General features: G+C 39.2%; 3 protein-coding genes and 1 long non-coding RNA gene across 5 annotated transcripts; 3 read left to right on the top strand and 1 right to left on the bottom strand.

The window, feature by feature from the left end:
* Positions 1 to 437: 437 nt before the first annotated feature.
* Positions 438 to 1,921, top strand: LOC135256014 (insulin-like growth factor-binding protein complex acid labile subunit). Its single transcript, XM_064337888.1, has 2 exons — positions 438 to 1,415; positions 1,829 to 1,921. Exons 1-2 carry the CDS (start codon positions 438 to 440, stop codon positions 1,919 to 1,921), a joined length of 1,071 nt encoding a protein of 356 aa, XP_064193958.1.
* A 2,320-nt stretch (positions 1,922 to 4,241) lies between these two features.
* Positions 4,242 to 38,943, top strand: LOC135255039 (transmembrane protein 178B-like). Its single transcript, XM_064335729.1, has 4 exons — positions 4,242 to 4,898; positions 20,742 to 20,855; positions 34,190 to 34,327; positions 37,367 to 38,943. The coding sequence occupies exons 1-4, from the start codon at positions 4,508 to 4,510 to the stop codon at positions 37,609 to 37,611; spliced, it is 888 nt and encodes a 295-aa protein (XP_064191799.1). The 5' UTR covers positions 4,242 to 4,507; the 3' UTR covers positions 37,612 to 38,943.
* Positions 38,944 to 52,556: 13,613 nt separating this feature from the next.
* On the bottom strand, positions 52,557 to 116,814 carry bbox1 (butyrobetaine (gamma), 2-oxoglutarate dioxygenase (gamma-butyrobetaine hydroxylase) 1). Of its 2 annotated transcripts, none has more exons than XM_064335727.1 (8): positions 116,534 to 116,814; positions 105,276 to 105,703; positions 104,697 to 104,811; positions 73,541 to 73,739; positions 65,138 to 65,243; positions 63,485 to 63,681; positions 57,480 to 57,646; positions 52,557 to 57,095 (listed from the first exon to the last, which is right to left on the bottom strand). In XM_064335727.1, exons 2-8 carry the CDS (start codon positions 105,696 to 105,698, stop codon positions 57,004 to 57,006), a joined length of 1,299 nt encoding a protein of 432 aa, XP_064191797.1. In that variant the 5' UTR covers positions 105,699 to 105,703; positions 116,534 to 116,814; the 3' UTR covers positions 52,557 to 57,003. The 2 variants fall into 2 exon arrangements, with proteins under 2 accessions (XP_064191797.1, XP_064191796.1); XM_064335726.1 differs by having other exon boundaries at positions 52,557 to 57,142; positions 116,534 to 116,810.
* LOC135255035 (uncharacterized) lies at positions 90,052 to 100,876 on the top strand. The gene is made up of 3 exons (XR_010330051.1): positions 90,052 to 90,868; positions 96,344 to 96,432; positions 100,591 to 100,876. It is a non-coding gene; the product is annotated as an uncharacterized LOC135255035 (long non-coding RNA).
* Positions 116,815 to 117,245: the final 431 nt, after the last annotated feature.

Here is a 117,245-nt window from a genome sequence, read left to right as displayed (position 1 = left end):
ACTGCAACTACTCTGGTCTTCGAGATATCCCTCCCTCATCCTCCATACCAGACCAGACTCAAAGATTTAGGCTGAAGAGCAACTTCATTTGGCGGATCCCTACAAGAGCATTTGAATCACTGACTGAGCTACGGCATTTAGACTTGAGCATAAATGCCATTACAGTTTTTGACAACCAAACATTTTTGGGACTGGATAAACTGGAGCTACTGTCCCTAAGCAGGAATAACATTGAACGTATAGAGGGAAATCCATTTTTGGTACTTTCCAGTTTAAAGACTCTTCTCCTGAATGAAAACCGGATTAAGGTAATCAGTGCTCAAGGCTTTTTGGGTCTGTTAAATCTTCTGGTTCTGGATTTGTCTAACAATTCAATCCAGGAGTTAGCAAAAGGGGTGTTTTCACATGTTCAAGCACTGTCAGAAATTCGGTTGACAATGAACAAGATCATTCACATTGCATCGGATGTATTTCAGGGTCTGTCACAGCTGCCAACATTTAACTTAAGCTTTAATCAGATAAGTGATCTGGATAAGGATGCTTTTATAGGGGTGAAGTGGTCAATGCTGAGGTTGTTTCTGGATTACAATAACCTGATCACAATCCCTCCAGGGGTTTTCCATGGTCTACTTGCTCTGGAAGAGATCAGTTTTTTCGCGAACACTATACAGCTGATTTCTACAGATGCATTTTTGGATCTTCCCTCTCTCAGGTTGTTGAATCTTAGTAGGAATCAGATTTCCATCCTGGAACCCAAGATTTTTCACAGTCTTTCACAGCTGGAGTTATTGGACATTTCCAACAACAGCTTGAAAACTATAAAAGGTTTCACATTTATGGGCTTGCGGGAAATGGTGGAACTGAACCTACAGTTTAATCTAATTCAGGCTTTAGAACCTTTCTCTTTATTTGGCTGCTCATCACTTTTAGTTCTTCATTTGGGGAATAATCAGATTCACACAATTCACCCAGGGACATTTGAAGGTGCCTACATCCTCACAGCTTTAAAGCTGGAAAACAACAATTTGACGTTTTGGCCTTCAGAAGTCACAAAGCCTTTCAGGGTTCTTCAAACAATAACACTGTTCAACAATCTCATCAGTGAGCTCCAAGATGGAGCTTTTGTTGGAATGGTCCATCTGCATACCTGCAATCTGAGCCAGAACAGGATCACAAAGATCCAAGAGGGAGTTTTCATTGATCTAGTTAATTTGAGGGTTCTTGACCTGTCAAGGAATTATCTGTCCAGACTGAGTTCCAACATACTCCAGCTGCCAAAATTAAAAACATTAAACATCTCTACAAATATTATATATGATATTCACTGTGATATGTTTAATGGGATTGCTGCTCTTGAGATGTTGGATTTAAGTGACAATCAGCTCAGATTAGTGCCCAGCTGCACTCTGGAAAATGTACCTTTTCTAATAATTTTGGATCTGAGTAGCAATGCAATCCAGTACATAGGAAAGGGTGCTTTTGCTAAACTACATGTCTTACAGGAGCTTTACATCCAAGCAAATGGCATCACATCAGTCCACCCTTTAGCGTTTCTGAAATTAAGAAACCTGCGGCTTGTAAATCTACAGAATAATTCCCTCACTTCATTCAACACACAATGGTTCTCAGATTGTCCCACACTGGGGTATTTGTCCTTGTCAAACAATAAAATACAGGCCATAAACCATAGATTCTTTTCTGAAGCCAGACCATTCAAGGCATTTTCTGCCCAGGGAAACCCATGGTGTTGCAATTGCTCTAATTTCTGGTTGACTGAGATAAAATCAATAGTGGACAGCAGCCTCCATCGTCTCTACATCTGTCACAGCCCAGCAGAGCAGAGGGGACTGAACGCATTCGAGGCGGTTGGCAGTTTGCCGTGCAGGGCTCCGAAGATCAGCCAGATCCAGGAAGCGAGTAAATGTGAGGCAGGGGAAGAAGGGGGCAGGGGGGGAGAGGCCCTGTGCTTAAAATGCAAAGCAACCGGATCTCCAGATCCAGAGGTGCACTGGATCCTTCCTAATCACACAACAGGCAAGTCTGTGTTTGATCCATCGCAACTGAGTCACACTTTGATGCTACCAACGGTGGAAGCCATTCCTGGAAACTACACCTGTAGAGCTGTGAACGAGATTGGCGTGCATGAGCTGCAGGTGTCTGTGAACATTTTTATATCCCTTTCAGTGACCATACCCCACAGGAATGTTGCCGTGGAAATGAATAGTACTTTCAATTTGACTTGTTTAGTGACAGGTTTTCCAGAACCCTCTGTGAAATGGGTCACTCCTTTAGGCTCCCAGCATCCAGGCCATCAGCTTTCTCTGGAGTTAGTCAGCCATAACGACTTAGGTACTTACTATTGCGTGGCCAGTAATTCACAAATGTCCATCAATGGTACAGCTCAAGTGGATTTTGCAAAGCCGCCAGAAATTCAAGACAGGGAAACAAATTTCAGTGTAATTGCTGGCCTCAGTGTTGTCCTGCCCTGTTTTGCCTCAGGGTTCCCCCCTCCTCACGTGATCTGGAACATGCCAAACCTTCAACGCACAGATTCTACAGTAAGACCAGGAAGGCTGAAAGTGTTGGGAAGGGGGGAGCTGCTGATAGATAATCTGGTCTGGAGTGACAGCGGTGTGTATGTGTGTGAGGCTGTAAATGTTGCTGGTACTGATTCAGTTCTTCACACTCTCTCAGTCCTGGATCGTGCTCTTTTCACTCTATCTCCTAAGTCAAGAAAACATTTAATGCTCTTGGTGGTGGCATTTATTTTGTCCCCTGTGTTCATTGGCATAGGCAGCTTTTGCAGTGTAAGAGCATGCAAAAAGAACAGAGTGAAAATCATTCAGGTGCAGCCACACCCGGAGAAGGATTGTAAAGCTGAAGCAAATGATTCAGAGATGGCACTGTGAAGAGATTCACATCAGAAGTTTTTGAAATGGAGTGATAAAGCCCAACCATCTTGTTCAAAGACATACCTTGTTTTCGCATTGCTCTTGAACTTTTATTTCCTTTCAATCAGTAATGCAGGGTTCAGAATCACAGCTGGAAATTTCCATCCTGTGAGAGCCCCTTTCATTTTTGTTGGTTTTAATTGTACAGTATTTCGATTAAATGACTATTTGCAGGGGCTCTGACATCTTACCTTCAACCATGCAAGAGGCAACTGCACTGGAAAATATTGATGTCAATATTTTAAAGTGGTTTTGAGACTAAATGACTTTTTATCACTGTGTAATAATACTGTCACGTTCCATCATGAAGGCAGATACAGTATGTGTTGTTATATGCACACAAGGCCACACTCTGGGTTGCTGTGTGAGAATTTTTCATATCCTGACATAAGCATTATTGTCATCTCTTCTGATACAGTATAAGCCTGATTGAGTAAACACAGCCATATTGGCACATAAGATATCAAGGTATGAGCAGGGTAGCTGGAAACCCAATGGTAATCCAATAATCATTTAAACACACTGAGCACTCATTCAGAGCTTCAGTACAAATGACTGAATGCTCATATTAATGTGTGCAACGCACATTGAGCACTGTCTCATTTCACTGAAATCCCAGGTAGCTGCTGTAGTGTTTATTGCAATTATTAAAATTCATCCAAGTGCTTCAGATGTGCATGCTCAATTTCACTGTCTAGAATGTAATGTGCAGTGACAGGCAACTTATACTGGTCCAGTCTATGTCAGCCACCAAGGTATATCAAACTGTGCTTTGCCTATGCCCCAGAGTATTTATTCTCACAAATTGAAATTGGTAATTAAAATAGTTAAAGCAGACAATGTTATTTAATCTGATTATATAAAAGTATCCAATGATTCAATGGGATATCTTTGGCTAAATACGTTCACTGAACATATCTGGACAATACAATACTAATTATGACACATTTGTATAAGCCACATTGAACTACAATTACAAAAACGTATCAAACACAGATCTTATTGTTTCTCATTTAAATAAAATGCTTTTAAATAAAAATGTAAACTGCATTGTGGAATGTACATGACACAAACATATTTATTCCAGATTTTTTCATTTTCATGTTACATTGAAACCAAATAACTGTACTATCTTACAGTAAAATCCTTTATTAAAAACCGCACATAATAGTAATAATAATAATAATAATAATAATAATAATAATAATAATAATAATAATAATAATGTGCTTTTGGTTTTCTCAGCGCTTTGTTCTTTCCTTGCCACGCTAAATCCCAAGCGGAGAGAGAAAGTATTGCATCACCGACCTCTCTTCACAGCATTGGTCGCCATCCATCCTGGATCAGCACAGATACCCACACAGATGGTGTAAAATATCACATCTGTCTGGAAGCAACACAACAAAAGAAAGCATTAAGCCCGAGTGGGGCTCCTCGGACCGCGACCAACATGTCCGGTGAGCACTGAGCGCTGTTGTGATTTCTGATTTGATATTTCATCGCGGCCGTTGATTAAGGGTCTTGCGTCTATCTGAAGTCTCCAGCGAGGGAGGAAGATGGCTGCCATGAAGATTTTAACCAGTACTGGACTGTTTTTGGCGTTTTGTGCATTAGGATTGTTAGCAATGGCCATCTGTACTGACTACTGGTACGAGACGGATGCGAGGAGGCACCGGGAACGGTGTAAGAATTATGCCAACAAGAGAAATGATCCTGGATACATTTACATTTCCAACCTTCCCCTCCGAATGCCTCCAAACGACAGCAATAGAAAAGGAAAAGGGGTAAGTGTTGAAGCCCTACCCCGGGCTAAGCGGCACTTCTTGGCCTCTGCCTCAGCAATGGAGTCTCACTGCAGTCGACAGTTCAACTCCACCATCTCCGGATTGTGGAGAAAGTGTCATCGCGAAGGGTTTGACCTGGAGACTGAAGACCTCATCTATAAAGGTTAGGATTTCTACATTAATATAAATATTACGTCGATATTAATGCCCATCAACGCATCAGCTAAAGAATTATATGTTAAAGTTGACGAGGAATGACTGGACCGCAATTCACACACATTAATTTCGTTTTTATACCTGTTTGGATTCCTGCAAATTATTGGCATAGCGCCTAGCACAGCACCGTTCACACACTACAATCGTGCTTGTACAGCCTAGATATATTTTATGTGTGAAAAAGTAAACGTCTGTTCCTATAAATATATCCCGTATCTGAACGATGTGTGTTTAGAATGTGGCTTAAGTCATTGAGCATAATATTTCAGGACAAAGACCATTTTGAATGCTTTTTCACCTTTGCTTTAGTGGTAGGGACGGATTGTTTATTTCGTGGTGAGGTGCTCATTGCGTGGTGCTGACGACGAGACGTAGCTTTATGATAGTGGTAAGAAAATCCTTGGCTATCCGTGGTGCTGAATTTTACCGCCCATCCCCGCTGTCATTACGTGTTGGCGCACAGAATGTACCAGGGACTGAGAGGTTGGACTGTCGCGTTAAGAGGAGCTGTCTCATTTAGTCCGATCGATTTTTTCCGTGTGCGTGTGACATATGTTACATCCAAACAAACTATGGGTATTATAATTGACTTGATATCTTCACTGCTTCAAAAGAAAGAAAAAAATAAAAAATAAATAAAAACTGAATAATTTATAAACATCCGGGTACGTAGAGATTTCAGCGCATAGTGTATGGACTGCAAATGGCACTCCGTTAAACCTAATTCAACCACATAGCATATTTCACATAGGGTCTACACACGGGTTATGTTTCCTGATTTAAATTCTGCAAGTCGGATGCGAGCGTAAAATATTTCAAAGTAAATGTTCGTTAAAAAATTGCAACACAATCCAATCGAAATATTTCAATTGCTTGTCTTGTCGTATGGTTAAAAACATTTTTTTTTTGTTTTTTTTTTTTTGTTTTCCACAAGCCTAGCACTATAAAATTACGTGTATAGGTGAACAGGTCTAGTGAGTCTGTCGAACGTTTTCTAAGCGCAAACAAACAAGTGTACATGGGTTCAACGCATCTCTTCCTAATTATCTAAGAAGAAAGAGGAAGGTCCCTCAATGTTGATGAAAATGATTGGGGTAGCAGGTTTGCCATCACGCCAAGATACAGCTTGGTGGGGCGGCAGGCCCCATACCTATACAGCACCAAGAATTTGGCACTATTCAAGTTTTCCTACAGAAATAGCCACAATGACCAGACTCTTTACCCTTAAGAACATTAACTTCTGTATATTCTGACCTCATGTAAATGACAAAATACAAAAACAACTCCACATGTCCACACAGTAAAACCCCAAACTGGTTATTTTTCATTTTTCCTTCTTTTTTTCAGCCGATTACATCATCATAAATGCTCCAGTCCCATTCTCCCCATTGGACATTTAGTTGCATCTGTCAATAACAACATCTCGCAAAAATAGTAAGATCAAAGTAGTCAGTTGCATCATTTTCATCATTTTCTTTGTCATCATAGATCATGAAATTCACCCACCGAAGCTATTGTTGTAAGTTAAACCAAACCCCAACCAAGAGTTATAGTCTACAGTTTTAGTCTACTATAATAGTCTACTATTTTAACGTGGCTACTGTAGCTACCTTGCATAAAGCACATTTTTAAATTCATGATAGCTAAGCCTATAAATGATCAACTAACTTACAGACATAGGTCTACCATGTATGCAATACAAATATAAATGAACGGTTGTCATCTCAATTTCACAGATGAAATTCACCACAAAATCTGTGTTGTCTCAGTTGTGTTAGGTGCCTTCAGTGTGCATTTTAGACAGTTCCTACAACCCAACATTAATTTACCAAATGTAAACAATAACCAAGTGATCTAACTATAATTAGTAGCCTAATGATGGTTGACTAGTTTGTGTGAAAAAACAAATCTTGCAGTAGGCATTCCAGTTCATCCCAAAGGTGTTTGATGGAGAATAGGTCAGGACTCTGTGTAGGCCAGTCAACTCAGAAAACCATTTCTTTATGGACCTTGCTTTATGCACAAGGGCATTGTCATGCTGAGACAGGACAGGGCCTTCCCCAAACTGTAGCCACAAAGTTGGAACTGCACAATTTTCTAGAGTGTCATTATATGTTGTAGCATAAAGATTTCCCTTCACTAGAACTAAGGGGCTTAGCCCAAACCTTGAAAAGCAGCCCCAGACCATTCATTATTCCTCTTCCATGGAACTTTACAGTTGGCACAATTCATTCTGCCAAACCCAGATTCGTCCATCTGACTGCCAAATAGTGAAGCGTGATTCATCACTCTAGAGAACGCATTTCCACTGCTCCAGAGTCCAATGGCGGTATGCTTTACGCCACTCCAGCTGACATTTGGCATTGTGCATGGTAATCTTAGGCTTGTGTGTGGCTGCTTGGCCATGGAAACTTATTTCAGGAAGCTCTTGATGAACAGTTAATGTGCTGACGTTATTTCCAGAGGTAGTTTGGAACTCTGTAGTGAGTGTTGCAACCAAGGACAGATTATTTTTACGCATAATATCCTTCAGCACTTGCTGGTCGTGTTCTGTGAGCTTGTGTAGGCTATCGTTTGCGGCTGAGCTGTTGTTGCTCCTATATGTTGCCACTTCACAAGTACAGCATTACAGTTAACTGGGGCTGCTCTAGCTGGGCAGAAATTTACAAACTTCTTGGAAAATGTGGTCAATAGAGATTGCATGACTGTATGCTTTATTTTATATACCTGTTAGCAATGGGAGTGGCTGAAATAATAAAAACCACTAATATAGAAGGGGTGTCCACATACTTTTGGAAATGTAGTGTTTTATATGACTACGCATGTCTCTCTCTAATTTGAGTTATCTTGTGGTTCATACATTTATGTGTAGTAGAATTATCAGTTACACATAAACACAAATACAAAAAAGTGAAATGATTTCTGATCATTTTCATCATACAAAAATGGTAAGTTATTTGCACATACAAATCACTGTCTATAAGTCATTAATTAATCAAGATCTATGCCTGCCGTTAAAAGTATTGATATTAAAATGAGGCCAAGTTACAACAAACAATATTGGATATTTTAGGTCACAGAAATTAAACAAGCTCTAGTTGGTTGTCAAGTTAATTTTACAAAATGTGAAAGTTCTTGTATATTTGCAACTTAAAATAAATACTGATTGTAAAATAGATACTGTAGATAGATATGTAAAGAGATAGATAGAACATTTCATTATCCTCCCATTATAGGGAATTTGTTTCTAGCAGCATATAACAATCACATTTATACACAGAAACATTCAATAAATACATAAATACAGACAAAAAAATACATATTTAGGCCTATTAAAAAAATGTTGAGAATAAAAGTTTAGAAAATATGTACAATAGTATTATTTATTCTACAATGTAAAATAATAACTAAATCTAATTTGTGAACTACATCTATACATACAATAATAATATTAATAATAATAATATTAATAATAATAATAATAATAATAATAATAATAATATTGGCCTAGATTTGAAGCCTAGATTTTTTTTTTTTATTAATGACTAATAGACAGTTCTTTGTGCGCATGAGTAACTTGCCATTTTTGTACGTCAAAAAATGTGTTTTTGTTCAGGAATGGATGGCTTTAAATACCCTTTTTCAGACATTGTTTTCTGAGGTGGGAAACAAATTTATATTCAAAATAGCGTGGTTTGGTGTTGTCCCTAAATCAACCAGTCTGCCCATCAATACGGGGTCTGATGTTCCAGTTCCCTAGCCAGGAAACAGTTGTATTGTTAATCAAGTCTCCTTGTTTGAAATAGTTCTTGATCGCCCACTCCCAGCCTCTATTCAATAATTGATTAGCCAAATATGCCAATCAGTGGTGACGAGTTGTTGCTTATGCTTATAACCTACATTGTCCTTATGATAAGTTCACCAAAACTGTCTGGGCACCAGGCATGGTTGATGTGCTGCTGCTTGAGACTTCAGTGGATTATCTTACACAAGTTAAAGGTTACTTTGAAACAACCTTCTCAGTATTGAAATATGTTATTGGGATTGTAATACCAATTAAATCTTTCTTTTTCAAAACAGGATATATGTTAAGCATATATGGATTATGAATTCATTAGTATATAATGTATGTATATTCACAATTTATGCCCAGGATCAGGTGCCGACTGTCCTTGGGCTATAACCTATTAGAATTGTATATGTAATCGTACAATATCTTCACAACTTGCTGCCATGTATCCTTTCTTCCTGGCATATGACACCAAACATTTGGGGCAAAAGTTTATACTGTTAACACTTTGCCAGAGACAGTGCATGTCGTGTTGGAGCTGTCCTCACAGTATGTGAATGTGTGTGGGCAAGTTGTTTTTCTCAGCACAGCTAATTTCCTTACGAGGTGGAAAGTTGGCAGTTACACATCCAGTGCCAGATGTTGTTGTGTCAAATGATGTTTAAAAGCATTTTTAAAAGGCATTATTAGTGCACCCTTGATATGCTGCTGAGCATTGTGTGTCCTTTGGAATAACGAGAGAGCTGTAAGTTTGCTCACTGCCAGTCATAGTGCAAAGTACCAAATATGTCCGCTGTGTTTGAAAATGAGCATTAGTCAGATTGACTAGAGTAATGATCTAGTGATAGGCCTTCTGTACAGCTACAGGGTGTGCTTATATATTGGGCAGTGTCATGCAATCATGATTTCATCTGAGCTTACACAGTAAAATATGAAGTATGACCAACAGTCCAATAGGGATCATACTCTATCAGAGTAAAATGCATTCTGCTAACAGTCGGTTTAAGCTTAATTTCTTTTTTACTGTGTAAGAGCAGATGTATGATTCATCTAATGGACAGTGGTATTTGAGTCTTATGACAGGAGTTTTTTTATATTTTTGCATGGTTTGCTTCTACATTTGATTTTATGAATACCCTTCAGTTCTGTGCTGGCCCAGATGACTACACTGAAATTTAAATACCTGTAATGTGGGCCCAGTAGATGTGTACATTTTGTTATCTTTGTAAGAAACAAGTGGGCAGTAACCAGCTTTGATGAACAAATACCCTACAAGTGAAATACATTGATAAAATGGTGTCTTTAATCGCTTAATTTGGGTCATCACGGAAGGAAAGAGTATGCTGTTTGGCCTTTAATTTAACAGAACTTTGTTTGAAATAGAGCATGCTCACATTGCATTACTGAAATAAAACGGTTGCCGTGTTTGTGTTTTCATCTCTTTGATGTTTGTTTTGGTACACCATGTTGTACATTGCTAGGTTTGGTCTTTGATGGAACACCTCTTGTCACTGAATGTTACCATAATGGCTGAAGGAGCGCTGAGCATCAACATTGTTGACAAGGGCCGTCAAACATCTGATTCCAGCAACTGACAAGGACGACAATCTTGATTCCAGTGAATTCCAGAATCTGTATACATTGTTTACACTTTGTTTCTCCCAGCATTTAGCAATATTTTAAAAATGTCTAGGCTCATACACTGGTCTACTTTAAGGTTGACAGTTACCATTCAAACTGCCGAAAAATCACGGAAAGCACAGAAAAGGAGGAAATCATGGAAATGGAAAAAAAAATGTTCAAAGTCACAGAACTGTCATAAAATGATAAAATCACAGAATGTGTGACACCTGTGACAAACATCCAGGCTTACATGTGATATATGTCATGGTGCTCTGTTGGTGGGGCACAATTTGCAAAATCCACCAAAACAGCTTCTATAGCTGGGGCTTACCATTGACGAGGTGCGTAAAAAAAAACTATTTTTATTTAGCCTTTCTAATCTTCTAAAAATTTCAATTTTTTTATTTTAAAAAATCTAAATTGGATTTTGATTGGCCTGAATTTTGTTCTGGGAAGATTACTCAGAACAGACTGTTATTGGTATATGCCAGAACTCCAGTCATGGTGCTGAAGATGCAAAAGCCCCAAAGGATTCAATGTAAGCTTGTCAGAATAACTTTTGTCATCTCTTCCATATGAGATAATAACTTCGTTTTTGGCCAACTTTTACTGCAAAAAAAAAAAAAAAAAATCACTTTGCCTTTCAGGGCTTACATAAGATGTAGTGCAGAGCCTTAAACCTTATCTCCCACTGGGGCCACTGCAAAACCTTACTTAAAATATGCCCAGTGAAATCATTCCCTGGCCCACATTCAAGACAGTAAACAATTATAAACTGGTGACTATAAACTGGAGTGCTGAGCTGAATGTTTGTTTAAGAATGCTTGCTGCAGAAGTTGAATATTCCAGCATCTGCTTCAGTGGATGAGCCATGAGGTTAAAGTGCAGACTGTCAGCTTTAATTTGAAGGTATTATCCATATCAGATGACTGGATGCCAACCACTTTGTAAGACTCAAGAACAGCACAGCCAGGTTAGGGTTTGCTGTTGAAACAGGTATTAACCTGTAGTAAAGGGATGCAAAGAGAGAAGTGTGGAGAAAGGAAGGAACTCATGATCAAAGCATCCCCCTCATCTGTTAAACACGGTGGAGGTAGTGTTATGGCTTGTGCATATATGGCTACCACTGGAACTGTTTCACTCACCTTCATTGAAGATGTGACTGCTGACGGCAGCAGCTGGATGAATTCTGAAGTATACTGGAACACCATATCAGCTCAGATGCAACCAAATACTTCAGAATGCATTGAATAGAACTTCACCTCGCAGCAGTACAATGACCCCAGGCATGCTACTAAAGCAGTCAAGGCCAGGGGATTTTTCAGGGCCAAAAATGTATGTCCATTCTGAATTCACACTGCACATGCATTTCACTTGCTGAAGACAAGACTGAAACAAACAAACAGGAACTGAAGATGACTGCAGTACAGAGCATCACCAGGGAAGATACCCAGTGCCTAGTAGTGCCTATGGGTGGCAGGCGTCGAATGCAAAGGATTTGGGACATGTCCTAAATATGATAACTTCATTTCAGGTTGTGTTCATTTATCCAGTTACTTTTGCTCCAATATGGATGTGTATACCCTCAAAGTAAAGCTAACAGTCTGCACTTTAACCTCATATTCATTGTTTCATTTCAAATCCCAGTGTGCTGGATTACAGACCCAAAACACACTGTATCATATATATATATTTGAACTAAGAAAATTAGTTTTAAAACAAGTTTTGACGAGTATATATAAATAGCGAGTGTCCTCACAACCCAAAATTTGACTCTTTTGTTGATATACATCGCAGTGGCTGCAAATCTAAAGTGCTGCCATTGCAATCCAACATTTCATTTGGAGTATTTATTGTACTAGAAGCCATAATCAAGATGACGGGATCCCAGGGCTAAGCACCTGCCATTTTGACACAAGGTGTAAGAGAGAACTAGACCATCAAACATCTTTAGGAGCATGATGAGAGTAGCAATACAGTTTGAGTGAACCAGAACATACATTAAAAAATAAAAACTTGATTTGAACATTGATGACATTGATAATAACAGCTAGTGCAAATTGCTGTTAAGTTTCAGATTTAGATGCTTAGATTATCTCTTGTCATTTTGATAAATTATTTTATGGATATTATGAGAACCTTCTCCAAATGCCATGTCACGTACAAAACAGTTTCATGCATCAAACTAAATGCCACTTAAATTCTACTGAAAAGCTTAGAAGACTTTGTGATCGTGCATATATCATTCCAAGGTGCTCTGTAGGGTAGGCCTGTGTTTCCTCATTGGTCAACTACCCTTTGATAAATACAAATCTGTTTGGACAAAGCAATGGTTCCATAACTAAGAACTAGCAAGTCATTTTAATGAACCAATATATTATAACATACATTTGTAGGTATTTCAGGTTTTGAATGGTAAATTAAGAATTTCCTCATTGCTTCACATATCTGGCTCAATCAACCGTTTTTTTAAATATTTTGTTTTGTTGATATTAAAGAACAAAGATAAATAAAAAGAATGCCAGAAAAAAATGATGTTACAAAATATAACAACTGCAAACCACAAAGAAATATAGTAGAGAAATATGGGGTATCTGACTTTGAGATAAAAAATGCACTTTTTACTACTGATACTGTATTACATTTTATAACATTTTGTTAAAATATATGTTAAATGTCACATTTTTAAATTGGACTTTGATATTGATGTGTAAGAAATGAGTTCTGGAAGGGGTATGTTGCATCCAATAATGGAAATAGTTCTAAACATGTTTTAATTCACTGTTAATTCTATACTTCTTGTCTCATTAAATCCTTAAAGCTGGTGTTTTGGTGAAATCACCTAATGACCATATTATCATATTGTTGGATGAACACAGGCATAGTGATATCCTGGAGCCAGGATGACATGATAATATCCTGTAAGCAGAGTTTATTGTAGTTTGTAGTTCTTAGTACATACACCATATTGTAAATATCTTATTTAATATTCACGCATAATGTGGACTGTCCATTGTTACCAGCTCTATATTGCCTTCATATGCCTGAGGACTCAGGCAACAGGCATACTGCGGTCTTATTACTATCAAATTATATTATATACGGTAACACCTATGTCCTACAGCCTGGTTAGTGTCAGCTTCTGGACTGTGCCAAGACTGTTCCACAGCGGACTGTGGCCTAGTAGTCCCACAGAGGTGATGCACTGGAAATGACTATACCAAAAATAAATATCAATAAAATGTATAATGCTATATATTATACATTTTATTTATACAGTATTAGCCATAGAATGTACAAGCTAAAATGCATAACCCTGCTGAGTGTTTTTTTGCTTCTTCTTTGTAATAAACCAATTTTTCATTTAATGTTCTTGGTATTCTTCAAATAACTTGCTTTTAGTGTTTATAAATCACATTTTTATTTATAATTTTTTAGTTACTACACTTTTCTAATACTACTCCCAAGTTTATGAGTGGGGTCAGAAATGACCCAAATACAGATTGTTTTCCTAGTCAAAGTGACATGAGTTTGTGTTTCTCCTATTTCTTTAAAGAAATTATTGTATTGAACTACTTGATAGTCAAAATATTAAACAAATATGTGGTGTCTGATGCTAACATATCATTGATTTAATTTCTGCTTTCTTACTTTTTCATAATTGGAGGTTTTGTATTGCTACTCCAATATAACATAACACGGGTCATAGGAATTTTGATTCTCGTAAATTTTTGATATTACCCGGAATATATTTACTATGGGAAGCACCATACATTTCAAGTGACGGCCTGACACACCTGACATATTTTATGTTAATTAGGGGTGTAACGATTCTCTTAATTCATGATACAATTTGATTTACAAATGGAGAGTGGCCCATGGCACTGTGGCACAATCTCGTGTGATTCTGAATGTCTACACAATCTTCAAATGAATTGGCATAAGGAAAGCTGCCTCAATGAGCATTGCAACATTGTAGAGGCAATGGGAAGATGTGGGGTGACAAAAGAAAACCAAGCCACCACTCAGCCACAGGGCCAACCCAGGCAGAGTCAGGTCAAGAGGAACAGGTGCCACATCTGCTCCAGGTGTGAAGGCTCGAAAGGTCAGCAGCTGCTGCCCACAGTCCAAAGCACCAGTGTGTAAAGATCACAGCTACAAAATTGCCATTGTTTTTTTTTTTTTTTAACATGAGCTGAGAAAAGAGAGTGAAACATGGATTAAATAAGCACATGTGTAGTTTCATGCACACTAGGGGTGTGCAGAGGCGTCATTATCTGTATCTGTATCTGTTCAACCAACAAAATTATCTGTATCTGTATCTGTCTCTGTATTCGGATAAAACACCGGAAGTGGGCGTGTTTATACCGGAAGTCACATTAAATCGGGCAAATGTATTTTCTAACCTAATATTTATTGGCAATGCAATTGTTGTGCCTTCAAAGCATCAAATTGATTTAATATTGGCATATAATCAATTATGAAATATATTTCCACATCCTCATATTGTACTTTTCATCTCTCTCTTTTTTTAAATTAATTAATTTTTTAACTAAAGTTTTATGAACTGTCTGAACCCCACCACCACCTACCCCCTTTAACTGGGGGACATTGAACAATCAGAAACTGAAAAAAATATTTATATATATATAAGTCGAAAGATTCTGTTTTGCATTGGAAATAGAAACAATTTACAGTAAATATGTATAGAAAAATATCCTTCAGTTGAAGGGAATAATGTTAAATTCCAATGATGCTGAGTTCGCGTTTCTTAACGTTACTGCAGTTCGCTAGGGAAACGTGACTTTACAACAATAATTACATAACAGTAATACATTAACTTTTTTTGCCTGTTTTATTTTTTTTCCCCTACTGAACTAAGTTTGGATAGACTGCAAACCATCTTAACCCCCCCCCCCCCCCCCCCCACCCCCTTCAGGGTAAAATGAAGCTTTATAAATCAGAACAGTCTTTTAAACATTTTCTCACTAAGCTTTTTTTGTAAGGCTATGCCTCCCTAACATGGATCAATGAATAATTAGTTAGCCAAGACCTATGGCTGATACATACAGCATACATCTTAAACGGATGAATATTGACTGAAATACAAGGTAAAATGTCGGTTTTTTCAATATTTTTATTTTTAAATGGAGGAAATTAACACATACAGCTAAAACTACAGGGTCTAAGCTTCATTTTGATATATAGGTTGTGGGGGTTTGAAAGAAATCCAGCTGCCACACCAGGCTTTTGTCTCACTAGCTCCCGCACCTGACGCCTCCTCCTCCTCGATGCGAGAGTTTCCCTGATTGATAGCCGGGAACGGTCAGCTCTCAGCCTGCTGCCTGCTGTGTGTGCTGACTCGGTGGGGGCAACTACAGAATATAGCGATCACTTTTCAATAATGTGTAGTGAATGAAGTGACTAGTTAGTGAGATCAAAGTCCTATTTTGCAAACAGAATGGGCATTATCTTTTAATTAGCGGTTATCTAAATGAATACGATCTCTTTAGCTAGCTGAATTTGTGCACATAGCAGCTGCAGTAGGCTAATAATGGTAAGCCTATAATATAGCCTACTGCAACTGCTGTGTGCCGGAGTTACAGATACAGCTAGCAGCCGTGCGTAACTGGTGCCGCCAGTAAGATAGAGGCTATGAGAACTCGACATGGAGCTGACTTTTCTTTTTCTTTTTCCGAATCCAAATAATAACGAGCAACTTCGGGTAGAAGAAATATCTGTTTCCATCGCATTATTTGTGCTTTCCCGAATACCGTATTCGGATACACCCCTAATGCACACACACACACACACACACACACACACACACACACTTTGTCACATAAATGTGCGTCTTACACATACACACACACACACACACTTTGTGTATTAAGTTTATGGTAATAAAGATTTGCTATTAAAATGGACTATTCTTTCCAATTGATATGTTTTTGCTTTGTGAATATACTACTGCTATTGAAAATGGGTTCTTTTATCATATTTGTATATAAATGTTTCGAAGCACACACATACATGTTTTGAAGCTCACTCATGCATGCACACACTTACATGTGTATATGTGAACAGATACACACACCATTGTAACACAAACACAGACACACAAACACACCAGACATGGGTCAAATACAGATACTAATCAATATTTTTTCATTTAAAACATTTATTTCGGGGAGACGTTTTCTTTGAGGTATTTGTAAATAATTGGTAAATAGAATACTTGTTGATGCAAAGTACTGTGTGCCCACTGGAATTTAAAAGAATGATGTGGACAGAATGACAAAGAGAGTTAGTTTTTGGAAATATATCTTCTTTTTTAGTTCATTTAGAATTGCAGGAGCCAAAGTACATACATAAATAAATAAATAAATAAATAAATAAATAAATAAATAAATAAATAAATAAAGTGCAAAGTGGAAGTTGCAAAAAGCAAATGTTTTAGTCCATGGGACTTCCCTCAGTGCAAAGGAACAATATTACAGGCAACACAATATTGATGTGTACCTTAACAGAATTATTTAACAAATAACAAGAACACAATGTAGATTCTTAGCCCCAGAAGCTCTACTTCTAGAGCAGCAATCTCAATCTCCATATCTGACTACATCTACAGTGACAGAACACAATGGGCTTTTCATTCTGTTATGGTGGGATTAAGATAAGTTACTTTGGTTGATATACTGCATTATATTTTCCATAATAGGAATCCGTTTGTGATCAATGAGACAAATGGAATCCTCACAGACCATGGAACAGTATTCCAATCATTTATTTTTTTACCCCCTTGCTTCCTCTCCTTGCATCCTTTCCTAGCTCTTAGCTCCATCCATCAGAGGACGCAAGGAAAGGAACCAAGGAAAGGACGCAAAGATGGAGGAATCAAAAAATGGAATGTCCTTGTTCTTTCAAGCGTCAATTAGAAGCCATGTCATTTACAGATGTAGCAGATGGGGAGAGGTCGATCCACTGGTTGATCATTGATGGTCCCGAAAAAAAAATACTTCTGCAAACAATGCACTTATGTTTCCTTGCTCAAGCATCCGTCTGAAGCCTCCTAGCTCCTTCAAGGAGCATTTAACAGGTTGGAATGTCCTTGAACATGGTGTACCTCAATCGATTTTCAGGTTAGGCAAGGAACGAGGAGACAACAACGTATAAAATAAGCCATTGGAATGAGCCCCAGGACTTGAAATCGTAGGGCTATAGCAGGACCTGGATAGCATTGTTCATAGCATCTGAGGCTGTCACATATACTGTCTACTGTCTGTATTTCCTTCTGCTTCTCTGAACTGTGTTATTGACATCTGAACTGTGCTAGCATCTGCACTACAATCACTACAAACACTACTGAGGCTGTGCGATCTGTGGAAACAAAAGTGACAGGTTCTTTTATGTTCTTAGTTTGCAACTACTTTTCTCATCATGTTCTTGTATATAACTTCTTTTTAGTCTTTGTTTTTGGGGAAATTATTTTTTTATTGATAAAATATGTTTAACCCCTTCTGTAACACAAGCCTGAGAATGACATACCCAAAATAAAATGGTTACTATTCTTGAACCCTTTTGACTGCATGTATAATCCTGGTCTCTTGTGAAAGTTGACCCTTGAGGGTTTGTTTTCCATGAGTCAGAATTGCCCTAAATATTACAAGTTATATCTAGGCTGGTGGATCTAACAATTACTGTGGATTTTGTTCGCTAAATCCTTACCGTGATAAGGATACCAACTTTAGATTTGTGTAGGCTGTGAATGTCCAAAATGCATAGAAGGTGAGGACCCCCCAAGCTTGTTCTGCCCCCCTACATGTCACAAAAGAAGGAAACATTATCACTAAAACATTGACATTATAAAATTGTTAATAGAAATAGAACAGTGAGTAAACACTTTCAAATAGTACATTGTGTGACCAGATTGATTTAAAATTTCACCGTAAAAAAAAAAACAAAAAAAACAAACTGAATGCAAATAAGCCCACTAGATCACAGGGTCAAATGTGGACACTAATGCAAATGCAACTAATATAGCCTAATGAAAGATTTTATGTAAACATGAAACACTTTAAATACAAATTCACAGCACTGAGAAATAACTACCTATATTGTTGATTGGATGTTTACCTTGCTCTCGCAGTTCTTTCAAAAAGTACAGCGTAACTAAAGCCCAGAACAAAGGAGAACAATGAATGGTTTGACTCCCCCAGACTCTTGTTTTCTGTCTCTGTTTCCTTAACCTATTTTCCTCCACACAACCTCTTCCCAGTCAACAACCATTCAATAGGCCTTGACCTAAATTATCCAAATGAGATAGGAAAGAAAGAAGATAAGTGGGCCTTTTTGTGTAAGCATATGAAATAAAACACCAATAGGCTCCCTCTCTCACATCCTGTGAAATTGCCTCTTCTAGCCAATTCAGTATTTCTGAGTAAACAAAACAAATTCCCCATTATAGATATGCCCATTATCTTTCGGTGCAGGCAGCTGTTGTTTCCAGTATTTTTGGAAATATGGTTGTTTAAGAAATGAATATAGTGGGAAGACAAGATAGATATAAAGCAATACTGCCCTTTACTCTACTTGCCTGAAAAGACAGAGAAATGCTGAACAGGCCGCTTTTGCTTTGGCTCTGTTTTGGAACATTTGCTGATATATATATATATATATATTAAATAACAGCCATGGGAGAGAGAAACATATTTTAATATATAAATACTGGCAAGGGACTTTTTGCCTTCTCAAAGAGGTTTAATGAAGAATGCAAAGAAAAGTTTGTTTCACTAATGTGTCACCTGATTATGTCAAAGGGCTAATCAAGATCTATGATGGAGTTACTGACACAGACACATTGGAAGTTTGGACTATTGGTTTATTCTTGTGTGCTCTAAGGATTGTCATCTGACACAATCTGTTACATAAAGAAAAAGGGAAGAAGTGATATATGGCCTATTGTTGGTTGTGTTAACACTGTTCAGCTTTTACAGTGGTTCTGTACATGCAATACAGTCTTTGATCATCCCATCTTTCAAAATGATATGTGTGGCCATTATGCACATTCACTTGTCTCATCTCTGATTCTACCTGGTTCTGCTGACCATGTAATGTATCCACAGAGAGTAATGTTGAATTTAATTAATAATGATAAAATATATGTGATGATGTAGATGAAAATGGTAATGATGATGACCATTTTGATCCCAATTCAAACAAGGGAGGGTGAGAGTTTTACACGTACACTGACATTTCTAATGACAGAAATGACTTTGTCATAGTAATAAGACTGGTGTACCTAAAATCCCTCAGTAGCAGAAACAGGAATCAAACTTTTGTTTGGTTCCTACCAGAACGCTATTTAATTGTCCAGGCTCTAAACTTTCCAGCTCATTGTGCATGCCTCTGTGCTGTTACTGCTGCACTACTGCAGCTCTCCCCTTGTGGGTCTCTCTGCATGCACCATCAGGCGCCTCCAGCTTATAGAGAACACTACTGCTCTTCTTACCCATAATCAGCTAAAATAAGGGCTTGCCACACCTCACATTGTCTCCTTCCACTGGTTACCAGTTGTGACCTGAATTTAATACAAATATCTAGTCCTAGCCAGTGGTACAGCAGCAGAGACTGCACTTCCATTACCAAACCTTGCACTCCTGCCAGACACCGCTCCACATCCTCTGGACCCCTTGCCTTCTCTTCCCTAAAGGGGCCCCCTTTCAGTCATGGCTCCTCTCCATTCTGGCCCTCCAATGGAATGAGCTCCACATTATGGTCAGGACAGTAGAGTCTCTGAAAACACACCTGCATCTGATGCTGACTGCTGAAGCATTTATGATAAGTTACTAGCCCTACCTATGCTATATCTAATGCTATGTTCTCAAGCCCATTTGCTACTTAAAGCACTACATCATAAACCTCCTTCTGGCATCTACTATAGTACTTAGAATTATGTTGTAGGTTTACTGTCAGTTGTGACTCTGATGACTTGGCATCATCTCGACTCATTGCCTAAACCTTGATGTACAAACACTGAAAAAATGAATGCCTGAATATAACTGCAATTCGAACACTTATTATCAATTCAATAATTTCTTGGTGATGTATGTTGATATGGTGAGTAGTTTCTTGAATTTTATTCATTATTTTGCTTAGCACATACTAAAACATAACGTGTGGAAAAGGATAACCTCCATCAGTGAAGTGTATTTCATGTTTGATTTACAAAACTAACATGCATGTATTTCTTTCAGAACTTAAAGGACAGCAGGTCAAAATCATCTGTAAAGTGAAATATATAATTTAAAAATGCATTTAACGGTTTATGTTTTCATTTTCCTTTGTCTGAGCGATCTTTGCTCTTTGTGTTTGTAGGGTTGATTCAGCGCTGCACTCCAGTGAAGTACCACTACTCCTCGTCCACCCTCCCCCGAAACCTGCCTGTCAACATAACAAAGACCATCCGTCAGGACGAGTGGCACGCGCTCCGTAAGTAATCATCTCTGTGACATTCTGGTGTGTGTTGGGGAATTGTCATCTCCATAATATCTGACTCTGTGAACATTACATTACATTACAGGCATTTGGCAGACGCTCTTATCCAGAGTAACATACAAGAAAGTGTATAACCATAACCAGGAACGAGTGTGTTGAAAACCCTAGAGGGAAGTATAGTTCCAAGTGCAGGGAGTGACCGCATAGTTTAACTTGGACCCTGTAGGTTAATCTGATCAACACAAACAAAAGCACCAACAAAGCACTCTATGCAAATAATAAAAGCAATAATTAAGTAGGCACGAGTGCAATAACTAAAATAAACTAAGATTAACAGCTTACCTAGCTACAAACCTAAACATTCCAATATTTGGCTTGGGAACATTCTACACCTATCTGCCGAGGAGTTGACTGGGATAAAATCATATTCAAACTGCCAATGTGACACAAAGAACAGCGATGCAAAGTCATAACTAAAATGTAACAATTTATTCAAGTTGACTATTGGAATAATACAGTAATGAATGTATTTAATTATGTATCGCCTAACTTTCAGAGCGGGGCCTGGATAAGTTTTAAACTAAGCTATAAAAAACTAAAATTATTTTATGAATTCAATGTACAGAATGGTAGTTGCCAAGTTGTTAATCAAGTTTGCACTTCATGCACTTACTGTTCCTCTTTGAGACCATACCTTTCTGCTCAAGGGAATTACTGCACTTGTGAAATCCTGTTCTTGCGCTTGTGTTTCCATAGCCAGTTAAATGCAACCTTTGCAAGCAAAATAATTAATGGAAGTGATGACGTGGGTGCATAACATTCATGATGTTTTATCTCCTTCAGTTTATAGTTGCCTGGCAGACTTTGAAAAGCTTTAGATTTGTCATGAGGTGATTTAGAAAAAAAATGTGCAAACTGGTTCTGAAAAGTTGCTATATTTAGTCACAACTGCAAATGTTACAATTTTTGGTTAGAACACAGGCATTTGAATTCTCACCAGCAAATCACTGAATACTACAGAGCAAAGAAAATGGGTCATCTTTGATTTATGCTGCTACATTTGTTCTGTACAGGGGGCTGGGGCCTTACAGAAACAGTGTCACAGAAGTGAAAATATCTGTGTGAAACTGAAATTTAATTTCAGCGCATTGAACAGATTTGGTGACTTCTTATGTACATATACTTTTTAATTTCATTTATAGAAAAGTTTACATACACCTAGGCTAAAGACATTCAAACTCAATTTTTCACACCTCCACAAGTTTCCATACATTTCAGGTGTTCAGTCAATTTAGTTGAATTAACACTGGAAATTTTACTCTGTACATCTGTATTGAATGTTGTATTGACAATTAAGTTGAGCAAATAATAATTTTTCAGTTTTAATGGAGTACCTTGTTGGAGTAGTTTCTTGGCATCATTAGTATTAAGGTTATTATAGATAGGTGGGGGTTGGGGGAAAGAGAGAATAACATATCATTACAAATAACTGGAGCTTTTCTGTATTTTCTGTAATTCTTACATTTAAATTCTTTAGTTTTCATGTAGTAATAATTATTTACAATTACATTGTTATCGAGCCTGTATTTATTTCTCACAACAAATATTGCACAACAGAAAATGTAAGGCGCTTTTTGACACACCTGATTGTGAGTCTGTTTGCCAGTCATGGCAATCATCTGTATGTCCCCATCATGGCCTTTATCATAGGAACTGTATCAGCCAATTATAACTTCGTTACAGCACTCTTACAATAATATAACAATGCAATAATGCAGTTTACATACACAGTTTCATTGGTTGTTGTTACCTGAATGTTCATTAAAGTGGCCTTATGTTGTTGGAAGCAGGGCTAAGCACAATGATATTATTATAAAAATATTAATCATCTTACTGTCTTTATAATGAGACCAAACATGAAATTCTTAGAAAGTAATCCAGCTCAGCTATGGAATTTATCTTTAAAAGAATGGAATTGTACTTTTTCTTCTTACAAGCGTGGTGATATTTTATAGACAAATAATTATCAATCTGGCCAGCTGTAATCTCCACCTTCAGGCAAAATTATTTTCATGTAATAAAACCAAATTGCACCACATTGGTGTCCTCCTGAAATTGGACCTTCTTTGGCCTCAACAACCATTAGCTATATACGTAGACATTAATATTTTCACTCAGTGATTTCTATTTAATGTCACAGATTGCATTCTTAAAATCAAAGGAATGTTCGCTAGTCATTGTGCGACATTCTCTTAGCCACGGTGAACTCTGGGTGTCCTGTATGTCTTCTGGTAGGTAATTAAGCCATAGGACTTTCAAAGGAGAGAAGACTCTCCAGGACACCCCAGGTTTGTATAGAGATGAGACCCGCAACATGGCTTAATTGCCCCAAGGATGTTTTCCTTGCTGTTTGCTGAAGGGGGAGAACAGACAAATAGAAGGAAAGCATGTTTGGCCAAACAGTCACAGATGACACTATGTGTACTATGAGTAGGTTTGTCAATGAAATTATATTGCCTGACTCTCAAAGAGGACAACCTAAAGCTTTGATATCTGACAAATGTATGCATGTAACACAAATAAACTGTTTCCCTTTGGTTCTCAAAAACGGAAACATTATGCAACAAGTTTCTTTATCTAAGTTAAAGAAAAATACATACATGTCAAATACAGAGACACAGTAAGCTGTTCAATAACTTTGTGAGTTAAAAGGTTGGGGCAATTCTTGCTGTGTGATGAAAAACTTAGTTTTATACACTATTTTTAAAATATTTTTATATATTTATAACCTGTAATTATGGTCAATGTTCATCATCAACTGCAATATAGCCTGCACACTAAATAAGTTGTGTGTTATTAATTAGTACTATTAAACATACATTTAGCATAACCAATATTTATTATTATTTTTGTTCTTTGATACACCCTGTACTGAATCACCCAACCCCTGTTGATGCAAACACAGATATTATAGGCCCACAAAAGTGCCAGAAATATTTGAAATGAGCAATTCCGCTAGTGCCCAGGCAAGTTTGCGCTCCCATTGTCACCAAAGCAGGGCCATTGTTCTTCAAAACCTGTACATTTTCTGCGCTTTTACAAACAAAACATGACCCATATTACTCACTTTACTCTCATGATAGTGCTTGCCATCTTCAGTTGGAAAGGCTCCAGGCCAGATTTACTAAAGGATTACATCTACTTTTTGAACACATACGTAGCTGCTACAAGGTTGCAATATCTATGTTAGGTTTACTAAGTGGTTCCAGTGGGTCAAAATCACTGTTAGAACATGATTTGTAGAGATTATGTCGCTCTGCAACTTCTATTTGGATACATGGTTAAATCTGTTCGCGCTTATGCATTCCTGGGGTAATTGTGATAAAACCAGGTGGAAATATTGTAAATTGGGTCAATTAAGCATTCCATCTAATTTATTAAGTATGCTTTAATTGCAGCTCTCCTCCTTGCGTGTAGATTTAAAGAACTCCTGAAAGCAGGTAGTAATTTGCTGAACACTGATATAGCTAAGGTCATGTTCTATAAATAGTATAGTAAATAAGGCGTTCTTTCTCCCAAACGTGGCAGCATTCATCAAAGCCAAAAGAAGAAACTGTGGACAAAGGTAAAACTAACACAGGTAAACAGAATAAGACAGGAGAGGGTCTTTCATCCAAGACTGGCCCTCTTTCAGTTAACTGGACAGCAAACAGTGAAAGGATACCGGCAGGCTGTACAGCCACACAATAATCATACTACTGGAGGTTATAAAGGAGGAACCTGAGCTACACACCCAAAGATAAAATTACCTGCCGGCTATGGGTAATTTTCTCTTTGCTTTCTTTGTACTATGCTGCCTGAGGTGCAGAACACTTTGTCCCAGTGATTTACATATATTATTCAACTAATCACTTCTCAATTATTTTCATATGCAGTATAATATGAACAAGATTTGTTTTACTGAAAGAGCACAGCTAGTATAAGAACCCAGTTCTGAATTAAACCAGTTGTCTTATTCAGTTGTGCCTATAGTTTCAGACAATCTTTCCCATCACGATTTCAGCCATGTCAATTCCTTCCTGTGCACTTAATTTTAGAGCCATTGTTACACCTCTTGCTCTCTCAATGTCTAAGTTGGAAGCGCCAAGTTCTCCAGAATGTCATTGTATACTTTAGCATTAAGATTTTCCTTCACTGGAACTGAAGGGCTTAGTCCAAACAATGAATGCTGCCCCAGACCATTATTCCTCCTCCACCAAACTTTACAGTTGGCACTATTCAGGACAGTACAGTTGGCACTATGTATTGTGCCAAAGCAAGATTTGTCCTTCAGACTGCCAGATAGAGAAGTGTGATTCATCACTCCAGAGAACACATTTCCACTGCTCCAGAGACACTGCTCCGTGGTGGTGTACTTTACACCACTCCAGCTGACACGTGGCATTGTGCATGGTGATCTTAGGCTTGTGTACAGCTGCTCAGTCATGGAAACCCATTTCATGTTTTTTCCAGTGGTAGTTTGGAACTCATTAGTAAGTGTTGCAACCCAGGACGGATGATTTTTACATGCTACACGCTTCAGTACTCAGCAGGGCAGAAATTTGACATATTGACTTGTTGGAAAGGACGCATCCTGTGAAAATGCCACGATGAAAGTCACTGAGCTCTTCAGTATGACCCATTCTACTGCCAATGTTTGTCAATGAAGATTGTATGGCTGTATGCTTGATTTTTTGCACCTGTTAGCAGTCGGTGTGACTGAAATAGCTGAAACCACTAATTAGAAGGGGTGTCGACATACTTGTGGAAATGTAGTGTAGTTTGGATGGTATCGATTGGGGCTTTTGTGAAAAAAAATGCCTCTGCTCTGATGATCATCCATTAATAATTTCTGTAGATTACCATCTGTGTTGGAATGGTAAAACAATTCATATTTGTTAATATATGATACTGACAGATTCCAAATATGTGCCTTTATGTACAAATCTATGTTTCTGAGGCAATCCCTACTCATGTTTTCTCAATTGCAATCTTAACTCAGATATCCAAACAAGGCAATCAGAACATTTTTATCTCCTGCACTACCACACATCGCTATGGAATGCAAGATCATCTTTTGAAGTACTTTCCCCCTTCCTAGCAGTATTCAAACACAGGTATAAGAGTATTTCCCCTCTTTCACTAATCTGTTCTTTTTTCTATTTTTTAAAATTCTTTTTCTTACTATTGCTATGATTCTCTTAAAATTTCATTTTTTTAAAGTAATCCTTTTTGTTCTGCAACGTGATTTTGCTTCCGAAGGTGAGGGACTAGTATAAGCTAAGGCCTGTAGTGTTTCCAACAGCACTTTTGATTTCATTAATTTGTGTACTTGCATTTATTCTTTATTCGTGCAAATAAGAAAACAAATAAATAAATTATTTGAGAGCATGGGATTGAGTAAAGTAAGGTTGCTACTCTGGTTAATATACACTGTACCTTACACCATACTTTCCTGAGGTAACATTAAGGCTATATGAATGCAAAAACTACAATACTGGTAATGTTACACTAATAAATGCAATCAACAATGAAGTTGCCAATTCTCATTCTTGACCACTTCCTCTTGACCTCTGCCTAGAGATGCATTTGAAAAAAATGTTTCTCTGTGTATAAAATCTCCTCACTGATGCAGAAGCTTTGTAGTATTAGAATATAATAATACTACCCTGTTCAATTATAGGTAACTTCACATTTTATCAAATAACATAAACTATATTTGGAAATATACCATATTCTGTACAAAAGTAAAGATTCAAGTTGTTATAAGGAGCAGTTTGTTTTTGCTACAGCTGGTTTAGGAGTAAAATCCTAATTAGTCTGTTCAAATAAGTGTTCTCTCTGGAACATTTGACATGAGCATAGTAGAAAATAGGTGGCAGGACCAGCAAACGATAACTTCATTTATTTTTAAGTATTTGGATGTCTTTTCATGTGAAAAAAAACTGCTACCTAATCAATATTCCTTTTCACCGTCCTTGTTATCAGCCAGACACCTTATCAGGGTCTCAAAGGAATTTTCCCTATCTGTCATGGTTCTGTGTTTTCCTGTCTGTGTTTCCCTTGTTGGGCCGCCAGATGGCGGCACTTCTGTTTTGGTCCTGCTCCCCCCTGTTAATTGTATTATTGTTGTCTCGTTATTCTATCATTGTTCCCACCTGTGTCTTGTTATCCCCTCCTTTTCTGGTTTGATTGTTTTTTGAGTTCACCTGTGTCTTGTTACCCCCTGTCTATTTAAGTTCTTTGTCCGCTTGACTCGGGTGCTGGTTCCTTGTGTTTGTTTCGTTCTAGTGTTTGTTTCGGACTTACATGTATCTGCCTGCCTGTGTTTTGACCTGCTTGTGTGTGTGACTGTGTTTCTGCCTGTGTGTTTCTGCCTGTTAGTTCCTGCCTGTTAGTTCCTGCCTGTTAGTTCCTGCCTGGTTTCTGTCCTACCTGTGTTCTGCTCTGTGTGTGTTTTGAATTTTGAGTTTTCTGTTTTGTGTTTTTTGGAAGTGCCCTGCGTGGCCTTTTGGTTTCCTGTTTTTTTTTGTCCCCTGTCGTGTAAGTAAAGTCTGTTAATTTTCCCTTTTTGAGTTTGTGTTTTTTTTCCCTCTGCGTTTGGGTCCTCCCTACCAGTTACGTGACACTATCTCCAGATGGGGCAGTGTACAACCAGGCCTCTGCATGTCATATTACAGCAGAGGTGACCACATACATATACACATGCCATAATAACATGAAAGGCATTAACTATGAAACAATATTAACCAACACACTGGCTACGGTGCTGTACATCATCGAAACAATTGCCGTAAGATTAATTGTTAAGATTAAAGATCTAACACAGTTATTATGGCAATGGCTTGATTGGGTACTGGATATTGATTGGGATCGTCTGGTATCCAGAACTAAACAGATAAATAAATAAAACAAGCAAATAAGCAGAGAACATTTTCAGAATATTTATTTCGCACACTATGGAGACATTCACAAAAGGTAAATAAACAGTAGGGTTATTCCCGTCCTCCACCCTTCAAGCCACAGTGACACTAGACACCGGATGTTTATTGTCAAATCATAAATATACAAAGAGTGATTAGTGACAGATAAAAGAAAAATGGTATGTTGATACTGGAATACATTTTCTGCAAGTATTCTATTTATCCACACATTACCATACTGTAACTGCCTAGGAGCACATCATTTTTATTAACATCAGTCCACCAAAAAAATAATGACTCCCAGTATCCCAATGTTCCTATTTGTACTGTATACGTTATTCATTCATACAGACTGAGTTCATATTGTTAAATACCTTGGATGGTATTCAATTTAATAAGTTGACTGTCAGGGTCCAAAGGGACAAGCTACTGTTATGTAATGTAAATACATCATGAACACTACATTACATTACATTTATTTGGCAGACGCTTTTATCTAAAGCGACATAGTCATGGACAACTACAAAACACAGGTTCAATAAGATACAATACTTATTTTGTACAGCTATTTCTAGCCAAGAACACAGTTTAGTTCACACAGTGAACACTATTCTGACCTAACCTCTGCCAATCCAACTAGGCAGAAGAACAAGCTACAATATTAGGACAAATACAAATTAGCAAAAAGTGCTGGAATGGGGGTACATGTAACGAGTGTCATGAAGGGGGGGATTTAAAGTGAAATATACAGAGTGGTGGTAGTTGGTCCAGGTATAGTCTGAAGAGATGAGTCTTCAGACCACTGCGGAAGATGGGTAGTGAGGGAGAGGTTCGAAGAGGGACAGGGAGTTTGTTCCACCACTGGGGAGTTAGGGTGGAGAAGCTCTGTGATCCCTTTATTCCTGTGGGAGAGGGTACAAGGCGCCCTGCTGCTGCAGAGCGGAGTGGTCGAGCAGGCGAATAGAATCGAATCATGTCCTGCAAGTAGATAGGGGCCATCCTGTTAGCTGCAGTGTAGGCGAGGGTCAGGACTTTGAACCGGATCCTGGCAGCAACCGGTAGCCAGTGGAGTGATCGCAGCAGAGGAGTGACGTGGAAGAATTTGAGAAGGCTGTAGATGAGCTGGGCAGCAGCATTTTGAATAATCTGTAGTGGCTGTATGGCACAAGCTGGCAGGCTTGCAAGGGGAGAGTTGCAGTAATCAAGGCAGAAGGACACCGTAGCCTGGACAAGCAGCTGGGTGGAGTGCATAGTCAGGTATGGTCGAATCCTTCTGATGTTGTACAGAAGGAATCTGCAGGACCGTGATGTTGCCTTGATGTGCTCCTTGAGGTCCAGCTGGTCATCCAGGACCACTCCCAGGCTCTTTGCAGAGTGAGAGGCAGTCACTGTGGTGCCATCAACGGTGATTGAGAGCTCACATAGTAGGGAGGTCTTATATGGGAAGAAGAGCAGCTCAGTTTTGTTGAGGTTGAGCTTCAGGTGGTGGCTGGCCATCCAGGTAGAGATGTCAGCCAGGCAGGAAGATATCTTATCATCGACCTGTGAGGCAGAGGGGGGGAAAGAAAAGAAGAGTTGTGTGTTGTCTGCATAACAATGATAGGAGAAGCCGTGTGAATTAATAACTGAACCAAGAGATTTGTTGTATATGGAATAACAGCAGAGGACCCAGTACAGATTCCTGCGGTACTCCCATAACAAGGGGATGAGAAGCAGAGGCAGACCCCATCCAGGTGACCTGGTAGGACCTATGTGCAAGATAGGAAGTGAGCCAAGACAGGGCAGTCCCAGCAGTGCCCATCTCAGCCAAGGTGGAGAGGAGTATTTTGTGGTTGACCGTGTCGAATGCTGCAGACAGGTCAAGGAGGATCAGGACAGAGGAGAGGCGTGAGGCTCTTGCAGTGGCGAGTGCCTCCGTCACAGCCAGGAGGGCAGTCTCTGTCGAGTGCCCGGTTCGGAAGCCATACTGGTGAGGGTCTAGCAGGTCGTTCTGATTGAGAAAAGAGGTTAGTTGATTGAGCACTGCTCGCTCAAGGATTTTGGACAGAAAAGGTAGAAGCGATACAGGTCGATAATTCATTATATCAGAGGAGTCTGAGGTGGGTTTCTTGAGGAGTGGGGTAACGCGAGTCATCGTAAAATCAGAGGGAGCGTGACCACAGGCAAGAGAGGAATTAACAATGGAGAACAGATAGGGAAGGATCTCGCTGGAAATGGATTGGAGGACTGTAGATGGGATGGGGTCAAGTGGACAGGTGGTTGCACGATGAGAAGTGATGAGTTGTAGTACATTGGAGTCCTCCAGAATCTCAAAGGAGGCCAGTGTAGCCATGGGTTTGTCCCGGGGGGTTGGGGGGGCTTACTGGATGGGCAAAGGAGTTCCAGATTGTAGCCACCTTTCTTTCAAGGGTGGCCAGAAAGTCATCTGCGGAAAGGGAAGAGGGAGATGGGGGTGGAGAAGGAATGAGGAGGGAAGAGAAGGTGGAGAATAGTTTGCGTGGGTTAGAGACACATGTACTGATCTTTGATTGGAAAAATGAGGCTTTAGCTGGATCAGGATTTCCTCCACTTCCTCTCTGCAGCCCGCAGTGATGTTCTGCTGGTGCGTAGTGACTCAGTCAGCCATGGGCAGGGGGGTGAAGAGCGTGCTGGTTTGGAGACAAGAGGACAAAGTGAGTCGAGGGACTGGGAGAGGCAGGAGTTGAAGGTGGAGGTAGCAAGGTCAACTGGCAGGTTAGAGAAAGAAGCAGGAAGGGGAAGTGTAGAGAGAGCAGTGGAGATGGGGAAGGATTGTGACAGAGTAGAGAGATTTCTCCTGAAAGTTACTGTGGGTGAGCTGTTAAATTAATTGTGGGGGAGTAAGTAGGAGAGGGAGAAAGAAAGAAAGAAGTGGTCTGAGACATGGAGGGGTGTTGGGGAATGGAGCAGCTTCTGGTGAATACAGGTTCTAGTTGGTTGGTCCAGTAATGGTATGGAATTAAAAGCAGGAGGGAATAAGGTTAGGACTGGGGAGGACACAGAACTTCCAGGACAAGGAAATGAGCAAACCGGTGCTCCCGCCTCGGCCAGAGGCCCTGGGGGTGTGCAAGAGGGAGAATCCTGTATACTATAATATTTTTGCGTGAAAAAAAAATCTAAAGACTGGTTAAATAAATGATATACGTGGTGAACTTTTTTTTTGTTGGTTTTTTTGACTCTGTACTCCAGCACTTGTGAAATGATACAATGACTAAGAGGCTAAAGTGCAAACTCTAAGCCCTAATTTCAGGGTATTTTCATCCATATTGGATTTGACGTTGGCTGAAGCTACGGCCTTTTCAGTCAGCAGATCTCACCCCTATTGAACACCTGGAGATTTTGGCCTGACGTCTTAGATAGCGCTGTCCGCCACCATCATCAAAACACCAAATGAGGGAATATCTTTTGAAAGAATTGTTTTCCATCCCTCCAGTAGAGTTTCAGAGACTTGTAGAATCTATGCCATGGTACATTGAAGCTGTTCTGGTGGCTTGTTGTGACCCAACACATTACTACACTTTATGTTGGTTTTTCTTTTAATTTGGCACTTGTCTGTACACATATATATATATATATATATATATATAGTACGTACACACACACACACACACACACACACACACACACGCTTTGGATAAAAGCGCTAAATAAATGCAGTCCAATTAGCATTTACCATTTACACACACAAAGTATATTTTTTGGTAGGATGTGTATTCACTGGCTATTTGAATAGACTTATTTAAAAATTATTCGTACTCCCGAAATAATAATAGCCGAATTTATCAAGTTTTATGAAATGGGCTAGGCAAGTTAATAAGCTTAATTAGGCTTATTTACTTGTTACAGTACAGTCATTGGTTAATCAACAGGACTAATATAGATGTATTTACTGTGCAACATTTAGCCTAATGTTAAAATGTACGGCACTTTATGTTCAACTTTGACACATTTCAGAGCTAAATTCTTCTGACCAGCAAATGCCCAATACAGATGCAGAATTGGGGGGCAGGAGTAAAATGACAAAAATCAAAAGGCGCATGAGAAGGCAAACTAAACACACTAGGAACTAAACAAGCTCAAAGCATAAACACAGACAACTCGGCAGGAACACGAGACACTAGAGAAACTAATACTATGAGTGGCAGGAACACAAGAAGCTTGAGACGCTTGTGCACAAGAGGCAGACAAGACAACTACTAAGACCAAGCAAAGAAAGTAAGGACTATATATAGGCTACAGGGAAACACAAGAGCACGATACCAAAAATGAACTCGACATAGATGAAACTGACTAACAAAATAATCAACTCAATGAAACAATCAGGGAGAAACATAGGACACAACAACACTAGGGAGACACCTGCTGTTGTGCAGCAGGAACTGTGACACCCTCCTGTTTTCTATAACTGCATCTATAGGGATCCATGTAAAATTGGCACATTTTTGAGGGTAGCAAGTTTCCATGGCAGCAGCATTAGTGAAACAAATACAATGGTATCAGCTCAGTGCCTGACACATTGATAGATGCATTTATTCATTAACAGTGCTAGAAGCAATTTAAGTTGAATTGCACTGTCTGAAACTGCCTACTTGCAGACAGACCAGTGCTCCCCTTTCAATGTCTGTAATGACAGGTCAAGAATAATCTCTAGCCTGCTCACAGTCCAGCCCATGTATCTTTTTACCTGGTGCTTTTCTTAGTCAGTGGCTTTCGGTTCCACTCTACTCGATACACATACATTATTTATAAATTTTCATTTTAGAGTTTGCAAGATGGTTATTGTGCTCTTTTGCTAACAGATGCCATATACAGACATGTTATTTGTATGCTGCTAGTGCACTTAATTACATCACAGTGAGTGAAACTGAGATGTTTCATTGAAGATGTATTTCATTCTAAAAGTCTGCATACAAAAATGAATGTTTTATTGAGATCCAGCTTGCTACGCGTGTGATTATTTGTTTCTATGATTATTATTATGATTATGATTCATAGCTACAAAATAGATGATCCTGTTTTAAATACAGCACAGCTTGAATAGCATCTAAGTAACCAAGGGAAGTTTCAAATGAAAATTCTTGTAGTCTATTTTGACATGAAAGATGAATATTTCAGGGTTCCAACAACATCCATTCCCATTGCATCTGTATTTCTGTGGTTTTACTCTATTTTAATTTCACAGTAAGGACCTGCCACATGAACAGCACGGAACATGTGTGGGTCTTGAAGTGCAAGCCTGTTATATTATAATATGCCATATAGGCATGTGGCAGATGTGCCATGCATAAAAAGATGGATAAAGTTGGGAGCACATAGTGTGAGATTGTCACATGCCAGCATGACACCCCTGGGAGGGAGATGTGGCAGTTCCGGAAACACTGTTGGTTGCTGCATGTAGGGAGAGAAGAGTGCACCCACACAGACACAAAATAAAATAACCAAACACCTTGACCCTTCCCCCTCACAGGTTCTGGGCAAAAGCAATTAACTAAAACAACACACTAAAATAGACAAAAGAAAGCAAAACTGAGTGGTAACTTTTCTAGTTCCCCGCTCGTAGCTGGCCCACTTTTCAGCAGACAAGCTCCTCCTGCTTTTCAGCGGCGGTTCACTTTCATTCTGTGCTCTGACAAACACACAAACAAAAAATAAATAAAGAAACACGCTCTCGGTGTGAGCTCCCTCCCGGTCATGGCCCTGAACTGTGGAGAGGAACACACCTTTAAGCACCTAGGCTGATGAGCTAACGCGGCCCAGTTTGCATGTGCTCTCTCCACCAGCCAGTGCAGCCGAGACCAGTCCGCTTCTCCAGCGGACGGAATGCCACAGGGATCATGGTATTACATAATACCATTGGTGTGGGGTCCAGATGTTTGCCTAGTGGAGGGGTATGTAACCCTGGTACTGGACAGCCTCATTATCTGTTGGGTTTCATTATTACTGGGCACTTAACAATTATAGCGGTAGATTACACAGACCCTGTGGTTCTACAGGACCAGGCTTACAGACCCCTGGCCTAGTACAAAGTGCCAGGGTGTTGGTAAATGGTAAATGGTAAATGGACTGCATTTATATAGCGCCTTTATCCAAAGCGCTTTACAATTGATGCCTCTCATTCGCCAGAGCAGTTAGGGGTTAGGGGTTAGGTGTCTTGCTCAAGGACACTTCGACATGCCCAGGGCGGGGTTTGAACCGGCAACCCTCCGACTGTCAGACAATCAGTCTTACCTCCTGAGCTATGTCGCCCCGTTGGGAGGGGCTATTTGTATCTGTTCTCCTTGTGTGTTTGTATGATAATTTTCTCATTCCTTCCCCCCTCCCTCTAACAGTTATCTTTTTGGTCTGCAGATCTGAGGAGAATGACTGCCGGCTTTATAGGCATGGCAGTCTCTATCATCCTCTTCGGGTGGATCATCGGGGTGCTGGGCTGCTGCAAGCAACACGATCTGATGCAGTATGTAGCAGGTCTACTCTTCCTCATGGGAGGTGAGAACTGCTCTTTTTGTGCTAGCTCTGGGGCATGGCTGCCTTTACATATGTGCGCCTGCTCAATTTCCAGTTTAACTCTTTTTAGAAAGGAGAACAAAGCTTTGCTAGAGTTGTAATGCATATTTCACATCAGCATGTCCTTGAAGGTCCCTTGCTATTCTTTCACATTTCCAGGAGACATTTGATTGCTGAATACAGATGCTGCCGTCAATCTTTATTTTCTACCATACCAGCATTTAGCAAACACTCTTATCCAGAGTAACTTATAGTGAAAAATATATGATGTTGAACTACAGCCAATGTATAAGTGCTTCCTTCAAGAAATCCACAGGCAGTCTGTAATCTTGGAGTAAACCCAACAAACAGCTAGCAGCATAAACTAAATATTTCAGGTAATTAGCAAAATAACTGGTGTTCTGTTTAGGTCAGAACATTATGTGATTTATACTAAAATTGATCAATAAAATAAAGAATGTAGAAAGGATGAAAGAAATTATGTAGTTGTTTTTATTTATTACATTGTGCTGAAGTACCCCAGAGAGACCAAGGAATAATTAAATTGGGTGCATCATCCACCATTTCATGTTAACATGTAAAGCATATTAATTTTGGCCAGCTCAATTTGTTTGCTCTAACAGGGAAAACCATGAAATAGCCTTAACGTTTACAGAATTCACTCCTGATTTCAGATGAACAGTAAACTGTTTCATATGCTATTAACAAAAATGTTCCTGCCGCAGAGTAATGATTGTACTACTTAGATATCTGGGCTGTTAATAAGAGGTTGCAGGTTCATGTACCAAATTGCAGCCTAATCAAAAACTGAATAAATGCTAAGGGTGCGATACTATTAAATTATATTATATGAAATTATATTACATTTCACTGTAGGTGATCTACTGAGTGTAATGCATTTTTTTCAATGATAGGATACTCATTAAGGGGTTATATTTATCTAACTGTAAAACTAATACAGTAGTAATATACTTTAAAAAAGTAATAAAAGTAATAATAGTAACATACTAATAAAAAAGTAATAAAAGTAAAGCTTATTTGGATGCAGTCTGACATCTATGATTGAACTTGTGATATATCCCTGTAGGACTCTGCATCAAGGTTATGTTAGGGTGTGGCTATAAATTACTGTCTGGCTCATTCCTGTAAACTTGGTGTTGATATGAAACGCTCTCGCGGGTTTCTGTGCAGACTCAACCCTTGCTTTCCAAGTGAGGCGTTTCCGGTGGTATTTTTATCCCTACGCCTCCTTATGCTGCAATCGTGTTTCTGGCCAGCATGCTAGTCACGTTTCTAAGGCCAGCTGAAGAGACAGGTTTTTCATGTTGACGCTCCCGATTTAACACTACTGGCCCCCTCCACCATCACATCGGTGTCTTACCTGCGCGGCCTGCTGACTCACTTGTCAGTTTGTGTGAAAGGAAGAGCCGCGGTGCGGTATGAGAGGACGGCTCGCTGCGTACAGTCTTCAGCGAAACTGACAGATATATGACAGGTTTCAAAGCCAGTTCTTCCCCTCTGCATCCCAAGCGCTTTCTCGGGAATCAGAGAGCATCGCTCCCGAGAGATTTGTACTAGCAGACAAAACACGTGCGCGTTTTTTACTCTCATTCCAAAACTGCTTCAGTCAGGCTTTTTCACCGAAACATCCATGCCGTACAAGGGATTCCAGGTGGGTCCCCAGATGGTGCAGTGGGCAAAGAGTCCATCACGTTCTTTCCTGCTGCACTCTTCCATTTAAGCTCCCTGAGGCTTTGCTCAACTCTGTAAAATAAGTTTTAGCATCGTGTTTTTAACATTTGTTTAAAGAACTAATTCATTCATTCATTAATTCATCAATTACACACACATATACACACTTGTATATATCAATGAATATGTCTACCTCATTGACTCAGGGTTGCCTCTTACTGTGCTATGTATATAGCATATTGTCTTTAATACAAGCTTTGTTCTGAAATTATGATCATACACTTCTGAAAATCAGAAAATAATATTTTCATACTACTGGATATGTGATTCTATCTACAAAACTGAAATATGTCCCTCTCTAATCTGGTCACAATTCAGAAACACCTCAATGATTTTAATGTACTTAAAATATATAAATTGCCTTAAATGTCATTTAAAAACATATCAGTGCACTTAAATCCAACACGATTATATTAGTTCCTGCAAAATTGGGAAGCTATTAAGAACCATCAGGTTCCATGTAAAATATGGCTAGAAACTACCCTCTGTACACAAGAGCATTGGGTAATGAGGTATATGTTCCATTTTAAAAGACTGAATTAATTTTCATATGTGGACTGGTATCATTCTTACATGTGATTTTGGTCAAATTGGATATGAAGTGTAATTAAGGAGGGACTCACTACACATCAAAATCGGAGATTTTGTGAAAAAATGCTGTGGTTTTAACGCCTCATCAGCCCAATTTTAGACCCACAGCCCTGCAGATTATCTGGTGTAATACATTAAAAGTATAATATAGAGTGCCTTGATTACATAATGTCCTGCAATTAGTTTAGCTTGATAATAGATTGTCAGATGCTTTAAAAAAAAAAAAAAAAGTATCCCCAGATTCCAGTGATGGAATGTCTTTTACACACCATCTGTTGTGAGGATAACTGCTTCTGTTAGTGTGTTTGCATGGTGCCATCTAGTGGTCGGGTGACCACCCTGTTCCCAGAAACCTTGGGTAATTTGGTTTCTAAACTTTAAGTTTGGTGGTCAAAGGCCTGGAGACCCTGTATCTGCTTTTTCCAAAATGCATGTTAGTTATATTCATAAATATACACGTATATGTAAAAAAGAATTACAGAATATGCAAAAAAAATAATAAAAACTAAACATTTGGGGGTGACAGAAAACAGCTAATCAAGTTCAATCATTTTATTGTTAGGCAATATCATGATACAGTATTATAAGTGCAAGACTGACAATTACTATATACCAAGACAGTCTGTGTGTTATAATCAAGTTTACTCACATGATCCTTTCCTCCTGTTTCTCCAACAGGAACATGCTGCATTATATCCTTGTGTACCTGCGTGGCTGGGATCAACTTTGAACTGTCCCGCTACCCGCGCTACATGTATGGGTTGCCAGAGGATATCAGCCATGGATATGGCTGGTCCATGTTCTGTGCCTGGGGGGGGCTGGGTCTCACTCTGCTGGCCGGATTCCTTTGTACATTAGCACCTTCCCTTAACAGCCCCCGCACAATGGTACACAAGCCCAGGCAAGAGAACGGCACCGTGTGACAGACCACAGAATGCACAAGCAGTCGGTGCCCTCCCCACCTTCCCTCTCCTTCGCCCCATTTCTCTTTCCTCTCCTTCAGGACATTGAAAAGCAAAGTGACCTGGACAGCTGCAGGAGGAGGGAAACCCTGTCGCCAAACCTCCACACCATCTAGAAGTGTTCAGATCAGCAGTGCCCAATTTTCATTGGGTCTGCTGCTCAGCACAATCCGGACAAGACCTTTTCTCACTTTCAAACCAAGTGGGAGTGGCTCCTTTTTATTTATTTATTTACTTATTTATTTATTTATTTATTTATTTTGGAAAAGCATTTGTGTTGCAATGGTGCTCTCCATTTCTCTTTAATATGTTTTCCCAGGAACTGATAGATCCTTCAGTATTCAAAAACTGAACAAAGCAACAAAACAAAACAAAAAACATATATATTATGGCAGTAAACCTGTCAGATTGTTCTTTTGTTGGGTGACCTGTTCCGTGTTTATTAATGCTCGCAGAATACACAAAAAAAAAAGAAAAGAATTATGCTGGGATAAACTGTGTATTGTTTAAAATGTCTTAAAGGACAACTTATATTGCTTGGATTACATAGGGAATTGGGGGTCTAGCTGTTGTAGCTGCCTCTACAAACCCCTTGCAGTGGTATTGAGGAAGTGGAATATACAAAGCACAAAATGGAAATGGGAATACTGGAACTGAAAAAATATAAAGATCAAAATGTGTTTTCAGCTTTTAAGAGTAACATTTCAGTGCTTCTAAGATACAGTATGTGTAAATGCATTTCTATGTAGAAGCGGGTCTCCGTTTATAGTTCTTGTATAAAGAATGTTTTTTCCATTTGTTATGAGGTAATCTTAAATGTAAGGCAGTCTGGATATTTAGTGGCTTGGGTAGATGGAGATACGTGTGCCCTCGGGGTTGAAGTAAACATTTTCTCAAGTCATTTTTTTTAACATGAATCGAGCATGAATATTGAGCTCCACCTGTGATTGAGAGTAAATGTGGGAAAAAAAAACTTATGTTTGGCTATGTTTACGAGAACTCCCTCTCCCCATCCTCATTCTCTCAAATTTACTCAGACGAGTGTCAGGTGAGAAACCCATCTGCTCTTGTATGTATGATACTCAACATGCCAATCTTGGCCCTAAGATGGCCCCAACAGCAATTAACAATTTCCACTCACACTATGAAAAAGCATGAAAAGATGCAGCATCAAAGAAAACCTGGAACAAACCTCAGCAGCAACTTGGAAAACTACACAATAATGGAAAATAACCAATAATCACTTTGGTTTAAGTGATTAAAAATAAATCTCTGCGAGAAGTGTTGATAGAGGCTATAGCGACATTTGAATTCCATGATTTGAATTATAGTTATTATTTTTTATTTTATTTTATTTTCTTAATTATTTTTTGGTATGTGTGTGTGGGGAGGGGAGGGGGGTACTGTTCATACTCCCAAGATTTTGTTTTCTTGAGTGAGACGATCAAGGTGTCTTTGTGTGAGATGTGCACATACAATACTCTACTCATTATCACTTTCTTATATAAGAAAGTAAAGACATATAGAGCATTTACATACAGGGTATACATAAATGCAAGCACACACACACACACACACACACACACAAACACATACACATGCACATGCACACACACACATAGATGCATGTATGTACACATATTCAACACATGGTATCTACTTCCAGTATTTGGCCCAAAATACAACTTGGAAATGATCCACCCACAAATGAACGATCACCTGTTCTATTGCATACACATACAGCATTATCTTCAGAAAAGTAGCTAAAAAGTACACCCTTTAGTAACAAAATGGTCAGTAATAGCATTTTTTTACATTGCCAACATGCAGTTCTTTTAACAATCTGCATATACGGTGAGAAATTACATATTAAATGTGATAACTTTTGCAATATCTTGTTTATTTAAATCAAACTATCCTGCCCTCAAATACTTCCACCAGAATTGAGATAAAATGCAACAAGGCTAGTTTTGCTAACCTTAAAAAAAGGGCAGCTCAGTGTGTTTCTAGACAAAATTGGCACACTGGGCAGTTGAAAACTGCAGACCATCTCATCTTTCATTCCTCTCTCTCTCTGCTGCATCTTAAATTAGCTAATCTTCTGCACTTAACAGTGGACAATGTTATTATACATTTTATGCCTTACATCTGTCCATTTTCATGAAGGTATAGATATGGACCTGTCCATGGGTTTTGTATTTGAGTTCTAATGCTTTCTCTTTCTTTGTGTTTGTTTCCTAAAGGTCTAAACAATTTATATAAGCAAATATAAAGAAAGACTAATTTGATGGCTCAAAAAAATTCAGGTTCTACAACAGAGATGGGCAACAACAGATGTATTTGTTTCTGGATTCCATGCCAACTTTTGGCCATAATTACTTAATTAGTCCAAACATTTACACTATCTGACATTTTAGGTACATTTCTTCATAAGCGCATGAATGACAGCCGAGGACTGTTCTTGCGTCCCTACAGTATATGAAACATTTTACTGTGATCTCATCTATGGGTGAACCAGTGTTGGTGTATACGGCCAGTTAGCTCATTCAGCCAGGGTAACTCGTGGAAACAAAAACCTGCATACACACCGGCCCTCCAGGACTGTAATTGCCTACCCCTGTTGTACAAGCTAATACACACACAAACATAGACACACACACCACATTTCCAAATAATGTGGATACCTCTTCTAGTGGTTTCGATAATTTCAGCCACACACAAGCATACAGCCATGCAACCTCCATTGACAAACACTGGCGGAAAAACGGGTCGTACTGAAGCGCTCACCGACTTTCAACGTGGAACTGTCATAGGATGCCACCTTCGCAAGTTCAATTTGTCAAAATTTCTACCCTGCTAGAGCTGCCCCAGTCAACTGTAAGTGATGTTCTTGTGAAGTGGAAACTTGTGGGAATAACACAACACAACAGCTCAGCCGTGAAGTGGTAGGCCGCACAAGCTCACTGAACGGGACCGCAAAGTGCTGAAGTGTGTAGTGCTTTAAAATCATCTGTTCTCTATTACAATACTCACTACAGTGTTCCAAACTACCTCTGGAAACAATGTCAGTACATGAACTGTTCATCAAGAGCTTCATGAAATGGGTTTCCATGGCTGAGCAGCCGTACACAAGCCTAAGTCACCATGCGCAATGCTGGAGTGGTGAAAAGCACGCTGCCATTGGCTTTGGAGCAGTGGAAACGCATTCTCTAGAGTGATGAATCATTATCTAACAAATCTGGGTTTGGTAAAATGCATGGTGCCAACTGTAAAGTTTTATGGAAGATGAATAATGGACTGGGGCTGTTTTTCATGGTTTGGGCTAGGCCCCTTAGTACCAGTGAAGGGATCTTCAAGAGAATTGTGCACTTTCAACTTTGTGGCAACAGTTTGGGGAAGGCCCTTTCCTGTTTCAGCATGACAATACCCACATGCACAAAGCAAGGTCCATAAAGAAATGGTTTGCTGAGTTTGGTGGGTAAGAACTTGACTGGGGGCTGTTACAGCAGCAAGGGGGGTCCAACTTGTGATGTTCAGGTGTCCACACACTTTAGTATGGAAATTTAGTATGTATGTGTGTGTATATATATTGCAATCAATCGGTTCACATGTGGTTCTCAGCTTACTTACTGTGAGCTCCATAATGATTGAAAGAGATTTTTTGGCTTTATTTGTAATCAGACAATTCACATGTGGTTCAAGTGCACATTCTCCACTTTTATTTAAGGGTATTTATATATATTTTGGTTTCACCACATATAAAATAACAGCACTTTTTATACATAGCCCCCTATTTCAGGGCACCATAATGTTTACGACAAAATTTGAAGACCAGAGATGTGCTAATGAATGTCAAGGAAGCCATAATGAGGCTGAAAAATAAGACAGATATAGTCAGAGACATAGGCCAACTCTAAAGGCTAACCAAAATCAACTGTTTGGAACATCAGACAGAGAGCACAGGTGAGCTCAGTTATCACAAAGAACCTGGTAGGCCAAGAAAGATGTCTGCTCCTGAAGATGTCTGCAGGCATCGATGTGTCAGTAACCATGCTCCTCCACACTTTCCTCTTGCCATCACTCCGATACAAGTGAATCTTGGTCTCAAATGTCCACACAGCCTTTTTCCAGAACTCTGCAGGCTCTTTTAGGTACTTCTTAACTCACTGTAACCTGGCCATCCTGTTTTTGAGGCTAATTAGTTATTTTATTAATTAATTCTGTTCATGAAGTCTTCTGTAGACAGTAATCACTTACATATCCATGCCTGCCTCCTGAAGAGTGTTTTCAGACAGGTGTTTTGTGTTTTTTTAAATCATTATGGTGAGAATTATTTGCTCATCAACTGTAGAGGTCTTCCTTAGCCAACCTGGCCCTGTGCTCTCTTTTTTAATGATAGCCTAAACAGTTGATTTTTGGTAAGCCTTAGTTTTGGCTCATGTCTCTTTTTATTTTATTTCTCAGCCTCAGAATGGCTTCCTGGGCATTCATTGGCATAACTCGAATCCTCATGTTGACGAACACCAATAACAAACTCCAAAGGCAATCCAAAGCCTAGAATCAGGATAGATACTGAAATCTCTCATATACCCGCACTAAGGAAGCAATTGAACGCATCTAACTAATCATAACCACCCGTGAAGCCATTTCTCCCAGACATGGAGCCCTGAATGTGGGTGGGTGACAGGGGTTCACTGTGTATAAAAACTGCTTTAATTTCTACATGGTGAAACCAAACTGCATAAAACCCATTAATAAAATCAGAGAATTCACATTTTAACCACATATCAATTGTTCTAAACTTGTGGAGTACAGAGCCAAATCATGAAAAGCTTACTGTGTATGGGTTATTAGGAATGATTATCAGTTGTGGGTTACATCAATTTTAATGATGAGATCCACGTCCTTTCCACAATATTGCATACTATGAAAATATGAAGTTGTCAGGTGGCTTTCCAATGAAATGCAGATCCCCATTGTAGGAAAAATTACATGTATTCTGGATATCCATTGTACATAGATCTTTGACTGTTCTGCTTCATGCAGAGTACACATATTACAATTCTTGAAGATCATAAATTAGCATTTTGCATGTGAGAAAGACACACAAAACACTAAAGTTAAATCAGAGGAGTCATTATACAATTTATTGTCAGTTCCAGACCAAGAAACAGTATTGGGTCGATATAATCCCACCCACTTGGCACTGATGCTGGTCTATAAGGTTAAAAATATGTCTTGCAGGCATTAATTGATATTTGCATCAACAGGACAAAATGAGGTTTCCACAAAATTTCACCTACCTGACAGGAAAAATAGAAATGAGTAAATATGAATTTAAAAGGCATTTTGATCGAATGGTACAGACTCAAAACATTCCATGTTAGAACTTTCAGGTTTGGTTTGGCTTTTTTTGGCAGGGTGGTTGGCACTGTAAATGTTTAATTCAGAGAGAGGAGGGAGCTGAGGGAGTAATTTTTCAAAACCTTATTCCAAAGATCCCCATTTATACTTTGATTCAATTTGGACCTTTAATGTATACCATTTTCAAATATTGTTGCCAGTACATCAATTGATATTTTATTTATGTAGGCTACATTCTTTAAACAATACCAGTGTATGAATGAAGGCTGTTTTTTGTTGGACAGACATTTTTTAACGGGAGGTAATCTTCACATTGAAAAAGTGTTCATTGAATGCAATGTTGTGTATTTTGTCCAATGTTTTGATCTGCTGTTAGCAAGGTAATTGAAAATGATTCAAGTATTTATTCAAGAACAATGTGCCATTTCTAATGCCACCTCCTCTCTTTTCTGGTGTCTATACCGTAGCTCAAACTTTTCAAACTATTGTGGGTCAATGGCACCTGGTTGTGTGACTTCATGTAAATAAATGTCAATAAATACTGGATTATGAAAAGAAAAATAAACAATTTCAAAACAAATAAATGAAAAAAAAAAACACTTAAGGCTACTTATAAATGGCTAAGAACACCAAGCCACAAACTATTTCTATCCTGCAGTTTGAAACTTAAAAAAAACACGTTCTTCATGCAGCTCCATACATTCCTCATCATCCATTTCTGCATAAGGATTACGGAAGTTTAAAAATGAGATGATTGCTAAAAATGTAACATGTTTATTGGTGGTACTTTATATGACTGAATGATCATTGGTTGTTTGCAGTCCCTCACTGCTGCGAGAACACGGGGGAAATAATTATTGCCATTTCTGCTCCCACCATTCACAATGGTTCACAGTGAGAGGAGGAAGTAGTGTTATGCATCTCTGTGTACAAAACGTAAACAAAAACAGCCATATTTTAAGCTTTCATTGTTTTCCTGAGGAAAAAAATCAAAAGAGGAAGCGGGTTCAAGATAAAATAAAATCAATATACAGTGGATTTGTAGCGTACATTTTAATAAGGTAGACATGCAAACTACTAAACTACTCTAATGTTTTAATAAATTGTCCATAAGTTTTATTTTTCCATTTTTAATGATCATAACACTGCACCGTGAAAGCATTTTGAACCTCCGAGTTTGTGTAGCTACTCGCTTTTTTCAGTGACCTGTAGCCGTGAGCTCACACTACCACCTGTCTTTTACATTGGATACTGAGACAAAAGAACATGAAAGGGACATTTCTGGATGTCAAATTTGACATAGAATGTAACCATCTGGCTAGATAGGTTAGATTTTGCTAAATAGTGTAGCCCACATTATATTACTGTAAGAAAATGAATAGGAATAGCCTCTTTACAAGCTGCACAACATTTCTGATAGTTGTCTACTATTGTATAGTATGTGTAAAACACTTAAAATTTAAGAGTGAACAATGGCAACACTTTCATTAACATCCTTAAGATATCATACGTTAGTAGATATGCTAACTGGCTATAAATAAGCTAGATAGAAAATAGCTAAAATTAGCTGACAAAATTTCCCTTGCAATTAAAAATAAATTCTCCATTGAGAAAAAAATAACTTGTGTCCTTTATCCAGTTTTCACCTTTGGTCTTTGAGGGTTCCACCACAGAGTCCGAAAGATTAAAATTTGTTTGGCATGAGACACCATCACTATCGCCACAACCAGGATACCAGTTAACACCTATATTGTGTCACTTCCTTTTTCAATTTTACAGCAAGAGAACGGCCAAACTGTTTTCAGTACATTTGTGAATTCTTCATGAATCTGGAGTAATCACTGATAGATATGAAAATGTCAGACCTTCATCAGTCCCTGGGCAAAGAGGGCTCTGCCAAGCAAGGATTCCATGTGTCCATGTTTTTCACTGTGTCCAGGGGGTCCGCTGCTGCTGGCAGCGAAGGTCACTCATCCCTCAGCTGCTGTCCGTGGGGGAGCCCCTTCTGAAGGACTCTCTTGGCAAAGTGACAGGGCAGCGAGCTCCAGCAGTTCCCCTGGACCGGACAGCGGAGCTGCGGCCTCCAGTGGTACCTTGGGACTGGGTGGTGGAGCTGAGGCTTCTGGCAGGTCCACTGGTAGGGCACTGTCTCCATGGTGGTGAGGGTTTCCACCACCACTCACACCACAAGGATCCACCCAGGCCTCTTCCTCATCAAACTCAAGGGTATTCCATTCATCGCCCAAGCAGGTACCCAGGCCCTCCGTGGGCCACCCCTCCAGGTCCATCCTGGGGCTGGGGTAGGCCTCAGCAACCAAGGCAGAGGACATCCCCCAGATAATACAGAGGGCAGACCTCTACAACCTTCCAGATAAAGGGCCAAGTTTCATTACATGGCCAGCTGGGAGGAAAGCTGGCCTGCAGTGACTTTCTGGACCTGTGGTGCCTCTTACATGACATGATTACATTTTTTATTTTATTTTTTTAAAGGAGAAAAAAAGTTTTTCAAAAATTCTGGAAGAAATTACAAAAAGAAAAATCTCTGTCCACCAGGGGCGTTATGCCTGCATTCTCCACCAGTGTGAGGCAGGGCTGGGGGTGGCCACTGCTCATGTGGTCAACAGACAGGAAAAACACGAGAGCAAAGTGTTGGCTTACCACCTTTTATTTGTCCCAAAGCATTAAACAATAGAAATCTTCAACAAAACGAATGGCTTAACTGGCAATCAAAACTACAAAGAAAAGGAAACCGCATACACCAGCTCCCAAACTCCTCACCTCTAGGCCTGGGAGCCAGGCCTCTTAAGCCGCGTTTCCACCGCAGGAACTTTACCCCGGAACTAGGAACCTTTTGAGGAACTCAGGGTCTAAATTTAGTTCCTGGGGCTTTATTTTACCCCCCAAAAAGTTCCTGCTCGGGGGGTAGTACTTTCCGAAAGTATAGGAACCTTTTGGGTGGAGCTTGCAGCGCTGAACATTTCTGATTGGTCGAGTACTCGCAGCATTTTTTTGTATTTATTTTCACCCGCCATGTTTGAAAATATGCAGCCGCAAACCAATTTATTTTCATAATAATTTCAAATCAAACTTGTATGTTATGCGGCGCAGTAGCCTAGTTTTGGTTATAGCCTGCCAACTTCTTGGAATTATAACGTGTGCTCTTCTGTTCTTTTCTTGCTTTAGTATTCGTTTTATAAAATGCTAAGCATTCGTGCTGGGACAGCATATTACGTAGGCTACCAAAACATTCAAACGGATTAATTTGGTTGCTGAATATTTTCTTCCGGATTTTCTTTGTTAGCCCGTTGTAATTGACTCAAAACGTTTGATACAGTTATGTGAGGTATGCGGTAGTTCTGCGTAATTCACATTGGTTATACAGTAAAAGCAAACTGGAAATCACCTTCCGCACTTTTTGTCAGGGTAAAATAACAGGTTAATTCTAGTAATCGTCCCTTTAGCTTTTTCAGACTGCCGTAATTTTACTCCATTTTACTGCCATTCTTCAATTCCACGAAAAGACCAGGAAGACTATGGACTAATTTATGGTGCATGGTTCGCATCTAGAGGGCACACTTCGCTGCTCAGCTAGCAGTAACTTCGAAGGAAAGCAAATGGTGGCTGTACCACTACTAATTTAAATTTTCACGCAAGTCCGAGTTTTCGTTCTATTCTTGTCATTTTGCGATTAGCCTATATGGAATTGACGATGAGAAAGTAATCAAACAGCAAATTGTTTACAACGTGTGCATGTTTTCTGCTGTTGTTGCCAGTTATATTGGAAATGTGAATGCATTCTGTCGCTTCGGATGTCAAGACATGAAAGCGAATGTTCGCATAAAAACATAATGAATGTGTTTGAGAGGATATATAAAACAGTTACAATCTGACTATTGGCCTGTTATATATTTGTTGCATAACAACGGTCCAAGTTCAACTACCAACAACATTTTTTCTTGACAATGGTAAAATATGCCCAAACGGCTGCAGAAGAATATTTCAATTCCAGGTGATTAAATCGATAAAAATCAATAAATACAAAAGTAACCATATACAGTCATTGTTGGTAGCCCATTGTATATAAGTGGAATAAACTCCTCCGGGCTGTCCCGGTTATTAGAAAATAATGTAGGCTACTTCGGTGGTAGTATGGGGTTACAGAAGAAATCATAGGACAGATGGACGGACAACAACGTCGCTTTTTCATACGTCAGTGGGCTAATTTGCCTAATCTTCGCGGGACTTTAGACCGCGGTGGAAACGCAGACAACCATGGGCTGCAGGAACCTTTTAGTTCCTTGAAAAGTAGTTCCTGGGACTAAAAGTTCCGGGTAATTTTGGTGGAAACGCGGCTTTATACACCCCATAATTAGGTAATAGGCCACAGCTGATGTGATTGCAATGAACTACAGCTGTGGCCATACCTGTCTGTAGGGCTGGTGTTGCCCCCTGGTGGGCAGCACCCTTATTCCCTTCCTGGCACCACAGAGGACTTAGATTGCCTCTTGCATTGTATAACAGTTTATTTGAATTTTTGCTCAGACAATGTGCTGCCTACCAGAACAGGAAGGTGCTTTTGCAAACAACAAACCATGGATAACCAAGTTAGTAAAATATATTAAAAGAAAAGAATTGAGTTTTTAGGTGTGGAAATAGGGAGGAGAAAAAAGGGTTCAAAAGATATTTAAGAAAAATATTAAAGAGGCCAAGTACAGCTATGGGCAAAAGGTGGAGTCTAAATTGCAACACAGCAGCATGGAGGAAGTACGGAAGGTGATGGAGAAAATTACAGGCTATAAACCAGCCAGGTTTTTGAATGAAGGAGGCAGACAGAAAGCAAACATTGAATCATTTCTTCAAAAGATTTGGTAAACAGCCCCCACCATGCCCTCTACCTTTGGTCCTGCTTGAATGTATAGCTGATTCAGACAAAACCTCCTCTGCACGTCTACATGTCTCTGCTGAGGAGGTCAGGGTGGAGTTGAGGAAAATACACCCTGGTAAATTGGCTGGACCAGGCTGGGATTAGTCCCCATTTACTCAAATCATGCATAGATAAGTTCGCTCTGTCTTTGTATGTTTATTAAGGCTCTCTTTGAACCTCCAGAAAGTACCTACAGTACTCTGCGGAAGACTTCATATTTTGTACCTGTACCAAAGAAAGAATGTCCAGTGGTTTTGAAAGACTGCAGGCTGGTGGCACTGACATCACATATCATAAATTCACAGGAGAGGATTGTCCTGAGTCATCTGAAAGCTCTGGTGGGATGGTAGGACCCCCTCCATCCTGCAAACAGGGAAGGCACTGCAGTGGAGGATGCCATTTTATTTGTTCTGCGTACTGTCTGTTCACACCTGAAAAACTTGGGCAGTATAGTGAAGATTTTATTTTCTGATTTTTCACTTTTAATGCAATTCAGCGTCTAGTTTTACAAGAGAAGCTCATTAAAATGCAACTGGAAAGTGCTGTGGTGGCATGGACCACTGACAGGAAGAGCACAGTACGTCAGGGTACTGGGCAGTAAATCCGATGTGGTGATTAGTAACACAGAAGTGCCACAGGGGATGGTGCTCTCTCCATTCCTTCTCCATCACCCTGCATACCACTGACTTCCATTATAGCACTGGGAGCTGCCTCCTCCAATGATGATACAGTCATCAACAGGGAGGAGGAAGAGGAATTTATTGACTTTGTACACTGGTGCAGTAGCAACCACCTGCAACTTAATGTCAATAAAACTAAAGACCTTTGGACTTCAGAAGAAAAAATAGTTCTTTGACACCCATGTTTATTCAGGATGCTGAGGTGGAGGTTGTGACATCCCTTAAGTTTTTGGGTGTGAACAAGCTGGACTGGATTGTTAATACAAAGGCAGCTTGAAAAAAAAGGTCAAAGCAGACATTATTTTATTCAGAAACTGAGGTATTTTTATGTATGCAGCAAATTGCTTTGAATGTTTTATCAGAATGTTATGGCTAGTGTTATTTTTTTATGCATGTGTGGTGAGGGAACATCACTGACAGCTGATTGGGTCAGCTGGTAAAGAAAGCTGGTTCCGTGGCTGGATTGCAGCTTAACACTTCGGAGGAAGTTGTGCAGTTCAATTCAATTTTATTTGTATTGCGCTTTTTACATAAAAATGTCACAAAGGCACTTTACAGAGTAGCAAGGCAAGAAACAGAGCAAAAAGGACAAACAGAGTAAATACCAGGCCTGAACCCCCAAATAGCAAATGAGGAGGAGGGCAAAAGTCCACTTGATACTGGACAATGCCTCCTATCCCTTGCACCTCCTTGCCCAATATAGAAGCTCCTTCAGTCGGAGGCTTGTCTTCCCAAGGTGTTCTACAGAGAGGTTTAGGCGCTCTTTTATTCCTGCTACAATCGAATGTTTTAACGAGTGTCTTGGATGGGGAATATTGAGGGCAGGATATGATTAGGATAGTAACTTTTAGGTTTTTAGGCATGTTTTAGGTATTTTCTACATTTTATTGATTTATTTATTTATTATCTCCATTCTCCTGCTGTGTTGGACCATCTGTATCTGTCACAAAACAATGTTATATGTTTTGCTTTTCTTCTGGAAATGCTGCTGGGTGATATCCAAATTTCTCCTCATACCTCTATCTGTAACAAGGGAAATTTAAGTTCTCATCCATTGGCGCTTTAAAGTTTGGATAGTGTCAGATTCTATGGGATGGTTTTTTAACTTCTTTGGGCGTGAGCATGATGATGTCACCCAGAAATGTGAAACGACTTCCCCGGGAGTATATACATTGATGTATCCTTTTCTGGGAGGAGGCGAGCATCTGAGAAGCCACTTCACTCATTTCCTCTTATATTGGGACATTGGAGGGAGGGAGGACACAAAGATCGTTTCCAGGCAACACACTGTAAAAAAATGATTCCGGGGTTATGCAAATAAAACCTGAATTACAAATTATGATTTATTTAATAGATCATCATTTTGGTATTCTCCAGATAGTCTTACATTCTATAAACATAAATTCAGAAGACTATACTCAATGTATAAGTCTAGAAATCAAATAATTTTTGCTTGCGTTTGAGTAACAAGTAGAGGAAATAGATTTGGTTGAACACATTTTCTTACCAATGCTGTGATGGAGTTACGCGTACAGTTAGAACAGTGGATTTGTTGTGGCCACTGAACTCTATGATATACGCTCTATGATCGTGGTCAAGAAGTAGTGGTGGGCGTTCCCGTTCCTTTCAGGGACACAAATCCTCTGACTCAGTTCCCTAAAAGAATTTGTTCCTGGATTTATTCACTGGTTCCTTCACAGCTCTCGTCCTGACTACTGCGAATGAGAACAAGAGTCATGCTGTGACTGGTTCCAACTTCTGACTCTTCGTTCACTGACACCAGTTCCTAGTGAATGAGAACGAGAGTCATGCAGTAACTGATTTCGACCTCAAACTTGAGTTCCTGCAAGAAAAGTGACATACTTTGCATGTGAATTCCTACAGGACCCTAGCACAGGCCAACCATGTTATTATGCAATTCACAGATATTTTCAAAACATTTAGGCAATTTAAAAATTAATAGCCTATATTGGCATATTTTCTTGAAATTTATTCAAGTAGTGTTTACTGTTAGCTCGCAAATCAGTGGCACAAGTTAGCCTACTAAATAATTTGCAAAAGACATGGGTTGATGATAACAATATAATGTAGGCTATATGCTATTTTATTTTATTTAAAAAAGCACATTAATTAGCAGTGTGGGACAATTGCTCATGAATTTGTAGCTTTATTGGTCCAGATGTTATATAGGCTAGTGGATCAAACAGGAAGACATGTAGGGCTGCGGCGACTAGTCTTAAACTCGTTCCAGTTCCGGACCCGGACCCAAAGAATCAGAACGTCCGTTTCCTTCACGGATTCAGTTCCCACCGCTTTAAGTTCAGGAACTGAACTGTTGTTGCTTCGGTCACCCCGATGGGAGGGGCTCAGAGAGCAAAGCACGCCTCGCTCAAGTGATGGTTAAATAGTAGCTGCAGCTTCAGTGAATGCCAAGTTCTCCCCATTTAAGTTACTGAGAGCTGAACGAAAGGAACGAATCTGTACATGGAGGTGAGTCAGTTCCTTTTGTTCACCAAAAAGATTAATTCAAAAGGAACAAATCTTTCACAAACTGCACACCAGTTCCAAGAATATAGCAAACAGTCGCAGACTTTTGCAAAGACAAGACACAAAGCAGCTCAGCTATTCAGCTGAATCTACTCTGAACTGTACTTGGTTATTTACCGAAGGTAAGGCTTGATATGTACCTTTTAGGAAAGTTGGGTATTAGTTAAAATGTTGGGGAAATCTTAACTAGAAAGCTGAAAACGCTAACATTACTGTAAATTGCATTGAACATAGCTAGCTGTAACGGTGTGTTATAGAGGCATGCAGTTCATTCAATGTGAGGAATTACCAATGCTAATTTTTCTCTTTAGTTTGAGACAACAGTCTATCATGTATTTTTTCTGTTTGCCCTGAAACAAGTCTCCCTTGAGGCAGAAAGTGTCAGTTATTGTGTATGACTGTTTAAAAAAAGATGGATTTCAATAAATGGAAAATGTCCCTTTGAGCTCTTTGAAAGAATTAATTTTAGCAGAGACAAAGGCTTACATTTAAAGTAAGAAAATGAAGGTAACAGTTTGCATGGACCTTCCTGAGTTGACACAACATAAAGAACTTAATTGGAATCACTCAATATATTGATTTAACCTTAAGTCTTCTTTGTGGTAATGCATGAATCATAATAGTCCTGACTTAATTTGACTGTATAATTGTAATGATGACGCATAACTTAATTTTACCTAAGAACACAGCACATTAAAGCAACTCAAAAAGATCCATGCAAACTGTTACCTTACTAATTTTTGTACAGTGCAGATGAGACAAGGTGGTAATGGAGGAAAGGAGGATACATTTTTCAAGTATTGGGATTCACTCCTAGTTTTGACTAGCAACTAGCTTCTGTTTCTACAGCAGGCCAGGCGCTTGCCGCCCCGGGTCCTAGAACTGCCAATTTGCCGCCCTAGACGATCACCTACAGTTGCCTAATGGACAGTCTGGCCCTGCTTGCGGAACACCACTTCCCGTAGTAGCCCAGATAAGAGCCACCCTACTACTCTTTGTGTTCTACCTTTTTTTCCAAGGAATAATTCCATCTTGTCCATAATGATACATTTTTACATTAAATGAAAGTTAAATTGGCAGGCCTATAGTTTCCTGGATAAATAAGGTTCCCCTCTTATATATCTGCATTTTATTACCTTGCTTCCAGTCATCAGGTATTTCTCCAGTTTTCAGAGTACATAAAACTACCCATCAGAGGTTTACAGATTATCTCCTCTATCTTTCGGAGTACTCATGGATCTATGACATCAGGGCCTGCTGCCTTACTTGTCTTTAGTTTTTCTTCATGCCTTCTCAATATCTGCTTTGAAACATAAAACATTAAACAAAGGGTACTATACATAGAAACCATATATCATAAATGTGGAGAACACAAATAATTTTGCAGAAAATATTTTCAAAACTTTTATTAGGTTCTCAAAACAGAAAGTCATGCATAAATGTGCAGCAGACATATAAATTGCACGCATATTACTATACTACACAGGACCCTCCTGCCACCATGTTTGTTTCAAACTGTGATTAATGTTCATAATTTTTTGTCCTGATTTTTATATCATATACACTGCACCAAATCAAAAAAAACAAAACAATATTCTGTCAATCTGCTACATACAGAACAGATAAAATACAAGATGACTAAATAAAAACAATTATCCTGAATTGTCCTGAAACTCTATGATTATGTTAAAACCGAAATAAGGCACTAGTCCATAAAGGCAGGGACACTCTTCTCAGCAGTGGATCATGATATCACACATGTAATAATGAATCATAGTCATAATTTAAAAAAGATGGGTTATTTGCAGTAATGTACAACTATAAACTGTCACCAGCTCACATCTTTTGACAAATGCAAAGAAGGATGTGAATTATATCAAACTATTTATATTAACATTATAATAGATAGCATACAATAAAAGTGATTGGACATTTTCAGAGTGTGATAGCATAGTCATTACATGAGTGACAGCACTAATGCTAAGAAAATCTGCCAATTAGAGCTTATCAGCTGGTTTCCTGAGTACTAACAGTGTGAAGACAAAAGCTCAAGCTAGTTTGTGAAAAAAGAAAACATTCATTATGAAGGCTATTATGATATAACCATTATGAAAATAACCTGAATGGAACCACCTGAGTGTATGATTGACAAGTCCCATCTCAATCAATATAACATACATTTTAAAGCGATCTACATTGAACCGAATGAACAAGCAATAGCCATTAAAAGAAAAGAAAGAAAAAAAAAACATTTATAAGACATAGTTCTATTTTCACTTATTTTTTCCAGTTTTTAAAATGCTATAAGCAGTCATCTACAAAGTGAACATTTAACCAAAAATAACACAAATACATGCTGTATTTTACAGACTATAAGTAGACAAGCCATGTTATGTCTGTGAATGTATTAAAGACTTAGTGCTGCTTCAACAAACGAGTACTTCTCCACAATGAAGCCTGTCTTATTAGGTAGGATCTGTAAACGCTGGGAATATGCGGTTTACCAAGGCAAAACATTGTTTTCTCCCTCCCAGAAGCATAATGCCAAAATATCCCCATGTTATGCTATATGTCATCAAAATAAATTTTACAGGAACCCTGTCTGAACTCACTCCTAAACTCTTAATTCCAGATACTGTCCTCTGGTCCCCAGCCTTGTGACTAAGGCTATGTTTACACCGCAGATCTTGATGCCCAGTTCTGATTTTTTGCCTACATCCAATTTTTCTGACTGCCTGTTTTCTTTTAAAAGTGACCCATATCCGATACCTGAGTTTACACGGTTTATACCTGAAACAACCCGCATGAGTGCACGACGGTTTGGTTACAGATATGAAAGTAAATGTCGCCATCAACAATGGACACAAAACGAGACAAAAATAATAATTCAAGCTGTTGCTTTTTCAAGCATCTTTGGTCCGCAACGAACATGCCCTGTATTTTGTATTTTGGCCTATACATTTGGCCTGTAAATGTAGGCAAACTGCTATACTCACACCTATGGCTATGAGCCTTCTGACTTCAGAGTTAAAGGTGATGTGATCACTAGAGTGGCTCATTATTGTTCTTGATTAACTTTGAATGTGTTAGAGGAGCTTTATACGAAAAACTTGACTTGTTTCATGTCTAACTTGAAGTTGAGTTAGTATCATAATTTTGCACATTTTTTACCATGCAAAATTACAGTAGGTAAATAAACATCACAAAACAAGGAATTCCAACAAAATCTCTCCAGACTGGTGCATTCAAGCAGGCTCTTTACATAGCGGTTCTAATTGCCTGATTAACCTCAGGTGTGCTCAATTTCCAGGCATGCTATTCCCTCCAATGACAGAGGGTGGAGCCCACAATGTTGCAGATTTTAAGTCAGATGATCAGTAAACGCAAGGGTTCCGTTGTAACAATCTTAGCACATGGTCAAGAGTGCATGGCGCAAGTGCATTTAGGGCAGGGCTGTCAACATTGGCCGAAAATTACATTCAAATATTCCTTTAAAAAAGTTCAAATATTTAAGTGTTGAATTACATGTCAGAATTTGACTAACTTTCAGGCTGTGTTAATTGCATGTCCAAAAGGCGGCTAACCAGTACAACGAGAGACATAACTAGCATAGATGCATTTTATGGAACACAAACATGAAAGCAGTCAAGCTGAAAAACTTGCACGGTTTACATGAACTTTTGACATCTTTTTGAAATCTAAAAGAAAATTTTATCCTGATGGATAATTAAAGAATAAAGTGCTTTTTTCTTTCACATTTAAAAAATAAATTTTTATGCTCGATTGGCCATTTTTACAATTCAAACAGCATATGAACCCATTGTTTGACAGCATAATTTTAATGTGTGTCAAAATCCACTTTTGCTAGTTTAATGGCAGATAATTGAGTGCAAAGTAAAGTGCCAGGTTCAAATGGGCACTTAAACATAACATGCGATAAACCAATCAGAGTGTCATCTCCCATTCCCTTTAAAGCCACCTGCATTTGCATCTTGGTGGATTGCTATTATAATCGCGGATGTAGTAAGACTGTGAAAGGAAAGATTTATTGCTGAGGAAACAGACTTGCTCATGCACAAGTTTAAAGCATCGGAGCAGAGAATATATGGCAACAGTAGGGTTCAACTAAAGCTCTTTAATATAATTTTGTTCAGTTATGGAATAACGGGAAATCAGCAGGGTTGTAATTGGTGAAAGCATGGAAACCTGGTCACTGTAATTTAAAATATAATCTCTGTGTTTTGAGGGTTGTATTGTAATGTTCCATGTCACTTATCCAGACATCTGAAGCGCATTTGCAGCACTCCACAGAGCGTGCTTTCAATTTAATTCACATCCATATTACATATTATTGTCCCTTTTTATAGTCAATTATATTTTTAAAAATGGTATTAAATTATTGCTGCATTAGGTGCCTTTCTTTCTTTCTTTCTTTCTTTCAGGCAATGAATAACTACAGAACTACTGTCACATTAAAAACAGCCATATTAAATATTGCAGCAATGTTTTGGCAGTGTAACATACAAATTAGATTGCAGCCATGAAAGTCTGTATTGGATTTCCACAATTATGGTTATCCTTCTGAGATATTTAAGGATAAGGATGGAATAATCAATTTAAAGCTCCAGTTACAGCATTGTCCATCCATTATCTATACTCACTTATTCCTGGTCAGGGTCGCGGGAGGTGCTGGAGCCTGTCCCGGCATGCATTGAGTGAGAGGAAGGAATATACCAGGACAGTTCACCAGTCCATCACAGGGCACACACATCCTTCACTGACAAAGTCATCACACACTCAAACCTAGGACAATTTAGACTCAAATTAACATAACCTGCATGTTTATGGACAGCGGGAGGAAACTGGAGTACCCACTGCACCATCATGCCGCCCTCAACAGCAGTGTGCATGATAAGTTTCAACTGCTATATTTTCTTACCAAGCTAAATGGCAAGTTACCTTAAACACTTGAATATGGCTGGCTACCCATTACAGGGCATAATAATTTACCAAATTGAGGACTTAAAACCTACAACTGGGCATGAAATGAATTTAAACACCATAGTAACAAATAGGCCAGCAGAAAAAAAATACACAAAATTAAGATCTTAAATATAAGATTTGTCCATATATTGTTTGTGTCCTTTTTTAAAGGCTCCAAAGAGTTTCATTTTCAGGCTTTGGTACCATTTCATACTTCATCAAATGAGGATAAAAAAACAATTTTTATTTTGCATATTTATGTACATTTTAATATTAGCGATGGAGATTATTAAAATGTGTTCTCTTTGCATTCCAGCTGGCTTCTGTAATGGAATCCTTAAATATGAGGATGTGCGGGTGTACAGTGTTCAATTGTTCTATCAAAATATGGCTCTTATGCCTACTATATAATAGTTCCCCAGTTATAGGCTAATCAAAACCCTTCTGCAATGAACATTCTGGAGCAGAAAGTGTGTTGTGCAACACAAGTAAATAGAATAAGTAAGGAGCCCGCTAACCAAACATTATAAGATACCAGGGATGAAAGATATTTTAGCTGTTCAAGAAAAGAATGATGTTGAAAGCAAATTTCTATACTTCCAATGGAGTTACCCAAGACTACATGCAAAGGACACTCCAAAAATTGCACTGTAATTAAAAATGAACTAGTTGTTCTGGGAAATAACGAGGAAAGGAGAATAACTGGGCTAAACATATCTGTCACGTTTCATTTATTATTAAGGATTTTTTCAAAACAGGACAGAAATTCAGATGCTCCATATGCCAATTTAAAGGACTCAGACCAAAAGAAAGAGACTCGATGGTTTGAATGTTTAGGTCTCCCCGCGAATAGCCTTACGGAGGATCCGCAGACGAGACATCACCTCGTCCCAGTCTAGGTACGCTCCTTCCAGATGCCTCAGGTTCTCTGTGTGGGAAACATAGCTCTTTCGCCCGTGGAGCAAGCGCCAGTTATCAAAGGTGGCCACATCACCTGCCAATCACATTCACACAAAAAACAACATCTGGAATTTAGAATCACCATTTGATTCCGGCAAACTGCCAATGGAATCAATAACATTTTGGGAGAATTTCAGAGCTAGAAACCCTCACAGGTTCATAGTCACAATTCAGCTTCAATTATTAAGTCATGTACTGAAAGTCCTTATGGCTACCTATTGTATTGCTACAGCCATATTTGAATAAATTGAGTACAAAATTACCATGTGAATACATAAAGCTACTTTAAACCCCATTTTGCTATGGGTTTTAGAATTTCTACTTAACAGAATCAAAATTAAATAAAAATAAAAAATAAAAAAAACACTGACCTAGTTCCATTTTATAGGTGAAGATATTTTTAGGTTGGTACATGAGATCCACAAAGGCTTTCAGAGAGGAGTAGAAGGGTTGGACCTGCTCCAGAGGTATGTCCAGTATCGAGTCCCTGGTAGCATTGTTGTAGTTGATTCTCACCACCTGTCCGTCGCAGTCCACACTGCATGAATCAAAAAACAGCTCAAATCTTCTACGAAGGACCCCATAGTACAGGTTCACGAAAGGTTCACCTTATCTTACTTGCCAAACTTTTTTACTCATTAACGGTAAGACAGTTGCTGTCAATTCAGAAGAGAACTGTAACACCACCATGTACCATATTACTGCTAAATGCCTGAAGCTATGCAGGTCTGGACTTCCGGGAAAAATAAGCTTCTGCTTGACATGGCGATGGTGGGACAATAGGGGGCAACGTTCCCTATGGTCAAATAAACTCCATGCCGTGCAGTGCAGTGCAGTACGACGTAGGAGACACACTCTTGCAGATCACATTGGCCATTCCAATGACATTCTTTGGAAAGAGGAGGGGGTGTCCTGACTAAAATCCCAACCTGGTACTGCCACCTAATCTTACTCAATTTATTTGGCTAAACTGATGTGTTGTGAGCGATCTGACATGAAATGCCTGCCATGCACCAAACACGTGGGTGCTAGACATTGGTGGTGGCTGAGGAGAGTTTCCCCCTTATCACTGTAAAGTGCTTTGATTTTCATTTTTGTTGACAAGTTCACATCACTGATAAAACAAACCATTTTAAAAAGAATTCCTTAAAACTAATTTACATACGAATCATTGAACCTGTCCTTTCAAACCATAGGCCATCGGCACATTATTCTGCCACCTACATTAATAACCACCCGGTGATTTCCCCTTCTTTGCAAATACTAACTCCGCAGAACTATTAGCACTCTATAATAGGCACTGTGATCTTTGAAGAGCCTGAAAGCCTTGATTTGCCTGTAAAAGATACACACACAGTTGTGGAGGCATCATTTTTACTCCTGTAAATAGTTTTACACATGTAATAATGGTCTGTTTACTATTCGGCCAATAGATGGCACTATCCTCAACATTTCTTAAAATGCTCAAAATGCAGAAAGATTCAGCCTTTGCCAAAAAGAAAGTCACAGGATGTGCATTGTTCCCTACTCTTCTACAGTCACTTCAGCTACTCTGTCTATAAAAACTTTCACCGAGCGAATATGTAAAATAATGCAGGGTATCTCGGAACACCTACACGCTACATAAATCCTGTGCATATCCATATGCTAATATAAGACCACTTTGATTGGTTTATTAACCTCCTTAGAGGTAATAAACCAATCAAACTGGCCTTCAAATACAAGTCAAAAGTGTAAAAAATAATCATGCATTATTTACTAAAAACTGTTGAAAAAAATGACTGGAAACTTTTCAGTGATTCCACTGCTGTTGGTTAGAACAGCACCAAAGCAGAGATGTTGTTACCATGGAATTCCACGTGAGTCACTGTGCAGATCATAACCATCACTGCAGGTGGCAGAATGAAATGCAGATGCGGCTAGCAAACAGAAAAAGAGCGAAAAGCAACAGTGTGGCAGATGGAGTGAAGTAAAGAAGCGTTTCACAGAGAATGGCTCCAAACCAGAATCCGAACCAAGAAAGCTCCATTGGTCTCAGTATATAGTTGAAATTTTGTTTAGAGTTAGCTCGTATCCAAGGTCTGGTTAAAAAAAAAAAAAAAAAAAAAAATCCAGCTAGGAACTAGGACGTCACTGCAAAGCACAGAGAGCCAATTACATCATTACAAATGTTCCACTACCACTATCAATAATTCACCCCATTGGACATTTAACTACAACCGCCAATGAAAATCTCATCTTGAAATGAGCCAATTACTGGATAATCGATATCAGGCAAAAGGACATTGTAGGAACTTGTCACCATCTTGGTTTTATTTGGAAGCGAGTTTGCTTGCAAATGAATAATTGCCAAAAAAATAAAGTGTTGCTTTAACAGGTGAATCATGTTTGTAGGAAGCTCCTTCATTTTTCATTTAAATGCATTATCTATCATTTCACATGCAGACCCCTCATAATATTGATTCAGATAGCTACATGACCAAGGTAGGGCAGTAAACCTCAGACTGGAATTTGGAATCATTACTTTTGAACCAAAGAAGAGTGTAGCTGGCTACATAGCCATGTTTCTTTCATTCATACAGCTGGCTGGCTGACTATTTAGCTACACAGCTTTATTAAAGCATCTGCATAGGTGGCTTCAGCTCATTTCAGGAAAAAAAAATCAATCTAACGTTACTGAGGTGTAGCTAGTTTAGCTGGACAGCTAACTAGTTGCCTGCTTAACTAGTAGCTACTAAGCTGTTCTTTGAATGTTTCATTAACATAAAAGACCACACTAAATTATAATCTGAAGAGAAGCACGTTTTCAGCATACAAAAATGGAAAGTTACTCACACATACAAAGCACTGTCTATAAGTTATGAATTCAAACTAGCAAAATCAAACATGCCTGCCATTGAAAGTATTGATATGAAAATGAAGCCAAGTTACTAGAACATTTTTTAGCTTGTACAGATTAAACAAGCTGTATTCCAAAGCAATGCTACCCAATGTTTCCTAAATTATTTCAAGTAACTTGGCCCTGTGTTTTTTCATCTTATCATTTTACAAAGGCCTACATTCCAGTTGGTCCACCTCAAAATTCCACAACACGGCACAAATCGGTACAGATGGTCAAAAAAACCAGAGGCTTGGGGAGGACATCCCTCTACATCTAAAAGGATGTGCATCTGCCTTTTCACAGTCTTTTGTGGTCTAGTGCAGATGTTGCTTGGCCCACTGGAGCCTATTATTTTTAACAGCACTAACTAAGGCTTTTTTGCCGATGCACATCCTCTAACACTAGCAGATCATCCTTGCTGTTTCACTGTAGTCAGGGGAACTGGTTTCTCTCTAGTTGCATTGAGTTCTTCTACTTGTGGTGCACTTTTAGGATGGTTTTTCATGCTAGAAAACACAAGATATTTGTCTACTGGCTCTTGATCTTCCTGGTCTTCTCCTGTTAACATTACTGCCCATCAGCAGGCGCTTTCTGAGTATGTACTTAACACTGCACCTGGAAATCTTAAGCATCTTTGCACCTTCTCACAGAAAATAACCTTCTTGCCACAATGTTTCCTTTGCCCCGCACATCTAAATCTTCTTATTTCTTGCAAATTTGGTGCCTATTGTACTGTACTTGCTCTACATGCTAAAGGTATTAGGCCACCTGGGGTTTTAAAAAACTTAAGGTAGATAAGATTTTACTAAATATAATAAGGTGTTCAACTGGGTTGAGATTTGGGGACTGCGAAGGTCATAGCATATGATTCAAGGGTCACTTTCATAACCCATTCAGTGACCCTTCATGCCCTGTGAATGGGGGCATTGCCATCCTGAGAGACCACTCCAATCAAGACAGAAATGTTTCATCATAGGATAAAGATGATCACTCAGAATAATTTTGTATTGATTTGCAGTGACCCTTCCCTCTAAGGGGACAAGTGGATACAAAGCCAGGAAAATGCCCCCCACAGCATAACAGAGCCACCGGACCCCCTCATTGTAGGGGTCAAGCATTCAGGCCTGTACTGTTCTCTTTGTGTATGCCACACATGTACTCGCCCACTTGTCGAGAATATGGTGATTGATGACTCATCTTACCATATCACTTTTTTCCACATCTCTGTCGAGCAGTGCCTATATTTTTTGCACCACTGAACCCTCAAGAGTTGCTCTTCTGTTTTACATATCGCACTAATGCACGAGCATCATGGTCATCAAATATGCGCTTTCAACCACAATTTTTGATGAACCCCTGACCAACTAGGCGTAGACAAGAGGGTATTGCATAGCTCTGCAAAATGCTGTGGTAGCCCTTTTGGTTCAGGGTGCCAGTCACTCTGTGAAAGTCGCCAACTCTGAATCCAGCAAAAGAGCCCCAGACCATCACGCTTCCTCCTCCATGTTTGACAGTTGGTGTCACACACTGAGGAACCATACTTTCACCTACTCGACGGCCTACAAAACCCTGCGTGATGAACCGAAGATTTTATTCATCAGTCCATAAGACCTTCTTCCAGTCTTTAGTAGTCCACTGCCAGTGCTTCATGGCCCAGGCAAGCCTCCTTTTCTTATTTTGCCATTTTAGCAATGGCTTACACACTGCCACTTGACCTGTCAATCCTGCAGCTCGAAGTCTTCTCTTCACAGTTGAAACTGAGACTTGCTTATTTCAACCACTGTTAAGCTGTGCTTGAAGCTGTTGTCCTGTGAGTCGCCTATCACGCAAGCTGTTGACTCTCAGAAACTTGTCTTCTGATTCTGTTGTGACTTTGGGTCTGCCAGACCTCTTCCTGTCAGTTTCCTCCAGTTTCCAAATGCCTTTTGATGGTGTAGGAAACCATACTCACTGACACCTTGGCTTTCTTTGCAATTTCTCTAAAGGAAAGACCTACACTTTTAAGGGCTATAATGGCCTGTCTTCCTTTGTTAATTGTCTTTTTCTCGCCATTATAATAGCAATATACAGCACCATAATTCATTGGACAGTGATACTTTTTTTGTTATTTTGGTTCTGTACTCTAGCACTTTGAGTTTGAAAGGATACAATGACAATGAGGTTGAAGTGCAGACTGTCATCTTTAATTTGAGGGTATTTTCATACATATCAGATTTTAAGGTACAACAAGTATTTGTTGAATTGGCTTCACAGATGTGTTTCGTTAGGCAGGTGTATTCATTTGTGTCGTTAGTGAATGCAGAAGAGAGCTGTTGATGTCTAGTTTTGATTCTAGACTTTGCAATTGCCTTTGAAGATTGTTGTTGGGGTGTGACAACATGAGGAAGACAGCAGTGTTGATGCAAATTAAGCTGACCGTCATAAAGCTCAGAAATGAAAATTAATCAGCCTGTTCCAACACTGATTTTATACAGACAGAGGGTTTGTAAGTAGTCAACAAAAGTTGGGATACCTGTTGTAATTGTTTGCATAAACTTAGGCTTAATTTACTTCCGTTGCTGCAGAAAAGCTGTAAGTTGTTAACCCATTACTTGCTCCCTGAAAAAGGCCTCCTTTATAAGGCCTCTGAAATTTACATAATTTTCAGTTTTTGGTAACCTAAACTTTTTTTAAAAACCTCTGGCAGTCTACCGCTTACCTTTGTACCATTTCAGGTCATTCACTGGGCTTGAACTGCTCAAATTTAAATAAAACTGGAAAAACGGTTGTGTTCTCAAACTTTTGACCGGTAGTGTATATATATATATATATATATACATTCACCGGTCACTTCATTAGGTGACAGGAGTGGCACCCGGTGTGGTCTTCTGCTGCTGTTGCCCATCTGCTTCAAGGTTTGACGTGGTATGCGTTCAGAGATGTTCTTCTGCACACCTTGGTTGTAACGAGTGGTTATTTGAGTTACTGTTGCTTTTCTATCAGCTCGAACCAGTCTGGCCATTCTCCTCTGACCTCTGCCATCAACAAGGCATTTTCGCCCAGAGAACTGCCGCTCACTGGATATTTTCTCTTTTTCGGACAATTCTCTGTAAACCCTAGAGATGGTTGTGCGTGAAAATCCCACTAGATCAGCAGTTTCTGAAATACTCAAACCAGCCCATCTGGCACCAACAACCATGCCACGTTCAAAGTCACTTAACTCACCTTTTTTCCCCTTTCTGATGCTTGGTTTGAACTTCAGCAGATCGTCTTGACCATGTCTACATGCCTAAATGCATTGAGTTGCTGCCACGTGATTGGCTGATTAGATATTTGCGTTAACAGGTGCAATTTACAGTTGAATAGGTGTACCTAATGAAGTGGCCGGTGAGTGTATATGTGTGTGCCTGGAAAAGTGAGGACTCAGTAAAATATGATTACTTTCTGTACCCATGAGGTCTAACAGTCATTGCCCTTGCATAATGTTCAGATTAAAGATTGAAGTGCTTTACTTACTCAATGATATGGTTCTTGGATTGCACAGCGAAGTCACAGTAGTCAGCTCCACTATCGGTGAAGTCGACCAGGAGTGTGGAGAGGGTGTGGAAAGCCTCTGGATTCTCCCAGTGCAACTGATTGGCCACATGGAAGCCATCCACCACCTCACTCTCACCACCCTGGTGCGCTTGGGTGAGGCAGTGCAGGAACTGGACCTAGGGGGCGGAAATTACCAACAAGCTAAAAGCAGGAATAATAAATAATAATAACAATAAGGACAATACAATGAATGGTAGGTTACAAATATAAATACACAAAAGAACAGGAGGCACACTTAACCAATGAATAATATTAAAATAATAATATGAAAAAGTTTGTAATAGCCCATGTGTAACTTAATGAAATAATGAAGAAAGGGAGGCAGGGAAGGAAGAGTAAGGTGAGAAGGGGAGGGTTTCCACCAGCTGACAAATTTCAGGGTGGCAAATTCAAATCAAACAGGTCTGAGGGTGTGAGTATATTAGACCGAACACCGCTATAATGCAAATACACCAGAGGCTGGACAGTGATTATAATTTAAAAGGAAAATTGCAAAGTTGGGAAAGGTGGCGCTACAGCAAGGTAGACCGAAAACCAGAAGGCAAATCAGAAAACCATACCCAGACCATAAAGAAAGAAAAATAAAAATGCACAGAAAGAAAGCTAATTAAAAGAAGATAAGAATCAATGCACGGAAGGCCTAAAAAGTGGAAAACGCAGAAAAATCCAAAAAAGGTCACTAAAAATTGGCTTAAAGAAAAACCCACAGCAACTTGCGTGAGTTACATTTATATTTATTTAGTTGGTGGATCTGTTCTATGATTCTATTCGTTTTAAGAATTGCTACCCCTTGGAAGTTGGGGTGACTTGGATTGTAATGCTACAGATGTCTGGAAGAAAATGATTAGGATCAAGAGTTACCAAATTATGATTATTTTCACAGATCTAAATTCATCTTGACCTACTGAACAAGTGATTACCAATAACGGTTACTCCCAGTTAAAGGTAGCTGAACTATCAGAAATGGCCTAGGCCTACAGTTTGAAAATGCACATGAATATACTAAAAACACACATATCATGGTCTTATGACGGTATTGTTTGGCAACAATAATAACCATGGTAAAAACATATCTAAAAGTCACATTATTTCGCTTCCTAAAAACCTCGCTTTTGGCTACCTCATTGTGCTCAATGAGAGGCTGTTGTTACCTGTACAGTGCAAATGATGGCCATGTTGCTTTGTGGTAGCTAAAAGAATGAAAATAGCTAAAACTGAAAGAAATTTCAGATTTTCTGATCTGGTTTTCTACTAAGGTGGAGATGTATTACTCTAAGAGGGATAGAGAAGTGAAATAAAATAGTTAAAGACAGGAATAGGATAGTCTAGAAGTGTAGAATGGTATAGCACTACTGCATTAATGGTTTGTATGAAAGCCATATAATGAAAGTCACTCTGGATAAGAGCAGCAAAAAAAGAAAAAAAAGGCACATATCATGTAGTCTGTATGTGTGTGGGCCACAGAAAATGTGTGTTTGTGAGAGTAAGTGAGTGTGTGCGTCGGTGTGTGTGTGTGCATGTGCTTGTGCATGCATGTGCTTGTGTGTATGAGTGTAGTGGAGTGAGACTCACCCCTGGTGGGTGGTGCAGAGCAGGGTAGTCTGTATGCAGAGACAGGTTCCCAGAGGTGTAGGCCACATTATTCGCCCCCAGCTTGTCCTGGACTTGCCATGTGTGCCTGAACAACAGAAGAACATGAAAAATATGGGGTGCCGTTCGTAAAATATTGCATGCAAAGAGCTACCAGGTCAATGCTGGCTAGCTAGTCAAGGAAGCGAGTTACTACTACTAGGGCTCAGTCCAATTGCTTATTTTATCTGTCCTAGTCTTCTTAGTCCTTGCCTGACCCTGAAATCGATTGAGGTCAGCCATCTTTAAAGACATTCCAATCTGTAAAATGTCCCTTGAAAGAGTTAGGAGGCTCCCAAATGATGCTTGAGCAAAGAAACACAAGTTCATCCTTTGTGGAAGTATTTATTTCAGAACACGTGACATATAAATGATTGACCTGTAGACCCACCTTTCCCCATCTGCCACGTCTGTAATTGACTAATTTAAACGTCTATTTTGTTTAAATTAGGGAGATATCCGTTTAATATTTTGTGACTGGCCACTGTCTGTTTTATTTATAATAGGCCAAAATGCAAGAGAATAGGCCTTAGTCTATGAATTTGATTTGCTAAGCAAACAATATGAATATCATGTGGTTCTATTGAACCCACTGCATTGTCTAATGTTTCCCACCTGTTTGTAGTCCTGAAAGGTAAAATAATGAAATGTTCTGCGTCATGAACTTCAAGTAATCATTGACTTCATCACTATATTTTAAATTATATGGCTTAGCCTCGCACCACCATGCAACTCGGAATGTTGGAAAAACATGGCTTCTGTCTTGGCTTATTACAATGACAGATTACTTTGATACATTTAGTTTGTTTATTCAATTAATCATTTGTAAACATCAATTTCATGAGGCTGTACTTGCAGCAGACAGATTACAGGCAATACACCTCAGATAGCAAAGTTAAAGATGTTCATATCATGTGCATTAATAAGATGAATGTCATTATTTTGCCTTAGAAATGACGAAATACACAAAAGCTATCAGGGTCAGAAACCAAAGGTTTATGCATATGTTTCTAATGTACACTGCACCATGCAATTTAAAATGGGAATTGTTAAGAATTTGATCTAAATAAGCCTGTTTTTTGAACACTGAATCATTAGTCGATGGAGCAACCAATCTAATAATTCAGCAACTCTCGAAATGGTCAGGTTCAATCCATTCCAATCCAAGGTGAACTGATTTTCTGAAAATGGCATTTAACACCATACACAGGATCAGATAAAACAGCCGAAAAGTTGCCTGCATGCACTTTACATATTCTGGTGAGCATTTTAGTATGCTTTTTGAACAACAGAGGGAGCAGGGCAGTTGTCTGTGCGGTTAACTGACTTGGCATGCTTTCCCACACAGTGCTGAAACAAAAACCAGAAACCCTTGTGATCCTGTGGGACTTGAGCAAAGTGCGGCTGACTGTTTTACCCCATAAAGTGTCAAAGGAAAGCACATGGAAAGTTGAGGTAGCTGGAAGGTCCACTGTCCCAGGGGATGTACAAACTGTCAGAAATACAGAACAATACACCGCTGTCAGAAAGCATCCGTATTTGTTGCCCACTGTATCTGGGTTTCTCATGTCACTTGACATTTTGCAATCCAATGTTAAGTTACATAAACCTTTTAAGTTACCCAAAAATGTATGCATGTCCAGGATACATGTAATGTGGTTTCCCTAGGAGAAGATGTCCAAAAAGCTGAGGATGACCCAAACCATCTCTGTTACAATATAAAGAAGACAGGGAAATTGCCACTTAAAACAAACCCAAAAGCTCTCAATAGGGGGATAGGGAGGTCACTTTACAAGGCTAACTGTGAGAATGTACTGGTGAGGTTGACTATCCACATCATTCAGTCTCACGCTTCAGGGTCTCGATCTCATTTAAAAAGCTATAACTACTCTGTTGACATCAGTAAATGTTTTAAATAAGAACAATGGGATGATATAATTCTGTTATGGATAGCGGGTTCAAACACTTGAATCAGTTAGTTACTGTCTCCCAGGATCTTTTGGCTTAGCAGGCTGTGCACTTCTATCCAGGACTTGCACATTACGTGACCACTTGCCTAACGGAGCACACATTTTGGAAAAGTGCTTTATGCAGCAGTGTCTGGAGCACTGTAAGATTTTTCATCACGTACGACATCAAAGGGTAAATGGGATAACAACAGAGCCACAGTCACTGAGGCTATAAAGACATCTCATTTTAATGCCCTCATGCTTAAAAATTGACGATAAGACAGGCCATCAAACACAAATCACAGGGAAATGAGGATGTTTTAAACAGAAAACAGTATAAGGCCAAAAAGTTAGTGAGAAAAGGTTTGAGAGCCTCGATGTTTGCAGAAACACAGCATTTCAAAATGACCAGTTAAAACAAGGTGTTTTGAGTGGATGATTGTGATATATCGTAAATAAAAATGCAAACATTTACCTAATTTACATTCAATTTTGCTACAGTATGACTCATGCTTCAACACCACATAAACTATTATTTTAGATGATGGATACAATATCTCTTTTATCCAATTAGATAAATGTTAAAAATTAATCACTGCGTTTTGCTACATTAGATATATTACGCATTTCTGCACCAAACAATTTTTTAACAACGTCAGTGTGCTTCCAATATCAGTTCAGCGATAGATGCCTTTTGTTCCAGAACCTGTATTGACTACATAAAGTATTGGCTCTCGTATATTTTTCCATCCACAGTAATTCCTCTGCAGCCACCCCATTGTCGCTCCATAGTCTCTGTTGAAGTAAGTCAGTCAGTGCTTCCCCTCTGGCTGCAGGATAGCCCACATACACTTTAAGTCATGCTCTAATCTGGAAAGAATGCGCTCAGCCAGCCAATGGCATTCTCTTCCAGCTCTCCACTCTTTCACTTCCTCACATGCTCGCTTATCATCAGACCGTGCAAATGCAAGGCTGATAAAAGGAAGTTGTGAACGTCAATTAGGGCCGTTGTGTTTGGAAAGGTCCTTCGTAACTGCCCTTTTTATCTAAGGACCTCTTATCGTGAGCGTGCCACCTGGCGCAGACTCAAGTCACTCACTGGAAGGAGATGTCACGATTGTGTTCTAACTTATTTTAAAAATAACTCCTCATATTTCAGGTTGTCTCAAGAGGCTCATTTGAGCAATTGGTACATCTGCAAAATCCATAGACCTGCTTTCCAACAAAGTATGTTGCAGAGGAATGCGTGAGTATGTTCTACGGCTCAAGATTTATCTATTATTCGGGTGCAATCGTGAGCCTTTTTTCATCTCTGTTCCAACCTTCACATCTGGTCTCTGTCAGCCGAGCTGTGCTCCGTCATGCTTGTTGGGGACGTTTCCCTGGAGCCAGCCTGGGCTCCCTCATGCACTCCTGAGCTTGAGGGAGGAATCTCTCCCTGGATCCATAAATACACCATCCCTCCAGCAATGTGGAGAAGTACCTCTGGCCATGGGAATACAATTACCACAATGGCAAAAATCATTAAAAATTCATTTGGAGGAACAGGACAGCCAATTTGGAATGCAGACTGTATCTAAATCGATTCAAATTCACATGCAATTCATCTACAATAGCAGCTACTGTAATTCCACAATATCACAGCTATCCCAAGTGTGTACAAACAATAAAGCTGCCATAATGAATAGGATTTTATGCAATGCCGTTTTTATCCGATTCCTGAGGGTTCAAAGCGGTCCCCTATTCTCCTGTCCACTCAGTCAAGATGCTTTAGTGGACTCAATGGATTATAACCGGAATGTGACCTTGGTAATGGTAATAAAGCTCCAGTTGTTCCCAAAACTCCCACTTTTCATTCTCCCTTCACATTCCTTGATGCAAATTTGCAAACTAGTCCTCTGCAGGTTGAGGCCCTCTGGCACAAAGAAAACAGGTGATAGGTTACAGTCCTCTACAGGACAAACATTTTGTATACTAAAGGTGTCCCTCATGGATTGGTACTGGAACCAGCTCTTTTCACAATTTATTTAAACAATAGGCTTATTCTATTCTTTATTGCCGTGCCTCCTCACTAGCTCGAGCCATACAAGACCTGCAATCTGATTTTAATTCTATTCAGACTGCTTTTAATGAACGTCATCTGGTCTTCAATGTATCAAACTAAATTAAAAAGTAGTTTGCTAGGTCCAATACTCCAAATGCAGAGGAGATGCAAATTGGCGTATTACATAGTAATACATAAACTGAACGAGTGTCATATGTATTTAGGTTTCTGGTTGGATGGCACTGTTTGAAAACCCACAATAACAATTTGATTAAGAAACTGGGCTTCTACTTTAGAAATAAATTTTGTGTAGTTTGAAGCCAAGAGAAGGTTGGTTTTATCTACACTTTTACCCATTATTGGTTATGGTGGCATAATGTACATGCATGTTCCTTACACTTCTTTACAGGCCTTTGACAAGAGTGCATCACAGCGCATTGCATTTCAACACAAATGCCAAATCGCTAAACCATCACTGTACTCTATGAATGGTTTAACTTTACTTAATTTATTTAGGCCCATTCACTCCCATCTCTTTTATTCATCAAGCCAACTATCTACTAAATTTGAGTACCTATGAGCTTTGTCCCAGGTATTTGTTGCTTTTTAAGATTCCTTGATTTGGGAAGTAGGCTCTTAATTACTATGCACAGAAAAGTGGGAATAACCGCCAGAATCAACTTGACCTGTCAATCTTAATACCCTCTTAATACTCTCTGGTTTTACATGTTTAATTCTTAACATTACATTACATTACATTCATTTAGCAGACGCTTTTATCCAAAGCGACGTACAAAAAAGTGCATTAACACAATAACTACACAGTAACTGAGGAGTGCACTTGCTTTTAATTTTGTTTAACCACTGCATATCTTTACAACCTGTCTTATCGCCTGTGTATCTGCCTTGTCCTTGTGATATTGTTTTGTGTAGTGTGTCAGGTCGCCCTTGAAAATGAGATCTCATTGGGGCTTTCCTGGTAAAATAAAGGATACATAAATAAAATAAATATAGGATGGATGCATAACATTACATAACTGTCTTGAAATGGCTGTAACTTTGAGAAGATCTAGGTTTGCACCAACTCAGCTGTTTGTCAGGTGGCCTCTACTTTCAAAACCCTTCAAAACAGTTAAGTGTCCATGTGGACCCAGGCTACATCTGCTTTTGCTTTACATTCCGCAATGTCCTCTTTCACATCGGTCAATCCACAAAAGCAACTGAAGTTCAATACATGAATTGAAAAATGAATATATTTTGTGAGGATTTTTCAATTTATAGAAAATTTAATTGCAATTCATTTTGTGAATTGCCTGAACAGAAAACTGAATGGACTCTAACCCAGGCTGTCACTCGATCTCACCAGACAGCATTACTTACTGGATGGCAATTTTATCAACCATGCACTCAACTACCTACAGTGATTGCCTATCCTGGTGGTGCCCAATCATGTGCCATGGAGGGCTGAGAGTTTGTAGGTTTTCATTTCAACCAATCGCTACACCTGCTGATTTTAGTCACCTTCAACCAGAGGAGGGAACTAATTAGTGAAATCAGCAGGAAGTGATTGGTAGGAATGAAAAACTGCATACTCTCAGCCCTCCATGGCACTTTATTGAGCACCACTGGCCTATCCATTATTGTCTTGCTTCTGGACCAACACAGGGTGGACGTCACTCCTTACATATTCTATATCACATCTGTAATAATGTGAGGAAGACAGTAGGTGTGGTAGGTGTGGCTTGCAAGCTATGCAGGCTGTAACTATGAATGTCAGTTTGTAAGTTCGCCATTTTTCTGATTATTGTATTTTACCAATTGCAGCTATAGCAAATGTATTCCACGTTACAATCGGTGATTCTTTCTCATTAGTTCATCCTTGGCAGAAAACTACAGAAGACATATAACTACCTCCAAAGAATCAACATGTTGGGGAGCATTTTGGATGTACTTTCACTCAATATTGTCAGTTTGTGCACTCATAAATACTAAATGATGTCATCAGATGTCTTGCTGTTTCTCCCAATGTTTTATCTTCAATGGAACATCAGTCTCTGTTGATGGGGAAATGCAATGTTGATCTGATGGACAAATGACCAAGTCAAGGGTATAACTCTAGGCCTGCAAATGGGCACCCGTGTTTCACCACTGTGAAACCCAAAAAAGTCAATAAAGTTAAAACCTCATAATATAAGCAAGAAAGTGATACTTTCTACTTCAGATGTAATACGAGATTCAAGTGCAGTTTAGCTGGCTTGCTGTCAATGCACTACCACAGTCAGTACAACTACAAACAACATCTGTATTTCACATTAGCGATTACGCAATGCAGATTGTTCTTTTGTTTAATCATTATTTTGCGGCTCGTACAAATGGCATGTCACTATTTTCAAATAAACAGTCTTGCAATGTCTAGCACGGAAAATTCTACCACAGACATAAACGACCACCTTTTCTTTTTTCTACATTTTTTATGGGAGTAAAACAACAGAAAGCACAGTCAAGGCAGGGTAGAGAAGAACTATACACTAAGGGTTGTGAAAAAGAATTATGATAAAAAAAACAGCTCAGGGAAAGGTGTAAGGGAACGTAAGTGGAACGTAGGGTTGAGAAAAAAAATTAAATTGACGAGCAGATAATGTAGGCCTAAATGGAACTAATGTCAAAGTTCCATTTATCAGTGAAGGAACACAGCATTTTGCAATGGGAACAATATTAAATTGTTAAAGTTGCAGTGTTTTGTCCAGTTATGACTCACATAAATTTTCTAGGGTTTTCAACAGGAGGCCTGTAGACCCCTGGGGGTCTTTGAAGGTACTGTCTATACTTGATATGCAATGATTGTATATAGATTCAGGACATGACAAATGCACAACCTGTGAATCATTGAAAGGATGTTATATTGTAGCACTGAGCAGTTATGTCCCCATTTCAATATTGTTATAATTTTTTAAAATAATCCCTATATCCAAATTAAATAGAAATTTTTGAAATAGCTTTTAACAAACACAAAACGATAAGCTTGAATTAATTAAAAATTCTTGTTATTATTCAAACAGTATATACTGTATCTTTCATAACAACATTAAAAACAATATTCAAGCGATGGCTCAGACCTTGAAAAAAGGGAAATGATAAATAAAATGTTATGTCCTAATGTTCCATAAAAGATAAAGGGTTCTAAGCCACAAAGTTTTCATAAAGTTCTCTCTCATTTGGAGAGTGTACTGTTCCATAAAATATCTAAGACAAGAAGTTTATATGTTCTCTCTTAGTTGGGAAGTCTTCTGACTGCTCACTCCAGCACAACTTACTGACTGTTAATGTTATGGTAAATTGCTGAAAGTATAACTACATAAACAATAATGATTTATTAGCCTTAATTTCTTTGAATTCATTTAGTGTGAAGTAACATAAAAACTAATGTCAATGCTAGCACATAGCCAAATGTAGTTATAATTTTTGCTTTTGAGGCCATTTGTTACAGGCTCCTATTGCTTTTATACAATACTGGCACTGACATTTGAGCTAGTTTTCAGGTTGCTGCTTCAGTTAGCTTTAGCGCAATATTTTTAGCAACCTATCCAGCTTATGCTATTTATTAGTTAACCCTCCTGTTATGTTGCGGGTCAAATTGACCCTTTTTAAAGTTTGAAAATCTAGGAAAAATACTTAAAATTATTTTTTCAGTATGAAACTTCTTCTACTGGCCTTAATTAGTGTAATCAACATTTTAAATGAAAATGGTTCATTTCATGTATTTGCAAACCCCCCCTGTATGGGGATTGACCCGGGAACATTTTTGCTGTACCTAAAAAATGAACAGAACAGGAGGGTTAATAAATTACTAAAATTCGACTGGAGCAACATCTCATCATAGCACCAACAACTGTGAGTTGACATACTATACATCCAGTATCATAATACTGGTAGTTAACTCACATTCCAGCTAATGGCCTCCGTCTCATTTCTCTTTTCTCAGGACATTCATCAGCACCCCCAGGAGCTGTGTGTGTGTGTGTGTTTGCTTGAAGATAAGCAGCATCAACCTACAGTGCCCTTTCTCGGTGTTGGCTGGGAGTTGGAGTGCGGCAGTGCATGTTTTTCAGTATATATTGACTGTATTTCTGGCAGAAACTGTACAGTTAAACAATTCAATTATCTCAATTGTCAAACATCCTACATAAAACAGAAGATACAGACAATCCATTCAAATTTCTAAGCACCAATAATGAATCATCTGCTGAACTGGTATATAGCAGAGAACACACTAAAGATATTAGAACACATGAAAGATATTAGACAGATATTTCAACTTTCCAACGGAACAGATAAGAAAGAAATAGAACTCACCCATAGAATGTCAGTCTCAGGTAGCCGATCCTCTGGCTCAATCTGGCTACCTGCCCCTGCTTCAACTGCGCCCCCTTCAGGAGAACGATGCCCACTTTTCGCAGTTCCATCAGCCAGTCCAGGGCAGCTTTGTCATCATGAAGCACCTCCTCAAAGCTGGCAGTGGGGATCTGAAGATCCGAGCCCCAGTAAACACGATCTAAAATGTAGAAAGGAAGAAAAAGAAGTAGACACATCAGCATTAACTGATTTTCTACACCAGGCAAAGACTACACTACGGAAGCCCTGAAAGGCAAAAAAACTTTTTGTGGTTAAAAAAAAAAGTGGCCAAAAAAAGTCAATCTGTCATACATACAAGATATGTTTTATGTATGAGTTATTATCCCATGCGTATGAGATAACTTTATTTTTTATTTTTTTCAGTGTAGTATGGAAGCCCTGAAAGGCAAGGTGTAAATTGTTTTTTTGCAGAAGTCAGTCATGTACATGATAAACATTTACTGTTTTGGACAACTTCACACTTTTTTTAAACCTTGCCTTTCAGGGCCTCTGCTGCTTAAATCGGTTGTGTGACATAGCACTGGCATCGAAGCAGGATGTCCATAGCCTAAAACAAATTCAAGAAGCCACCCAAATTGGTTTAATTTGCAAAAGAAAACTTAATTAGGCTACGCCTATAATGAGATAAGAATAAGAAATGTATGGAGCACAAGACACAAAGGCCATTAAAGGTTTGACCAGAAGATAATATAAAAGTCTTATAATATGATATATAATTGAGGCCGGTGTTTGTAACAGGAAATATGGGCTGAAGTTGTGGAACAGTCATAGCAAAGTTGTTGAAAATGACAGAAAACTGAAAAAAGAAATAACAGTTTAAAAATATATTTCACACCTGTGATTGGTCGAATGCATTCAGATAAAGCTTGTCCATAATTTGGCAGCGATGACTGGCAGATTTAATAAAGGATTTCATTTTATTTTTACCAGAGCTGTAGATTGCCATTTTGACTGTTTTTAATACAAACCGTCTGCATAATCTCCTTAAAAAAGTGGTTATATTTATTTTGGCAAATAGGCCAAAATGTACCTGGGGAGTAGGAAGTAGAAAAATCCTGAACATGAGCCTTACCATACAATGACTGCCTGAATTTTTGGATGCAAAGACATCACCAGACACCAAGATGATGCTCTCCCGGGCCTGTACTGCAGCCATTTTAAATTTATGTTTCATTTGGGAGACTTTTTCCTTCAGTCTTGTCTTCAGTGAACCATATGTTCAAATGGATTCAGGTCAGACAATTGACTTATTTAGTCAAGAACATTCCACTTTTTAGCCCTGAAAAACTCCATGGTTGCTTTTCAGCAGGGTGAAGAGCTGTCCAAAAAGTTTTGAGGCCTTTAATTGGATCTAAGCAGATAAGATGTTTGCGTACTATTCAGAATTTGTGGCTGGCAGCAGTCAACTCATCAATAAAGAGAAGCCAGTTTGAGTAGCAGCTAAACACACCCAAGCCATAACACTACCTCCACCATGCTTCACAGATAAGGTGAGGTGCTTTGGATTATGAGCAGTTAATTTCTTCTTCGACACTTTCCTCTTTCCATCACTTTGGTACAGGTTAACACTTGTCTCAGCTGTCCAAAAGACTATTCTAGGACTCTACAGATTTTTAATGTACTCTATTCTGTCCATTGTGTTCTTGAGGCCTACCAGTAGTTCACAACGTGTGATGAACCCTCTGAGGTTATGTTGGTGCAGTCTTCTCTTTATGGTAGTCGGACACATCTATGTTCTGGAAAATGTTCTTGATCCGTTTGACAGTTAAAAAGTGTTTTTTCCTCACAACTGAAAGTATTCTTCAGTCTTCCACTTCCATGGTCTTCTATAGGCAACCAGGTCTTTTGCTATTGCTATGACTAATCTCACCAGTGCGATCTTAGACTAAGTTTTGTTTACCTCCTGTTTCAATATTCAGTCACGCCACGGTGTTTAGAGATTAAAACGTGGTGGTGCTTATTGTAATGAAAACAGTATTGACTCTGCTGTAGGTGTCTCTTCAGGGAATCACCGTGCCTGTCTGCCTTTTTATTCTTTGCAATTTTGTCACATTCAGTGCACTGATGATGGTCCATTAATAGAAATGTGAAATCGTGTGCACATCTTGGTTCCTTAACAATGTATGAAACAGCTGATTTTGACACACCTAGTATTTTGGCTGTAAATACCCTCAAATTAAAGCTGACAGTCTGCAATTTAAGCTCATGTTCATAAAAAAAAAAAAAAATCCAATGTAGTCAAAACAAAAAAAAACTAAACAGGAATGTTCTACTAAATCAATGATGGGGTAGTTTTAATGTGATTAGTGCTTTACAAATCTCTTTCACATAAAACTCCATTTACGAAGCAAAAAGTGGGATTTACCCTCTGGTCACCCTTAACATCAGATGTCAAAATGCTAACAGATTGTGGTGCCATTCACATTGCATTGCATTCATCTTTTTTCCTCCACAGTGTCTGTTTTAAGTAAATATGTCTTATTTAGCATTCTAAATTCCCCTCACTTTTGTAGGCCCACCACGTTGCTGCGATGTACTCGGCATATGCTCTCCTTCGAAGTACAAGTTTCCAGCCAGTGCTTCCTTTAAATCTGTAGTCTGCCAAGTCATTTTGCTAGAGGAGCACATTTCATGTGCAACTGGTGCAGGTGGACAGCAGGTATCCAGTGGACCAAAGGAGTCAGCTGCCTGAAAATGGCCTGCCTCCCTCCCAGGGTATTGTTACAGCATGGTCAATTATGCACAGCCCTGTGATGCCAGACTATAGGGCACATCTTACTGAAACCCAGCATTTTGACCATTGCAAACACATTTAATGGTTTGCTGAGTTCAGTGAACTCCTGTTGGCTCTTGCTAATGTCAGGCTCTCCTACACTGGCCTGCTGCAGGAATTTTCCACAACACAAACAGGCGGAATTATTCTCTGACTTTGGGACATCAGTGTAATGTGCAACAACACCAACTGAAAATATTTCAAGTTCAGAAAATGTAAGTATACCTTGTGGTATGGCTGAGCAGAAACAGCAGATCAGTCCTATATTAAGCTTTAAGAACCCAAAGGTGCAACGTTCAAAGGAACCATATATGACAAGCGGTTTGAGCAACTAATGAAGGGCAGCAAATATTTTTTGAGCAACGGATAGGACCAAGCCCGAGTACTAGCACTGTGTTGCTCTACTCACCAGTACACATAATGCATCACACAACCGCAAGTATGCTATTCACACCTGAATTCACACTACACTTTAAGTAGGCTCGACCCACCTCAGATACTGCTGTGTGAAAAAGAGAACTGACAGTGCATGTGATTAAAGTAACTTCTGAAATGAAAAACACTGAACATCTTGCCAAGACTGGGGCTAAAAATGTGCACACGATTTCACATTTCTATTAATGGACCATCATCAGTGCACTGAATGTGACAAAATTGCAAAGAATAAGAAGGCAGACAGGCACGGTGATTCCCTGAAGAGACACCTACAGCAGAGTCAATACTGTTTTCATTACAATAAGCACCACCACGTTTTAATCTCTAAACACCGTGGCGTGACTGAATATTGAAACAGGAGGTAAACAAAACTTAGTCTAAGCAGAGCTACACATGCAATTCAAAATATTTATCTGCAGTAAATAGTTGTGTTGCAATTAAGACAATGCTATTGGACTTTCACACCAAAAAGGACAAAAAAATCAGCTCACGTAAAAAAGTATGTTTCAATACATGTGGCACAATGGCCAGAGAGACAGCCTGTTCCTTTAGAACTACAGTAGGTTTTCACTCCAACTCTAATAAAGCACATCTCATTCAGCACTTAGAGATCTCATTGAGCTGCTAATTAGCAGAATGAGGTGTGGCAAATTAGGGTTGAAATAAAAACCTTCAGGATGGCAAATCTCCAGGAACAGGGTTTGGAACCACTGGTGTATGCAAGCATTCACCCAGCAGACAGAATGCTTGAATGCCTTGTTTTGAAGTAGCCTCATGTCATTCTCAAAACTTTGTGGTACTACAAGCTTTATTAGGTAGATCATTTCATGCAAGATAAGCACATCTCACTTCCCAGGAAGTGCTGGTCAGTTACTTTTTATGACGAATCACAGACTTCTGTAGGCAGGGTTCCAAGTGGAGGCGACAATTCAAGCCAACTGAAACATTAACCTATCACATACTGCTAGCAAAAACGTGCAATAAAAATCATATTTCATGAAACACATCCCACAAGATGGAACTTCCCTTTCCAGGAATAATGTTTCTAGGGTTCAGCATTTTTGAAACAACTCAGTTTCCATTCCCCATTTCTCGGAGTATTCTGAGAATATTAGTGGCCTACAGAGAGTTGGGAAATCTATTGGCCAGTGGCTGTCCCTGAGTGTCTCAGGTAGCCCTGATTTAGAGGGTCTTTGCTCTGCAATCCCTACATGGATTTGTCTGCAACATTCTGCTGTTTATTATTCTTCTACAGTTCCCTGTACCTATTCCCTCTAACTTCCCAGTACCACTAAACGAAATTCACAACCATATTTGAAATGAATACCAAAGAAAGGCTAAGGTGAAGGATGAGCTGAAAAGACAAACAACCAATCATAACAAAAACATTTGGAGGGATCCCACACGCAGCCAGGACATCTTTATATAACGAACGTGTGTTTTCAATCAGCCTCTTTCTGCCTAGAATAATAGAGCACCTGGGTCTTAACGCTGCGTAAGGGGGAACCGCATTGCTCCACTCGCACCAGTGGAAAAAGACTCTCTGGATTTAGCTGTAATTACTTTGCCATAGTCTCCCTCTTAGTGTTTCTTTCAAACACAGCTGCTTTGCACATTTTGGGATTGTTTTTCTTCCAAAGTTCTCTCCATATTTTCAAAATTAATGCTTTGCTACAGAAGACTGAAAGTCTAGTCTATACACATCAATGTGAAGACCTTTGCAAATAAGTGATCAGCTGTTCTTGGTATAACCAAAAGGGATCAATGTGAATTTAAAGAGCACATTTTAACTGAATGGAGATTAGATACATATCCCATAAATATGACACTGAACCCATGTTGTAAATTAATAGCATAACTACACTCTCCAAATAAAACATAACAGTACTTTTATAGAACTACCATTCGGGGCCTCGGTGTGTTTATCTACCAGCCTTCCCAAGTTCCATAAGATGCATTTTACCCTGCATATTTCTTAAATAATTGCAGCATTGTTATGATCATGTAATGTAGCCTCTTATCTAAATGGACATGTGGCAGTAATTACACAGAATATAGAGTAATCACAACATCCTGCAAAATGAAAAAGTAATGGAGAACTAATGTTGCACTTTCCTGATGTTGAGTTTAGTTTATTTGCACAATCACTACCACTACTGTGAACACTAGAGCCCCCCAGGGCTGTGTGCTGAGCCCACTGTTGTACACACTGTTAACCCACGACTGTGCCCCTATACACCAGAGCAATCACATCATCAAGTATGCTGATGCCACCACAGTTGTGGGGCTCATCACCAACAACGACGAATCCGCCTACAGGGACGAGGTGAGACAGTTTGAGATCTGGTGCTGAGACAACAACCTCTCTCTGAATGTTGACAAGACGAAGGAGATGATTGTCGATTTCAGGAGGGCCGGAGTGAATCACTCCCCCCTACAGGTTGATGGTGCTGCTGTGGAGACAGTACACAGTTTTAAGTTTTAGGGGGTGCACATCACAGACAATCTCTCTTGGAGCCAGCACACCTCCTCCTTAGTGAAGAAGGCACAACAATGCCTGTACTTCTTAAGACGGCTAAAGAGAGCTAGGCTGTGCACATCCATTCTCTCCAGGTTCTACAGGTGTACCATAGAGTCCATACTGCCTTGCTGCATTACTGTTTGGCATGGGAACTGTTCAGCTGCAGACAGGAAGGCCCTGCAGCGGGTTGTGAAATCGGCCCAGTACATCACCGGAACTAGTTTCCCTGCCATCAAGGACATTTACACAGAAAAGTGTAAAAGAAAAGCCCACAGCATCATGAAGGATTCCTCTCACCCCTTTCAAGGACTGTTTGACCCGCTGCCTTCTGGAAGAAGGCTGAGGAGTATCAAGGTTCAAAAACAGCTTTTTTCCACAGGCTGTTGGTCTCCTGAACTGTCCTACCTGACGGTTTTAGATTTACATAAGCACTTCAGCACTTTAACAGTCGGACACTCTGCTGTTTTACACTTCATCTTCAGTGAAGTTTTAAGTTTGCTGCTCTTATTGTTGTACGTTCTGTTTTTATTGCTTTGTTTTTATTGCTTGTTGAATTTTCTGTTTTTATGTGTTGCACTATGGCCCCGGGGGCACTGTATCTCTTTCATGCTTTTTGCATAACCTGTAAAGAGAAGGAATGACAATAAACTTAAACTTAACTTAACAATGACAATCATGAGTATGTTTTATACTCAAATTTTAAAAAAGTAGATGATTACTGTGCAGTTACTCAGCATTATTCTAGCAATGATTGAAATCAAGGCTCTTTGCCAAATGTTACTACATGGCTTCAAAACACCCACAAAAAGCAGTTGTGTTTTGTCCACCTGAAATTCAGGTACAGCTGGGTCACATTAGAGCATCTTATTCCTATAAGGGTATGTATGTTCACATTAATTATTAATTATGATAATTAAACAGTATACAGACTAATTTTACAAAATGATAAATATTTAAAATAATGTAAAATACAAAGTCATTCACCGACAATCTCCCATGCATTTGTTCTATACCTGTCTACAATACAAAAACATCTATCATTTTGTGAAAATGAGAAAAAGCATTTTTCGGATCATTGTATCGGATCATTGTATCTCATGTCTAAAGTTGATGTAATGCATATGTCATCACTGTTATGCTGCAGACGTGCACAAGTAAAATAAAACTATCTTCACTGGCATTAAGTGTTTATTTTTTCATTTACATCAGGAATTTATAGACAAGAAAAGTTGAAGGTCACTACTAATTTTTTTTTTTTAATCTAATTTAATTTTTTTGATAGATTTTTTTTTTTGGTAGTTTTTAGATGAATCTACCATTAGAAAAGTATTGGGCCAAGGCATTTCTTTCAGAAGAGTTGACCAAGTTTCCTGAGGTAACACTATCACAGCATCAAATGTCTTGAATAACAACAATATATCAAAAGGTGAGAGCAGAGGACAGAGATGCAGTGTCAGGAAAATATCACTTTGTAATAAGCACATGGGAATCTTGACTAGAGAAAACAAAGCAGGAGAAAAAAACAGCTAGACTCTCAAAGATATTCAGTAATGGGGACTGAAGGCCAAAGTAGCAGAGACTCAGTAATCAAGACAACGATTACATTACAATTATGGAATTGTGATCAATGTGTCAACACTACTTAGGCTATTTCATACGAACTAATGTGCCACAGGAGCTGGCTCATTGAATAATGTAATCTTACGCAGGTTAAAACCTGGCTGTGAGGGGCGGAGGGGGTATACCCTTATCAACTTCACCAAGAATGAAGAAATAAAGACGTGATGTGAAAATGGAGCAAGGTTGTTCAGAGGATTCTTGGAAACAGAAGAATGATCCACAGCAGGAATAGGAAGGACAAACATTTCAGCGCAGTGTTCCATTCGGTTTCGCAGAATAAGTCTCATTTTTCAATCTGGTGAAAGGCAGCTGAAGTCTCGCCAACATCAAGCAGTTGTTCCAATGATCAGCAATATGTTTGGGCTAAAAATAAAAAAAAACAAAGATTCTGGCAGTGCAAGGTGCCAGGGGCTGGAATCCAGAGAAGGGGGGCTGTGATCGATTGCCTGGTCATTAGTTAAGTGGACCGCAGCAAGGGATTTCCACACATGGATCTGCGGCATCTCCACTGAAGGTGGAAGACATCTGTTGGAATCCTCTGGAAATGTGCATCTCCCTTCACACTTGGCCCTTCCTTGTTGAAGATGGCATGACCACTGTAAACTGTAGACAACCCACGTGTGGTGAACTGCTGACATACAAGACCGTGCTGTCATTAATGGAAAGTCAGACACAAACACTCTCTCTGAAGGTGGATTGCTGTTTTTGACCCCATTATTCATATATAAGAAGGCCAGACTTTCTGCATCAACCCTTAAGACATACGTACAACAAATTAATGCACCTCCTTTGGAAAACAACCCCTAAGAGGCCATAATCAACTTACGTCACCCATTTCTGCCAAAGGTCTGCATTTTAATGAACATTCCTGAACTCAACAAAAAATGCAAGTTTTTTTTTTTTTTTTTTTAAATACATGTGATTTAAGGAGTTACTAAGAAAAAAGAATAATTTGGAGTCAGGGCAAATGTTGATGGATCCTGGCCAAATTACAAATTGTGCTATACACTTTTTAGGTCTTCTAGGAAGTGGACGCAGAGTTGCTCTAGGATGTGCTCATTCATGTGGAAAGACTCCTGTTGTGAAACCCGCAGAATCTGTCATACCAGATGCTATGGGCTCGTTTTCAGCCATGTAATGCTTTTTATTCATTTTCTTCAAGATGGAAAGTCCACTATAATGATTTCCTAGCATGTAACGGCAGTCCTGCACCACATATTTACAGCTTTCTCATTTTCTGTCAGAGAGTCTGGGAGACAGTACCATGACCAATGCGTGCATGAAAATACTCTCCTCTCTCTGGCCTTTTCTTTACGTTTTTCAGACCATTAAAAGTGCACACTCTCTACATTGGTCCCTCACTTCATCTGTTTCTATGGATTTTTCACAGCAGTAAAAATGCACACTTTCTCCATCTCCCCCTCCATCTCTGTTTCTTGGGGTTTTTTCGACTGGGAAACCCGACCCGCAGAGCTCCTGCTGTTGGCAGGCAGCTGGCGAGAGTTTTCAGAGTGCGGAGAGCACGGAACCTCGGGTCTCTGAGGGGAAGAGGGGTGTGCGGGCGAGCCAGACACAGGAAATCAGACTCCTGTTCTGTCTAGCCTGAGGCAGTTGTGCTGGCCATCCCCCCATCTCCTTTTCATTCCAAAAATAAATTGTCCACCCAAGCATTTTTTTAAAGCTCCATTCTGGCGGTATCCTAGAGATTTACATTTTATGTCAAAGGGAGTACAGTAATCAGGATCTCTTAGGAACACTTGGAATTGCACCGTGTAACCAATCCTTCCATTTACATCAAGACTGATCTTGCATGAACTGGAGACGTGTGCAGGAGAGAGGCGTCTCGCCCACACACACACACACACACACACACACAAGAACAAGACAGTGCTCTTCAGTTCCTCCTCCTGTCTTTCCAACAGGAAAGGGGCACCCAGGCTGATGGTTTAAATCTTTAAAACAGAGCACATTCAGCTTTCACAAGCAAGCCTTTCACTGGCTGCCTGTATAGCCAATCAGCTGCATGGAAGTTTGATTTTAGAAGCTTTCTAATGAAAACCGTGTGCCAATCATTCACAAAGCTCCAGTGTTTATGTGATGATGCAGCACAACCAACCCTTTTTCTCCAAAAGCAGAGCAAAATGGGAGGCCTGTCCATGCTATGCCATCCAGGAGCACCAGAGTGAACACTGCTGTACAGTACATTCAGGTTAAACTAAATAAACAGCATGCAGGCTAAACACTGAAATACTCCACTCACCCTTCCAAAAAGGTGTTCATTTACCTCACCCAATGTCCTACAAATAGTAACAATAGTCAAGACTTTCAAATTTTGCTCTACTGTCGTCAGTCCTTACGTCAAACAATCTGGATGACATTACATGACTGACAAGACTGTTCTTTTTGTTCAGAGTTGAAAACCCTTAAAGCACAATGGCCATGAAATTAGACGCCAGCATTTAAAATAATATTGTCTTAAATGATTGCTTTTATCTGCACTGTACTGCACAATAATCCACATACCATTGTAAAGCATACACTCTGCTGCAAAAAAACCCTGTCTTGATCAGTAAAACCACTGGAGATAACAGAAAAAAACAAGGCAGTCCCCTCACCCCAGATGGATGATTACGACATTTCATAATCCAAAAAATGTCTGCAACAAGACAGTTGATAATCCTTCTCTACTGTTACTTATGTAAACAAATTACACCCTCAGTCAAAACAAGTGAATCGACTCTTAGTACATAGAAAAAGGTCACTGTTTACAGTTTTTACCAATTTTCACAGAAAAATACCTGGATTTTAAAAAAGGAGCTGATTAGTTTAAACCAATTTTCACCTGGATTTTAGGTTTCCATGCATCAAAACAAGTTGTTCCTGTTTGTGAGAGATTATGTAAATAGTCTACTCTTGTGGAAAAATTGACCCTTTGCCCTGTATTTCAGTTGTACTGACCCATTGTCATGCCCCTCCCAAGTACCGCACTCCTTAGTTATTGCTGCTAATTCTGTCAATTAGCAACAATAAGTTGGTAGAAAACCCACTGAGAGGACCTATCAGTTATATTCACTGTATTTGTACAGACTTCATACAGACTATCCCCTTGTTAATCAAGAAACTCCCAGGTACATTACACTGGACTGCATTTAATTAATTTCATGGTAATCTTGAAAATAATAATAATAATAATAATAATAATAATAATAATAAATATGTCCTGTATGTTTACTGAATGAGACTCCTGTGTGAGATTTGGTCATTTTGGTACAAATGTGCTCTTTATTTCAAGCTTTGAACCATATCTGTACTGTATATAGCTTTCGAGATAATGGGGTTTATTTAAGATTCTTACAAAAAGCCCTGGGTTTAAAGAGGGTTTTAAGGTGCTAAGATAAATCCTGAGATCAACCATTTCACAATTTAACTGCAACATTATTGGAAATTCTGGTACGGAAGCTTAAAAAGACACATCCTGTGGGCTGGTGTCCCGTTTGGGTGTTTGTTCATCTGCCTCAGCCTCACATGGTATCTCAAAGGAGGTTGGTGCACAACTCAGACAGACATAGACATATCTCAGGAGGTAAGAGCGGTTGTCTGACAGTCGGAGGGTTGTCGGTTCGATCCCCCGCCCTGGACATGTCAAAGTGTCCCTGAGTAAGACACCTAACCCCAAATTGCTCCCAACAAGCTGATTGGTACCTTGCATGGCAGCCTTTCACACCTGTTGGTGTGTGAGTGTGTGCGTGAATGGGTGAATGAGAGGCATCAATTGTAAAGCGCTTTGGATAAAAGCGCTATATAAATGCAGTCCATTTACCAGAATTAATTTGTTATTTGTTAATTTGTCACAAACACTCAAGAAACCAAGCCAGCTTCCAGGTTGTGTGCCACATAGGCAAAACACAGCCTTGTCTGCCTCGCCAACAGCCAACAACTATTATGGGGCAAAGGAAGTGCTGAATTGGTCCACTGCCCAGAAAACCGTCACACAGCTGATCTATGTTAACCAGAATAAAGTACAGCATGTGGGCGGACCCACAAAATTAGCCGTATGACTGGGCCTCCAGGGACCTCGACAGTGGGCATATAATACGTTCCAGAAGCTCTTTATTTTCATACTCGAGAAAGCTATGACACACCAAGCAGTTTCTGTGTATAAATTGCCCATTTTCCAATTCTGCCCATGAAGAGTCAGACTAAATGCAAGCACAGTTTAAATCAGAACTTTGATCAACTTAAAATAAATATCCACTGAACCAGAAGTACTAGAGGATTGGTTTCTGGGTAGATCACAAAAAACTATCTATTATACACAAATGTTACTGAAAAAATGTCATTCCATTGTTCAGTGAGCATGCCATGTTGGACCATACCTATCATTCATTTAAAAAAAATGCTTGACCTCAGATTTCCTATTTTCATAATTGTGTCTGCATTGAAGTTATCACTGTGTGTGTGAGCACAAGTCAGAAACAATAATATAAAAATGTATTGTCTTTACAAAAAAATGCAAAAACAAATGAAACTTCCTCCTTTTTTAACATGAGGTTAATGCAAAATTAAGCCACCCTTTTTGAATACTGATGGCATCTCCAAAACCAACATTAATTAAAAAAAATAGATTAACCAAGCATTAACCCTCTTAGATTTACTGAATTAAACATCTTAAGTTATCACTGTCTGAAGACCTAATCTGAAGACCTAATTACAAGACCTAATCTATACAAAATATTATGCAATAAGTTCTACCTGAGTTGGTTGTGAGAGTAAAGATGTGCACTATCAAACAAAGCACTGCGATGTATTATCACATCCCCTTCACCTTGCGATGGCACTTGGGTTACACAGACACAATATCAAGTTTCAATGGTGCTTTTTATTGCAGTCCGTGAATTTTTTCCCATTTCACAGTATGAACAAGCTTAGTTCTTGTGGCTTTTCCACCCAGAGACAAGAAGCCATACCACCATGTACTCTGCTCCTGCTGAGTGGCTGAAGCTAAGCAAGTGTGGGCTTGTTTAGTACTTGGATGGGAGACCACCAGGGAATACTGAGTTGCTGCTGGAAGTGGTGTTGGTGGGCCAGCAGGGGGCAATCTTCCCTCTGGTCAAATAAACCTACCCTGGGTAATTAAAGGTTAAATAAATAAATAAAAAAGAACGACAGCGGAGCAATAAATCACCTAAAATCCGGATATAAAATGATATGCATATGGTAGGCTTCAGCCCAACTCCTAAACCCTCCTGTTTAGGAGTTGGGCTATTATAAGAATGGCCCGTAGCAATTAGTAAAGATTTAATGGTCCTAAAAAATTATATGCTCAAGTGGAATTAAAATCAGTATGCCAATTAACATGGGACTTTAAACCTTGTGATTTCCTTCTGCTGTTTACACCAGGTAAGATTTCAGTAAAACGAAGAGAAACATAACCCGACAATAAGCAAACAGCAATACTTGAATAGATGGATTTGGAGAGGAATTCTGTTTTTAAGACAGGAAATGGTATTTCTCAAGACTTCAGCATTAGAAAGACAAAAAAAGGACAGCAGACATGGTTTTCCATTCATAGAGTATCCATTTTGGGGTACGGTCTGTCATACATGTTTATTTGCATTCAGAAAAATGTACTACATAAGGGGGTTGTTGTCACAGTTAAAAGTAATGGGGAAAACAACCAACCAATTCGAACCAATTATTATAAATAGATTCAATGTTACGTGCTGCTTGAACCTTCAGCATCGCATTGACATTTGCTGGTCACAGCAACTAATTTGTTGTTGGTCCAAAGGCGCCTGTAATCTTGTGAATCTGCATTTTGTACATATGCTGTAAAATTTCAAGATGGATTAATGAAAAAGCAAATGACAGAGTGGTTAAACTACATTGTGTATATTAAACTACATTGTGGTTTAACTTCAAATTATTTGTAATTGCCAAAATATCCATCCATTACCTATACCTGCTTATCCTGGGCAGGGTCGCGGGGGATCCTGGAGCCTATCCCAGAACCCCCCACGATTAAATAATTTATTAAATCATTTAAGTGGTCATATGGCAAACCTCTGTTTTTGTCATCTTGCACTGGTACCCATTTAAATATAATACCTCTCATAAAAATATACAGTGGTACATTTTTTTAAACATCTTATGTTAAAGGCTGATATTATGCATGATTTTTACCTTCAGAGTAATATATGCTCAGTCATATCTATGATGCTCTGCCAATCTCTTTGAGCACATTTGCCAACTCTGTGCTCCACTGCCTGTATTTCTTCTAAGAAGTGTTTGGGTGTTTCTGAGCACGATTCTCTTTGTGTGGGGAGTTGTGCAGGAGGTTACAGAGCCTGTGGGGTGGGATCAGCACATGTACAGCAAAGCGAAGCGACAAGATGACAGGGCTTGTTCAAAAAACCATGAAATTGCTTTTCCTTGAAGGTGACAATGGAGGAACAAAAAATGTGAGAATTTAAAATAAATAAATAAATAAATGCAAGAAAAATGCAAAAATAAATGAATGTACACAGTATATTTAATAGATAAAATCTGACATAATATTTCTGCCTTTATTTCTGTACTTGTTTCTTGATTCATTAATTTCTGAAGTCTTTCACGAGCATAACCCCCAAACCATATTCCAAAACAAGCAATGAGACAGAGGCACCGGCCTCCAAACTTTCAATTTTCTTATGGTTGTTTAAACCTGGAGTCCGATGATCAAGCAAAGGTAAACTGAGGACACACTGGATATAGACAGACCACACACACACACTTTATTAGTCGTCTCCCTCTCTAGACATACAGCAAGCCAACACTATCATAAATCGAGCTAGCTAGCCAACTTGACAGTAGCCACAGATATAGTTAACTAGTTAGCTGTGAGGTTTTCATGTTTATATAGCTAACAGTTACCTCCAAAAAGAAATACATTTTGCAGAGAAGAACTGTGATGACTTCACTCCAGTTAGTTCACATGTTTTTTCTTTAACAAAAAGAGATGTGGCTTGCCTAGCCTTTGGCCCGATATACCGCAGGAGCACAGCAAAGGCAATGCAGCATCTGCTTCCATTCCATTATCGATTTGAGCTTTTATACCAGCTGCAGTCTGACACATGGCTGTAACAATAGTTCTAATCCTCTGACATGGGCGACGAAAGTAAGCAGACGCTGCATGGCATCTGGTCTGCTCCTCATGTAAATCATGAGTTGTTGGTGTTGGGAAAAAAAAACACCATTTTAAAGAATCAAAAGAAAAAAGGTAAAATAAGCAACACATAAACACTTTTTACTGGACTACAATGCTTGCATTTTAAACTACAATATTGCTTTATAACACAAATAATTAGGCTAGCCTATCAAAGCCATCTGGGTGCATAAATACCAGACCATCTCTACCCTCAATAGAACTGGCACAGCCACCATGCCTCCCCAGCCGCACACCACAGTAGTAGGAAAAACCGCAACGGTGAGACCACAATCCAACAGCATGACTGTCCAGTACTGCAGCCTCTCCATTTCAAATGAATGACTTTAGCTGGATCATAATCCATCGCATTGTGTCAATATGACTGAGGCTTATGTGCTCTTGTATTATACCATGGGTTAAAAATTGAGGGCAAAATAAGTTGTGAATAAAGCTAGAGTAGTAATAAAATGGGACATGTAAGTATAAATAATAATGGTGCATAACTTGACAAAATAAGTGCAGTGCATTATATTTTCAAACATTCGTATACTTCAATAGCCTTGCCGATCTTTCATTTATTCATTTCTTTTTTTGCCAACAAATGTGTTTATGTGCTTTTATGGTAAATTGAACAGTGCACTTTGATGCCTTACTTTCATGAACAGTCCACGTTGTCCACTAATCTCTCACATATAGAATGTCTCAGGTCTGTGTTTCCCTTATTTTTTACATGTGTGTACACACACACACACACACACACATGCACGCACACATCAAAATGTAAATGGTGCATGTACTTCCATGGGATGTTCAGTTGTTTGGTTGCTGGGTTCATGGAGCAGATGAAATCCCGGCCCACCCACCCACCCAAACCCACCGCTCAGCCACTGTGCACTGCAGCCAAAAACAGCAGGAACATTCTGAATCTGAACAATTTTTTTTTTGTCTTGGTGCCGACATAAACTGTAAACTGGAAAATGACTGCAAATAACCCCTTTCCTGGGACAGTTGCTAGCTTCAGACTGTCTTGAAAAGCAGTTCAAGAAAACAGCTCAAGTTATTTTATTATGTGCGAGCACAGTTCTGTAGATTACCTTCTGAGCTGTTAACCTGGGGTTTACATATCTGCCTGGCAAAGACAAAAATACAGGTAGCCATTCAAAATGCAGACAGAGGAGTAACAAAAATCTAAATTAAATGAGAAAAACATCTACAGTGATAGCATTAACCAGACTTTCTTGGCAAACCCAGCTACCATTTATTCTGCTCTCTCAGTATTTTTGACTGCTTTATTCTTAATTCAGAGTGATTGATATCAAACTGTGCAGTGCTGCCCAGAGCCTTGGCAGTTTAACTCGGGTCAAACCACAAGAACGCCATAAATCACAAGGGAGTACTGGAAAGGCTATTTAATTTTATGAATTTTTGAGATTTGATCATGCTTGACTTATTTTTAATATCTCAAAGTAGAGAAATAAATTGCCCATCTGCAAAATCAACTGCAAGGGCTGAGCCCCAAAGAATAAAAAAAGATGTTTGTGTATCTTTATCTTGCTGATGTACAGCCATGCAGTTGGTACACTGTGAATAGAAACATAAGTACATTTTTCTCATATGAAAACAAATGTGTACTGTATGCACCAGCCTATACCGTGTACAACAGAAATATATGCTTGTTATAAAGTGTACAAGCTGCACAACATCATAGAATTTATCCTTTATGGTGTCTCCATGAGCCCCTATGTAATATTGAGTATGTGGACCATCTCAACAGCCCTACAAAAACTTGCCAGAATATAGTAAAAAGGCGCCCTCTTTCCGGGACAGTGGACTGTTTGCGCGGCTGCATGCGCAGCAGTTGGCGGGCGTGCTGGTGAGGGACCAGCGGTGGAAGCACAGCAGCTTTAGGAAGCCTCTCTGGGGGAGCAGCCAGTCTCTGATCAAGCTAGGCTTGGCCCCTCCCTCACTGGACGAGTGTGGGGGTGGATGTCTCGTGATGGGCTGCGGCTGCTATTCCAGGAAACGTTTGTTTGAAGAAAAAGAGATCCCACAGCCTGACAACAATGGCGCACACAGATTCCTTCGGGAACGAGAGGCTTTTCCTCCTGGGATAGGGAGGAGCAACAAAAAAGCAGACAGATCGACGATGGACGAAGGAGCTAAGATTGAGATATTAGGAATGTAGCAAACTGAAGGTTGGCTTGAAGAGTTGTTTACATAAAATGAAAAGGAGACAGAATCAGTGGAATGTATAGCAAGGTATTCAAAACAAGACAGGTCTACCTTTTACCCCCAAACAGCGACTAATACGGTTATGTTCTCTGCAATATCATGTTATTCAGTTGGCAACATTAACAGACCTACTTCTAAAATGTCACAAGGATATACATTAATTACAGGGGATCTATCAATCACTGCCTCTGTTTAGTAAATCACAATTACACAGAAAAAATCAGCACAATTACACTGAATAAGAACAGGGACACCACCTTCATGGTAGGTCATATTGAAAGACAGGTTTTGTCATGGAGCTGAACATTTGTCTAGAGTCCAGAATTTTTTCCCACAAAATGTGGGCAAGACTTTCTTGGGGTGTACCCTTCAAAATGTAAAAACAGAGGAGGCCTTTTCATGCTTCTTTTAAATTTGCACGCCAGTGCCAAATTTGTGCATACCAGTGGAGACCAAGAAAATGCGGTGGTGTGGTGTTCCATGTTCCATCCATTCACATTGGTAAGTATTTAATTCTCAAAGATTTGTTTTACTTTTGAATAATATACCAAGACAGCCTGATAAAATGAACAGCCATTTCTGTTATGGATATTTTTGACATTTCACATTCAAAGAAATTAATTAATTGTTTATAAAGTGGAGGTTTGCTCAAAGATTTATTATGTATTTAAAAGGGACAACACACGGTAATCAACATTTCCGCAGTTGCGTCAAATGGTACAGTGCCAGAGTTAGCTCAAGAGCTAATTTTCATCTGTAGTCCCTTAGCAGGTGAGAGATGTTAATACTGGGTACAAGATAGCTACACGTACAAGTTACATTTTCGGTATAAAAAGTGATATAGGAAAGAAGAAAAAAAAAAGAAATAAACATAGTATATTTACAAATTTACAGGGTACTATGAAGATGGCATCCTAGACAAAAGTTATGGCCCCACAGGAGGGCATTTAAGTTCACTGAAAAAGAGAGTTTAGTGTCCTCCTTATTATTTCTTCTTATTCCACATCAACATTCTGTATGCCACTCGTCCAACAGCTTTTCAGCAAGATCTACCAAGTTTGGCAAGTAGTTCATCAAGTTGCTTGTGCTATTTGTGCAAATAGCACAGACATTTTTTCTAAGATGTTTACGATTTCACATTGGATAATTTCCCATTGCTTAACACGTTCGGAATGTGAACAACATCCTTGCAGATGTAAGCTACAATCGGTCACTCCCGCTGCCATACGTACAGACCATCTCTCTCTTTTACAAAGCTTCTAACGGACACATTCTCAATAGGCAATAGGTGGGTGACGTTTGCAGCAGTAACGTTAGCAACAGCAATGCACATTCGACCCAAACTTATATTAGTTTTCAGTTATAATCCCTGATAGCTAATGCACGTATATCAGCATTGAACATAGTAAAGTTAATAATTAAAGTTATTGACAGTTAAAACATGTTAGAATTTATTCTCCTCTCTTATCTGTCCAAAATATGTGATTTTGAGTGAAGAAAACATTATCCAAAATGTGCAATTTGGAGAGGTTTTCTGACATCTTTGAGAAACCGTTTCAAAATTTCACTACTCTTAATTATCTACACAATTTTATTTTTTGCTGTTGTGGGGAAGAGGTTGGGGGTGAATTCTATATAATAATTTTGACACTGGCTCAATAATTGAATAATTCTTCACGCATTTCCTAAATTTTGATACATATTCTTGATGGCACACAAGTGCCCTTCAAATCATGCCATAAGTTCTCTGCTGTCTGTTGCCACAAAGTTGTAAGGCTTTATTTAAGAGTAGTACACCGATGTGAAAATTGCCTTTATAAATGCTTCAGGAGAAAGGGTTGAACAGGTGCTAATGAACAAGCTTTTGCTCTTCAAACTGAGCAACAGAGGATCGTAAATGGACTGCATTTATATAGGGCTTTTATCCAAAGCGCTTTACAATTGATGCCTCTCATTCGCCACAGCAGTTAGGGATTAGGTGTCTTGCTCAAGGACACTTCGACACGCCCAGGGTTAGGGTTTGAACCGGCAACCCTCCGACTGCCAAACAATCGGTCTTACCTCCTGAGCTATGTCGCCCCTGTATCGTTGATCCCTGATCTCAGTAATGCAGTTCAGTAAATACTACTGAATTTCCAGAAGTTTTCCTTTTCCATGTGGCATTCAGAAAGAAGGGAAAAAAAGACAGGAATGTCTTTTCCTCAGAGATTCTGCACCTCTTGGCCTGCTGAACATAGCAAAAGCAATATGCCATGTGTTTCCTTTTTTAAAAAATTCAATTTTGTTGTGCTTTCTTAAGAAAAGCACTCCATTTACACACTATGCCAAAATGTGAAATGGACTGCAATCTCAAGGCTACAAAAATCTGGAGGGGGAAAATGTCACAGGGACTGACTTGGAGAGTCATGGATATTTATGGGGAATAACTCAAGTAGTATATCTGAGACACAGGTGATATGATGCATTAGCCATGTAGTAATGTTCTGCACAATTCCTCCTGTAAAAATACCCTACAAGACAAACAAAATAAGGGAATTCCACTTTGGTGCTGACGTTTATTAGTACAGTATGATGTATGGACTGCAGAGTATTCTGACCTGAGCACGGTCTCGTTCGTCATCGGCTCGCGTAGGAGAGGTCAAAAGGGCGCTGGCCCCATTAGAAGCCAAAGGGAGGGAAAACAAAAATATATATATCACTCATCAGTGGTGATCCACAATAGCAGAGAGGCAGCTGCTAAGGGTCAACTGTCAACCTAGCGTGCCATCACGGTTTGCTTAACCTAAGGTGTTCCTAAGAGCAGAGTTCCTCAGAAGCTGTGATTGGACGCAGTCACTTTGTAAGACTGTGAGAAAAATAGCATTAAAAGGGAGCTTTTGATTTGGTAGCTCTGGCTACTACAGAATAATAAAGTATCTCTTTTCACTGTAGGCATTACCTGCAGATGGTAGAAAAATCTATTTACATTTATGTGATATTTCTAGCAATATATAGCCTGCTTCACTGGAGAAACAGGCTATGTACTATGGACCAATAGAAATAGTCACACTCTTTCAAATAATATGGGTCAGTAGAGTTTGAAACATGCAGTCATCAAGCCTCTAGTCATAAATTACAGCTTTCAAAAATTTCTCAAATAAAGGGAGGCGTCTAATCATGCAAAAGCAATGCTTTAACCACTAGAACACTGACCAAAGCATCTTGACAACATATGCAAACTATGCAATATTCACAAATCAAAAAACATCAAAAACAAATCTTGTACATAGATTTTGGAAAATTACCAATCCTGGCATTTGAACAACTTTCCTTTGATACACCATGAAATTTGAAAAATAGGATTACACACTCAAACCAAAACCAACTCCAGATGTATGGTGGAATGCAGGCAAACCAGAACTGCAGGATCATTGAGCCATTACTAACAAATTGCGTAGGAAAACTAGCCCGTTTCTTCCTCAACTTGTTGAATGTACCGTCTGAAGGCACAAGGGAACTCCTGGTGGAAATTGCTTCACATATGAACGGAGAACCATGCCCCTTTGGCGGGTTAAGCAAAACAACAGAGAGAAACCAGGCACCACTGGCCCCTTATGTAATTCACTACAAAACGCCTCTGAAAGGAAAAGAAAAACAGGAAGGAAAGCATTTTTCTCTGATGTGAAAGAGGTGGAAGGATGGGGTTTGGGGTGGAAGGAGAGCAAGGGAGCAAGTGTGTGGAAATGAGCCTCAGAAAGAGAGGCAGATATCTTGGGTATGAATTAGAGTGGCGTGAGCCTCGAGGTCAGCCGCTGGTCCCTCACCACATGATCCCTCTGTGGCTCTCCCCACCCTAAATCAGTCTGTGAGAGGAAGCTGAGCCCACTTTTTCCAAGCAGCCCTATGCGGCATGCCGTTCCACAAGAGAAATGTAGGGTTTGTGAAATGTCTTTAAGTGGTCTAACACTCAGCTAAAACATTTATGCATAGCACCAGTATCCCACCCCCAATTTATTTTGCTATACTGGAAATAGACAATAACAGCCAAGAAGTAGTAGAAATCGCATCCCACTGCCTGAAAGCGTTCGTCTTAAATCCAAATTTCACACCACAGAACAAATGCTAACACAATTTTAACTCATTTGTGATCTCAAATATTATCAACTTGCTATGAAAACAGATGCTAGCTCTGCTTAGGGAAAATCCCTGAATCCCTTGTTTGGTGAAGTCACTCGTGGGGCACATCCAGTGTTGTATGCTGTGCAGTGGGTCATTTTCCAGCACACACGTATAATTTACTTCTTGGATGGCTTGGAAAAAACACATTTATCATATTCCGGAAATAAAAATATTATTAATATGTCAATTGAGCTTTTGAGAAAAAGGTTAGAGAAGGAGCGCTTCATGGACAAAGATAATAGTCAAAAAGGTGCTTGTTGGAAAAAGGAGAAAATAATCAATGAATCAAAAAGGGTTTAGTTTGCCAGTCAAAATGGTGAAAAAATACAAGTGGCAAACAGGTGAGATCCAAGGCACTCTTTATGGTAAAGTTAGCCTTTAAAGGAAGCCTTTATTGAAACATGGCAAGAAAAAGAAGCCATTCTAAACAAGTGTTGCTTAGATTTAATACAACTCTTTATCGAAGATGCTAAAAAGCAAAAAGCCATTTTGCAAGAAGAGACAGAGACGGCTCAGTCAGCTATATTTTTCAAACTTCCTCAAACGTGAGAAGTTGTAAAAATTTAAACAGGAGCAAAATTATTATAAAGTAAATAAGGTTTATTTACTTCACTTTACTTCCCATAATCCACACGGCCACAATAGAATTCGGTTCGTATCGTTCCATCTACCTAGTAGCGACAAGGAAGATCGCACCAAGGATACGATTCTATCTGATATTTTAGACCAACGTACCATGCCCAGATGAGGCAGGAGCAGAGGGAGAGACCAAGGATGAAGAGGCCAAACCAGAAAGAAAGAATTCAAGAATGTTCTCATTATCCTCAAACTCGGAGCTTGTCCAAGGAGAGACTGGGATTAAAGGGGAATTTCACTTTATAACACTTCTGGCGTAATTTTCACACCTACCCAGGCTTTTGTGTACACCCCAAACAGTTTTTAGGTTGCTTGCTTCAATATTTAGATATTTAGATATACCCGTTTAAGCAAACCCCCCCCCCCCCCCCCTTTGCCCCATCCAATAGAAGCCCATTCAACATCAAACTCCACGTTAGACTTATCATTTTTCATTCTCATGACTGATATTGTCCTTCTAATCAATGTATCGCCCTTCATTTTTCAATTCAAGGCCCTCTTGATATGCTTTTGGAACCCCTGATGAAGTAAGTGTGAGGCCGCAATGTGTAGGACCAGCACATTTTGATTTTTCTTGCCATGTTTCAATAAAGGCTTCCTTTAAAGGCTAACTTTACCATAAAGAGTGCCTTGGATCTCTCAAGGTGTATAGTTTGTTAGGCTTGCATGAAAGGACATGTATTAATTCTCCTGCACAAACAAATCATGTTTTTAGTAAGCATGCTGAAAATGTTACACACTGGCAAGAAAAGTTCTTGAGGCTTTATACCTAAAAAGTTTGTTGTTTTAAAACAAAAAACTATTTGCAATGCCTAAGTCTAAACAGAAGACTCGAAATTTGGAGGCCTTGTAGTAATGTTGGAGGCCTGAATATTTCTGATGAGGACAGCGAAAACAGCTTTGACTCCACAGGAGAGGGCATGTTTAATAAAGGACTTGATCCCATTTTATATTGATGAGCATCTAAATACATTCTCAAAATATGTTTATCATTATTCAGTATGCTTATAAATAAGAAGTAGGGCTGATTTTGAATAACAAATGTGGCATGTGAAATTTTGGAGTATGTCTGACATGTTGATGGGGTGGGGTATTTGATAAAAATTTCAATCAATGGTCCTCAATCAATGAATTAGTTAACTGAATAGCTAATGTAGTTTTTTTTTTATTTTTTTTTTACAGTCTTCCACCTGCTGCTGCCAGAAGTGGCAAAGGGAGAACAAGGAGACGGTGGTGTGACTGGTATGGGGAAATCAACTGTTTTATTTTGGGTATGTCATTTTCAGGCTTGTGTTAAAAAAGGGGCGATGCAGAAGGGGTTATCAAGTAAGTTGAGATGTAACATTTAATATGCATCAATTCAGGCTGGACATTTGTTAACCAGTCAAAAGCACTCTGATAATATGGACTCCTCTCTACACAAATTCAATTAGAGGGGCTTTTCTATACCAGTCTTGGGTATACCAGCAGTCTAAATCCATATTTTCACAGGGGTCAGCTTACCCCATCAACCCCCCCACCCCCAACCTTGACGTTCTCACATTTCTGAAAAACAATCTTTTAAATTAGTAATACATTTGTATGGCCTACAACCCCTGGCAAAAATTATGGAATCACCACACTTAGTAGATGTTCACCCAGCTTTTTTACTTCATAGCAAATAAACAGATCACAGATATGACACAAAACAATTTTTGTTTAATATCTGAACATTCTGGCTTCATAAAACATACCTCAAACAAATTAAATAAAATTATTTGAATTAACGGCACACTAATTTTTTCCAGATCAAGTAGAGGAAAAAATTATGGAATCACTCAATGTTGAACTCAAATGTTAGTCTGCAGTTAAAAGAGAGTACTGGGCCGTCTGAGTAGTATAGAGGCATAAGCACTCGCCTACCACCGCAGAGGCCTGGGTTCAATCCCCGGCAGCGGTACTTCCGGTTTGGTGTTTGGGGGTGGGAAGCCGGTGAGGGTATGAGTCCTGATCGTTGCATTAGCGGCTCCTACTGGTTGGTCGGGGCGCATGTTCAGCAGGGAGGGAATCTGGGGGAGATAACGTGAACCTCCGCACGCGTTACGCTCTCCCAGTGAAACTCCTCGCTGTCAGATGAAAAGAAGCGGCTGGCGACTCCACATGTATCGGAGGCTGGCATGTGGTAGTCTACACCCTCCCCAGACTGACAGAGGATAGTGCATCGACCAGGACTGTGATACACACGGGGAATTTGTATAACAACTAAATTGGGAATAAAATGGGAGAAAATGGCAAAAAAAAGAGAGTGCTTACAGACCTTAACGAGCTGTTGGACTTAGCTAATTGAAAGGAAACATGGCCCCAACAAGAGAGTTGTCAATTGAAACAATGGAAAGGATTATAAAACTCCTTCAAGAAGGAAATCCAACATGGAATGTGGCAAAAGATGTTGGTTGTTCCCAGTCAGCTGTGTCTTAAATTTGGTGCAAGTTTAAACAAAATGGGAAGGTTATAAAAGGAAAACATACGGGTAGACCAAGGAAGACGTCAAAGCGTTAGGATAGAAAACGCAAAGCAATATGCCTTGAAAATAGAAAATGCACAACAAAACAAATGAAAAACAAATGGGCGGAAACAGGAGTCAATGTTTGTGACAGAACTGTAAGAAATTGGCTGAATGAAATGGGATTTACATGTAGAAAAGCCAAACGAAAACCAGCACTAACACCTAAACAGAAGAAAACAAAGTTACAGTGGGCTAAAGAGAAGCAATCAGGGAGTGTGGCTGATTGGATGAAAGTGATATTCAGTGATGAATCACGAATCTGCATTGGCCAAGATGATACTGGAACTTTTGTCTGGTGCCGTTCAAATGAAACATAGAAAGATGACTGCTTGAATAAAACAATCAAATTTCCCCACTTATTTATATGATATGGGGTTGCATGTCAGGTAAAGGGCCTGGGGAGATGGCAATCATTACCTCAACAGTCACTGCACAGGAGTACATTGAAATCTTGGACACTTTTCTCATTCCATCGATAGAAAATAGGTTTGGTGATGATGAAGTCATTTTTCAGGATGATAATGCATATTGCCACAGAGAAAAGATTGTTAAAGCTTTTCTTCAGGAAAGGCATATCAACTCAATGACATGGCCAGCAAGCAGTCCGGATCTCAATCCGATTTATGGTGGAAATTTAGAAAAAATTGGTCCATGACAAGGCTCCAATCCTGCAAAGCTGATCTGTCAACCTATATTCGAGAAAGTTGGAACCAGCTTGATGGAGAATATTGTTTTTCATTAGTGAAGCCCATGCCTCAAAGAATTCAGGCCGTCATAAAAGCCCGAGGAGGAGCAACAAAGTATTAATTGTGATTTTTTTTGTTGATGATTACATAATTTTTTTCCTCAACATTGAGTGATTCCAAAATTTTTTCTTCTACTTGATCTGGAAAAAAATGTGCCATTAATTAAAATTATTTAATTTAATTTGTTTGAGGTATGTTCCACAAAGCCAGAATGTCCAGCTATTAAACAAAAAATGTTTTGTGTCATTTGTGATTTCTTTATTTGCTACGAAGTAAAAAAAAGCCAGGTGAACATCCTCTAATTCCATAATTTTTGCCAGGGGTTGTAAGATAAAAATAATAACTACATCAGTGAATGTTGGAGCTATGCAGCAAGAGGCCAATTGGAGGCACTGTTCCAAGCTGTGGATGAACCCCCAGACTGGCAAAGGGAGACCTTGAGGGTGGGAAACAATCAAATTCATACTGTGCCAGTACAGACTGTGGCTGCAACCACAGCAGAATGGCACATTTGACCATCACGTCACCCAGAGAGGAGGGATTAAAATCAGCAGGACATCTGTTTCTTATTAAGTTTCAGCAACTCCCGCTGGTAAATCAGGTGCCCAAAATCTGCCTGCAAAAGCAGCGCATTTCAGTGGGAGTTTGACTGATGGACTGCTGAACCAAAAGAAGCAGCGGCTGACCTCATGTTTTGGAAAATAGTATGCTTGTCTGCATTCTCCTGAACTGAGGAGGTTATAGCAATGGGTAGGAAAACTAATTGTGGATTCTAATTCGGGCAAAATATGGGCAAAGCAGAAAACCAAAAACAAGTATGTCCGAAAGAAGACAGAATTACTAGTTTTGAAAACCACAATGTAGAAATACAGAAGGCCTAAATTCTAACTTTGTACATGCCTAAACCATCTGGCCTTGCTGTCTTTGCACATTCTAAAATGTTACATACAACTCTAAAAAGATCTTTTTTTTAACATCCAGCCAATACAGCCCCAAAAATTGTGTACATTTTGTGTCTGAGTGAGTATATTCAACACTACATTAACCAAACCAATTCTTATTAATGGATTTTGTGCAACAGCTCATTAGCATTGACACAGATTCACTTATTTTACTTTTGGTTTAGTGGTTAGGAGAAAATGTGATACATTAACAGGGCTAGAGCCATATGGCTCTTGTTACAGTTTCTGGCTTGCATTCATAGTCAGAAATTAAGGAGTAAACCATTAGTCTTTGTCTGCTACAGCTGTTATAAACAGTAAGGAGGAGAGAAAAACATTAAGCCTCCACTGACGAGTGCAGGTATGATCCATGACCTTTGTACAAATTATGCCAATGGAAACATAAACCAATGACTTATTCAAAACACACCACCGATCCCACCCCTTCTCACAGCTCTATACAATAATTTTTAAAAGGCAAATAAAAGATCCAGCTTTCTGCGAACATATGGAGTAGATGTGTTAGACAAAGCCATCTTAGTAAAACCAGAATGGGAATCTGAAGAGCAGCAGCCTCATTAACCTCAATATAGTGACAGAACTGAGTCTGAATGGGCAAGGAATATCTTGAAAACAATACTGCTGTACACTTTAATACCTGATAAAATTTAATGAAGTAATTTCAACAGCCGTGAAGTCCAGTGCTCCAACTGAACCATTTTTTTCATTACATACTTTTCTTTCCTGAAAAAGAATCGGGTCATAATGGGTGTGGTTTCTTTTAAGTTAATAGGCCGAGAAACCAGTAAAAAAGTTAACTGAATACTTCATTAAGTTCATAAAAAGGTTCAAGAGCCAAAAACTAGAAAGAGCTTGTTATATTATGGTCAAATACCGGGTGACACCCCTGATTTTTACTATTGTTTTATTTGTTGATAGAGATAATGTGTGTTCACTAAAACAAACAAATAAACCAAAATGTCCTTTCCCTCTCATGGGATCAGGGTAAAAATAATTAATTAAAATAAACTAAAAATTAAAGCTTTTCAGGTTTTTAGCTCAAATCTCTTTTCCTCCTCGCAGGTTCCAGGTAAAAATAATAAATTAAAATAACAAAGTCATTAAGATATACCAAACACAGCAAAAGCTTTTCAGCTTTTCTACTCGGTTCTACTTTTCTCACTTTCTTTATCTCAGGGTGTGGATTCCTGGTCTCAGCCACAAACGGTGGAAAGAAGAAAACCTTTAAGCTCTGGGCTAATTCTTCAACGCAACCCAGGTTTGTGTGCCCACTCAACCAGTAGACATGGCCCAGACTTCTCCAAATCCTTCCACCAGACCGAGCCCCGTCACAGTTAAGTTATTAATAGCCTATTTATTTTAACTTACATTGTTGAAATGGAAATGTCGAAAGGACTGAAGCCAGAGAAACAAGCCTGTCATTGTGCTTTGGTATTGTTTACTTATTATAAACACTGAAATGTTCTCCTATTCATTACGTTGTTATATTCAAACAACAATGGAAAAATTAAAAACATTGTTTTACAATGCTGCAATGCTCATGGCAGGTTCTTCCATCTCCAACATTGCTTGGCCCATAGCCATTTTAAAGTGTTTTGGATTAAACACCTTTGAATAGCTTTATTAGTACCAAAATTTACAGTGCTGTAAGAAATGTTTTTTCGGCCCCTTCCTGATTTCCCCTATTATTGCATATCTGTCACACTGAATGGTTTCAGATCTTTAGGCAAAATGAAATATTAGACAAAGGGAACTCAAACGACATTAAAAAAATATTATATTTTATTAAAGTTTCTATATTTAAGGACATTTAACTTATAAGCAAACAAATAAAAATAAAAACACACAAAGAACTTTTTAGATAAAAAAAGTAAAAGATGATATTAAATTAAATATATATATTAACACCAAGTGTGTGAAATCAAAATAACTCCATACCTTGCTTTTACTCCTTTCTTTTCCAGCCATCTCTATAAAAATTTAATTTAAAAAAAAATCAGTTTTCCAGTTTCAAACATGTATTTTTATGAATATTATTATTATTGTTGTTGTTGTTATTAATTTGTTATTATTATTTATTAGTATCTATTCTCAGTACATTAATTATATTTTCTTATTTTATTCCTACTACATGATCTCAAAGAGTAAGACTATCTAGCGAGCTTCCCTGTCCAAGAACTAGGCGGTGAAAATAACTAAAATGTGCTCTGACGCGTGACTAGATGACACACTCGCTCGCAATAACGTATTAGCTATTGACACAGCCTCATTATTTCTTATTATATATTCTCAGTAAGTTAAATGAATTATATTTTCTTATTTTATTTCTACTACATGATCTCAAAAGGTAAGACATTATCTAGCGGAGCTAAAGAGTGAATCAAGTGTAACGTTAGATTAAATTAAATTGACTGGATGAAATATGTGAAAAAAACTACAATGCGCTTTCGTGCAGGTTACCCGCACTAACTGTTGGTTGATTCACTTCTCCAACAGCAATCCTTCTCTCATGTTATCACGACAAAGCTAGATAACATGGCTTAAAATGATCCATGTTAGAAGTGTTTTATCTGCGTTTTTACTGTCTGGTTAGCTTGCTACGATGACGCGTGACTAGATGACATACTCGCTTGCAATCACGCGTCGGCTATTTACACAGCATCATATAGTAGCTAATATCATTATCTCAGATTTAAAAAAAAACAAATGTGTGATACATTCAATCACCATTTTATTTTGGCTGGTTATTTATTTGAGAATACAGCGATGTAGATCCTACGCTGCTTATGTGCTCACTGCCACTTCATAAAGGCTTGCTAGCCAGCTAGCTTGCGAAAGTGAACCAAATATGTTAGCTAGCTCGCTCGCTTGATAATGAGGATTGATAAACATAGTGGTCGTATAAACGCATTTAATTAAAAACTTTCACTAAATATACATACATTTATTGCGGCAATCGTCTTATTAGAGAAGTAGCTGCTGCAGTTCACACTTGTATTAGAGCTCCCTCTACTGGATAATTCTAGTAAATAGCAATTACAACATTCAAACAGACAAGTACAGATAAATAATCATTGTTTTTTTGTTTATTATACTTATTAAAAAATCGGGGCACATTGGCGGCATAACTGCCGATCCCGATGTCGTCAAAAAAGTCAAATAATGGCTGATATATCGGCCAAACCGATATATCGGTCAGGCTCTAATAAATATACAATCTACTATAAAAGTCTTAATTAACTAAAAAAATATAGGGTTAAAAAGATAGCAAACTATTGTCATTTCTTTTAAAAAGTGTATTAAAATTGCACATATACACAAGAGTGAATCCCCAGTGTGTTCATAGTCTGGACAGCTGGCATAGTCACCGGAGTGAGTGACTATGCTGAGGGGGATCAGGGGTGAGTAAGGGGGGTGGGCGTGCTTGTGGGGGGCCAGTGTGTTCCTAGTCTGGACAGCCTGCGGAAAGAAGCTGTCGAGCAGCCTGGTGGTGTTAGCACAGATGCTCCTGTACCTCTTCCCAGACGGCAGAACAGACTGAGGGAGGGGTGGGAGGGGTCCTTTATGATATTGGAGGTTCTGCGGGTGCAGCGCTGGTGATAGATGTCTAGCAAGGAGAAGAGAGGGGTGCCAATGATCTTCCCAGCTGTCTTCACTATCCTATCAAGTTGTTTTTGTTCAGACACTTTACAGTTCCCGAACCAGGCAGTGATGCAGTAGCTTAGGACGCTCTCAATGGTGCCCCTGTAGAAGGTGGTGAGGGCCGGAGTGGGGAGACTTGCCTTCTTCAGCCTCCTGAGCGGGTGGAGCCGTTGTTGGGTCTTCTTACACTTAATAACTGGTTACACCTCCTTTAGCAGCAATAATTGCAACCAAATGCTTGATAAAATTTAATATCAGTCTTTCACATCACCGTGGAGGAATTTTATCCCACTTTTCTTTGCAGAACTTTAATTCAGACAAATTCTTATGTTTCCAAGCATGAACTGGTAATTTCAGGTCCTCTCACAGCATCTCTAGATGGTTCAAGTGAGGACTTTGACTAGGCCACTCCAAAACTTTAATTTTGATTCTTTTAAGTAATTCAGATGTACACTTGTGTTTTGCTTCATTATCTTGGTACAAACCCCAATTATGGTTCAGCTCAGATGATGGGACATTCTCCTTAAGAATTTTCTGGTACAGAGCAGAATTCATGGTTCCTTCAATAACGGCAAATCATCCAGGTCCCAAGGCAGAAAAGCATCCTCACACTATAACACTACCATCACATTTGAATGTTGATATGATATTCTTACAGTGAAATGCTATATTTGCTTTATGCCAGACATACTGTAATGGGACCCGTGTCGTCCAAAAAGTTCAGCTTTTGACTCATCTGTCCATAGAACCTTATACCAAAAAGCTTGGAGATCATCGAGGTGCTTCTTAGCAAACATGAGACAAGCATTGATGTTTCTCTTTCGTAGTTCGTAGTGGTTTCCACTTGATATTCTCACATTTTTGCCAAGTTTCTTTCATATTGTGGAGCCATGAATACCTGACCTTAGCTGAGGCTAGAGAGGCCAGCAGTTCTTTGGATGTTCGTTTGGGATCTTTAGTGACTTCCTGGATGAGGTTTTGCTGCACCCTTGGTCAAATTTTGGTAGACTGACTGTGACGGTTCGCCGCTGTTCCAAGTGTTCTCCATTTGGAGATAATGGCTCGCACTGTAGTTCTCTGGAGTCTCAGAGCCTTAGAAATGACTTTGTAACCTTTTCCAGACTGATATATTTTAACAACTTTTTCCCATCTCTTCTGGAATTTCCTTTAATTGTGGCATAATATGCTTGTAGAAACTTTGTGTTGACTACTTCACGTTGATGGTAAGGTTCAATATGAGTGAGGTTTAGATTCAACAGAGCTAGCTGCAATCAAGCCTGATGGTGTTCAATCAGCTGAATCTAATTATCTATATAATTAATTTTGGTTAATTGGTTTATCGAGTAACTAACGGGGGCAATGGGTAATATGGGTGTTTGATAACTTTTTGCATTGAATTATTTTTAAAATGTGTTTTGTGTTTACACAGTTTTCATTTGTCTAATATTAAATTTTGTCTAAAGATCTGACAACATTCAGTGTGACAAATATGCAATAATGGAGGAAGTCAGGAAGGGGGCAAATAGTTTTTCATAGCACTGACACCAGGGGGAAAATCTGCAGAAAGCATGTTCAGATGTATACACAAAATCAGAACCAGGCTTAAAACCCAAAGGCACACACCAAGAAAAAGTTCTTACTGTTAAGAAAGAGTTCCTCTTGCTGTGCCCGTCTTGCTTCAGGTGAAAAGCATCTTTTCTTGAGCCAGTCTGCATCATATTCACTTGTGTGCTGGTCAGGCCACACAATAGAAACCTAGGGGTATGAAACATAAAAATCTGATTCCCAAATACATTCCCAAACACATGTTTAAATGGACTGTACAAGTGATAAATCCATGTTTACCAACAATACCTTTAAAAAATAAAGATCCTGAACAAGTAGTATGGAATCCTAAGAATTATAATCACAAATATAATTTTTTCCTTTGTCTTAGGCATATGCATTTTCAACTTAGGCTACATAATATAGGCTACATGACACTGCACTTCATACCACATTTTCCTGAAAAACAGACAGACAAAACATAAGAAAGAAATAAACCAAGACATACTGAAATGAAACATAGAGGCAAAGCCAAGGTCCCATTCCGATTCAACATCAACCAAATGCAGAAAAAGTGCCCGAGGTCTCAAAATAAGGTTTGGTAATGGGTTTTGTTTAAGGAAATAACCCATACTGAAATCTCGTCAGCATGTCCAGCATGTGCAGCTGCCTACCGTGGAGGGCTCCATTAGTGTGACTCGATCCACCGTGGTGTTAATGTCCAATTGGGACAGGAGAAGGCTACGCGCCTTGGCCGAGTGGAGTGTGCAGACCGGGCACTGGCAGTTGTCCCGTAGCCAGACGAAGGGGTAAAAGCTGTGGCTGCCATCTTCCCAGTTCACCTGAACCAGCCGCTCTACATCCATTACCTGAACTTGCCTGATACTAGAGCCAACACCCTGAGGAAGGGGTGCTGCCGTGAGTGTCTGGCGCCAGCGACACCCCATTGGCATCCAGGGTCTCCACCCTTCTCCTTGCCTCTGCAGAGCCCTGACACCACCTCGGCTCAGCCTCCCAAGTGAAAAACGGCCAAGTAGACTCGTCCACATATTCATCAAAGGCCTTCCAAAACAACCTGTTACAGAACCGATTGCCATGTAAGCTGAAACATATAAGTAGCAAAGTGGTTAGATTTATCACCAAAGCAGAGATTACTGAAAAACAGGGAGCAAACTGTGTATCAGTGCTGGTCTCATATGAAATTACCGGGAAAATTTCCCCCAAACAAACTTCCACAGGTAAATGTATCTGTACATGACACTACATTAAACTAAAACCAAACATATTATTATAATGAAATATCACCCACACACAAAATAGCAATAACGGATGAACAGTGTTATTATTAATGCACACTTGCATGAAGTGCAAATTATTCCTCCACACAAATGCGAAGGATGGATAATGTCATTATAGTCGTATTAGTACACAAAAAAAACTGACTGTTCTCACGTAACCATGACCTTTAAAAAAAAAAAAAAAAAAAAAAGTCATAAAAAACTACATATGGATCATTTGCTGATAATTAGAAGCCTTGCTTTGGTTGCCTGAAGCTGTCACCATTTCCATACAGTTGAGGTCAAAAGTTTACATACACCTAGGCTAAAGATATTCAAACTCAGTTTCACAACTCTGCACATTTCATGTTACCATACATTTCTTTTGGCAAGTCAATTAGGGCATCTACTTTGTTCACATCAGAGGTAATTTTAAAACAATCGATTAGAGACAGATTTATTTCAGTTTTAATTCCCTATATCAGAATTCCAGTGGGTCAAACGTTTACACACACCAAGTTGACTGTCTCTTTAAACAGTCTGGCAGTTTCCAGAAATTGATGTAATTACATTTTAGAAGCTTCTGATTGGCCAATTGTCATAATTAGGAGTTAATTGGGAGATAATTGGCACCTGTGGCTGTATTTAAGGGCTAACCTTTAGATCCACTGCCTTTTTGCCCTTGATACCATGGGAAAATCCAAGAAACTCTGCCAAGACCTCAGAAAAAAAAACAGTGGACCTCCACAAGTCCAGTTCCTACTTAGGAGCAATTTCAAAACAAGTGAAGGTACCGCAAGCATCTGTACAAACAATTGTATGAAAATATAAAAATCTTGGGACCATACAGACACTGCATCGTTCAGAAAGGAGGCACAAATTAACTCCCATGGCTGAACGAACTTTGGTTCGAAAAGACAACAACAAAGGAACTAGCGAAGGAGTTGGAGGCATCAGGTACCAAAGTATCTACATCCACCATTAAGAGAATCCTATATCACCATGGCCTGAAAGGCTGTTGCGCAAGGAAGAAGCCCCTACTCTAAGACCGGCATAAAAAAGCCAGAATGGGGGGGCGCTGCTGAGCAAGGAAGATGTAGGATGTGTTTTGCAGTAGCTCCTCTGGAATGTGACTTCTTATATACTTTATTTGCACTTTTGTCGATATCAAGCTTTAATATTGCAGCTATTTACTTTAGTTAATTTATTTTCCAATCGAGGACAATATATGATGGCAGGTCGAGGGAAATCCGATACTTGTAAAGTAGGCCGCAACAAGCCTCGCTATCTCCTGAGCCAGAACTTCAACAGCAGCTAGATGCTAATGAGACTCTGTTGCTGAACATGAGGCAGATGATGGAAGAAATGCGCTCTGACATTATCAGTAAATTTGATTCCATCATCTCGGAGGCTGTTAAAAGAGAGATAACAGTGGCTCTGGACCCTTTCGAGACTGAAATTGTCTCACATGGCGAGACTATTGCAGACCTTGAGCGCTTGGCTAACGACCATGATAGCAAGCTAACCGACTTTCAAGCTAATGTTAGCATGCTAACCACCCTGGTCGATTCTCTTTCCGAGAAATGTAAGGATCTGGAGGGATGTTCAAGGTGGAATAATGTTCATCTGGTGGGCTTGCCTGAGGGTTCAAAGGGCCCTCGCCCCACCGAGTTTACGCCCCAACTCCTACAAGACCTACTTGGACTTGACGATGAACCCGTATTGGACCGGGCCCATTGTACCCTACGCGCCAGGCCCAAGGATGGGTAACCCCCCTGTCCGCTTGTCATTCGAGTAAACCTATTTAAAATTCGGAACCAAATCCTGCGCCAAGTTGGGGAAACCTCTCCTCTCGCCCACATGGGTAGGAGGATCTTAATTTTCCCCGACTTCACCCCAACGGTGGCTAGGAAACGGGCCGCCTTTGCTGAAGTGACGAAGGAGCTCCACTCCTGCCCGAACATTAAGTTTAGACGTCTCTAACCGGCAACGCTACGCATCACTTTACCCGGCGGACAAACTCACAGGTTTGAAGATCTGGCATTGGCATTGGACTTTGTTGAGAAAAATATAAAAAAGTAGTCACTCCAGACATTGTTTAGCGGATATGCTAACTGGCTAGTTAGCCGATGTTGCTAGCTACAAGAACTACATTTCCTATTCACCGCAGGTGCCTTGCTCTGGTAACGTTGTCAGTGGTCTACGGCTGCAAGGTGATGTTGCTATTGTTTTTTTATTTCTCTAAAATTGTTTACTGTGATTAGTCTACTTGAATGCACCTTTGATGATTAAATGGTTATAATTACCTCAGTTACAAAAATTATAATACCGCAGGTGCCACTCCTAAACGACATAGTCGATTTCTTGATGCTGCAAGTTCGTGCTGCTTGTTCCTTTGCTGTTTAATAAGATTGTTTATATGCACTTTTGATGTTTAACTGCGTATATCTGGTTCAGTTATAAGCATACTTAATGCTGTGCACTTTTATTGAGTCACATTTCCTTAGGGGACGCCAAAGTAGTTGTAGGTAGGTTGATATTAGAGCTACTAAGAGGCGTGACAGTTTGTTTGTATTATTGGGGGAAGGGTTGCGCGCATCCCGTTTGGGGGGATGCTTCTGCCAGAGTCTGTGTGTGGGTAGGTGGGGGGGTATATATATATGTGTGTTTTTGTGGTTTTTATTGTTTTGTTTTTTCTCTTTCCATCAGTCAGGTATCTGTTTTGAGTGCTGCTGCAGACCATCACTCTTGTTCTTATATAACACTCCCAATTCCTAGCTATGACCCAACCTAATTTAACAGCATTGTCTAACGGGGGAGACATTAAATTCACCAGTTTTAACTGTAAAGGGCTCAATAACCCTATAAAGCATAGCAAGGTATTACATCATCTCCACCACATGGGTGCCCATATAATCTTTCTACAAAAGACTCATCTTAAAGCCTCAGATCATTTAAAATTGAAGAGGGGATGGGTAGGTCAGACTTACCATTCCTCATTTCTGGGCAAATCAAGAGGTGAGGCTATTCTGCCACATAAGTCTGTTCCCTTTGTACATTCAAATGTTATTTCTGATCCTAATGGTAGATTCATTATAGTAACTGGCCAGATTCATAATACTCATGTGGTTTTGGCTTATGTTTATGCTCCCAACTGTGATGAAGTCTTTTTTAAACGTCTTTTCTTAACTCTCCCTGATATGTCGTCATACTACTTAATATTAGGAGGAGACTTTAACTGCTGGCTTAAACCTCAGTTGGATTGTTCTTCCTCCAATGTCTGTATGCCTTCGAAGTCTCATCTTGAAGTTAATCTGGAATAAGAAGGTTCCTAGGCTGCGTAAACAATACTTGCAAAGGCCTAGGCCACTTGGAAGGATGGCTTTACCAAATCTCAGGTTTTATTATTGGGCTGCCAATATCAGGATTGTTAAATACTGGCTTCAATATAAGGTCTTTGATCATCGCCCGACATGGCTGGTTATAGAGGCAAACTCCACCAAACCTGTATCACTGAAGGCTCTAGTACACTCTCCTATTCATTCTTCCACTTCCCCCCTATACTAAGAATGTGATTGTTAAAACCTCTCTTAGGATATGAGTTTAGTTTAAGCACTATTTTGGACTACAATCATTTTCTACTTGTGCCCCACTAGCTGCTAATCATGTTTTTCCTCCTTCCCTAGCAGACTGTTTTCTTAATTTCATCAAATCTTGGTATCAATATTTTTAAAGACTTGTATATTGATAATGTTTTTGCATCCTTTCAGCAACTCTGGGACAGATTTTCACTTCCCAGGCAACATTTTTTCAGATATTTACAGGTCCATAGCCTTGCCCATAACACGTTCCCCATGTTTCCCAACCTACCTAATGATTCAATTTTAGATGGTTTCCTGATACCAATCCCAACTCTGAAAGACTCAATTTCATATCTACAACCAAATGAATCTTTTAACTCCAGAGTTATTAAACTTATTAAGACCCTTTGGGAGGAGGATCTGGGGGAGGTAACACCAGAGGAAGTTTGGGCGGAGATTTTAGAACATGTACACAAATCTTCTATTTGTGCAAGACATGGTCTTATTCAATGTAAAGTGGTATGCAGTACCTACTACACTAAGGCTCGGTTGTCTAAGATCTATGACGGTGTATCACCAGCCTGTGATAGGTGTCAGCAATCTCCTGCAAACCTCATACACATGTTCTGGCTTTGCCCATCCCTACATAATTATTGGACAGAGATTTTTAATACCCTATCAGAGATAACTGGAGGAAAAGTAGAACCAAATGCTCTCCGTGCATTGTTTGGGGTCTTTCCCTCATTACCTTCCCTCTCTACATCCAAAAAAGATGTCTTAGCTTTTGCCACCCTACTGGCTAGAAGATTAATATTGACCAATTGGAAATCAACAATATCTCCCTCTCATACCCACTTGATAAGAGACATCCTGTATTTTCTTAGATTGGAAAAAAATCAGGCTTTTATTAAGTGGCTCCTCCAATAAATTTGGGAAAATATGGAGTCCACTCTTCCAATTTGTAAAGAGGATAAATTTCCCAATCATTCCTGATTGAAGCAACTTTTGCGGTTTGGAGGGGTATCAATATTGTGTTTGTTGTGGCGTGGGTGATATGCTGCTGTACTGACTATTAGTGTCTATTACTGACACGGTTTACTATTAGCTGACTGATGTTTTTTTTTTTTGTATTTTTATATACATATATATATTTTTATATATGTATTTTTATTTCAGTTTTCTCAGTCTTTGTAAGCTGTTTTGGTGTTTAGCAATATGGCAATTGTCACTTTTTTATAATGTCTTTTTATAAAGGGAATATACGTATACCTTTTTACTTTTTATAAATGCTCTGATGACACAATTGTATGTTCTTGCAAAACCCAATAAACGAAGTTTTTAAAAAAAAGCCAGAATGAAGTTTTCAGGTGATCACCAGGACGAAGACCTAGCCTTTTGGAGGAGTGTTCCCTGACGAAACATGAACTGTTTAGCCATAATGATCAGCACTATATATGGAGGAAAAAAGGGTGAGGCTTTTAATTCGAAGGACACCATCCCAACTGTGAATCATGGGGGTGGCAGCATCATGTTGTGGGGGTGTTTTGCTGGGAAAGGGACTGCTGCACTTCAGAAAATAGATGGCATCATGAAGAAGGAGGATTATCTAGAAATACTGAAGCCACACCTCAAGCTAGAAAGTTAAAACTTTGTCACAGGCGTCCATCCGTTTCCGGTTCAGGTGTCATTTGGACAGATTGACCCCTTATTGGATTTAAGGCTATGATTGTGTACTTCGGAACATTGTTTGCACTTCAGTGTGTAGCTTTATTAACTATGAAGATAGCTAAGAAGGCCCTGTAGCTATCTAGTTTGCTGCTAACTTGCGAGATGATACAGCCACGTTAAATTTGGTTCAAAAGGGAAACTGTCCTCTCAAAACGGCCCATAGTTTATCCTCTGATTGGCCAACGTTACATGTCATGTGAACACTGTAATTTTGTCCCTTTTCACACCGTGTAATGGCTGCTGCAGCAATTTTTAGCTAAGGACAACAGCTAATTTATGATAAACATTGCTACATTTCTTAGCTAGCTAAGTCAGCTAGTTCCCACACTAGAACCACAGCACAGGGACGAATGTTGGTTAACGCTATGAGTACCACCAACTACACTAAAGGTCAATCAATCACAGATGTTTACAGATGTTTTTTGACTCATTTTAGCTGGTTAGCTGTCACTAGGTTTTCACCAGTCACTTAAATGAGCCAACCCACCACCACGCCTATCAAGGCTAACCGCAATCTTTAACACTAGTCAACATGAACCTTTCATAAGTCACTTTAAATTAGTGTAAATGAATACTGTCAATTTTCAGATGTACTGTTATTAGGCCACACGCTTGTACATTTTTCTCAATTCACCGGCCGCCTTTAGTAGACCAGGCAGTAGTCGACCACCACTGTCTCAGGCTTTTCAATCAGGCTTGTGCTGTATAGGCCTAAATAATGGGAAATCACAATGTGAATGCCAATACTGAAAAATAAGTTTATTTTACAGCTCAAATTTGTAATGTCACTGTTCAAATATATTGACAGAATAAACTGTCTTCAAGTAGCTTATATAGATTGGATTTATATCCAAGGCTAGCCTATTTGGAAATCGCCTCAGGAGCCAACTATTTAGTTTTTCAATTCAGTATTAACTGACATGCACGTTTTGGTGATAGCCTAACCCGGACATTGCAATATTTTTCAATTGAAATGGTCAGAGACAGGGGCCAGATAGCCAGCAACTACAGACAAGATCTGTGGACTCTTCTGCCCCAAAGTCAACACTGCCTGGCCAACACAACAGTTCTGTGGCCGGGCGAGAATTGGCAGATTTTTCTGACTGACTATCTGAGGCAGTAAGCATTCTTACGATAAAAATTTGTTTTCAATACAGTCTTTATTCCAAAATACCATCACTGGAGAAATGAGCTGTGAGCAGTTGCTAAAATAACTTGTTAGCCTCTTACTTAACTTGCTAACTTAGCGAGCTGTTTAGTTTAGAGATTTGGTCACATGGCTCGGCATTAGACTACATTGTTGCAGTGTGAACAAAGGCTTAACCTATTTAGCCAACAACACACAAATGTTGTAGGCTACTCCCAAAAGTAGTCTAAATAGGCTATTACTGGTGTGATACTTTTCATTATTGCATGTGATAGGCTATATTTTAACAACACAACCTGAGATATGAAACCATAATATTATGTACAAGATTGCCGCTACCTAGCTAAGCTGGCAAACTTTATAACAGTTAGTTAATATTTATCTAGTGAGCTTAGGCTATTTGTAAACTACCATGTAGCCAAGAAGCTAGATGCTGTAACCCTTAATATACTGATACATTTCATATTCTACAAAGTCTGACAACACCCAATTTGAAACCATTTTATTATGCACAAGATAACAACACAAAGGCAATAATATGTCATAACTGTTAGCTAACAAGTAGCTAGCAAGAAATTTACCCACAGTTCTGTGGCTGCCTCGGGACCCTGTTACAAATCTCATTGTTTCTTTCGTTTGTTTTCTTTTTTTCTTAACCAATCAGAGATCAGTGCGCTTTGTCAACACAATTAGAACAGTGGTATTTGGTCATTTTTTCTCTATTATTCAGCCTACAACATTTTTTTATCCAGGAAAATGTAAAATGCCATTGCCTGCTTCTATTGATTACCACAATGTGGGATTTTGGCACAAAATTTGCACTGGAGTGAGTTTGATGAATTTCTACAACACTCACAGGAAATAGCCTACATGGCAGACACATCAGTTACACTATTTCTTGGCAATGGCAGCCATCTTGCAGTGGTGCCACATTCAGAAGTATTGAATTGAATAGGATTGAATGGAACCACATGATCATGTTTCCCTTCTAGTTCTTATGCTGCGTTCAAGACAACTCGGAACTTGGACATTTCGAGTGGGAAATTTCCAACTTATGACGTCACTGTCAGGTGTTTCGTTATGCCATTTGCAGCATTTGTTTCTGAGAAAAACAGTAAAAGTCTGCAAAACTATAGGTCATAGCTTACAAGTAAGATAACGATTATGATTGTTAATTGTTCAATTGTTCCGCATTGTAGTAGAGTTTTATTGCTAACGTTAGCTGCCATGCATGGTAAATCATAGAAAGACATGATGCGTCACAAAAACTATTACACTACTAACCAACGCTTACATTACAGTGTGAAATATCCTCATTATAAAATACCACTAACCTATTTAAAGACACTCAATTTCAAAAATAACGTATATAACCGAAATATTTTGAGCAGTAATACTTACATAGCAATGATGAAATCTTATCTGTTTTCAATAGATAGAGACAGAGACAGTAAATCAATGATATAGTTCTATCCGCTTCTGTCTTACACCAGAAAACAATGTCAGCTAGGTCTATCAGCAAACATATGGCTTAGCTATGCCCAGAAGTCCTCAATAATACTAGTATTTTCCAAGAAATTACGAAAAATCATTGACGACGTTTCGTTAGGTGCAGCGTCTTTTACTGCTACCACAGAGTGAATGCGTAAGTGAATGTGATGATAACAAAACTTTCGATTACGCTGACCAATAAAAAGCTATTCCAAAAGCAAAAATAGACATGTTATAGGCCTACATCGTTAGAAAGCTTATTCTCTCACCTACTGAATGAATGGATTGTAAATCAAGCCAGACTGTACTAAAAAGGGCGACAACGCCATAAACAACACGTGTGATATTACGCACAGCTATTTTGGAAGGTACCCAGGCATCACAAATGCGCGCATATTTCACAAACGGATTGTCCAAGACAGTCTCTTCTTTCTTCTTCTTCATCTTCCACCCGGTGCATTCGCGCCACCCACCAAAATTAAAAACGCGAAGAAAAAAACGCGGAAGGCCCTCTCTAGAGCCATTTGTCCCTTCTGGGCTATTGTAGAAACATGGCGGTGCAACATAGCGGCCTCCGTGGAAGAGGACCCGCTCCCTATGTAGATATAAAGGGCTCATTCTAAGGTAACAAAAACACAACAATTCTTATTTTCATGGGATTATACACTAATTAAAACATACTTATGAATATTATATTCCATTTCTGTCAAGTCTGCTAGATGCCACTAAATTCTACACACTGCACCTTTAACCCTTTAACTATATGGCTAAATCGGGAGGGCATAACTCCCATGCTGTCGCAGTGATATCACTTAAAATGTGCAAGTATGTTTTTGTTTGAGCTGTTTCTAGCTCACTAGAAATTCATTTGATGGGTTAATTGAAACTTGGTTATTGAACCTAATTCCGTATAGTTCCCGTTTCCACACACCTGTCATCCCGCTGTACAGACGGGCTTAATGCGAGAGAAGTGGTTGCAAGTAAAGCAAGCGACTTTCTTCCCAAACTTACCGCTCCACCGGTAGAACAAACAATCTCACTTCAAATGGGGAAAAGCCTCTCTCTCTGTCACCTCTCAAAGTTGGCAACCCTTTAATGATTTATGTTACTACTTAGCTAGCTGAGTGATTAGTAAAAAAAAAAAAAAAAAGCTACGCTGTTGCCTCTTATTGTAGCTGTTACGTTAGAAATTTTCGCCTCACATGTGAATCCTATTTTTTTAAGCTGTTCATATTGGAAAGAGATTAAACTTGCTGAGAAGTTGAACGTTCCTGACATTATGCATTGCAGAACGCAGCAATGGGCGTTATGTATGTTCTCTCTGTTTTTTTGGAACTTGAAAGGTTTTGAAAATGCCATTTTCACATTTGTCCTATTTAATTGACTTAATTAATCATACATTTTATTAAATGTAATACATTTAACTATTTCATTATTATTATTATTTGTATGTCTTATTAAAAATATATAAATTATCCTGTCATGTCTCTGCGAACAATAGACCACCCCGTAACCGAAAGTAAACAAGCATGTTTTCCGCTTCTGTGACGTCACAATGTGCATAGAGCCTATTGGTTTTTTCACAATTCTGATCTCGTTTTTCACTAGTTCCGAGTTGTCTTCAACGCAGAATTATACGGTTCTGCGTTTTTTTCACAACCCTCGGAACGTGTTTTTCATTGGTTACGTCCTACTACGGCGTGTTGCGTGGGCTGCACAGTAGCTTTGAGCCTGCTAGGAAGCCAAGTAAAGCAAAGCATACTGTGCTGTGACCAGGATGCCACACAAATCGCTGATAACCGGCTCATGCTCTTCTCGTTTACATAATCACTACTACATTCTCGCTATCAGGTTTTTTTATTTTAATTTTTTATCAAGCCATCTGTACCATTTTCTTGCTTATATCCAACGTGTTTTATCTTAGACCAGACTACGTCCAGAAATTATCATTTTATTGAGACGTATGAATGCTTATAAATGGCTACACATGCCATTTAACTTTGTCAAATGCCACAGTTGCATTCATAGTCACAATTGTAATTGGTGTCATACCTTTGATTTTGCTCCTCCTTCGAGAGAAACACAACTGCCTTTATACTAAACTTTTATTGCATGAACAATCATAATGCCGATAAAATAATGTAGAACATCTGGAGGGAAAAAATGCCTGCGTTCGCCCCGTTCCAATTGTTTCTGCTCTCTCCGTTGTATGTAAACTGGAACCTCGATACACTGCCACAGCAAGATAACCAACTAAATTCTAGATTACATGGCTAGGTACAGGTAATCTTGCGATTACCACAGTGTCGACCGTAAGCAATATAAAGCAAGGAGAGCTATCTAAACAGCCAACAATCTATTCCCTGCTTTTAATAACTTCTAGTTTTCGCAAGCTAGGTGCCGTTGTTGTCCTATACATCACTTCTTACCAGAAACCACGAGTGACAGTAACTCAAGATGATGTCAAGATTCAGCTAGTTAAGAATTTAAACAAAAAAACTCTGGAATCGATAGTGTCTAGTCGATAGATATTTGCAGATGCAATTTAGCTGATATTACCACCAAGCAAGACGAGTCAACGGTAACTGTTAACGTTGTTAAAAACACACATTTTAAATACACATGAAAATACCTTCGGCTTACTGGCAAAAGACGTTCAATTGTCAAATTTAATTTAGGAATTTAAGCTGTTAGGTTTGCTGACTTACATTTCTGAAAGCTGCTGGAATCGCCCTTTGCTTGAATAAGGTTTATTCACACGGAAGTCTAAAAAAAGCAATGCATTGAGTGGAAGTAGGTGAAAGGTTACGTGATGTCTGGGCTGCGCTACTACGGATTTCAGAAGTGTTTCTCAGAGATCATATTTAAGGGGGCAAGCAGCGAACCTGCCGGAGCCATGTTGTATTTTTCGGACTTATTATATCTTCCTATGTTTCGTTCATTTCTGGCAAGTGTATCTCCCTTTTGAAAATTCCAGTTTAAACCAGCCTAAACTGGAAGCTGTGTTTTCGATACGCTGTTGACCAGCTTCAGCCACTGACCAGCATATGTAGTCAGCTAGTCTCCCCCCTCTCCGCCGAATTGTGCTAATAGATATCGGGGGGGGGAATTTATTATCAAATAAATTAAACACTAGTTCAACAACTCAATTAGAAGCCTATTTATTTACACTTTCATTTGATCAAGTCACCTCTTTTTATGTAATTGTTTGCAATGTAGCACAATATCAACATGGGAATTTTATTTTTCGTGGCATGCAAAGCTATTTCAGACATAATAGGAAAATGGTTTAAGATTGTAAATAATCTCTCTAAACATGAAAATAATCTAAATAAAAACTAGCAGCTTGTTAAAATTTTGGGATTGCGATTGTGGTTGGAACAAAAAGCAAGCATACACAGGGGGGCCCCAGGACCGAGT

Source organism: Anguilla rostrata, chromosome 5 (assembly GCF_018555375.3).
Source record: "Anguilla rostrata isolate EN2019 chromosome 5, ASM1855537v3, whole genome shotgun sequence".
Taxonomy (NCBI): domain Eukaryota; kingdom Metazoa; phylum Chordata; class Actinopteri; order Anguilliformes; family Anguillidae; genus Anguilla; species Anguilla rostrata.
This window is presented reverse-complemented; position numbering and strand designations above follow the sequence as displayed.

What these genes read in the sequence shown, in the direction of transcription:
- LOC135255039 (XM_064335729.1), top strand. Translation starts at nt 4,508, where the DNA reads ATGGCTGCCATGAAGATTTTAACCAGTACTGGACTGTTTTTGGCGTTT. An exon ending in TGAAGACCTCATCTATAAAG is followed by an intron (nt 4,899 to 20,741) that starts GTTAGGATTTCT and finishes TTGTGTTTGTAG; the next exon opens with GGTTGATTCAGCGCTGCACT. An exon ending in GGACGAGTGGCACGCGCTCC is followed by an intron (nt 20,856 to 34,189) that starts GTAAGTAATCAT and finishes TTTGGTCTGCAG; the next exon opens with ATCTGAGGAGAATGACTGCC.
- LOC135256014 (XM_064337888.1), top strand. Translation starts at nt 438, where the DNA reads ATGAACAAGATCATTCACATTGCATCGGATGTATTTCAGGGTCTGTCA. An exon ending in CCAGCTGCACTCTGGAAAAT is followed by an intron (nt 1,416 to 1,828) that starts GTACCTTTTCTA and finishes CATCTGTCACAG; the next exon opens with CCCAGCAGAGCAGAGGGGAC.
- bbox1 (XM_064335726.1), bottom strand. Translation starts at nt 105,698, where the DNA reads ATGGCAATCGGTTCTGTAACAGGTTGTTTTGGAAGGCCTTTGATGAAT. An exon ending in AGAGGAACTCTTTCTTAACA is followed by an intron (nt 73,740 to 104,696) that starts GTAAGAACTTTT and finishes TCTACATTTTAG; the next exon opens with ATCGTGTTTACTGGGGCTCG. An exon ending in CACCTATAAAATGGAACTAG is followed by an intron (nt 57,143 to 57,479) that starts GTCAGTGTTTTT and finishes TGTGATTGGCAG; the next exon opens with GTGATGTGGCCACCTTTGAT.